The following is a 144,179-nucleotide window of genomic DNA, read 5'->3' on the forward strand; positions in this document are numbered from 1 at the left end:
AATCGGGAGGATCTCTCTGAATAAACCTCCCACCAAACCTTGTTGGTCATTGTAGAGATGGTGTCTACACTATCCGTCATCTGCCTACCTAAAGGTCCCAGTTCCTACAGTAACTGCACTTCTCTGACCCCGATTTCCCCCTTGGATGGTGATAGAGTAGCAGGGCAGGAAGGTAAGCAGGAACAGGGCTCAGAGGGATGGTCTCACTGACAGCTGGCTTTGGGCGTCTCAAGCAGCTCTGTAGAGCCGTCTCAGCCTCAGCAGGACCCGCAGGAACAGGCAGATGGCAGATGGGTCAGAAAAGCCTCAGGAGAGAGAACAGCTCCCTCACCAGGTGCACCCCAGGAGCCTAGACAGAAACTGGTGCTGCCGCTGCCTGCTTCACTGCCCGAGAAGAAGCCACAGCCGGCCTCTTCTGCAGAGGTCTGGACCCTTCCTGCTTGGGCCTTGCATCCTGGCTCCTGCCCCTCATTTCCCCATAACTCCGAACAAAAGGCTGAAGTTCCAGTGGGAAGTGGGAGAGCTGCTCATGGCAGGGATCCTGCAGGCCAGGCTGGGGCAGGCCTGCAGCTTGAGGCAGCCAGGCAATGGCTGGCTTTCAGCACTCAGCCAGAGCCGGGTTGTGAGCAGGCTGGACAGACGGGTACTGGTCGCGCCTAGAAGCAGGGAACAGGGAGGTCTAGCCAGCTCCTCTCTCCAACACCCACCCTCACCTGAGCTGAGGCGGGGGCCACAGGAGGGCTCTCATGTGAGGTAGTGCACACAGCTCAGGGGACAGTAGGATGACCCCAGTATGTGATTTCTGGGGGAGGGGGTTCCCTTCATACAATTACTCCCCTTCCTACTGCCCTCTGTCCTTCTGGAGGCTCTGGAGAGAGGCCCTTTAAAACAGTCACTGGCTGGAAGGCTCTTTAAGGAGGACTCTGGCTGGAACTCTCTCTGGTGAAGTCAGAAGGGATGGAGCTGGCCTGTGGTCACTAGAATCCTTGCTCAGACATAACTTGTGGTGAATGTTAAAAGACTGACTGACTGACAGATCTCTCTCTCTTAAGACTCAGGTCTAGGCCATGTTGGCTTAAGGCCCTTCATACTTATTTCCTTTTCTCTCTTTTCTTTAATTCCACATTTGTATTAATTAAAATCTCTATAAAACTCAGTTGACTTGGGTATTTGAATAATTGGGAATATTTCCCTGGTGACCACCTTATATTTGATTTAAAAACCAAGACACTGTAGTGAAACATATTTTCTGCGGTCAAATTTACTCACCCTCTCTTATATCTATCACAATTTATATTTTCCACCATTTAACTCACTACAGTTTGCAACATCACTCTTTTAACTGTTACAGTTTAAGGCCTTCAACATTTTAAATCTAACAGTTTATGGCGACCATGAAGAGATGGTGATAAAACCCTCAAAAGACTACTGTGAAATCTCTTTCCTTTATTTCTTTGCTTTATTACTTGCCTATCAGTCAGTTTTGTTTTCTGTTTTAACTTGGCTTCAAAATTACAGCTGCAAGAACAGGTGAGTAAAAAACCTTTTTGATTCTCCTTAAATTTAGGCTGTTTTAGATCTTAGCAACAGGGCCCTAAAGTCCTGGCTAGGAGAACTATTTCTAAATCCTTTCCTTTAGGGAACAACTGCCTAAATTAAGATTAAGACAAACCTGGGGAAAGTTCTGGCCTTGTCCTTCTCCCCACTTGTTTACTTTAGAAATATGTGGTTACAGCCAGTTCACAACATACTTAACAACTGGCTATTCAGCTCCATGACCAACCTTGTAAAATTTGCATTCTTTTTCTCTCTAAAATTCCTCATACCATGGGATTTGTAGCAAAATATAATCAACACAGTACTCCCCCTTGGGATTTTGATTGTTACAGCTGTAATATGGTATTTCTTTACAAAACCCACTTCTCAGTCAAAGTGTTCCTTCTACTACTCAACAATATGCAGAACTAAATACTCGGCTTGAGCTTATAGAGGAAGGTCAAGGAGAGATTGTAGCTTTTATGAGAAGCATTAAAAGAGAATTAAGAACATTATCAGAAACTCAGGACACAGCTCCTCCTGCCAACTCGACCTTAGAACCCCCTGCTTCTAACGAACCCACCCCTCTCCTTAACCCCCCCCCCCCCCGCCTCAGAAAACCCACCCACTCCTCCCACTGCTCATGCTTTCGACCCAACACAATCAACTCTAAGTTCACGCCCCACCCACACTTCCGACCCAACACAATCAACTCTAAGTCCACACCCTACCCATACTTCTGATACTGATTCCTCCAATCCAAACACCTCTGTATCCTTTCACACTTCTTCCTTGGCTCCTCCTTCTCATCCTACACAATCCATTTTAAGTTCACATTCCAACCTAAATTCACACTGTACCCCTGATTTTTTTGGCACTATGGGACAACAACAAACCCTTCCTTTTAATGTGCCCAACTCTTCTATTTCTCAGACTTGCCCAATTGAAAATGGAGCAAGAAGCCTAGAAACAGGAATACCAAATAACTTAGATAGCTTATTTCCTTTAAGGGAAGTACCCACTTTTAATAAGAATGGAAACTTGGTATCTGTAAGACATCATACACCTTTTACCCCTGAGGATTTAAAAAAAATTGAAGGAAGATATCCCATCATTTGAGGATGAACCAATATTAATTATAAAAAAATTAGAGAACATGTTCAGAACTTTTGACCCCACTTGGTTGGATGTTGAGAATATATTAGAAGAACTATTAACAAAGAGAGAGAAAAATAATATCGTCTCTCTGGCTAATCAAAAACGAGGTAGAAGAGAACATTATTGGCCAACTGAAGATCCACATTGGAACCCCAATGTTGAACTAGATTACCCAAAACTAAACCAGGCCAGAGAAGCATTATTGACAGCCATGAGAGCTTGCTCTGATAGACCTGAAAAATGGTCAAAATTTGAAAAAACCCAACAACATATTGATGAAACAGCCTCCCAGTTTATGGACAGACTTATTGACGTAGGGAATACATATATGGATCTTGATTTATCCAGAGAAAGAGATATTGGACAAATACATAGGCAAATTGTTAAGAATTGTTGTTCAGTGGTAAAAGACTACTTTAAAACTAGCTGTCCTAATTGGGACTCTATGGACCTTGAAGAATTGAGGAGAGTAGCAACCTATGTTTATAAAGGTCATGTAAAAAGACCTGAGGAAGATGATACATCAGTGGAAGATTTAAAGAAAGAAATTGAAATGTTAAAGAGACAATTGAAAAATAAGGGAGAGACTATAGCCCCTTTGCGGGAATTCACAAATAAATCAAAAACTTGCCACTTCTGTGAGAAGGGGCACAAAATGATGGAATGTAGAACCTTTCTTAAGATGATTGGAAGGAATACACAGTTTAATAATAGCTTTAGAAATAACTATAGAAATGATGATAATGGTCATAGAAACCAGAATTTTAGAAATTCTAGAAATTATAATGATAATTATGGAAATAACTATAATGAACATAGAAATAAGAACTTTAGAAACCAGAATTATAGAAATAGGAACTGTGAAAATAACGACAATGCTCGAAATGAAGAAAATGATAATACCCAACAACAAAATATAAGAAATGCTCTCCAGCTTCCTGAAGCCCTAGCTGTAGTTCATTGTTCTGCCCATACAGGTGGCACTGACCCTGTCTCTAGAGGAAATGATCGAGCAGATGCCTCTGCAAAGCTAGCAGCCATAGAAGGGCCTGAATTAATTTTAACATTAACAACTACTAATGATTTAAATTTACCACTTTCCTATAATGAAAAGGAAGTGGAAAAATGGAAACAAAAATTCAAAGCAAAACAGATTAATGGAGTGTGGGTGTCATCTGAAGGAAAACCCCTGCTCCCTAGAAGTTTCTATAACCAAATTTGCCATTCTATTCATAAAAATGGTCATTTTGGCACCCAGGGCATCATGGACTCTGTTAAGAGAGTATGGATAGCCCCTGGAATAACTACCATAGCCTCTAAAGTGTGTTCATCCTGCTCTACTTGCCAGGCATATAACCAACATGCATTTCATGGAAAAGCCTTTGGTGGATGTCCTTTGGCTTACACACCTTTTGAACATCTACAGATAGATTTCATAACGATGCCAAAGGCTGGACATTATAAATTTTGTCTAGTAATTGTAGATCAACTAACCAGATGGGCCAGAAGCATTTCCTGCGACCCAAGCCATGGTGGATTTTGTTGCAAAGATACTTTTAAAGGAAATTATTCCTCATTTTGGCCTGCCAGCATGTATTGATTCTGATAGGGGGAGTGATTTTACTGATTCTGTTCTAAATCAGATATATTCTTGCTTGGGAATAACTCCAAAATTTCATATTCCATATCATCCCCAAAGCTCAGCCCAAGTAGAGAGGATGAACAAAGAACTTAAAACTATGATTGGCAAATTATGAACTGAGTCCCATTTTAAATGGCCTGAAATTCTCCATCTGGCCCTATTTTATCTTAGAAGCAGGCCTAGAGGAGACTTACATATTTCACCATTTGAGATGCTTTTTGGACATCCGCCTATACAGATTAAGCCTTTCTTCCTGGCATATACCTCACTATTAGGGGGAGATATTACTATTGCTTCCTATATACAGGAGTTACAGCACAAACTACGTGAACTTCATGAATCCGGTGAATTCAGAGCTGCAGTACAAGCTGGACCACTAGACTTTTCTCTGCATGACCTGAACCCAGGAGATAAAGTTTATATCAAGAATTTCAAGCATACTGGAGCAACTCAACCTTCGTGGGAAGGACCATTCCAAATATTATTAACTACTCCAACATCCATAAAGATTGGAGAAAAGGATTCTTGGATTCACTGCTCACATGTGAAGAAAGCATCTTCTGCTGAGACTGATTGACTGAAACCTATCACATGCATTGGAGATAATAATCCTTAGACAAGTGGATGCTGTTGTTTTTTTTTGAGAATACATTGAATTACTGGTTTTTTCCTTATTTTTATTATTTCTTTTCTTTATTTTGATTAGAATATTTGATTTTTTCTCATTTTTGTACTTAAGATACACATAATTAATATTAATATTTTTCCTGCAGTAATAAAAGTTAATATATATTCTTCCTATAATATCAATATATACCTAAAAGCTTTAAACTATTGGAACCTGCCATTTATTGATAAAATATTATAGGACTGTGATTAATGTTTATGTATGATTCCAGAAAAAGGGATAAAAAACAAGGAGCACAGACTTAACCTGAATAGTGCCCAAAAGAGCACACATGAAATACTAATGTGAGACTTGAGGTTGCAATGCTTGACATATGTTAAGTCGTAGGACTTCCTTGTATCTACACTCTTCATGAAGTACTCATACAAGTACAAAGTTTGACTATCATGCTGGCTCCCTATATCCCTGAGAATGACAAAAAAATCAGATGAGGGAATGACGCTTCCCTATCAAAATAGAATTCTAATTCTTTTCTTCTTATATTATGGCAACTTCCTGTAGTCTTGGCTGCAAATGGCTAAATGACATATTACTGCATTCTGTCCTACAGACTTGTGGGATAGAAATTACTTTATATTAGACCTATTGTAAACCTTAAATTTCTTAGACTTATGAATGTTGAAAATTTCCTCATTGGGAAATTTCATACTGGAAAAAATTTCCTACTGATAGTAAGAAACTCTATTGGAATGTGAAACCCTGGGCATGGGAGGGTCCTTCTCCTCCCTACCTAAGACTACTTTAGGACAGAAACCTTTTGCTAAATAATAGAAAGGGCTTTGACGTATGCTTAAACATAGAACAGGAAGTTCTTTGAGTCATGATTGATTTTAGAATTAATACAATAGAAATACTTGGAATGACAGGACCAGGTCTTGGAAAATACAATCTCCACCCTACTCAGAGTAAAAGGATTTAGGAAGGGCTGCAGCAAAGGATCAAGATTTAATTATTTGAGAATATGACCTTCAACAGACATGTGCAAAGCCACAGACCTCTGGGTGGTCCTGGATTAAGCTAGAGCCACCATTGGCACAGGGAAGACATGGACAGTGATTGGTAGATGTGAGAACTGAGGGGAGGGAACTTAGATGGTTTCCTTAAAGATAGCGAGGTCTGAGGACTGGAAGAGTGGGAGAGGTTTTGCTCTGAGCGAGGTGGCTCTGAAGGAGGACTGAGGAGGTTGCTCTGTGGGAGGACCAGGAGAGAAGGCTGGCTCTGAAGGAGGAGAATTCTCTGGAAACATTTCTTGAAAGGAGGCTCTCTTGAAGGTGGAACCTGAGGTTGGCATGAGAAGCCTTACCTAGAGAGATCTTGGTGAGTGATAAAACCAACTGACTGATTTATTCATTCTTATTCCTTTCTTACTTTCTCTCTTTTTCTATTGATTAATCACTGTATTATAAATTAAATTTCTCTATAAAACCCAGTTGGCTTGGGCATATTCATAAATTGGGAATATATTCCCTGGCGACCATCTTATATTTATATAAACCCAAGACACAGTAGAGAACATATTTCAGTGGTCATAATTGTTATATATTTCCCTTGCTCCCAAAACATTTTAATTATCACACTATACAAGGGCCTATTTTGAATTTTTCCTTATATTTTTGATTATTTTTCTCTTCTTTTGATAATTGACTCATACACCCCCATAACTCAACATTGCTTTCTGAGTTGAACTGAATGTTTTTTAACACCTACTTCGGGGGGATTGTATTTTAATTTAAAATCTAAGAATTTTCAAAATTTGGAATTTTGAATTTTTTGTTTGAGATTGTATTTTTATAAAAATCCAAGAATTTTGATTTTTTGTTTAAGATTGTGCTTTTATAAAAATTCAAGATTTTGATTTTGTTTGAGAAAAGATCTTCAAGAAAGAAGCTTGAAACTTTTATATCCAGAGAATGAACTGTTGCAGAAAGATTCTGGAAAACCTACACTTCATCAAGAAGATCAAGAATGAACTTTGGATATGATTGATTGAACTGAACTTTGATTGAACATTTATTGTAAATGTACACATTTATGCCAAAAGGGACTGTCCCTAATTTGGCTTTCTGTCAATGCGCCTAGCAAAACATTGGTTTTGCTCTCTTTTCTTTTCTGTTTCCTCCCTCACTATTCTAATTCCTCTTAGAAAATTGAATGTCGTGTATATCTATAGTTAGAAGTGCATTTAGGATTACAAATTGATTATGTTAAATGATCAATGGTGAGACTAGTCTCCCAATAATCATCAGGGGGGATTGTAAATCTTGAAATTTCTCAGACTTGTGAATGTTAAAAATTTCCACATTGAGGAATCCTCCATTGGAACAAATTCCCTACTGGGAAACATTCCCCATTTTGATGTGAGAACTTGCCAGGATCAGAAATGGGAGGACCTCTACTCCACCAGTACTTAAGACTGCTTTAGGGGAGAAAAATCCTTGCTAAACAATGAAAGTACTTGGACCCATGCTTATAATAAGGCAAGGAGTTCTTTGAGCCATGCCCATTTTTTAGAATTGATACAATGAGATGCTAGGTACCTAAAAGGGTCGGGCAAGTTTTCTCTTAATGAGATTAGTTGACTCAGCTCTGTTTTCACTGGTTCAGACTTACTGAGGGGATTAGTTGACTTAGCTGGAATTCAGATGGGCAGTCCTTTGGAAAACGTCTACAGTGATTGGTCAATGTAAGGACTTAGGGGAGGTGACATAGGAGAAAAACCCCTATATAAGAAAAAGCAGAATCTCTTGAGAAGACAATCCTTTTGGAGAAAGCTCTTATGAGGATCGCTTGGGAAGAATCTCTTGAGAGAGGCTCTAGAGAAGGGAAGCTCTTGGAGGACAATCTCTAAGGAGGTCTTGCTGGAGCTCCTCTGAGGGGACTCTGTCCCTCTGGAGGCTCTGGAGAGAGGCCCTTTAAAACAGTCTCTGGCTGGAAGGCTCTTTAAGGAGGACTCTGGCTGGAACTCTCTCTGGTGAAGTCAGAAGGGATGGAGCTGGCCTGTGGTCACTAGAATCCTTGCTTAGACAGACCTTGTGGTGAGTGTTAAAAGACTGACTGACTGATCTCTCTCTCTTAAGACTCAGGTCTAGGCCATGTTGGCTTAAGGCCCTTCATACTTATTTCCTTTTTCTCTCTTTCTCTCTTTTCTTTAATTCCACATTTATATTAATTAAAATCTCTATAAAACTCAGTTGACTTGGGTATTTGAATAATTGGGAATATTTCCCTGGTGACCACCTTATATTTGATTTAAAAACCAAGACACTGTAGTGAAACATATTTTCTGTGGTCAAATTTACTCACCCTCTCTTATATCTATCACAATTTATATCTTCCACCATTTAACTCACTACAGTTTGCAACATCACTCTTTTAAAGGTTACAGTTTAAGACCTTCAACCATTTTAAATATAACAACAGATACATGGTTGGAACTTTGGTACCAGGCCAACTTGTGCATGAGGGTGTCAAAACACCGTATCCTTGCACCTTCAGCCTTAGATATGCATTTCATATGGAATATACATTCATCTGTGGCTTTGGGCTGTCTGGCCAAGTATAATATAATATCAATACATCAACCACATTTTCCATATGTATATACCTGAAATCCTACACATAGCTAATCTTGGGAAATTTTATATTTGAAATAGGTTACTCTTTTTAACTATCTTGTAGCAAATTTGGAAGGTTTATGCAAATTTTCTTCTTTTAGGATCCAAGGATATGGCGTTTGCTACACATAGCCTCAATATTCAAGTTATTTCATTATTTATCATAAATTATTTCTCATACTCTATATTCAATCCATCATCCTTCTCTAAGGAAGTAAACGGCATGGCTCTGCATTGGTTTTCTTGCACCATGTCCTTTTAGTGGTTCATGAAATTTTTAGAAGTTCATGACAATGTCCAAGGGTTCTGGCTTGAAATCCTTTAATGGCACCTCATGCAGTAAAGAACTGCCCAGGTTAGTTACCAATATATTTTCCCTTCTGGGACAACAAGCATATGCATATTGGAAGTCTAACAGGTTTCTTTGTGCAGTGATTCCAAACCACCATAATTGGGCATAAAATGACCTTGGTGTTCCTTCAGGGACTACATCAAACAACTATCCCTTCAAGTACAACAATAACCAAGTACCACATATAGCTTGTTTTCTCAATCTCTCCTCAATGTGGTGTTTCCCCAACAGGGAAACCTGTTCCCTCATTCACCTGCTGAACACTGCACCAGAGAAGCTGCCTCATTCCAAGGTTACCTGGTAATCTCTTCTCCCCACTGCTTATCATCACCACATCAAGATGTTACAAATGTTCACAATTTTCCACTGCAGAGGAGACAGGCAGCTCTTTCAACAACACGAGGTAACCTCATTACAAGCCATTTGAAACCATCTTGGACAGTCACAGACATTCTACAAACATAGACCTCACACTGTCTCTCATTGCAGGGTAAAGCCTACTTCTCATCTGAACTTGTCTTCTGCTTCTGTTGCTATTCTTCTGTCAAGCTGAGTTTCAAAGGAACTGGTTGGCAATCCAGGCCATTCCATAGTTTCTCTGAGTACATAGCCAGTGTGCCACTGGTAGTCATTAGAAAGTTATGTCTGAAAAAGCATTTCCTTGCAAAGGTCACTTTGTATATATAAAGACTGAAGGAACAAAAAGCCATGTATGTAACTGAGCTACAAGTATATTTACCATTTAACACGCTACCTGTTAATAGCCCATAGAAAATTCCATTTTTGGTAGAGAAACAAACCATTTATTTTGTTAATTGATTTTCTGGCTAAGAAGAGTAATAAATTTCCATCTTTTATTAAGAGACTCTAAAATTCTCCCATCACTTTTTATGCCATCTATGTGTGAGAGAATATTTTCACTGCATTTTGGTTCTAAATCAAAATATGGGCATTTCTCACTTAACAAAAGGGGACCATTCAATAGAGCCATCTACAATCCTAACATGATTTAATTTTGTTCCTGAAACAAGTTTCAAGGACAAAAGATACGGGGAATTACTGCTCTGGACTCATGGGTGTTCATTACACTGATCAGTGTTGCTACAGTATAGATTCTTCTCCTGGCTCTGCTCCCTTCTCTCTACATCATTTCAAACAACTTTCCCCAGGATTCTCTGACACTCTGCCCTTTATTATTTCTTATGGCTCCATAATCTTCTAGTATATTCTCAGTCTATCATCTGTTCAGTCATTTCCCATTATATGGGCATCATCTTCGTTTCCAGATCTTGGCAACAATAAAAAACAGGAGCTGTCACTTTGGATTGTGTAAAGGGCTCTTTTGCCTCTTTCAAGGATCACTTCAGGCTATACTTCTGCAGCTTCTCCTGGGGTCCAAAGGATCCCCATCACACAATATGGTGATCTTAGGAGCATAGATGCAGAAGGAATTCCAGAATCCCATCCTTTGATTGAATGCTTTAAGAATCTTTCTGTCAAGGCCCTTTTTTTTAATTTTTGATTTTTTTTAATTTTTATTTGTTCATTTCCAAATATTATTCATTGGAAACAAAGATCATTTTCTTTTCTTCCCTGCCCCCCCCACCTCTCCCATAGCCCACGCGTAATTCCACTGGGTATCACATGTGTTCTTGACTCGAATCCATTTCCGTGTTGTTGGTATTTGCATTAGAGTGTTCATTTAGAGTCTCTCCTCAGTCATATCCCCTCCACTCCTGTAGTCAAGCAGTTGCTTTTCCTCGGTGTTTTCACTCCCACAGTTTGTCCTCTGCTTGTGGATAGTGTTTTTTAGATCCCTGCAGATTGTTCAGGGACACTGTATTGCCACTAATGGAGAAGTCCATTACCTTTGATTGTACCACAATGTATCAGTCTCTGTGTATAATAATTTCCTGGTTCTGCTCCTTTCACTCTGCATCACTTCCTGGAGGTTGTTCCAGTCTCCATGGAATTCCTACACTTTATTATTCCTTTGAGCACAATAGTATTCCTTCACCAACATATACCACAATTTGTTCAGCCATTCCCCAACCGAAGGACATCCCCTCATTTTCCAATTTCTGGCCACCACAAAGAGTGCAGCTATGAATATTCTTGTACAGGTCTTTTTCCTTATTATCTCTTTGGGGTACAAGCCCAGTAGTGCTATGGCTGGATCAAAGGGCAGACGGTCTTTTAGAGCCCTTTGGGCATAGTTCCAAATTGCCATCCTGAATGGTTGGATCAACTCACAACTCCACCAACAATGAATTAATGTCCCTACTTTGCCACATCCCCTCCAGCATTCATTACTTTCCATACCTGTTATGTTAGCCAATCTGCTAGGTGTGAGGTAATACCTCAGAGTTGTTTTGATTTGCGTATCTCTGATTATAAGAGATGTAGGACACTTTTTCATGTGATTATTAATAGTTTTGATTTTCTTGGCTGATAACTGCCTGTTCATGTCCCTAGCCCATTTATCAATTGGACGACGACTTGATTTTATGTACAATTGATTTAGCTCTTTGTAAATTTGAGTAATTAAACCTTTGTCAGAGGTTTTTATGAAGATTGTTCCCCAATTTGTTGTTTCCCTTCTGATTTTAGTTAGATTGGTTTTGCTTGTACAAAAACTTTTTAATTTGATGTAGTCAAAATTATTTATTTTACATTTTGTGACTCTTTCTAAGTCTTGTTTGGTTTTAAAATCTTTCCCTTCCCAAAGGTCTGACAGGTATACTATTCTGTGTTCACCTAATTTATTTATAGTTTCCTTCTTTATGTTCATGTCATTCACCCATTCTGAATTTATCTTGGTGTAGGCTGTGAGGTGTTGATCCACACCTAATCTCTCCCACACTGTCAAGGCTCTTTTTATAAACAACAAGTTGTCTGGTTCTGCTTTCTCATGCATTCTGCTACCCTCCTTTTGAGAAAAATTTTAGGTTAAGAGACATGCTACCTCTCTGAATCCAGAAACTGAAGTGTTTGGAGAAAAGATACCATGAAGATGCCTCCAGACCACAAGCTGCAAGAGAAGATCAAGAATGAACATTGGGTGTGGTTGATTGAACATTTATTTGTATGTATACTTTCATGCCAAAGGGAACTGCCCGCAACTGGCTTTTTGTCAATGCATCTAGCAATTATTGGTTTTGTTCTTTTTTTCCTCTTATCCTCAAATTATTGTAATCTTTAAGTTGGTTATGTTTTCATGATCCTTTTGGGGAAACTGCTTTCCCAATAATGATCAAATGGAAGAATATAAAAATGGAGATTGGAAATCCAGACTTCTATCCCCAGAAGTCCTTAGTAGTTCCCAGAATTCCTTATAATCTCACCTGAGTCCTCACCCAAGTGCGAGATCACAAATTATTATTTAAAGGGCTCTCTGCCTACTTCGGGCTCTATCTTCCTCTACTCAGAGATTGCAACATGTTGTAAGTAGGCTGTGAATGAGCTGATCAGCCCTGGGCATGTGGCTTATTATTTTGTATCCTTGATTTCTAATAATCTTTAATAAACCTCTAAAAATATAATACTTTTACTACTAGAGACTAATTTAACTGTTACACTCCCAAGAGATAGGTAAGGGACACAACGGATGGAGCCCAATGCACACATTTGGAAATTTCATCCAGAACTTATTTTTTTAATTTCAATTTTTAAAAATATTTTTTATTTCTCTTGCCAATTGATTCATATACCTCATAACTCAGCCATGCATCCCTAAACAATCCCTGTGTTTTTCAACACCCTCTTCAGGGGGAAAACCCCACATGTTTGATTGAACTGAAGGTTGATTGAACATTTAGTTTGAATGTATACTCTTCTGATTAAAGGGGACTTCCCCCTAACTGGCTTTTTCTCAATGTGCCTAGCAATTATTGGTTTTCTTCTCTTTTCCTCATATCCTCAAATTATTATAATTTCAAACTTGGTATGTTTACAAGACCCACTGGAGAATCTAGCCTTCCATGGGTCTCGGGGGTGAATTTATAATTGAAAATCTGTTACCCTAAAAAAGAACTGTATATCCCAAGAGCCCACTGACTTCCTGTTATTACATACTTCCTATAGACAGAGGATAAAGGGCATGGACATTGAGGCTTCTCCTCTCTCTGATGTAGTATCAGCATTGGTGGTGAGTGGGGTTGACTAAAAAATGGCTAACCAGCCATGGGCACGAGATCCTTATTTTGTATTTTCTTTATTCCTTGATTTCTAATGATCAATAATAAATCTCTTAAAATATAATATTGTTATTGAGTTTTAAATTTTAACTTTTACAGTAAAGCTATGCAGATATTTTTTCCACTGCTATAGGGATCAGGTTCCCTATACCTTCCACATCTTCCCCATGCACTCTTATTTTGTTTCTTTGGTAAGATCTAAATATGCCAGCAGAAAACAGGAAACAAGCAAGTGCCAATTCACTAGGCAATGGCTAAAAAAACTTTAATAGACGAACACCAACAAATAGTGAGGAAGAATGACAAGCATTAGGATTTCAGAGAAAAAATCCTTATCATTGCAGTATTTTTTGCACAGTATGAAATTTGGGGCTTAATGAGGGTTCCTCTGTGGAACAGTCTTTGAAGTTTGTGCTATAGCAAAATGCCTTTCCTGGTGAATTGGAGATACTGATTTTTATCTCCAGCATAAAGTATTGTATTTCAATTTAAAATCTAAGAATTTTGATTTTTTGTTTGAGATTATATTTTTATAAAATTCAAAGATTTTGATTTTGTTTGAGAAAATATCTTCAGGAAAGAAGTTTGAAACTCTTAAATCCAGAGAATGAATTGTTGCAGAAAGATACCGGAAAACCTACACTTCATCAAGAAGATCAAGAATACGGGGGCAGCTGGGTAACTCAGTGGATTGAGAGCTAGCCCTAGAGACAGGAGGTCCTAGGTTCAAATCTGGCCTCAGACACTTCCCAGCTGTGTGACCCTGGGCAAGTCACTTGACCCCCATTGCCTAGTCCTTACCACTCTTATGCCTTGGAGCCAATACACAGTATTGACTCCAAGACGGAAGGTAAGGGTTTAAAAAAAAAATAAGAAGATCAAGAATGAACTTTGGATATGGTTGATTGAACTGAACTTTGATTGAATATTTTTTGTAAAATGTACACATTTATGCCAAAAGGGACTGCCCCTAATTTGGCTTTCTGTCAATGCGCCTAGCAAAATATTGGTTTTGCTTTCTTTTCTTTTCTATTTCCTCCAGAGTGGATTCTCCGATGTGCAGCAAGATGCCCCCTCTGTGTGAAAGCCTTTTCACACTGTTTACATTAACAAGATTTCTCTCCAGTGTGGATTCCCTGATGTCTGGGAAGATGGTACCTACTCATGAAAGCCTTTCCACATTGCTTACATTCATAAGATTTCTTTCCAGAGTGGATTATCTGATGTCTGGGAAGGTGGTACCTACTTTTGAAAGCCTTTCTACACAGTTTACATTCATAAGTTTTCTTTCCAGTGTGGATTGTCTGGTGTCTGGCAAGACTGCCCCTCTCTGTGAAAGTCTTTCCACACTGTTTACATTCATAAAGGTTCTCTCCAGAGTGGATTCTCTGATGTGCAGCAAGAGAGACCTTCCAAATAAACACCTTTCCATGCTACTTACATTCATAAGGTTTCTCTTTAGAGTGGATTCTCCAATGTGCAGCAAGATGCCCCCTCTGTGTGAAAGCCTTTTCACACTGTTTACATTAACAAGATTTCTCTCCAGTGTGGATTCCCTGATGTCTGGGAAGATGGTACCTACTTGTGAAAGCCTTTCCACATTGTTTACATTCATAAGGTTTCTCTCTAGTGTGGATTGTCTGATGTCTGGCAAGATGGCCCATCTGTGTGAAAGCCTTTCCACAATGTTTACATCCATAAGGTTTCTCTCCTGTGTGAATTCTCTGATGTCTGGCAAGAGAGACCTTCCATGTAAAAGCGTTTCCACACTGTTTACATTCATAAGTTTTCTCTCCAATGTGAATTCTCTGATGTGCAACAAGATTGTCCCTCACTGTGAAAGCCTTTCCACAATGTTTACAGTCATAAGGTTTCTCTCCAGACTGGATTATTCAATGTGAACCAAGATCAGACTTCTGACTGAAGTGTCTCCCATCTTTATCACTCACAGAAATCATCTTTACATGTTTACTTTTTGGATGTCTAATGAGGACTAAACCCAAACCAAAGTCCATTCCCCCTAGGTTACCTTCATACATGGCATTTCCAGAATTTTCTCAGGTGACTGAACAAGTCGTACTTCTTCAGGAAAGCATTTTCTGTATTCATTATCCTGACAACAGTCATTTCCTGAAGCCAATTTTGTATATTGATTTAGGAGTGAATGTTGGCTGCAGTTCTCTGCTGCAGTCTCATCACATTCACAATCACCCTTTGAATTTTTATTTACCTTGATATTAGAATCACAGATTTCTCTTAAAAATGAAATCATGGGCATCCTCACTCATGCATCTTTGGGACCACATCTATCCACAAAAAGACTCAACTTTGTAAACATCTTCACTACAGAAGTAGTCTCTGATTCTGAAGAAAACAAATAATGACATAAACATAGAAGGAAGGAGAACATGAACACACACACACACACAGAAATATAAGTTCTTTCCTCTGATGGGAGAAAGTAAACTGATTTTTATTCTATTTCCACAGGCAAAAAGGAGTTTTCCAACTTAAAAAGCAGAACCAGTCTTTGGATACACTATTTCAACATATCTGCAAGATGGCTGATTTTAGAAGAGACTTTCACATACAATAATAATGAAACCTCACAATGGACCTGAGACACTGACAAGCCCAAGATTCTCATCATAGTTTACAAGTCAGGTCATGAGTAAAGAATGGAGGAAGGATTTGACCAACTTCCTGGCAGATAGATTACGAACTCCTTTACACAGAAACATACATAGAGCAAGTATTTTGAAATGCTTATTTCCTTCCATTCCATTCCTATTATGTGGCCTGAAATTTGAGGAAAGAGTGAAGGAGGAATAAGGATACACTTGCTAGACCAGGCAGAATTAGGGTCTGTGAGCTATAGTTTTATACTTCTTTTAAAATTTCACTTCCATATTGTTTGTTATTTATTTTTAAAACCCTTACCTTCCATCTTAGAATCAATACCGTGTATTGGTTCTAAGGCAAAAGAGTGGCAAGGGCTAGGCAATGGGGGTTAAGTAACTTGCCCAGGGTCACACAGCTGGGAAGTGTCTGAAGTCAGATTTGAAACTTGGACCTCCCACCTCTAGGCCTGGCTCTCAATTCAATTCATTAAGCTACCCAGATTCCCCCTATATTGTTTATGTATTATTTAAAAATATTTTTCCATGTTTACATATTTAATTTTCTTTCCCTCCTCTCCCTTTCCCCAGCTCCCATAAACATTTTCAATGGGTTATACAAATGTTTTCACTTATACCTATTTCCATATTATTCATTTTTGCATTAAAATCCAAGTTACCAAATTATATATCACATATATAAATGATGAGTCATTTGTTTTTCTTCTGTGTATCTACTCCCACAGTTTCTCTTAATGTGGAAAGCATTCTTTCTCATAAGCCCCTTGGGATAGTCTTATATTAGCAAAGTCCATTACATTGTATTATTCCACAATGTTTCACTTTCTGTAGATAATGTTCTGCTCATTTCACTCCGCATCAGTTCCTTGAGGTTCTCCCAGTTCATGTAGAAATTCTCCAACTCAGCATTCCTTATAGCACAGTAGTATTCCATCACCATCATATACCACAATTTCTTCAGCAACTCCCCAATCGAGTGATAACCTTTCATTTTCCAATTTTTTGCCACCACAAGGAGCATGGCTATGAATACTTTTGTACAAACATTTTTCCTTATTATCTCTTTAGGGTACAAACCTAGTAGTGGTATTGCTGTATCAAAGGGGTTGCATTCTTTTAAAGCCCTTTGGGCATAATTCCAAATTGCCTTCCAGAATGGTAGGATCAATTCACAACTCCACCAGCAATTCATGAGTGTCCCGGTTTTGCCACAACCCTTCCAACATTTATTATTTTCCTTTACTGTCATATTGGTCAATCTACTATGTGTGAGGTGAGATCATATCCCCAAAGCTGGGATCTTTGGGTTTACCAAACACTATATTGCTGAGGTCATTTAACCAAAGTCTATTCCACTGATCCATCCTTCTATCTCTTAACCAATACCATACTGTGTTGATGATCACCATTTTAAAGTGCAGTTTAACATCTGGTACTGTTTTGCCTCCATCCTTCACTTTTTTTTTTCATTAGTTCCCTTGATATTCTGGATCTTTTGTTCTTCCAAATGAACTTTGTTATAATTTTTCTAATTCTATACAAAGTGTTTTCTGTGAATCTTGAAATTTCTCAGACTTATGAATGTTTAAAAATTCCCCATTGGGGAATTCTCCATTGGGACAATTCCCTATTGGGATTATTCCCCATATGGACAGTGAGAACTCTACTTAGATCAAAAAATGTGAAGACCTCTACTCCACCTGTACTTAAACCTGCTTTAGGGGAGAAAACTCCTTGCTGAAACAATGAAAAATACTTACACCCATACTTAAGCCATGCCTATTTTTAGAATTAATACAAGAGGGTGCTAAGTACCTACAAAAGTCAGGCAACTTGTGAATTTACAAGGAACAAAGAACTGGGAAACGTACTCAGAGCTTTCCTGGTGTGAATTACTCAAAAATCCACACCTTCTTAGGTGTGGACTAAGAATGGGCTGTCCTTTGGAAAATGTCTACTGTGATTGGTAGATGTAAGGACTTAGGGGAGGTGACATAGGAGAAAATTGCCCTTTAAATAGGAGCTCAGATAGGAGCTCAAGGGACTCATTCTGAAACATTCAGATTGAGGATTGAGCTGGTGAAGTCAGCTGAGATGGAGCTGGCCTGGTGTCACTAGAATCCTTGCTTGGGGAACTCCCTCTGGAGAGACTCTGTCCCCCTGAATCCTCACTTGAATAGATCTTCTGGTGAGTGATAACTGAATGACTGATCTTTTCTTTTCGGGCTTAGGCCTGGGTTGGCCAGGGCTGCCTGGGCCAGCCTATTCTTTTCTCATTTATTTACTTTTTCTCTCTCTCTCTTTCTTTGATTCCTCATTGTATTATTAATTAAATTCTCTATAAAACCCAGTTGACTTGGGTATATTCATAATTGGGAATATTTTCCTGGTGACCACCTTATAATTGATTTAAAAACAAGATACTAGTAGTGAAAACATATTTTCTGCGGTCACAATTTACTCACCCACTCTTATATCTACTACAATTTATATCTTCCACTATTTTACTCACTACAGTTTATGACATTAACTATTTTAAATATCACAGTTTAGGTAGTACTGTCATTTTTATTATATTGGTTTATCCTCTCCATGAACAATTAATGTATTTCCAATTGTTTAGATCTAGTTTTATTTCTGTGAAAATTGTTTTATAGTTGTGCTCATATAATTCCTGAGTTTGTCTTGGCAGACAAATTCCCAAATATGTCATATTATCTGGAGTGATTTTAAATGGAGTTTCTCTTTCTAACTCTTGCTACTGATTTTTATTGGAAATAAATAGAAATGTTGTTGATTTATGGGCATTTATTTTGAATCCTGCAACTTTGCTAAAATTATTAACAATTTCCACTAGATTTTAGTTGATTTTCACAAGTTCTCTAGGCATACCATCATATCATCTGCAAAGAGTAATAGTTTAGTTTCCTCATTGCCTACTTTAATCCCTTCGATTTCTTTCTCTTCTCTAATTACTATAGCTAGTGTTTCTAGTAAAATATGAAATAACAGTGGTGATAATGGGCATCCTTGCTTCACTCCTGATCTTATTGGGAAGGCTGTCAACTTATCGCTATTACAGATGATAATTGGTGATGATTTTAAATGAATACTGTTCATTATTCTAAGGAAAGGCCCTTATGTTCCTATATTTTCTAGTGTTTTTAATGGAAATGGATGTTGTATTTTGTCAAAGGCTTTTTCTGCATCTATTGAGATAATCATGTGGTTCTGTTATTTGTTTATTAGTCAATTATGTGGTTATATTATTTATTTTTGTTAAGCAAATAACCACATAAAACCACAACCTGAAAACAAAAACCCAAATCAACAACTGTGAGTGAGAAAAGACCCCTACCCCTTATACAATTATTAGATTGTAATGTTAGTAGTAGTCTTAAAATAATCGTAATTGTAATTCTAAGATAATATAAGTCATGATTTTAGAAAGCTTTTTCTGAACATTTTATCAAAGTTTTAAACTGCTTTAGCATAAGCTTTAGAGTCAGCCCCACCCTTTGGAGCTGATATATCATGCACCCTAACTTGTGATCAGGTATACACCACTAGCTTTGACTTTAGTTCCATAACCAGATATGGTATTATCCAACACCACCCGCCCTTATCTGGAGTAGGCCCAGAGAACATCCTTCTCTCCCTGAAAACCATCAAGTGACTCTTAGGTCATGGTCAGAACATTTCTTTCACCAAATAATGGTTGCCAACTAGTTGACCTAACCAATGAACAGCGTTGCTGAGTGTCTTTATCCTTTGAAGGGCATGACTATTCTTCTTATTCTATTTTTGTACTTGTATGGAAAACTTGGCTGTTTCTTTGTGTAAGAATTTAAAAGTTAGGTTTTGATGCCAGTATGATAGTTCTCAAGTAATATTGTGGTTGCCTATTTAAAAATATTACAGCTTAAGTCAAAATGACTTTTAGCAGCTTTATTTAGAGGTGGAAAAAGTGAAAGTTGAAAAATGTAGATAAAGAGACTGATTCTAATGAGCCTACCAGGCCTTCTCCTGAGAAACCAGGCTCAGTTCCAGCAGGGCTTCCACAAGACTCTGTCTCCATGTGGATTTGCCTGTTAATCCTCAACCAGAAGTCCCAGTAGTGTCTTCAGCCAGGGTTCCACCGATGCAATGGCCCCTCCAAAGCCAAGGCAGGACTTTCTGGAACCAATCTCTCCAAAAGCCAGGAATGGAAGGCCAGACATTTACCCAGCAAGCCAACACAGGATGTAGGGAAAAAAATCTCCTTCAGTCCGGCTCACCAATTCAATCTCCAAAGAGGAACTGCAAAAGAGAAGACTCTTGGAAAAGAAGTTCAAGACTTTTAATAGTCCTTTTTCCACTTGACTTCCTGTCCCTTCCCTACTTAACGGGAACCAATTGTAGTTTTTCAATTTGGCAAACACTGCACAGCAGTGGTCTCTGGAATTGTCACTCACTGTAGCAAGTGACTTGTGAAATCTCATATTTAGTGACTGCTAAGGTACTAAGTAGGGATAATTCAGTTTTTGATTGATTAACTTAAAAATTGCTGATTAACAGAGAAAGAGTTTGATTCACTTTTCATATTTCGGTTATAAAAGAAGGTCTCATGACCAAAAAGCCAGGGATGAAATCCAATCTTTAAGAACCAGAGTAAAACAACTAGAATCAAGTGACCTCCCAAGGCAGCAGAACACTAAAAAACAAAACAATAAGAATGAAAAAATTGAGGAAAATGTGAAGCATCTCATTCACAAAACAGACGATTTAGAAAATTGTTCAAGAAGAGACAATTTAAGAATAATTGGACTACCAGAAGACCACAACAAAAGAAAAAGCCTGGACATAATACTAGAGGAAATTATCCAGGAAAACTGTCCTGAGATCCTAGAACAAGAGGGGAAAGTGGAAATTGAAAGAATCCACAGATCACCCCCTATATTTAATCCCCAACTGACAACACCAAGAAATGTTATAGCCAAATTCAAAAACAATCAGATGAAAGAACAGGTATTACAAGCTGCCAAGAAGAAGCCATTCAGATACCATGGAAACATGGTGAGGATAACACAGGATATGTCTGCATCCACACTGAAGGACCGAAAGGCATGGAATATGATATTCTGGAAAGCAAGGGAACTAGGCCTACAGCCAAGAATAAAATACCCATGAAAACTGACTATATTCTTACAGGGGAAAGTATGGTCATTCAACAAAATAGAAGACTTTCAAGAATTCGTAAAGAAAAGACCAGACTTGAACAGAAAAGTTGATGTCCAAGCACAGAACTCGAGAGAATCATCAAAAGGTAACTAAAAAAGAGGGAAAAAAGAAAAACAAAACAAAAAAAATTTAAGAGACTCAATAAGTTAAAATAATATGTATCCTTATAAGAAAAGAGGCATTGGGAACTCTTAAAAACTGTTGTTATTACCTGGGCAGCAAAAAGAAGTACACTTAGAGGGAACAGTGACAAACTGTATAGGATGAAAGGATAAGACATAAATAGGTATATAGATATATACATGCATAAATACATACACATGAGTATGCATATATATACATATATGTATATGTATATATAACTAGAGCTTAAAATGGGTTAATATTAAAAGAAATGGGAAAAGAAACAAAAGGGGACAAATTTATATGTCACAAAGAAGATCATGGGAGGAGGGGAGAACATCAATACACTGGAAGGGTAAAGAGGTTGGAGATAGGAAATACTCAACTTTTATGTGCTTTGAAATTGACTCAAAGAGGGAAAAATAATCCAATCCAATGGGGGCAGAGAATAGATTTGCACCCAATAAGGGAGTAGAAGGGTAACAAACGGAGTGGTGGGGAGGGAAGCAGTACAAGGGAGGGAGGGGGCGGGGGTTAATTTTAGAAAGACTACAGGGAAAATAAGGGGGGTTGAAATGGAAGTAAAATAAGGGTGGGAACTAGGGGGACTGATTAACAACAAACAGTGATGTGGATGGAAATAGTGAAAGAAGAAAAGGCATGAGCAGGAGTAGAAATCAAAATGCTGGGTAATACACAGCTAGTAATCATAACTCTTAATGTGAATGGAATGAACTCACCCATAAAACACAAGCGAATAGCAGAGTGGATTAGAATCCAAAACCCTACCATATGCTGTCTACAAGAAACACACATGAGGAAGGTAGATACACATAGGGTGAAAGTAAGAGGGTGGAGGCAAATCTATTGTGCTTCAACTAATAAAAAGAAGGCAGGAGTCACAATCATGATATCTGACAAAGCCAAAGTAAAAATAAATCTAGTTAAAAGAGATATGGACGTTAATTACATCCTGATAAAAGGCAGTATAGACAATGAGGAAATATCTGTCCTCAACATGTATGCACCAAATGGCATAGCATCCAAATTTCTAAAGGAGAAACTAGACGAACTCCAGGACGAAATAGATAGAAAAACTATACTAGTGGGAGACTGTAACCTTCCTCTATCTGAACTAGATAAATCAAACCAAAAAATAAATAAGAAAGAGGTAAGAGAAGTGAATGAAATGTTAGAAAAATTAGTTAGTAGACATGTGGAGAAAAATAAATAGGGACAAAAAGGAATATACCTTCTTTTCTGCAGCACATGGTACATTCACAAAAATTGACCATGTATTAGGGCATAAAAACATTGCAAATAAGTGCAAAAGAGCAGAAATAATAAATGCAACTTTCTCAGATCCCAATGCAATGAAAATAATAATTAGTAAGGGAACATGGAGAGGTAAATCAAAAATTAATTGAAAATTAAACAATACAATTCTCCAAAACCAGTTAGTTAAAGAACAAATCGTAGAAACAATTAATAACGTCATTGAAGAAAATGACAATGATGAGACATCCTTTCAAAACCTATGGGATGCAGCCAAAGCAGTACTCAGGGGGCAATTTATATCCTTGAGTTCATATATTAACAAATTAAGAAGGGCAGAGGTCAATGAATTGGGCGTGCAAATTAAAAAATTAGAAAGTGAACAAATTAAAAATCCTCAGATGAAGACTAAATTAGAGATCCTAAAACTCAAAGGAGAAATTAATTAAATTGAAAGTCAAAGAACTATTGATCTAATAAATAAGACTAGAAGCTGGTACTTTGAAAAAACAAATAAAATTGACAAAGGACTAGTCAGTCTAATTCAAAAAAGGAAAGAAATAAGCCAAATTGACAGTATCCAAGATGAAAAGGGAGACCTGACCTCTAATGAAGAGGAAATTAAGGCAATCATTAAAAACTACTATGCCCAATTATATGGCAACAAATATGGCAAACTAGGTGATATGGATGAATACTGTAAACCTTAAAATTTCTTAGACTTATAAATGTTGGAAATTTCACCATTGGGAAATTTCATACTTGAAAAATTTCCTATTGATAGTGGGAACTCTATTGGAATGTGAACCCCATTGGCATGGGAGGTTCCTCCTCCTCCCTTCTTAAGATTACTTTAGGACAGAAACCTTTTGCTGAACAGTGGAAAGGGCTTTGACCTATGCTTAAGCATAGAACAGGAATTTCTTTGAGTCATGATTGATTTTAGAATTGATACAATAGAGATACTTGGAATGACAGAACCAGGTCTTGGAAAATACAATTTCCACCCCACTCAGTCCTAACAGGATTTAGGAAGGGCTGCAGCAAAGGATCAAGATTTAATTATTGAGAATATGACCTTCAACAGACATGTGCAAAGCCACAGACCTCTGGGCGGTCCTGGGTTAAGCTAGAGCCACCATTGGCACAGGGAAGACATGGACAGTGATTGGTAGATGTGAGAACTGAGGGGAGGGAACTTGGATGGTTTCCTTAAAGATAGAGGGGTCTAAGGACTTGGGTGGTTGGTTGGAGAGGTGGTGCTTGGAGAGTCGGCTCTGAAGGAAGCTGGAGGTGGAGGCCCCTGAGACTGTTTCTCCATTTTGGTCACGTGAGTAATAGGAACTGATCTCCTTTCTTTGCCCCAGCTATCTAAGGGCTTGGGCCTTTTGGCCCAGCCTAAACAGAAGGGGTATTTAAGCCCTATTCCCTTCTCTCCCCTTTCTCTCTCCCTCTCTCTCTCTCGGCTCTTTTTGGACTTCTGTTTTGGAGCAGGTGGTCTCTTGCGTGATGTGAGGTTATTTTGTCTAGGCCTCTGGCCTAGGCACATGTTTCTTACTTGTATATTCTTTAATCTTTAACCTTTAATAAACCTCTAAAAAATATAATACTCCTTGCAGAGAGAAACTAATTTCTACCGGCCTCAGTCTCCCGATCTCCCCTAAATTTTAATCTTTACAAGACTTACAAAAATATGAATTGCCTAGACTAAAAGAGGAAGAAATAGAATACCTACACAACCCCATATCAGAAAAAGAAATTGAACAAGCCATCAAAGAACTCTCTAAGAAAAAATCCCCAGGTCCAGATGGATTAACAAATGAATTCTATCAAATATTCAAAGAATAACTAATCCCAATATTAAACAAACTATTTGACAGAATAAGTCAAGAAGTTCTACCAAATTCATTTTATGACACAAACATGGTACTGATCCCAAATCCAGGCAGGTCAAAAACAGAGAAAGAAATCTATAGACCAATCTCCCTAATGAATATAGATGCAAAAATCTTAAATAGGATAGATACTAGCAAAAAGACTCCAGCAAGTCATCACAAGAGTCACCCACTATGACCAGTCAGGATTCATACCAGGAATGCAAGGATGGTTCAAAATTAGGAAAACCATCCACATAATTGACCATATTAACAAGCAAACTGACAAAAATCACATGATTATCTTAATAGATGCAGAAAAAGCCTTTGATAAAATACAACACCCATTCCTATTGAAAACACTAGAAAGTATAGGAATAGAAGGGCCTTTCCTAAAAATAATAAACAGTATATATATCTAACACCATCAGCAAACATCATCTGCAATGGGGATAAACTAGAAGCCTTCCCAATAAGATCAGGAGTAAAACAAGGATGCCCATTATCACCTCTATTATTTAACATTATACTGGAAACACTAGCAGTATCAATTAGAGAAGAAAAAGAAATTGAAGGTATTACAACAGGCAATGAGGAGACAAAGCTATCACTCTTTGCAGATGATATGATGGTCTACTTAAGGAGTCCTAGAAAATCAACCAAAAAGCTAGTCGAAATAATCAACAACTTTAGCAAAGTTGCAGGATACAAAATAAACCCACATGAGTCATCAGCATTTCTATGTATCTCCAACCCATTTCAGCAGCAAGAATTAGAAAGAGAAATACCATTTAAAATCACCTTAGACAATATAAAAACTTAGGAATCTATTTGCCGAGACAAACACAGGAAGTATATGAACACAACTACAAAACACTCTCCACGCAGTTAAAACTAGATCTAAACAATTGGAAAAACATTGATTGCTCATGGGTGGGATGAGCTAACATAATAAAAATGAAAATCTTACCCAAATTAATTTACTTATTTAGTGACATACCCATGAAACTACCAAAAAACTTCTTTACTGAATTAGAAAAAAACCACAACTAAGTTCATTTGGAAGAACAAAAGATTAAGAATATCCAGGGAAATCATGAAAAAAATTGCAAAGGAAGGAGAACTTGCAGTCCCATATCTCAAACTATACTATAAAGCAGTGGTCATCAAAACAATTTTGTACTGGCTAAAAGACAGAAAAGAAGATCAGTGGAATAGACTTGGCATAAATGACCTCAGCAAGACAGTCTATGACAAACCCAAAGACCCCAGCTTTTGGGAAAAAATCCACTATTTGATAAAAACTGCTGGGAAAATTGGAAGACAGTGTGGGAGAGATTAGGTTTGGGTCAACACTTCACACCTTACACCAAGATCAACTCAGAATGGGTGAATGAATTGAACATAAAGAAGGAAACTATAAGTAAATTAGGAGAACACAGAATAGTATCCATGTCAGATCTTTGTGAAAGGAAAGACTTTAAAACCAAGCAAGACTTAGAAAGAGACACAAAGTGTAAAATAAATAATTTTGACTACATCAAATCAAAAAAGTTTTGAACAAACAAAATCAATGTAACTGAAATCAGAAGGGAAGCAACAAATTAGGAAACAATCTTCATAAAAACCTCTGACAACAGTCTAATTACACAAATTTACAAAGATCTAAATCAATTGTCCAAAAATCAAGCCATTCTCTAATTGATAAATTAGCAAGGGACATGAATAGGCAGTTTTCAGATAAAGAAATCAAAACTATTAATAAGCACATGAAAAAGTGTTCTAAATCTCTTATAATCAGAGAGATGCAAATCAAAACAACTCTGAGGAATCACCTCACACCTAGCAGATTGGCTAACATGATAGCAAAGGAAAGTAATGAATGCTGGAGGGGATGTGGCAAAGTTGGGACACTAATTCATTGCTGGTGGAGTTGTGAATTGATCCAACCATTCTGGAGGGCAATTTGGAACTATGCCCAAAGGGCGATAAAAGACTGTAGGTGGTACAATCGAAAGTAATGGACTTCTCCATTAGTGTCAATGCAATGTCCCTGAACAATCTGCAGGGAATCTGCGGTGGAGACATTGTCAGAGGCCTGTGTATGGTCCCACTGAAGAGCAGTTTTCAGGGTGGAAACTGAAGTAGTCCCCAGTTCCTATTCATCCTGAGGGGCTTGGGAAGAGGTCCTAAGTAATGAGTGAATAGAGGTAGGTAGGGGGCCAGACAACTGAAAAGTAAAAACCCTTTTCAGTGAGAGATAAATGGTAAAAGATAGGACAGTCTTAGGGAGATTGCCAAGTTAAGATGTGCCTGAAAGAAGCAAGATGAGGAATATCGAGACAGAAACATGGGACACAAAGCCTCAGTCCAGAGGAAGAAGAAGTTCACACGAGAGGACGTTGATCCACATAGGAAAGAAGTGAACACAGTTCCTAGGGATAGTCCGTGAGGAGCTAATGGAAAGCCTGGGAAAATTCCCCTCGGTATGAACACTTTTTTACAGTTTTGTTGTTTTCAGTGGGCAGGTCTGAAGACTGACCCTCTGGCCAAATTTGAACCTACTTATTATATGGTTTGTGACAACCTCAATAAGACTAAACAAGAGAGAATTCAAAGGTGATGAGGACGTAGCATAGGCTGCCTTATGGCAACCAGAGGTAGAAAAGGGCAGAAGGAAACAGAGCATTGGCTGTAACAGTTACTGCAGCAGAGAAGGGAAAGGACTCAAGGGAAGAGAGAGAGAAGACTTGGGAGCCACCAGAGTCTCTCCCTTCCCTGTATCTGATTCCCCCTGCTCCCTAAGCGCCAGTTGCTCTTCCTGGACCTCCTGTGAGAGCATCAGCACCCCAAATAGAACGAGGGCCAGTGCCAGGGCCTCCTGTGGCAGGGAAGCTGAGGGGTTACTAGAGGACCAGCTCAATTTCCCTTTTGGGGAACAAGCCACGCAGTATCCACTCAGAGAAGTGCCAGTAGAACAGGGGTCAGGATACAGTAGACCCACTCTCAGAGCCTCTGAGGCTCAGAAATCTAAGAGAGAGGAAAGACCTGCTGGAAGACCCAACTGGGCTGGCAGAACAACTTAACCAATTTCTGGGACCAAGTATGTGTACGCGGCAGTCTTGTACCACCTCTTTTCAAAGGAGGACAGAGATCAGGCTGCTACAAGGGTTTGGGACGCTGAGCATTCCATAGTCCCAGGTGAAGCAAGGGCTGGGCAGACATACCCCCTCCAAAGCCCTAACCGGGACGGTAACAAAACTGATCAGGCCCGGGCTGCGGCCGAAAGAGCCACAGAGCCTGCCAGTAGCAGTCCGGACCCCAGAGACATCCGGGAAGGAATCGCCCCCGTTATTCCTCCGCGGAACGGCGCCCAGGAGTTCTCACAGGTTCAGCTCCTCCCCCTCCAGGGCGCTAAACCCAGGGGAGAGCGCAGAACTGCATTTCCCAGAATGCCCTGTCGTGACGTTACGCACACCTCGGCCCCTGCTCCTATGGCAGCCCTGGGGCATGCTGGGCTTGTCGGGATCTCGGCAGAAGCTGGCTGGAGGGAGCGGAGGTCTGCAGCTGGGTGAGTGGGAGAATGAAGGCGCGGGGTGGATAGTTGTGCGTGGGCGCAGCGGGGAGTGTGCGTGCCAGCGCGGGTCTGTGAGTGAGTTTGTGTCTGTCCATCATTTGAAAAGGGACAAAGAGACCGAGGACACACGTGATACCCAGAGGAATCACGCATCGCTATTGGGGGTGGGGCGGGAGAAAAAGAAAATGATCTTCGTTCTAATCAATAATGTTTGAAAATGACCAAATAAAATAATGTTTAAAATAAAATTAAAAAGAAAAGGGACAAACACGGAAGTGTCCGTGTCAGGCCAGGCCTCTTGGTTAGGACCGGGAGTCGGGGGGCGGGGCTTAGTCTTCCCCAGAGGAGCGAATGCCGCCCCCACCAAACGCCACCCCACCCCCGCCCTGGAGTCAGGAGGCAGCTGGGGGATGGGCGAGGGGGCTGCTCCCGGTCCTTCCCCAAAAGGGCCATGCGGACAGGAGAATCAGCCAGGGGAGAATCAGTTAGTAAACTAAATTCATTTCCTGAGAGAAGGATTCAGAATATAATATAAGATATAACATATGATTATGTTAATCTGAATATTTAGAATATGTGTAACAAGTGGCAGATCTTTAGATCCTACTGGAAAAGAGGAAAATGTGGCTACAACTTGGGAGACTATCGCATAACAATTAAAAAAGAGCAAACCTATTTGGAGCTTAGAGTATGAAATTGTCCAAGAATGACCATGTGACCTGGTACATCAGAAAGGTTAGCTGACATTGACAGAATGATGAGTGTATCAACAAGAAGCATGTAGTGGAAAGTTAGTGCGTGAGGGAAAGACTGTCTAGTGCTGTGGACGGAACATGCTCAGTGACAAGGATTCAGTCCTAGTCTAGCTACAGGGAAGTTGGCCAGGGCACTCCTCTCTTCTGAGCTTATGGGCCCAGTGAAAAGTGTGATGATGATGCTGAACCTCCCTGTGTCACAAGTGGGGTGAAATTCCAGTGTGATTGTAGGTGCAGGTATCTCTGAATCCACCACACGTGGATGTGACCAAATGGTGTATCCAAAGACTGATTCTGCCTGATGAAGTTAGAAAAGTTTTCTTCCTTAACGGGAGGGAAAATAGAATGAAAATCCGTTTATTATCTGCCACAGAGAAAGGAACTTCCATTTCTCTGTGTGGGTCTTTCTGTGTATAAACCCTTATTTATCTTGTGCAGATGCAGACAGCACGTTTGAAGTGATGAGATGACCACCAGGCTGAGCCTCTGTGGAAGGGGATGAGTTCAGGAGGGATTTTTCCTTTGACTTCAATTTAAGAAAAATCTGTGACTGATAACAAGAGAGAAGAAAATCCAAACTGATTGTGCATTTCATGAAACTGGAAAGGGATTCAGACAACATTCAATTGTAAATCCCTGTAAGAACTTGACCTCATGGAGTAACTGTCCTCAGGATAGTGAATATAACAAATGCTTTCCTGAATTGGTAGAGCTTCCTCAGTCCCTTTGGAAATCTCCTGAAATGCAAAAGGATCAGGACAACCTAAGGGAAATGGCCTCCAGGTGAAGTTCAGACCTCATTAGAAATTTAAAAAGTTATCCTGAAGAAATGCATTCTATAGGTAATGAAGGAGGGAAGACCTTCCCACAGAACTCTAAGCTTGCTGGACATCAGAGAATCCACACTGGTGAGAAACCTTATGAATGTAATCTGTGTGGAAAGACTTTCACCAAGAGCTCTAGTCTTACTAAACATAAAGGAATCCACAATAAAAAGGGACCTCATGAATTTAAAGAGTGTGGAAAGGTTTTGAAAGAGAAAGACAATCTTGCTGAACATCAGAGAATCCATACTGAAGAGAAACATTTTGAATATAAACATTGTGGAAAGGCTTTCACAGATGTCTCTAATCTTATAGAACACAAGAAAATCTACACTGGAGAGCATGGTAAAGGAGAAAGGGGAAAAGGTGGTCGATAGATTGGGGAAGGGAGATACCATCAAGGATTGGACTGGTGTGTGTGGCCCAAGTGCAGTTCTAGTGCTGGGGTGGAGTTTGAGGGCAAGATTTAGGAAGGAGAGGTAGATAAGATCTGGAGGTTCTTCTACCCCTAGGTGTGATTGCGTCTTCTCTTCAACCTTAAATTGTCTTTTGCTTCTGGATGTTAATTCTGCATGTTCAGGTAGCCTCTAGGACTGAGATAGTACCTCTCCCTGCCCCCTTCCCTTTTCTTTGGGCCTCATCTTCCCCATATGACCTCTTGACCAGCGTCTGCCAGTTATGCCAGGAGCAGACCTGCCTTCTGGGCTTGCTCCCAGCCCATACTATATATCTAGGCTCTTCATCACTTTCCAAAAGTGAGTGTCATCCGCACCTTTACCCCTGGGTTACTTTTGCCCAACCTTTATATCCCAACCATAGTATGAGAAGGAGATCTGAGTCAGGGGTCATTGAAGTTCTGCCTGGTTTAATCCTATCTGGTATCCCAAGCCCCTTCTGCCTCTTGGGTCTTTGTAGGAGGATAGGGGAGGTGAATGAGGCCAAAGATGGAATTAGTGAGGATGGAACGTTTTCCTGTACTGTCCTATTTTATTTCTAAGCCTGTCCCTCTCTATTCCCCTCAGACTGGGTAGAGTCTCCCCTGAGGACAGGCGGAGGGCCTTTTGATCCCCTCTGAAACCTCATCTTCTATAATTTCTTATAGGTATGCAAAGAGAAAGTTTCTCCACCTTGAGTATCCTCCTCCCTGAAGAGCACCAAAGTCTAGCCCTAGGAGAGACCTTGGAACCAGAGAGAATGATGCCTGAGACCCAGAGACCCCCATGTCAGGTGAGTGCAGTCCATATCCAGACCTGACCAGCTTCACCCAAGGTGGAATCCAGGAGAATTAAGGAAGCTCTATCCTGTTAAACTTGAGGTATCCTTTGCAGTAATTTCATCAGAGCAGCAATTTTCCTCCTAAATCCCTTCTACCATTTCTTAGATGTAGTAAATAAGCATTGATCAAGTGACTGCTGTGTGCTAAGCACTGTGCTAACCTCGTGGGGATGCAAAAGAAGGACATAAAATTGCACTATGTTATGGGAAGAAACCATGTGAGCATCTGTGTCTAGAAAAGCCAAATGCAGTATAGATGGGAACCGTGTGAGAGGGAAGGACCTAACAGATTTATGGACCAGGAAAAGCTTGTTTTTAGAAGGTGAAATTTGACTTGAGATGGAAAGGAAGCCAGGAGACCCAGGGGAGGAGGGAAGACACTCCAGTATAAGAGACAGTCATTGGAAAGGGACAGAGTGAGGAAATGGAGAGTCCTGGTCATGGATCATCCAGGAGGCCAGTGTCCTTGAGTCAGAAAGGAAGTGGAAGGCAGGAAGGGTCAGAAACCTGGAAAGGGGGTCTGGGATGGCTAGGTGGTATCTGCTGTTTGCTACTAGCCCTCTCAGTATGTAAGTCATTCCTTTTGGGAGAATTGTCATTGTCCTTATGTCAAGGGTTACCATAGAACAAAGTAATTATTGCTTGTTTGGTTCTGATCTTGACACTCAGGAAGACTGAGGCAGCAGCACAAGAGCTGGACAAGTCCATGACAGTTTTTGTATCCACTCAAGAAAATGACCCACATGTAGGGTAGGTGAAAAACATTTGGGTCCCTCACATCTAGAGATCACATGTTATATATGTAATGATTTGTCTTGTGTTTGTTTTCATTTAGTCATTTCAGTTGTGTCTGACTCTCTGTGACCCCATTTGGGGATATATTGGTAAAGATCCTGGAGTTCTTCAGGAAATAGCTAAATCAAATCTTCTAAAGTACGGTCTGAGTCGGGTGGAGTAATTTTAAAATTCATACTTTAGAAAGTCTCTTTGTGCTACATCACTGTTTGTTATCAGTGTGAACTCTAAGATCAGCACTGTCTGCTCCCACATACACTGTGTTGCATGAATTTTCCAGGTCCTTGGTAGCTGCTGCCTAAATAAGCCAGTTCAGTTTCCAGATAGACAGGTACACTGTCATCTATTCTTCTATCCAAGACTGTGACACAATTAATCAGTGATGGCCATGTGTCTTAAAAGTGCAGAAATTGCATAGGGAAAGTCTCTCCTCTTGACCTCCATGCCCATTATCCTGATATAATTCAGGAGATCCTATGGAAAAGGAAAATTTTATAAATTCTTATTACAAAATGAAAGTGGAAAGTACAAGTTCTTTATTGTTCAGAAATTTTATAATAGAAATGAATACAGCTTAAAGTGAAATATAGATTACAAATAGAAGACAAATCATATGTTTAAAACATAAATATACTTACATGAGGATAGCAGTAGGTCTAAGCCTGAGCAAATACATAATCCAAACATAGTTTCTGGTGTGATAATAAAAGCAAAAATGTTACTTTAACATTCACCATACTGTGGAGGTAACATCGGATTCTTGAGTGGTTATGGCACTGGAAAAGTTCCACTGGGAATGCTGAATCTAGAAAGACTTGGTTTGGGAAAGATTATGGTCCTAGCAACAGTTTATGTCTGCCTAAGGACCAATCTATCTAACTCTGGTCCTGGTAATGTATGTTAAAGGAACCAGAGTGGGTAATTTGATGAAATTAAATGCTGATAGATACATGGAGAAATAGGCCTAATATTACATTGCTAGAGCAACTGTGAATTGTGTTTTAGAAAACAAGATGGAAATATACATTAAGTGCTGTAAAACCATTCATGCTCATTTACCTAGGAATCCAATTACTAGGATTCGACATTATTAAGAGGACAGGAAGCTGTGTGAAAAGCTGTATTAAAATATTAGTGGAAGCTTTGTTAGTAATTACAAAAGAATTGGAAATAAAACAAATGCAGTGATTGGGAGAAATGTTTGAATAGATTAGATTATTTTAATGTAATAGTTTATATTATGTTATTAGAAATGACAGATATTGAAAATATTAAGAAAATAAGGGAAATAGATGAAAAGATGAAAAGAGAATAATATAATTCATTATATGATAAAATTTCTTTTAAATCTACAAAATCAGTTTTGATGGATAGCTGATACTTGGTTGAAGATCCAACTCTCCTGCCTTTCTGAATATCATGTTCCATGCCTTACGGTTGTTCAGTGTGGAAATTTCAAGGTCTTGTGTGACACTGATTGGCATTTCTTTATACCTAATTGTCTTTTTCTGGCTTCTTGTAAGCTTTTTTCTTTTGCTTGAAAGCTTTCTAATTTGGCAATTACATTCTTGGGAGTTGTCTTTTGGGGGGTTTAGTTTAGAGGGTGTTCTGTGAACTCGTTCAATGCCTATATTTCCCCCTTGTTCTAGAATCTCTGGGCAGTTTTCTTGGATGATATCTTGTATTATGATATCAAGACTACTGTTTATTATTGGCTTCTCTGGTGGACCAATGATTCTCAGATTGTGTCTCCTTCCTCTTTTCCATGTCTGTCACCTTGTCAGTGAGATATTTTATGTTTTCTTCTAATTCCTGAATTTTTTGACTTTGCTTTATTAATTCTTGCTGTTTTGCAAGATCATTGGTTTCCAGTTGCTCAGTTCTGGACCTTAAGGCTTGATTTTCTTCTTTGATCTTTTGGCATTCAGCTGTAATTTTTTGGTTCTCTAATATAATTTTTTGGTTTTCTTTTTGAACCATTTCCCACTTCTCTTTCCAGAGGGCTTCCATCTTTCTGATAATAAGCTCCATTTCAGACTCTTCCCGGGTTTGTGGACAATTTTCATTTTTTTTTTTTGTTTTGCCTGTGTTTCACTTTTGTCCAGTATTTCCTATGTACCTTGGGTTTTTCCTCCATAGAAAGTTTCGAGGGTGACAGTCTTCTTTTTTGATTTCTTGCTGGGATTTTGAGGCTCCTGTGCACAGTTAGCCATTTTTTTCTGGATGTTTTCACTTCCCTCTTTAGTCAGAAATCAGAGTCTGCTGAGCAGGGTTTTTTTGGTGTAGGGAGTTAATGAGCCGGGTCTTGGTTTTCCTCAGTCCTTTGCAGCTTTTCTTGGTGCCTTCCTCCAGGGGGAGCTCAGTGTCTGCTCTCTCTCACCCGCCTGATTTTCTGGTTTAGTTACTTTTGGGGGTGGGTCCCCAGCAGACCTGGTTAATTCCCAAGGACCCTAAAAATGGTCCCTATTCGTTCCAGAGGGATTCCTGTCTCACTCCCTGACTCTGGTGGGCGCAATGGGCTCTGCGCACCTGAAATCTCTCTCTCATGTCTTGAGTTTTTCTGCCTAGCTGCCTTTGGGGGGGGGGGTCCCCCTGCTCTCTTGCTGTCCTAGTCAACTCACAAGGGCACAGAAGTACCCACTCCTTGCTTCAGAGGCACTCTTTGCTTGTTTGTCTCGGCGTGCGCTGGCCACGGCTCTGGCCCTATAGGTGGGGGTGGGGCAGGCTGGATCCTCTTGCGTTTGCCTTTGGGAAAAGTGGAAGACAGTGTGGGAGAGATTAGGTTTGGATCAACACCTCACACCCTACACCAAGATAAACTCAGAATGGGTGAATGACTTGAACATAAAGGAAACTATAAGTAAATTAGGTGAACACAGAATAGTATACATGTCAGATCTGTGGGAAGGGAAAGACTTTAAAACCAAGCAAGACATAGAAAGAGTCACAAAATGTAAAACAAACCATTTTGATTATATCAAATTAAAAAGATTTTGTACAAACTAAACCAATGTAACCAAAATGAGAAGGGAGGCAACAAATTGGGAAATAATTTTCTTAACAAAAACCTCTGAAAAAGGTATAATTACTCAAATTTATAGAGCTAAATCAATTGTCCAAAAAATCAAGCCATCCTCCAATTGATAAATTGGCAAGGGAAATGAATAGGCAGTTTTCAGCCAAAGAAATCAAAACTATTAATAAGCACATAAAAAAGTGTTCTACATCTCTTATAATCAGAGAGATGCAAATCAAAACAACTCTGAGGTATCACCTCACACCTAGCAGATTGGCCAACATGAGAGCAAAGGAAAGTAATGAATGCTGGAGGGGATGTGGCAAAGTAGGGACACTAATTCATTGCTGGTGGATTTGTGAATTAATCCAACCATTCTGGAGGGCAATTTGGAACTATGCCCAAAGGGCGATAAAAGACTGTCTGCCCTTTGATCCAGCCATAGCACTGCTGGGTTTGTACCCCAAAGAGATAATAAGGGAAAAGACTTGTACAAGAATATTCGTAGCTGTGCTCTTTGTGGTAGCAAAAAAACTGGAAAATGAGGAGGATGCCCTTCAATTGGGGAATGGCTGAATAAATTATGGTATATATTGGTGATGGAATACTATTGTGCTCAAAGGAATAATAAAATGGAGGAATTCCATGGAGACTGGAACAACCTCCAGGAAGTGATACCGAGTGAAAGGAGCAGAACCAGGAAAACATTGTACACTGTGGAACCATCAACCGTAATGCACTTCTCCATTAGTGTCAATGCAACGTCCCTGAACAATCTGCAGGCATCTAGGAGAATAAACATCATCCATAAACAGAGGACAATCTGTGGGAGTAAAAACACCGGGGAAAAGCAACTGCTGGACTACAGGGGTTAAGGGGACATGTCTGAGGAGAGACTCTAAATGAACACCCTAATGCAAATACCAACAACATGGAAATGGGTTCGAATCAAGGACATATGTGATAACCCAGTGGAATTATGCGTTGGCTATAGGAGGGGTGGCGAGAGGCGCGGAGGAAAAGAAAATTATTTTTGTTTCCAAGGAATAATGTTTGAAATGAAGAAATAAAATGTTTAAAAGTAAAAAAAAAAAGCTTCAAAATTAAGAGAAAAAAGTATCAAAGTAAAACAAATTCAATGGGAAGTCAGAAGCAGAGAATGTTTTTTTGTTAACACATACATAAAATGTATGTGTTTGAAACAAATTATAAACATTGTGAAATTTGCCATTTTGTACATACTTGCTTTTTCATTTATTTAAATTTTGTTGTTGGTGGTATATGATTGAAAAAATGGGGGGAAAGTGTGTACCATCTGTTTTCCATGGAGCAGTTTGATAACATAAATGAACTCTTCCAGGTAGCATAGTTTTACCAGATCTGGCCACTCTCTTGTCAGTTATCGAATCTGCCTCTAAACTCATTCTTTTGACCTTTGGTTCTGGAGGTTCTAGAGTCCCTAGGCTATGTTTAGATCATTTGTTTTTTGTAAATGAATTCTTGTTGAAAATTAATACTGAATTATGATGTTTTTGTGGAATAATTTCCTCTTTATCCCCCCACCCAAGTACCAAACCCCAATCTTTCAGTCTGTCCCCTCCCAAGGCCATGGAAATACGTTGAAACCTGCTTTGTTTTTTTAAGATAAAACAACTAAGAGCAGGGTTGGCAAGCCATAGTGAGTCTTGAACCATTTTGAGAGAATGCTAGGCCAGCCACAAGGCCGAATAAAGTTTGAACTGGTAGCTTTCTTGTATGGACAAAGCCCTGCTTCTCCTGTAATGAAATAATGAGGGAGCAGCAGTTGAAGTCTCTAAGTCCCCTCTTCATTGGCCATTTATGAATCAGTGATCTCTTGGAATGTACAGGGAAAGGACTGAGTGGTTGACCGAAGGAGATAGATAGATAGATAGATAGATAGATAGATAGATAGATAGATAGATAGATAGATAGATAGATAGATAGATAGATATGGGGAGTGAGAGAGAGAGAGAGAAGAGGTGGGGGTGAGGAGAGGGAGAGACCTATGCTAGAGGAGAGAAATGTCTTTTTTACAAACTCTTAGATTGTGGAGAGAGTAAACGGACCACATTAGAATGTCTTGATCAGTCAATTAATTAATTTAAAATGAAGGAATTCAGTCTCTGCAGAATTTCAATCATTACATTGTCAGTGTCTTTCTTATGAATAAGCTCATCCCTAACCTTATTTAATAAAACATATTTTTAATTTTAAAAAAATTTCTCCTTTTCTCATCATAATTACTTTTCTTTCAATGTATTTAAATATTAAAAATGAATGAATAGATGTCATTCACATGAAATTAATCACACGGAAAAGACATCAAATGTAAAATATTTTGGCTAAGACACATCAAACCCAGTGTTTCCTCAAATCCTCAATATGACACTGGATATCTCTTCTTCACTTGGATGGAGACAGTCTGATCCCATGTAGAAAACAGATTATGTGACTTTTTTCAGTAAAGGAAATATGGTGATTTGTAGCCTTCAGGAAAGTCTCTACCCAATCCCTCTGCTCCTAATGAGAATAACAGGCATGCTCAGAAAAGCTATGAATATTAAATTATGTTCCCTTAAGGTAGAGTGAACTTATTAAAGCACATGTGACATGACACAGGAGGGGTAAATATGACTAGAGGAGAACATATTATAGGTGTGTTGGGAAGTTGTACACCTCCACTACCAGTGGAGAAAGGAGGGAGGACTCTGTGGCCAGGTATGTGGAATAAAAGCTTGCTGTGCCAATCCAGGTATGTGCCTACTTGTTGGAGACCTGCTCTTGCAAGAACATCTTAATAAAATACCTTCCTTCTTCACTGTGGTTTTCCATTGAGTTCTTCATAAGACTATTGTTTCTTACAATCCAGATATAAGTATTTCAACTTTTTTGGAAATTAAGTAGGAAATTCCTTTTTCTTTATTCTTTCCTTATTAATGATTAGTAATGTTTTTTACCCAGAATACACCATACTTGCCACCTTCTCACAAACTCATTACAAAATGCTCTTACCAGATCAATTCTGACATTTGTGATGAGGAAGAATTTCAGATCATCTCTCTTTCTCCTCCATAGAATCTCATACTTTACATACCATCTCCCTGATTCCATACGGAGAAACATTTCAAAGTAAGACCCTTCTCCAGGTTTTACTATTCCAACATGATTCTCACTTCAGATACAAATGCTTTTCTCAGTATTCCATTAGGCTCTGAATGACTGCTCTCCAGTGCTAGCTCTGATGCTATTCAAGGTTAAAAGTTTGGGGTAAATCCTTTGTGTGCTTCAGTTTCCTCCTATGTGTTGATGAGGGTTGATGATTTCTGAAGTCTCAGCTCTAAATCTCATGACTTTTGCTGATTTAGGAGTCAGTAACGTTCCAGGATGTGACAGTGGACTTCACCCAGGAAGAGTGGTGCATGTTGGACCCTTCTCAGAAAAAGCTGTACAGGGAGGTCATGCTGGAGAATGTGCAGAATCTGCTCTCTGTGGGTAAAGACCATTTCCTCTGGTAACTCTGAATCTGCCATCAAAGGAATGTTTTCATTCCAGGCCTAATGTGTAGGATTTTGAGCCTTTTATCAGTTATTTAAAAAGGAAATGTGCTGATCTCTCCACAGGGTCCTTCTGCTGTCTGGTTTTCATGAAAAAGATTTTCGAATTATCTGATGGGAAACTGAGACATTGCTTTGTTGTTCTTGAAATTGTCTCTTTTCTATTTTAGGTAGCTTAAGGTTAAAACTCAAATGAGTATTATATTTTCACAGTCTTGAAGCTAATCTAAGTGAACTGGAATTTAGTCTGCAAACTCTCATATCCATGCGGCTTTTCCTTGCAGATGGACATTGACCCTCTACCTGTCAAGGCAGCCCCTCTATCTTTGGCATGAATCTAGCCTTTAGATAAATCCTGTTTAGAAATATAAAGTGAAAGCTCATGGTCCCTAATTCTCCCTAGGCTATCACAATTATCATGATTCTTCCCTCAGATTCCAGCCCACATGATAGAAAAGGAATGGAAAGGAATAAGCATCCCTATATATATCTGCTTTATGTCCTGAACTAAGTAAAAGAGTTTATAATTTTTACCATGTGGTCTCACAACATACCTGTGAGTTTGACATTATTATCATCATATCACAGTTGAAGGAACTGAGGCATACAGAGGTAAAATGACTTGCCTAAGGGCCAACCAGTTCCCCTGTATCTGAGGCTGATTAGAACTTGTCTTTCTGACTCTTAATATCAGACCTCTTCCCCCTACACTGCCAGCTGCCTCTAATTTCTAGGTAGTAGAAGCTGTGGAATGTGGCCATCCTTCTATAACAGGAAAATGAAGATGAAATTTTCTGATTCCAAATGGGTTTAATGATCTCTGCCCCTCTCCAAAGGTGAATACTATGAAAATCATCCTTGAGGCTACCTGGGAACCATCCCATGGTCCTTGCTTGCATGACCCCTTTCCCTAAATAGGACTAAATTATCTATTTCTCTCTGTTCTTAATTCTTCTTTATTCCTTATACCCAGGGCTGCCAGTTCCCAGAGAAAATTTGATATCCAGTTGTCAGCAAGGGGACTCACCGTGGTTGTTAGAACAAAAAGGCACAAGGATCTTCTGTGCAGGTGAGTGAGATAAAGCAGGTACATAAGGGCTACTATCCAAAGAGACCTCTATGTGTTACAGGGAAAGAAGTGCTAGACTAGGGGCAGTCAAATCTGACATGGAATGTGTTTGTAGACACATTTTAGCAGTGGGATTTGGGGCAAGTAATTAAATCTCTGAGCCTCAGTTTTCTCGTCTGTAATAAAGAAGAGAGGGTCAAACTCCATGGCCTGTCATTTCCTTTCCAGTGATAAAGATAATATCCTCTCTAAGAAGTCTTTGTTGGTAACACCAGAGCATGGAACTCTCCTGAAAGCATCTAGGAAGGCCTGAGGCTTTCTAGTATGAATTTTTTGCTAGGTTTATTCAAGCCAACAAGACTTTATGTAGCTCCTACTATGTGCCAGCACCTGTGGTAAGTCCCAGGAATACAAAGAAAGGCAAGGGAGAAGCCCTGCTCTCAAGGAGATCCCTATCTAATGAGGAAGACGACATGCAAATATTCATGTGCAAAGCCACTATATCCAGGATACATTGGAGCTAATCTAGACAGGGAAGGCCCTAGGGCTAAGGAGGAGTGGACAAGACTTAGTGTGGGATGAGGGATTTTATGAGAGTTGAGGGAAGCCAGATGGGCATTATTAGCCTGAGGGGTAGCCAGAAAAAACCCTGGGAGTCAGGGGGATAGTGTTTCCTGTATAAGAGACAAAAAGAGGCCTATATCACTGATCATTGCATGTGTGTAAAAGACTAAGGTAAGGGATGACTGGGAAGGTAGGAAAGGGGCAGAGAATGAAGGGCGTTAACAGCCAGACCCAGAGAGTCTTATATTTGATCCTAGTGATAGTGAGATAAGGGAGTTTCTTAAGGAAGGAGTAACTTGATCAGAAGTGTACTTTACGTTGATGAATGTGACACCTGTGTGCAAGATTGAGTGGACTGGAGAAAGACTTGAGGCAGTAAGACCAAGAAGCAGGTCCTTGGAACACATCAGGACTGATCCCAGAAAGTAGTACTATTCAGAGATATGACAGTGCTTCTAAAATAATGAGATTGGAATGTTGGGAAAATTTCCTGAAATTGACAAAATTATAAATATAATCAATAAGAGGCATTAGAAAGTGCAGTAGGGAAAAACTGTCTAGTACTATGGAAACAACAAGCTCAATAACAGGATTTGAACTGTAGTCGATCTGCAGGGAGGTTGGCTCTATTCTGAGCTCATGGCTCAAGCTGTAAATTATTATTACAGTGCTGGACCTCTCTGTGACACAGGAGTGTCATGAGATTTCAGTGTTATTATATGTGAAGATATTTTCAAAATGAACCATTCGCAGATATAACCAAATAATGTATTCAAAGACTGTTTCTGCCTCCTTCTGTTAGAAAAGTCTAATTTTAAATTAGGAAAATAGAATAAAATCAATTTACTTTCTGCCATCAGAGGAAAGAACTTGCTGTTTGTTTCGATGTTATATCATAATTTGTTTTCTACAGATGCAGAGACCAGTTTTGAAGTGAAGGAGATAACTACAAAGCCGAGCCTTGTTGTGAAAAGATCTGGTAAGCAAGGATTTATGAATGCGGATCCCTATGACTTAATTTTGAGAGAAAGCTATGAATCTAATATCAAAGTAAATAAAAATCCAAATAGTGACAGTGAATTTTATGGAATTGCAAAGAAATTCACACAATATTCAATGCTAAATCAAAATAAGAAAATGACCTCTGGAAATGAGTATCATCAGAATAATGAATACAACAAGTACTTCCCTGAAAAAGAACTCCTTCGATCCTATATGAAACCTCCAGAAATATTCATATATCAAGATTATCCAGAGGAAATGGCCTTCACTTGGAGTTCCAGCCTCATTAAACATCCAAAAAGTAATCCTGGAGAGAAGTTTTCTGTGAGTAGTAAAGATGGGAAGGCCTTCTGTCAGAATTCTGAATGTGCACAAGATCAGATGATCCACACTGAAGAGAAACTTTGTGAATGTAAAGAATGTGAAAAGGCTTTTAAGCGAAGGGATCATCTTATTGAAAATCAAAGAATCCACAGTGGACAGAAACCTTATGAATGTAAACAGTGTGGAAAGATTTTCACACAGAAGGGCTATCTTGTTAAACATCATAGAATCCACACTGGAGAGAAACCTTATGAATGTAAGCATTGTGGAAAGGCTTTCACACAGAGGGGAAATCTTGCTGAACATCAAAGAATCCACACTGGAGAGAAACCTTATGAATGTAAGCATTGTGGAAAGGCTTTCACACAGAGGGGCAATCTTGCTGAACATCAAAGAATCCACATTGGAGAGAAACCCTATGATTGTAAAGAATGTGGGAAGTCTTTCACATTGAATTCACAACTTGCTAAACATCAGAGAATTCACACTGGAACAAAACCATATGAATGTAAACAGTGCGGTAAAGCTTTCACATGGAGAAACGGTCTTGTTGTACATCAGAGAATCCACACGGGAGAGAAACCGTATGCATGTAAACAGTGTGGAAAAGCTTTCACAGCTAGCTACAGTCTTTCTATACATCAGAGAATCCACACTGGAGAGAAACCTTATGAATGTAAACAGTGTGGAAAGACCTTTACACAGAGCTCTGGTCTTACTGAACATTATAGAATTCACACTGGAGAGAAACCTTACGGATGTAAACAGTGTGGAAAGTCTTTCACAACTAGCTATGGTCTTGGTGCACATCGGAGAATCCACACTGGAGAGAAACCTTATGAATGTAAGCAATGTGGAAAGGCTTTCACACAGAGAGGCAATCTTGCTGAACATCAAAGAATCCACACTGGAGAGAAACCCTATGATTGTAAGGAATGTGGGAAGTCTTTCACATTGAACTCACAACTTGCTAAACATCAGAGAATTCACACTGGAACAAAACCATATGAATGTAAACAGTGCGGTAAAGCTTTCACATGGAGAAACAGTCTTGCTGTACATCAGAGAATCCACACGGGAGAGAAACCTTATGCATGTAAACAGTGTGGAAAAGCTTTCACAGCTAGCTACAGTCTTTCTATTCATCAGAGAATCCACACTGGAGAGAAACCTTATGAATGTAAACAGTGTGGAAAGACCTTCACACAGAGCTCTGGTCTTACTGAACATCATAGAATGCACACTGGAGAGAAACCTTACGAATGTAAACAGTGTGGAAAGTCTTTTACGACTAGCTATAGTCTTGCTACACATCAGAGAATCCACACTGGAGAGAAACCTTATAACTGTAAAGAATGTGGAAAGTTGTTCACATTTAGCTCACAACTTGCAACACATCAGAGAATTCACACTGGAATGAAACCATATGAATGTAAACAATGTAGAAAATCATTCACATTTAGCTCGCAACTTGCTACACATCAGAGAATCCACACTGGAGAGAAACCTTATGAATGTAAACAGTGTGGAAAGGCTTTTACAACTAGGTACAGTCTTGCTGTACATCAGAGAATCCATGCTGGAGAGAAACCTTATGACTGTAAAGAATGTGGAAAGTCTTTCACATTTAGCTCACACCTTGCTACACATCAGAGAATTCACACTGGAACAAAACCATATGAATGTAAACAATGTGGAAAGTCTTTTACACGGAAAGATGGTCTTGTTGTACATCAGAGAATCCACACTGGAGAGAAACCTTATGAATGTAAACAATGTGGAAAGGCTTTTAAAACAAGCGGCCATCTTGCCAAACACCAGAGAATGCATACTGGAGAAAAACTATGACTGTAGTCAGTTTGGAAATGCTTTCACATATATGTCCATACCTGCTAAATGGCAGAAAAATCCACACTGTGAAAAAACTTTACAATGGTCATGTATGAACCTGAGCTTTTAGTTGCTATTCATAGCTTATTTAAGAATAATCTATTTAGATTTCCAAAAAGTCAAAATCTCTAAGCCAGATAATTAGTTTTACTGGGAGAGGGCCTAATCCTCCAATAAAGCTGGACTCCTGATTAATATTGGAAGACCCCAAGCAATGTGATAGACCTACTTTTATAACCTCAAGAAACAGTCAAGTTTTCCTTAAAAGTTCAAAGAAAAGTGTAAGACTAGTCATACCCTTCAAAGGATGAGGACACCCAGCAACACTGTTCATTAGCTAGTTCAACTAGGAAGCAACCCTTATTTGTCCATAGTTAGATCAGCTAAGTAGAGCTTTTGACCATGATCTAAGAGTCATTTGATGATTATTGGGGGACAAGGATGTTCTCGGCCTACTCCGGATAAGGATGGGTGGTAATGGATAGCCCCATGTCTGTTTATGAAACTAAAGTCAAAGCAAATGATGACTCATACCTGAGCACAAGTTAGGTTCATGATACATCAACTCAAAAGGGTGGGGCTAACTAAGGCCTAAGTTAAAACCGTTTAAAAGCTTTACTAAAATATAGGTGAAAAACCCTTCTAAAATCACGACAATACTAATTATCGTTGAACTATAATTATGATTATCTGAAAGCTATTACTAACATTAAAATCTAATCATGTATAAGAGGGTAGGGGTATTTTCTCACTCACAGAAGAGAATTCACATGGGAGAGAAATCTTAGGAGTATAAGTAATGTAGTAAAGACTTCAGGAAATAACCACTTCATTCCCATTCCCTAGAATTCCTATTAATTTGAAATATTAGCACTCATGAATGAGGAAAGACATTCAAAAGGCATTCAGAGCTTGCTAAATATGAGAAAATGTCTTCTGATTTGGCATATATGGATTCCCTGTGGGAAGACTTTCATCCAGAGATAATCTCTTACATGGTGCAGAGAAGTCTAATGAATGTGCTCAAGGGGAATGTGTTTTTCTCTGGGAGAGGGTGATGATTATTAATTAGAGAAATACAAATTAAAACAGCTCTGGGGTAGCACCTCACTCCTATCATGTTGGCTATTATGACAGAAAAGGGAAATGAGAAAATATGTGGGAAATGTGGGAAAATTGAGACACTAATGAACTGTTGAGGTAATTCTGATCTGATTCAACCATTTAATTTAATTTATTTGTTTATTTTTCGTGATATTAGCCACTTGATTTCCCTCCATCCCCTCAACTCGCCCTTCCCACAGCCAACATGCAGTTTCATTGGGTATTACTTGTGTCCTTGATCAGAACCTATTTCCATGTTGTTGTTTGCACTAGGATGTTCATTGATTCCACATTTTAGAGAGAGCAATTTGGAAGTATTCTTAAAAGGCTATAAAAGTCTCCATACCCTTGAACCCACAATACCATTACTATGTTTATATCCCAAAGCAATAAAAAACAAAAAGGAAAAAGGACCTATTTGAAGAAAAACAGAAGCAGCAGCTTTTTGTGGTGGCAAAGAAATGGAAAATGAAGAGAAACCCATCAATTGGAAAATGGCTGAATAAATTGTGTTATATGATTGTACTGGAATACTATTGTGATATGATTCATGAGAAGCCAGAGGAGATCAGAGAAACCAGGAAAGACTTCCATGAACTGATGCAGAGTGATGTAAGCTATAATACTTAAAATAGTGGAAGACATAAACTGTAATAGATATAAGAGTGGTTGTTAAAATTGTGACCGCAGAAAATATGTTTTCAAGACAGTGTCTTGTTTTAAATCAAACATAAGGTGGTCGCCAGGGAAATATTCCCAATTATGAAATATACCCAAGTCAGCTGGGTTTTATAGAGATTTTAATTAATACAAATGTGGAATTAAAGAAAAGGAGAGAAAGAGAGAAAAGGGGAATAATGAGAAAAGGATAGGTCTGCTAAGGGCAGCCCTGGCCAACCCAGGCCTAAGCCGCCAGAGAAAAGATCAGTCAGTCCTTATTCACTCACCACAAGATTTGTCCAACCAAGGATTCTAGTGACACCAGGCCAGCTTCATCTCAGCTGACTCCACCAGCTAAATCCTGAATGTGAATGTGAATGAGAATCTCCTCCTCAGCTCCCTTTCTGAACCATGTGATCAATCATATGTTTTCCTTCTGTGTTTCTACTCCCACAGTTCGTTCTCTGGATATGGATAGCATTCTTTCTCCTAAGATCCTCTGGATTGTCCTAGATCATTGCATTGCTACATAGAAAAGTCTATTACATTTGATTGTGCTACAATGTATCAGTCTCTGTTTACAATGTTCTCCTGGTCCTCATTTCGCTCTGTATCAGTTCATAGAGGTCGTTCCAGTTCACATAGAATCCCTCCAGTTCATTATTCCTCTCAGCACAGTTTAGTATTTCATCACCATCAGTTACCACAATTTGTTCAGCCATTCTCCAATCAAGGGACACCCCTTCATTTTTCAATTTTTTGCCACTTTAAAGAGAGTGGTTATATTTTTACACAGACATATTTCTTTATTATCTCTTTGGGGAACAGACCCAGCAATGGTATGGCTGAGTCAAAGAGCAGGCAGTCTTTTAAAGCCCTTTGCACATAATTCTGAATTGCCTTCCAGAATGATTGGATCAGTTCACAACTCCACCAGCAATGTCTTAATGTCCCAATTTTGCCACATGCCCTCCAACATTTATTATTTTTCTTTGTTGTCATATTGACCAATCTGCTGGGTGTGAGGAAAAGAGACCATACCAAAGGTGGGCTGGGAGGTAAGAGGGGCCTGGATTAAGAAGAGTAGCCTCCTCACAGGCAGAATGGGAAGACAAGAGGGTGTTTTTCTTGCTAGATGTAACTAGATTTAGAAGGAAGAGCTGAAGGAGTCAAGCCAGAATAGTCTGAATCTAAAGATGTAATAACCTCTTGGCTCAAGGACAATGATGGCATCGTGTTAGGGGTTTTCATCAACCAAACTACTTTCAGGGGTGGTGGATTTGGTTGACTTGTGTGAATAAGGGGATGACCAAGAGCAAAGAGAAATCTGAAGTTTGAAGAGATGCTTCAGATGAAGAGCAAATGGAATCTTTACAAGACCTGTGGGGAAAGGGAGAGAGTTCCATCCAAGTTCAAAAGCAGTTGGAGCCAAAGAGAAAAAATCTTTTTGTCTGGGACTCTTGATCTGGGTGGAAGAAGTACCAATCTCAGAATCCTTTTGCTTGAATTGAATGAAGATCACAGTTATCTACTGAAGCTAATTTTGGGATAAAGACTCTTTCCCTTAGGGGAACTCAGAGCTTAGCCCTGAAGAATTTTCCTTGATCAAATCCTCAAGAGTTCTATTAGGAAAGAAGTATTAGGAACTTTCCTCTTTTTTCAACAACCCTACACTCCAATAAATTAGAGCTATGCCAGAGATTGATTCAGAGTTTATGTAGTAGGAGGGGAATTTTAATCTATCAATTCAGAAGGAGGCTGTGGGAGAACAGTCTTAGTCTAGACTGTCTGACTCCATTGATAACAAACCGAGCTCAGTGAAAGAAAGAGGAAGTGCCACATAGAATTCAATCCCCCAACAGCTGTTCCGTGATTCCTTCCCTTTTCTAAGACCCCCTCTCTATTAAACTTGTGAAGATGATATACCTATAATAGCCAATAGGTATACCCTTTAGAATTCTTATAGCCAATTGCCACTTTTAGTTATTTCACATGAACCAGATCTTGGCCAGCTAAAGGATTTTACTACTCATGCTTTACACAATCTCCTTGCTTCCTTCTTTGACATACCATGTTCTTTTGGGAAATTAGGATCATCCCATGAATTTAATAGTTTGTTCAGGGGTGAACATGGAGGAATCTTTCCTGATTTCTTTTGATTTGTTGCAGTATTTCGCACAATGTCTAGTCCTTTGACCCTGAGTTTAGAAAAAAAGTCTAGTCTAGTCTTTCTGTCTAAATCTATTTAGGAAAATCCCTGGGCCTTTTTGCCCTATCTGAGTGAGGCTTCTGCTCTAGCTGCTACTGCTGAAGAGTTTAGTTGCTGTGGTACAAGTCTGTTACTGTAAGGGGCTGTTTTGGCTATTTCTGAATGGGCAATTCAAACAGTGAAAGGATCCCAAAACATTGGGAAAAAAACTTGAGACACAACTTCCTTCCATTTTATTGTATAAAACAACCAAGCTAGAGTAGGAGCAAATAAGAACCCAATTCAAGCAGTAGTAATTGTTGCCAGGCAATAGTGCCAATAATAAATATATATCAATTATTATTGTTGTGTGATGATGTTTGAAATAATGAAGCCCTGAATTAGCATACTTCATTAATATTGTGTAGAATTAGTTTGGCTTAATTGGGTTATCTTTGGTTTTATTATTTGTTTTTATTCCATTTAATTCAATAGTATTTTTAATTATTAATAATTCTTTAATTTAATTCACTTGATTTAATCAGGTTAATGTATTCAATTATATTTGATTCTATTAAAACCTTTAATTGCCTATAGTTTTGCTTCTTGACTGCAGGTGGCACTACACTTGTGTGTACTGACCACTGGGAGCCTTTAGCCACAGCTAAAGAGCCTCAACCCCCTGCTAGCTGGTCAGGGTCCAGCGGGGGGCACAGGAGGGGCTTGGGCCGGGGTCTTGGCATGCCTTGTGTTGTGGATGAGAGAAAATGGGAAAAAGCCTTGAGCGGAGCTGGGGCAGCAAGACCTGAAGAACTAACTGTCCATCAGGGAAAGCATTCTAAATGGATGGCGACCAGGAAGGCCGGTGAAGTGGGAACAGATAAGCTGGGGAACTTGGTCTCTTGCCCTTGAGACAGAAAGGAGGAAGGACAGGAAATTCCTGCTCTCTGGTTTCTCCCTACAATATTCAAGTGACCAAATGGACTTGGCAGCGGCCAGCGCAGGGCAGGGATTAGGAGCTCCTGCTGGTATTCTGCTGCTTGAGAAGCTCCGGAGGGAGCTGCCCGGTGAGAGATTCTACTGAAATAATAGTTTATTGGAAGAGAAGGGAATCGGGAGGATCTCTCTGAATAAACCTCCCACCAAATCTTGTTGGTAATTGTAGAGATGGTGTCTACACTATCCGTCATCTGCCTACCTAAAGGTCCCAGTTCCTACAGTAAACTGCACTTCTCTGACCCCGATTTCCCCCTTAGATGGTGATAGAGTAGCAGGGCAGGAAGGTAAGCAGGAACAGGGCTCAGAGGGATGGTCTCACTGACAGCTGGCTTTGGGCGTCTCAAGCAGCTCTGTAGAGCCGTCTCAGCATCAGCAGGACCCACAGGAACAGGCAGATGGCAGATGGGTCAGAAAAGCCTCAGGAGAGAGAACAGCTCCCTCACCAGGTGCACCCCAGGAGACTAGATAGAAACTGGTGCTGCCGCTGCCTGCTTCACTGCCCGAGAAGAAGCCACAGCCGGCCACTTCTGCAGAGGTCTGGACCCTTCCTGCTTGGGCCTTGCATCCTGGCTCCTGCCCCTCATTTCCCCATAACTCCGAACAAAAGGCTGAAGTTCCAGTGGGAAGTGGGAGAGCTGCTCATGGCAGGGATCCTGCAGGCCAGGCTGGGGCAGGCCTGAAGCTCGCAGCAGCCAGGCAATGGCTGGCTTTCAGCACTCAGCCAGAGCTGGGTTGTGAGCAGGCTGGACAGACAGGTACTGGTTGTGCCTAGAAGCAGGGAACAGGGAGGTCTAGCCAGCTCCTCTGTCCAACACCCCACCCTCACCTGAGCTGAGGCAGGGGCCACAGGAGGGCTCTCATGTGAGGTAGTGCACACAGCTCAGGCACAGTAGGATGACCCCAGTATGTGATTTCTGGGGGAGGGGGTTCCCTTCATACAATTACTCCCCTTCCTACTGCCACTTTTCTTGTTCTACTGCTCAGTAGGTTTTTTACCCCCCCCAGCCAACTTTGCCCTTCCTTATATTAACCCCCTCCCCACCATCCCTTCTTATTCCTCCAGAGAGTGCCCTAGTGAAGCTGGCAGTTGTTCCTTCTCTGAGCCAATTCCAATGATATGAATATTTAAGTATTCACCATCACCACTCTCATCCTCCCATTATAATAGGTTTTTTTTTCTCCCTGTGCCTCTATGTGACTTGATTTACCCCATTTTGCTTTTCTCTTCTGATTTTTCTTAGGGAAATCTTTTTCCACCTCAATGTTTTTTTTGTTTTGTTTTGTTTTTGCATATCATCTGTGAATTTCAAAACTACTCAACCCTGTTCAAACCATTCTTTAAAGGATGGGATTTGGCTATTTCCTGATCAATAACAATAGAGATACTTGGAATGACAGAATCAGGTCTTAGAAACTACAATCTCCACCCTACTCAGAGTAACAGGATTTAGGAGGGGCTGCAGCAAAGCTCAAGATTTAATTATTTGAGAATATGGCCTTCAGCAGGCCTGTGCAAACGTGACAGACCTCTGGGTGGTCCTGGGTGAAGCTAGAGCCACCATTGGCACAGGTGAGACACAGGAAGTGAAGTAGAGAACAGCTGAGGAGTCTGGGGACTTCCTGTGTGGAGGAGAGGAGGTTGTTGGAGGCTGGTGCTTGGGTGGAGGCCCTCAGACTGTTTCTCCATTTTGGTCACTTGAGTGATAGGAACTGATCTCTTTTCTTTGCTTCGGCTATCCAAGTTTAGGAATTACATAGCTGAATTCCTTGCCGATCTTAAATTAATATATATTAGTCTTTTAAAATGATTTCCATATCACACATCTTAAACAGTGTAGAGCCTGATAAGCAGGTTCTACAAGGAGGGGGTTGTCCTTTGTGATAGGGACCTGAGGAGAAGTAGGGAATCGAGGAACGAGGGTGAAGAATGACAGACACGGACAAGTCAGTGTTTGAATAGGGCAGGCAACCCCTATGATTTTCCCCTTGGGAGGAAAATATGAGGATCGATGGAATACGAGGTAGAGGTTAAGATGGAGTTAGAGAATGTAAGCCGACAGGGGCTGTAGCCTCTTTATTTGTTGATTTGTAATGATCAATAATAAATCTCTTAAAATATAATATTATTATTGAGATTTAGTTTTAACTTTTACAGTAAAGCTATGCAGATATTTTTTCCACAGTTTGCTTTGGCATACTGAATTTTCAGCCAGCCACCAAGCTCTTCAAGGCAGCTCTGGCAAGCTGCCTCTCTCCAATTCAGCTTTGGCAAGCTGAGTCTTTCAGAGACCTCGTTTGAGCTCCTTTTAAAGAGAATTTTCTCCTGTCACCTCCCCTAAGTTCTTACATCTACCAATCACAGTAGATATTTTCCAAAGGACAGACCATTCTTATTTCACACCTGAGTAGACTAAACTTTGGAGTAATTCACACCTGAGTAGACTAAACTTTTGAGTAAGTTTCTCCCCTCTTTACCCCTTGCAAGTTTGCAAGTTGCTTGACTTTTTAGTAATTAATTTGACCTTCATAGGTACTTAGCACCCCTTTGTATTAAATCTAAAAATAGACTTAGCTTAAGTGCTTAGCCTCACTATAAGTATGGGTTAAGTGCTTTTCATTGTTCAGTAAAGAGTTTACAACTTTATCTTCCCCTAAAGTATGCTTAAGTATGGGTGGAGTAATGTTAGAGTTCTCACATCACTGATCAAGTAACTTCATTGTTTAAAATGGGGAATGGTCTTGACCAAATCTTATGAAGTAGGGTCTGAGATTTAAGATTTTTTTAATTTTAATTTAATTTTATTTATTTATTTATTTATTTATTTATTTTATTATATAAATAATATATTATTTATTATTTTTATTAATTAATTTAAAATTAATTTTAATTAAGATTAAGATTTAAGATTCACAGGTCCTAAGTAATGAGTAAATAGAGGTAGGTAGGGGACCGGACAACTGAAAAGTAAAAACCTTTTCAGTGAGAGAAAAATGGTAAAAGATAGGACAGTCTTAGGGAGATTGCCAAGTTAAGATGTGCCTGAAAAGAAAGCAAGATGAGGAATTTCAAGACAGAAACATGGGACACAAAGCTTCAGGCTAGAGGAAGAAGAAGTTCACATGAGAGGATATTGATCCACATAGGAAAGAAGTGAACACAGTTCCTAGGGATAGTCCTTGAGGATTTAATGGAAAGCCTGGAAAAATTCCCCTCCATATGAACACTTTTTTACAGTTTTGTTGTTTTCAGTGGGCAGGTATGAAGATTGACACACAGACCCACAACCTATGGTCAAAATTTGAATCTATTATATGGTTTGTGACAACCTCAATAAGACTTAACAAGAGAGAATTCAAAGGTGATGAGGATGTAGCATAGGCTGCCTTATGGCAACCAGAGGTAGAAAAGGGCAGAAGGAAACAGAGCATTGGCTGTAACAGTTACTGCAGCAGAGAAGGGAAAGGAATCAAGGGAAGAGAGAGAGAAGACTTGGGAGCCACCAGAGTCTCTCCCTTCCCTGTATCTGATTCCTCCTGCACCCTAAGCACCACTTGCTCTTCCTGGGCCTCCTGTGAGAGCATCTGCACCCCAAATAGAACCAGAGCCAATACCAGTGCCTCCTGTGGCAGGGAAGCTAAGGGGTTACTAGAGGACCAACTCAATTTCCCTTTTGGGAAACAAGCTAAGCAGTATCCACTCAGGGAAGTGCCAGTAGAACAGGGGTCAGGATACATTAGACCGACTTTCAGAGCCTCTGAGGCTCAGAAATTTAAGAGAGAGGAAAGACCTGCTGGAAGACCCAATTGGGCTGGCAGAACAACTTAACCAATTTCTGGGACCAAGTATATATACATGGCAATTTTGTACCACCTCTTTTCAAAGGGAGAGATCAGATTAGGCAAGGTGCTATAAGGGTTTGGGGCCATGAACGAATTATTCCATAGTCCCAAGTGAAACAAGGGGTGGGCAGACATACTCCCTTCAAAGCCGTCACTGGGAAGGTAACAAAACTGATCAGGGAAACCTGAGGGGCCTTGGGAAAATGATAATTCAGGGGAGAAAATCAGTAGGGACCCAAAGTCAGAATCTAAATGAGAAAAGTGAGGCAAAACAGAAGAAGGATGAGAATCCCACTGAATTTTTGCATCGACTAAAAGATCCATTTGGCAAACATTCGGGTTTAGATATGACCTAGCCTTTTGGACAAGATGTGTTAAAGACTTTCTTCATGACCAACATCTGGCTGGACATCCATAGGAAGCTTCAGAAGATGAGGAGTGGCTGTGCAGGCCATTAAATGAATTATTACAGCAAGCCCAGTTAGTATAAGTGAGATGAAAAAGATTATACTCCAATTCATGAAACAATCTACACTAATACACTAAATTGAGACAGATTATAAAAGAGGAAGTGAGGAAGGAAGGACAGCTTAGGAGAGGGATGAGTTCTAGGAAGAAATAAAAAGATGTTCAGTAAGACCTATGTGCTCCCTTCACATGTTACAAGTGCGGCAAGGAAGGACACTGCAAAAGGAAGTGCCCCCAACGAGATTAAGAGCATAGAATGTACTCCCTCTCTGAGATGGAGGACTGAAGGAGTCAGGAGCTCTTTGAAGTCCCTACTCAGAGCCTTTGATAACACTGAACATGGAGAGAGGAAGTAGAACCCACTTTCCTGAAAGATACAGGGGAAAAGATCATCCCTTAGTGTGTCACCCCAGAGACTAAACTTTGTAAAATGAGGCTTGGGTGACTGGGCCAAAGGAGAGGCTTTTCTTGTCCCCATCACCCAACAATGATTTTGAATCACACTTTCAAGGTAGATGTTAACTGTTTGTTGGTTTCTGTGGTTTGTGAGCCTGTGTTGTCATGTGTGCACACAAAAGGAGGGTTGGGAAAAGAAACCTCTAAGAGACTTTGAGGGACATCTCCCAGCTTCGCATTAATCTGGAAAATGGGAGAGTAGACAGACCCCAGAACGTACTGGAGAAACTCAAAGAAACGTGAATTTGGGGACCTCCTAAACTTTAAGACCATCTAACTAAGGGGAAAAGGAACTTTGCCCTCTATGTTTAACCGGACAAAGACAAAGGAAAAAAAGATCTGTGCAATAGTTTTCCTCCCATCCTCCCCCCCCCCCCACCCCTTTTTCGGCTACCAGAAGGGAGATTTGATCCCCCAGTTTCATAGCAGGGTGCGGCCAGGTGGTCTGGTGCCCACAGAGCCAGGCCTGGAGGAGGGAAGTCCCGGGTCCTGGCTTCAAATGCGGCTCAGATACTTCCTAGCTGTGGGACCCTGGGTGAGTCTTCTGCCTTGGAACTCCCCCTCGGTCAATCCTGAGACCGAAGGGAAGGCTTGGCCAGGATCCGGGCCACCCCCTCCCCCGCCATCTCCAGGAATGCAGTGGTTTCTCCCTTCGGGATTTCAGCGCCTTAGTGCACGCCGATCCTCAGCCCAGAAGGAGCTGAACCGGTGGAGGGACGTCCCCAAACGATCTCGTTTCTCCCCTTACGGATCTCAGTTTCTCCTCCCGTAAGCCCGGGCTGTGGCCGAAAGGTGCCACAGAACCTGCCAGTAGCAGTCCAGACCCCAGTGACATCCCGGAAGGAATCGCCCCCATTATTCCTCCACGGGACGGCGCCTAGGAGTTCTCACAGGTTCAGCTCCTCGCCCTCCAGGGCGCTAAACCCAGGGGAGAGCGGAAGAACTGCATTTCCCAGAATGCCGTTGTCGTGACGTCACGCATACCTCGGCCCCTTCCTCCTATGGCAGCCCTGGGGCATACAGGGCATGTCAGGATCCAGACTGAAGCTGGCTGGAGGGAGCCGAGGTTTGCTTCTTCCTCCTCAGCTGGGTGAGTGGGAGAATGAAGGCGCGGGGGTGGGTAGCCGTGCGTGGGTGCAGCGGAGAGTGTGCGTGCCAGCGCGGGTCTGTGAGTGAATGTGTCTGTCCATCCCTTGAAAAGGGACAAACACGGAAGTCCCCTGTCAGGCCAGGCCTCTTGGTTAGGACCGGGAACCCGGGCGGGGCTTATTCCTCTCCAAAAGAATGCTCACCAAATGCTCCTCACCAACCGCCACCCCACCCCAGCCTCGGAGCCAGGAGGCAGCTGGGGGATGGGCAAGGGGGCTGCTCCGTGTCCTTCCCCAAAGGGTCCATTCGGACAGGAGAAGCAGCCAGGGGAGAATCAGTTAGTAAATTAAATTCATTTCATGAGAGAAGAATTCAGAAAATAATATAAGATATAACCTATGATTGATAATGAAATAATGCGAATATTTAGAATATGTGTAACAAATGGCAGATCTTTAGATCCTACTGGAAAAGAGGAAAATGTGGCTACAACTTGGGAGACTATTGCATAACAGTTAAAAAAGAGCGAACCTATTTGGAGCTTAGAGTATGAAATTGTCCAAGAATGACCATGTGACCTGGTACATCAGAAAGGTTAGCTGACATTGACAGAATGATGCATGTAATCAACAAGAAGCATGTAGTGGAAAGTTAGTGCGTGAGGGAAAGACTGTCTAGTGCTGTGGACAGAGCATGCTCAGTGACAAGGATTCAGTCCTAGTCTAGCTACAGGGAAGTTGGCCAGGGCACTCCTCTCTTCTGAGCTTATGGGCTGAGTGAAAAGTGTGATGATGATGCTGAACCTCCCTGTGTCACAAGTGGGGTGAAATTCCAGTGTGATTGTACGTGCAGGTATTTCTAAATCCACCACACTATCGATGTGACCAAATGGTGTATCCAAAGACTGATTCTGCCTACTGAAGTTAGAAAAGTTTTCTTCCTGAACGGGAGGGAAAATAGAATGAAAATCAATTTATTATCTGCCACAGAGAAAAGAATTTCCATTTCTCTGTGTGCTTCTTTCTGTGTATAAACCCTTATTTATCTTGCGTAGATGCAGACAGCACGTTTGAAGTGATGGATGACCACCACGCTGAGCCTCTGTGGAACGTGGAACCTCTGTGGAAGAGTATGACCACGTAAATTCAGGAGGGATTTTTCCTTTGACTTCAATTTAAGAAAAATCTGTGACTGATAACAAGAGAGAAAAAAAATCCAAAGAGTGATTCTGAATTTGATGAAGCCGGAAAGAGATTCAGACAACATTCAATTCTAAATCCGTGTAAGAAAGTGACCTCAGGGAGTAACTGTCCTCAGGATAGTGAATATAACAAATTCTTTCCTGAATTGGTAGAGCTTCCTCAGTCCCTTTGGAAATCTCCTGAAATGCACAAGTATCAGGACAGCCTAAGAGTAATGGCCTCCAGATGAAGTTCAGACCTCATTAGAAATTTAAAAATTTATCCTGAAGAAATGCATTCTATAATTAATAAAGGAGGGAAGACCTTCCCACAGAACTCTAAGCTTGCTGGACATCAGAGAATCCACACTGGTGAGAAACCTTATGAATGTAATCTGTGTGGAAAGACTTTCACCAAGAGCTCTAGTCTTACTAAACATAAAGGAATCCACAATAAAAAGGAACCTCATGAATTTAAAGAGTGTGGAAAGGTTTTGAAAGAGAAAGACAATCTTGCTGAACATCAGAGAATCCATACTGAAGATAAACATTTTGAATATAAACATTGTGGAAAGGCTTTCACAGATGTCTCTAATCTTATAGAACACAAGAAAATCTACCCTGGAGAGCATGGTAAAGGAGAAAGGGAAAAGGTGGTGGATAGATTGGGGAAGGGAGATACCATCAAGGATTGGACTGGTGTTTGTGGCCCAAGTGAAGTTCTAGTGCTGGGGTGGAGTTTGAGGGTAAGATTTAAGAAGGAAAGATAGATAAGATCTGGAGGTTCTTCTGCCCCAAGTGTGATTTCTTCTTCTCTTAAAGCATAAATTGTCTTTTGCTTCTGGAAGTTAGTTCTGCTGTTCAGGTAGCCTCTAGGACTGAGATAGTACCTCTCCCTGCCCCCTTCCCTTTTCTTTGGGCCTCATCTTCCCCATATGACCTCTTGACCAGCATCTGCCAGTTATGCCAGGAGCAGACCTGCCTTCTGGGCTTGCTCCCAGCCCATACTATATATCTAAGTTCCTCATCACTTCCCAAAAGTGAGTGTCAACCCCACCTTTATCCCTGGATTACTTTTGCCCAACCTTCATGTCCCCCCCATAGTATCAGAAGATCTGAGTAGGGGGTCATTGAAGTTCTGCCTCGTTTAATCCTATCTGGTATCCCAAGCCCCTCCTGCCTCTTGGGTCTTTGTAGGATAGGGGAGGTGAATGAGGCCAAAGATGGAATTAGTGAGGATGGAACATTTTCCTGTTCTGTCCAACTTTATTTCTAAGCCTGTCCCTCCCTATTCCCCTCAGACTGTGTAGAGTCTCCCCTGAGGACAGGGGGAGGGCCTTTTCATCCCCTCTGAAACCTCACCTTCTATAATTCCCTATAGGTATTCAAAGAGAAAGTTTCTCCACCTTGAGTATTCTCCTCCCTGAAGAGCACCAAAGTGTAGCCCTAGGAGAGACCTTGGAACCAGAAAGAATGACGCCTGACACCCAGAGACCCCCATCTCAGGTGAGTGCAATCCATATCCAGACCTGACCAGCTTCACCCTAGGTGGAATCCAGGAGAATTAAGGAAGCTCTATCCTGTTAAACTTGAGGTATCCTTTGCAGTAATGTCATCAGAGCAGAAATTTTCCTCCTAAATCACTTTCTTTGACCATTTCTTAGATCTAGTCAGTATGCATTGAGCAGGTGGCTGCTCTCTGCCAAACACTGTGCTAACCTCTCGGGGATGCAAAAGAAGGATATAAAATTGCAGTATGTTATGGGAAGAAACCATGTGAGCATCTATGTCTAGAAAAGCCAAATGCAGTATAGATGGGAGCCGTCTGAGAGGGATGGCCCTAACAGGCTAAGACACATCAAAGCCAGTGTTTCCTCAAATCCTCAATATGACACTGGATATCTCTTCTTCACTTGGATGGAAACAGTCTGATCCCATGTAGAAAACAGATTGTGTGACTTTTTTCAGTAAAGGAAATGTGGTGATTTGTAGCCTTCAGGAAAGTCTCTACCCAATCCCCCCACTCCTAATGAGGATAACAGGCATGCTCAGAAAAGCTATGAATATTAAATTATGTTCCCTTAAGGTAGAGTGAACTTATTAAAGCACATGTGACATGACACAGGAGGGGTAAATATGACTAGAGGAGAACATATTATAGGTGTGTTGGGAAGTTGTACACCTCCACTACCCAGCCAGTGGAGAAAGGAGGGAGGACTCTGTGGCCAGGTATGTGGAATAAAAGCTGCTTGTGCCAATCCAGGTATGTGCCTACTTGTTGGAGACCTGCTCTTGCAAGAACATCTTAATAAATTACTTTCCTGCTTCACTGTGGTTTTCCATTGAGTTCTACATAAGACTATTGTTTCTTACAATCTAGATAAAAGTATTTCAACTTTTTTGGAAATTAAGTAGGAAATTCCTTTTTCTTTATTTTTCCTTATTAATGATTAGTAATGTTTTTTACCCAGAATACACAGTACTTGCCACCTTCTCACAAACTCTTTACAAAATGCCCTTACTAGATCAATTCTGACATTTGTGATGAGGAAGAATTTCAGATCATCTCTCTTTCTCCTCCACAGAATCTCATACTTTACATACCATCTCCCTGATTCCATAAGGAGAAATAATTCAAAGTAAGACACTTCTCCAGGTTTTACTATTCCAACATGATTCTCACTTCAGATACAAATGCTTTTCTCAGTATTCCATTAGGCTCTGAATGACTACTCTTCAGTGCTGGTTCTGATGCTATTCAAGGTTAAAAGTTTGGGGTAAATTCCTTGTGTGCTTCAGTTTCCTCCTATGTGTTGATGAGGGTTGATGATTTCTGAAGTCTCAGCTCTAAATCTCATGACTTTTGCTGATTTAGGAGTCAGTAACGTTCCAGGATGTGACTGTGGACTTCACCCAGGAAGAGTGGTGCATGTTGAACCATTCTCAGAAAAAGCTGTACAGGGAGGTCATGCTGGAGAATGTGCAGAATCTGCTCTCTGTGGGTAAAGACCATTTCCTCTGGTAACTCTGAATCTGCCATTAAAGGAATGTTTTCATTCCAGGCCTAATGTGTAGCATTTTGAGCCTTTTATCAATTATTAAAAAAGCAAATGTGCTGATCTCTCCACGGGATCCTTTTGCTCTCTGGTTTTCATGAAAAAGATTTTCAAATTATGTGATGGGAAACTGAGACATTGTAGTTCCTGAAATAGTCTCTTTTCTATTTTAAGTAGCTTAAGGTTAAAACTCAAATGAGTATTACATATTCACAGTCTTGAAGCTAATCTCAGACATCATTTAGTTTAGTTTCAAATTGAGCTGGAATCTAGTCTGCAAACTCTTATACCCATGCAGCTTTTCCTTGCAGATGGATATTGACCCTCTACCTGTCAAGGCAGCCCCTCTTTCTTTGGCATGAATCTAGCCTTTAGATAAATCCTGTTTAGAAGTATAAAGTGATAGCTCATGGTCCCTAATTCTCCCTAGGCTATCACAATTATCATGATTCTTCCCTCAGATTCCAGCCCACATGATAGAAAAAGAAGGGAAAGGAATAAGCATCCCTATATATATCTGCTTTATGTCCTGAACTAAGTAAAAGACTATAATTTTTACCATGTGGTCTCACAACATACCTGTGAGTTTGGCATTATTATCATCATATCACAGTTGAAGGAACTGAGGCATACAGAAGTTAAATGACTTGCCTAAGGGCCAACCAGTTCCCCTGTATCTGAGGCTGATTAGAACTTGTCTTTCTGACTCTTAAGATCAGACCTCTTCCCCCTACACTGCCAGCTGCCTCTAATTTCTAGGTAGTAGCAGCTGTGGAATGTGCCCATCCTTCTATGACAGAGGAAAATGAAGATGAAATTTTCTGATTCCAAATGGGTTTAATGATCTCTGCCCCTCTCCAAAGGTGAATACCGTGGAAATCATCCTTGAGGCTACCTGGGAACCATCCCATGGTCCTTGCTTGTATGACCCCTTTCCTTAAAAAGGACTAAATTATCTATTTCTCTGTGTTCTAAATTTTTCTTTATTCCTTATATCTAGGGATTTCAGTTCCCAGAGAAAATTTGATATCCAGTTGTCAGCAAGGGGACTCACCGTGGTTGTTAGAACAAAAAGGCACAAGGATCTTCTGTTCAGGTGAGTGAGATGAAAGCAGGTACATAAGGGCTACTATCCAAAGAGACCTCTATGTGTTACAGGGAAGGAAGTGCTAGACTTGGGGCAGTCAGGTCTGACTTGGAATGTGCTTGTAGACACATTTTAGCAGTGGGATTTGGGGCAAGTAATTAAATTGCTGAGCCTCTGTAATAAAGAAGAGTGGGTCAAGCTCCATGGCCTGTCACTTCCTTTCCAGTGATATAATATCCTCTAAGAAGTCTTTGTTGGTAACAAAGCCAACAAACATTTATTAAACTCCTTCTATGTGCCAGGTCCTGTGATAAGTCCCAGGAATACAAAGAAAGTCAAGGGAGAAGCCCTGTTCTCAGGGAGATCCCTATCTAATGAGAGAAGCAACATGCACATAGTTATGTGCAAACCCACCATATCCAGGATATATTGGAGCTAATCCAGACAGGGAAGGCCCCAGGGCTAAGGAGAAGTGGACAAGACTTAGTGTGGGATGAGACTTGAGGGAAGCCAGATAGGCATTATCAGCCTGAGGGGTAGCAAGTAAAAAACCCTGGGAGTCAGGGGGATAGTGTTTCCTGGTCAAGAGACAAAAAGAGTCCTTTACCACTGATCATTCCATGTGTGGAGAGGACTGAGGTGAGGGATGACTGGGAAGGTAGGAAAGGGGCAGAGAATGAAGGGCATTAACAGTCAGACCCAGAGAGTCTTATATTTGATCCTGGTGATAGGAAGATAAGGGACTTTCTTGAGGAAGGAGTAACTTGATTAGAAGTGTACTTTATGATGATGAATGTGACACCTGTGTGCAAGATTGAGTGGACTGGAGAGAGACTTGAGGCAGTAAGACCAAGAAGCAGGCCCTTGGAACACATCAGGATTGATCCCAGAAAGTAGTAATATTCAGAAATATGACAATGCTTCCAAAATAATCAGAATGGAATATTCTGAAAATTATCTGAAATTGACAAAATTATAAGTATAATCAATAAGAGGTGTTTCTAGGAAAGTTAGAAAATTCAGTAGGGAAAAACTGTCTAGTACTATGGACACAACATGCTCAGTAACAGGATTTGAACTGTAGTCCATCTGCAGGGAGTTTGGCTTTATTCTGAGCTCATGGCCCAAGTTGTAAATTATGATCACAGTGCTGGACTTCTCTGTGTCATGAGATTTTAGTGTTATACGTGAAGATATTTTCAAAATTCGCAGATATAATCAAATGATGTATTCAAAGACTGTTTCTGCCTCCTGTTTGAAAAGTCTAATTTTAAATTAGGAAAATAGAATAAAATCAATTTACTTTCTGCCATCAGAGGAAAGAACTTGCTGTTTGTTTCATTGTTATATCATCATTTGTTTTCTACAGATGCAGAGACCAGTTTTGAAGTGAAGGAGATAACTACAAAGCCGAGCATTGTTGTGAAAGGATCTGGTAAGCAAAGATTTATGAATGAGGATCCCTATGCCTTCATTTTGAGAGAAAGCTATGAATCTAATATCAAAGTAAATAAAAATCCAAATAGTGACAGTGAATTTTATGGAATTGCAAAGAAATTCACACAATATTCAATGCTAAATCAAAATAAGAAAATGACCTCTGGAAATGATTATCATCAGAATAATGAATACAACAAGTACTTCCCTGAAAAAGAAGAACTCCTTCAATCCTATGTGAAACCTTCAGAAATACCCATATATCAAGATTATCCAGAGGAAATGGCCTTCACTTGGAGTTCCAGCCTCATTAAACATCCAAAAAGTAATCCTGGAGAGAAGTTTTCTGTGAGTAGTAAAGATGGGAAGGCCTTCCATCAGAATTCTGAACGTGCTCATGATCAGATGATCCACACTGGAGAGAAACCTTATGAATGTAAAGAGTGTGGAAAGACTTTCACACAGAGGGGCTATCTTGCTAAACATCATAGAATCCACACTGTAGAGAAACCTTATGAATGTAAAGAGTGTGGAAAGACTTTCACACAGAGGGGCTATCTTGCTAAACATCATAGAATCCACACTGTAGAGAAACCTTATGAATGTAAACACTGTGGAAAGGCTTTCACACGGAGAGACAATCTTGTAGAACATCAAAGAATCCACACTGGAGTGAAACCTTATGATTGTAAAGAATGTGGAAAGTCTTTCACATTTAGTTCGCAACTTGCTAAACATCAGATAATTCACACTGGAACGAAACCATATGAATGTAAACAGTGTGGTAAGGCTTTCTCACGGAGAGATGGTCTTGCTTTACATCAGAGAATCCACACTGGAGAGAAACCTTATGAATGTAAACAGTGTGGAAAGACTTTCACACAGAGGGGCTATCTTGCTAAACATCATAGAATCCACACTGGAGAGAAACCTTATGAATGTAAGCAGTGTGGAAAGGCTTTCACACAGAGTGGCAATCTTGCTGAACATCAAAGAATCCACACTGGAGAGAAACCCTATGATTGTAAAGAATGTGGAAAGTTTTTCACATTGAACTCACAACTTGCTAAACATCAGAGAATTCACACAGGAACGAAACCATATGAATGTAAACAGTGTGGTAAGGCTTTCACATGGAGAGAGGGTCTTGCTGTACATCAGAGAATCCACACTGGAGAGAAACCTTATGAATGTAAACAGTGTGGAAAGGCTTTCACAGCTAGCTACAGTCTTGTTATACATCTGAGAATCCACGCTGGAAAGAAACCTTATGAATGTAAACAGTGTGGAAAGACCTTCATACAGAGTTCTGGTCTTACTAAACATCATAGAATCCACACTGGAGAGAAACCTTACGAATGTAAACAGTGTGGAAAGGCTTTCACAACTAGTTATGGTCTTGCTACACATCAGAGAATCCACACTGGAGAGAAACCTTATAACTGTAAAGAATGTGGAAAGTCGTTCATATTTAGCTCGCAACTTGCTACACATCAGAGAATTCACACTGGAGAGAAACCTTATGAATGTAAACAATGTGGAAAGGCTTTTACAGTGAGGGGCCATCTTGCCAAACACCAGAAAATGCACACTGGAGAAAAACTATGACTGTAGTCAGTTTGGAAAGGCTTTCACATATACCTCCACACCTGCTAAATGGCAGAAAATCTACACTGTGGAAAAACTTCATGATGGTTATGTATGAACCTGAGCTTTTAGTTGCTACTCGGCTTATTTAAGAATAGTCAATTTAGATTTAAAAAAATGTCAAATTCTCTAAGCCAGATAATTAGTTTTATTGGGAGAGGGCCAAATCCTCCAATAAAGCCGGACTCCTGATTAATATTGGAAGACCCCAAGCATTGTGATAAACCTAATTTTATAACCTCGAGAAACCGTCAAGTTTTCCTTAAAAGTATAAAGAAAAGTATAAGACTAGTCATACCCTTCAAAGGATGAGGACACCCAGCAACACTGTTCATTAGCTAGTTCAACTAGGAAGCAACTCTTATTTGTCCATAGTTATATTAGCTTAGTAGATCTTTTGACCATGATCTAAGAGTCATTTGATGATTATTGGGGGAGAAGGATGTTTTCTGGACCTACTCTGGATAAGGATGGGTTTTAATGGATAGCACCATGTCTTTTTATGAAACTAAGGTCATAGCAAATGATGACTTATACCTGAGCACAAGTTAGGTGCATGATACATGAACTCAAAAGGGTCGTCCTAACTCTAAGAACTAAGTTAAAACAGTCTAAAAGCTTTACTAAAATATAAGTGAAAAACCCTTCTAAAATCACGACTTAATACTAATTATCGTAGAACTATAATTATGATTACCTGAAATATATTACTAACATTAATATCTAATTATGTATAAGAGTGTAGGGGTATTTTCTCACTCACAAACAGAAGAGTATTCACATGGGAGAGAAATCTTAGGAGTCTAAGTAATGTGGTAAAGCCTTCAGGCAATAACCACCTCATTCCCATTCCCTAGAATTGCTATTAATTCGAAATCTTTGCACTTATGAATGAGGAAAGACATTCAAAAGGAGTCCAGAGCTTGCTAAATATGAGAAAATGTCTTTTGATTTGGTATATATGGATTCCCTGTGGGAAGACTTTCATCCAGAGATAATCTCTTACATGGTACAGAGAAGTCTAATGTATGTGCTCAAGGGGAATGTGTTTTTCTCTGGGGGAGGGTGATGATTTTTAATTAGAGAAATACAAATTAAAACATATAGCGACCCCCCACGGGAGTCCTACAACATTTATCTGTGCTTAATGACCTGAGGTGGGGAGAGGGAGCTAAGGAAATGTGAGAATAATAATGACTCAAAGACAAAAGTAGAAACACATGGGGAGTAATGTGAACTCCAAGGAAATAAGAAGAACAAGAGTATAAGTGGGGAGTATCAATCCCTTGATACTCTATAGACAAGAGAATCTACTTTGAGGGCAACAACATCGCTAGAAAAGTGGGGGAAGTAACCACTCCCTGGTGCTAAGGCACTGGGGTGACAGTGTAGCTGGTTAAGGTGGGTCTCTACTCCTGGTGCCTCTATAGCAATAGAAGGCACTGGGGCAACCTCATCGCTATGAAAGAGATACAGTGAAGCAAGAGAGTAAGTGGAGAGGAGGGAACAGAGGGAGAGAGGAAGTGAAGGGCAAGAGAGTTAATTCGAGAGACCTTGTAAGAGAGTGTAACATTTAAAATGGTTGAAGGCCTTAAACTGTAGTGAGTAAAATAGTGGAAGATATAAATTATAGTAGATATAAGAGTGGGTGAGTAAATTTGTGACCGCAGAAAATATGTTTCACTACAGTGTCTTGTTTTAAATCAAATATAAGGTGGTCGCCAGGGAAATATTCCCAATTATGAATATACCCAAGTCAACTGGGTTTTATAGAGAATTTAATTAATAATACAAGAAAAGGGAGAAAGAGAAAAAGGAAATAAGTATGAAGGGCCTTAAGCCAACATGGCTTAGACCTGAATCTTAAGAGAGAGAGATCAGTCAGTCAGTCTTTTATCACTCACCACAAGGTCTGTCTTAGCAAGGATTCTAGTGACAGAGTCTCCTCAGAGAGCATTCCAGCCAGAGTCCTTCTCAAAGAGCCTTCCAGCCAGAGACTGTTTCAAAGGGCCTCTCTCAAGAGCCTCCGGAGGGACAGAGTCCCCTCAGAGGAGCTCCAGTGAGACCTCCTTAGAGATTGTCCTCCAAGAGCTTCCCTTCTCCAGAGCCTCCTTAGAGATCTTCAAAAGGATTTCTCTCAAGCCATCCTCATCAGAGATTCTGCTTTTTCTTATATAGGGGTTTTTCTCCTATGTCACCTCCCCTAAGTCCTTACATCTACCAATCACAGTAGACGTTTTCCAAAGGACAGCCCATTCTAAAAACACTGCTGAGTCGACTAATCCCTTTAGTAAGTTTGAATCAGAAAAAACTTCTGAATAGGTTTTCACCTCTTTGCTCCTGGCAAGTTTACAAGTTGCCTGACCTTTAATAGGTACTTAGCACCCCTTTGTATTCTAAAAATAGGCATGGCTTAAAGAACTTTTTGCCTCACTATAAGTATGGGCCCAAGTACCCTCATTGTTTAGCAAGGAGTTTTTTCCCCTAAAGCAGTCCTAAGTACAGGTGGAGTAGAGGTCCTCCCATTTCTGATCCAAGTAGAGTTCTCACATCCAAAATGGGGAATGTTCCCAGTAGGGAATTGTTGCAATGGAGAATTCCCCAATGTGGAAATTTTTAACATTCACAAGTCTGAGAAATTTCAAGATTCACAGAGTGTTGGTAAGAATGAGTTTCGCACGGGCTCCCCAGTATTTATTGAGGGTTTTAGGAATATATACTTAACATGACATTGGTTTTAACATTGGTTCAATTGATAATGACGAGAACAAAAGAGGTGGGGTTTGCAAATGAGTGTAGTCTGAGCCAAGCAATGCCCTAATAGAACAGCGATATGTTAATGGCAACACTCCAAGCGAAAGTACCCGCTTTTCGTAAATGAAAGTACTCTGAGCATATCACTAAGGCAACGTGGCTGTCCACACCCAGCGCAAGAATTTGCCGGTCCATTGCTAGTCCATTGGACTGTCCCTTTAACATCAAGAAGTCTGACCATGTGTCTGGTAGTACAATATCAATGTATCAATCATACTTCCCAAATGCGAACATGCCTGGTATGCTACAAAACATCTCTGAGGTAGCACCTCACTCTAATCATGTTGCCTATTTTGACAGAAAAGGGAAATGAGAAAATCTGTGGGAAATGTGGGAAAATTGAGACACTAATGAATGTTGAGGTAATTCTGATCTGATTCAACCATTTTATTTTATTTTATTTATTTGTTTGTTTAGTTTTTGTTCATAATAATCACTTGATTTCCCTCCCTCCCCTCCACTCGCCCTTCCCACAGCCAACACGCAATATTATTGGGTATTACTTGTGTCCTTGATTAGAACCTATTTCCATGTTGTTGTTTGCACTAGGATGTTCATTGATTCAATCATTTTAGAGAGAGCAACTTGGAAGTATTCTTAAAGGGCTATAAAAGTCTCCATACCCTTGAACCACAATACCATTACTATGCTTATATCCCAAAGAAATAAAAAACAAAAAGGAAAAAGGAGCTGTCTGAACAAAAACACAAGAAGCAGCTCTTTTTGTGGTGGCAAAGAAATGGAAAATGAAGAGAAATACATCAATTGGGAAATGGCTGAATAAATTGTGTTATGTGATTGTACTGAAATACTATTGTGATATGATTCATGAGAAGCCAGAGGATCAGTAAAACCAGGAAAGACTTCCATGAACTGATGCAGAGTGAAGTAAACAGAATCAAGAAAACACTGAACACGCTGATAGCAATGATGAACAGTATAATGAGCAACTCTGAGTATAACTTAATTATTCTAAGCAATATAATGATACAAAAAAATCCCAAAAGACTGCAGATAAAATTTTTCATTCACTTCCAGGGAAAGAACTGATGGAGTCTGAATCTGGACCAAAGGAAAATTTTTTCACTTTCTTAATTTTTTTTATTTGAGTTGCCTTCCACAAAAGGATTGCTATAGGAAAATACTTGACATGATTGCACTTGTAAAAGTTTTACCCTTGGGTGGGAAGGATGAGAAAAATCGAGATTCAAAGAAAATATTTTTAGATGTAGGGTATTGTGTTTGCATATATGTGGAGGGAAAGTAAAAGATTACATGGGGGGGGGGGGGGTTGGATGGAGGAAAGAGTAGTATGATCAGTAGAGGACAGAATTCTTCCTGGATTGAATAAGTTTGAACACATCATACTGGAGTCAAAGTTTCTAATTCACAAGGGAAAGCCTCTTGCTGCATCACAGACTTCATTAGGTTTCCACATAGAGGAGATCTCATTAAACACTCCACGTTTCATAATGTGCATAAATTACTACATAGTTGAGGACTTTTCTAAAATTCTAACGTTTCTCATTCCTCCTCACTACTTCACAACATTCATCTATTACAGTTTCTTCACTCATTCCCCACTTCATTGGCACTACCTTTGTTTCCTAATGTTTGCTGGCACATACAGATCTTTAAAAAACAAGCAAAAAAAAGTGCACGGGAAAGATTTTGGAAGGGATCTAAGGGACTGAACCCCTACTGTTCAGACCATTATGTCTAAGGACTCTAATGAGTCAGCTGATCTCTGGGTCTGAGCAGAGATCCAACCTCTGTGATGAGGTAATAAGGGAAAAGTTGAGGTCTCTAAATCCATCTCATCTCTTGAAATATCAATCAAGCAGGACTGTCAGGGGACATCCTACAGTTGAGCTGTCAAGCTAATAAGAGACAAGACACAACTTCCTTTATAAGTAAGAGGCAAGATGCTTTTTTCATTTTTTTTAAATTTAATTTTATTTAGTCAATTTAGAATCATATTCTTTCCTTCCCTCCCCTACTGCTACCCTTCCGGTAGCTGATGTGCAATTCCACTGGGTTTTACATGTATCTTTAATCAGAACCTATAAGACACCTTTTTCTTTGGAGTCTGGTGAAGGACACACGTTCTTTCCTCATAGAAATTGCATGTCCCCATTAATAAACCATATTAAGCTTGGATAAATGGCCTCATATTCTTTATTGGTTAAAATCTGAATGGTACACTATAAAGCACTTCACTAAGATGTACAAAGTTCTAATTACTCTTCCTTCTGATAATAATTATTCCTTGAATCAAAGAGTCATTATAATGGAGAAAGGGACAAGAATTTCACCTGCTTTTCCAGGTCACAAGCAAACAAAAAGATTTAAACCAATCTCTTCAATTATTTTCCTTTCAAATATAGCCAATTAAATATTTGCTGGGTTTTTAAATCATCAATATTATACAATGTTAAACAATATAATATTATACATTAGATTGTGTTGTAATGTTACAATATGTTGTTGTATCATTATTTATAATAATTGTATATTATTGATTATAATTTAATATTATTATAATTATACTGTAACCCTAACAAATGGTTTTATCATTTTCATAAAGGATAGCCAAATAACTTCAGAATGAAACTTAATGCTTCAGAATTAGATTTATAACTGAAATTAGAATTAAAATTCAAGAAATAATACTTTAAGATAATTAAAACACATGTTCAACAGGGCTGAAATAACATGATTTTTCCAAATGTGTATTTTTTCACCTATTTTAATGTTTAGTTCATAATCTAACATCCAGATTGTGAGATAAGCTGCTTTTCTACATCATATCTTTACAAGCATTTACCCAATTTCACCTTAACATAAGCAATAATTTGAGTTTGAAATATGAAAAAAAATCAAAATTTTAAATTCTCTTGTAGAATTCTAATTATTACCTTTTGCATTTTTATTTATTTTATTTTATTTATTTTGAATATTTTTTATGTTTTTGTGATTTATGAGTTTTTCCACCCCTCCTTTCTCCCCTTTCCCAAAGCTGACAAGCAATTCCACTGTGTTATACATGTATATACATGGGTTCAAAACCCATTTCTGTATTATTCATATTTGCAGTAGAGTGATCTTATAAATGCCAGAACCCCAGTCATACCCTCTTTGAACCACGTGATCAATCATATGTTTTCCTTCTGTGTTTCTACTCCCACAGTTCGTTCTCTGGATATGGATAGCATTCTTTCTCCTAAGATCCTCTGGATTGTCCTAGATCATTGCATTGCTACATAGAAAAGTCTATTACATTTGATTGTGCTACAATGTATCAGTCTCTGTTTACAATGTTCTCCTGGTCCTCATTTCGCTCTGTATCAGTTCATAGAGGTCGTTCCAGTTCACATAGAATCCCTCCAGTTCATTATTCCTCTCAGCACAGTTTAGTATTTCATCACCATCAGTTACCACAATTTGTTTAGCCATTCTCCAATCAAGGGACACCCCTTCATTTTTCAATTTTTTGCCACTTTAAAGAGAGTGGCTATATTTTTGTACAAACATATTTCTTTATTATCCCTTTGGGGAACAGACCCAGAAATGGTATGGCTGAGTCAAAGGGCAGGCAGTCTTTTAAAGCCCTTTGCACATAATTCTGAATTGCCTTCCAGAATGATTGGATCAGTTCACAACTCTACCAGCAATGTCTTAATGTCCCAATTTTGCCACATCCCCTCCAACATTTATTATTTTCCTTTGCTGTCATATTGGCCAATCTGCTGGGTGTGAGGTAAAGAGACCATACCAAAGGTGGGCTGGGAGGTAAGAGGGGCCTGGATTAAGAAGAGTAGCCTCCTCACAGGCAGGATGGGAAGACAAGAGGGTGTTTTTCTTGCTAGATGTAACTAGATTTAGAAGGAAGAGCTGAAGGAGTCAAGCCAGAATAGTCTGGATCTAAAGATGTAATAACCTCTTGGCTCAAGGAAAATGATGGCATTGTGTCAGGGGTTTTCGTCAACCAAACTATTTTCAGGGGTGGTGGGTTTGATTGACTTGTGTGAATAAGGGCAAGAGCAAAGAGAAATCTGAAGTTTGAAGAGATGTTTCAGAAGAAGAGCAAATGGATTCTTTGCAAGACCTGCGGGGAAAGGGAGAGAGTTCCATCCAAGTTCAAAAGCAGTTGGAACCAAAGAGAAAAAAAATCTTCTTATCTGGGACTCTGGATCTGGGTGGAAGCAGTACCAATCTCAGAATCCTTTTGCTTGAATTGAATGAAGATCACAGTTATCTACTGAAGCTAATTTTGGGATAAAGACTCTTTCCCTTAGGGGAACTCAGAGCTTAGCCCTGAAGAATTTTCCTTGATCAAATCCTCAACAGTTCTATTAGGAAAGAAGTAGTAGGAACTTTCCTCTTCTTTCAACAACCCTACACTCCAATAAATTAGACACCTTGAGTTATACCAGAGATTGATTCAGAGTTTATGTAGTAGGAGGGGAATTTTAATCTATCAATTCAGAAGGAGGCTGTGGGAGAACAGACTTAGTCTAGACTGCCTAACTCCATTGATAACAACCCAGCTCAGTGAAAGAAAGAGGAAGTGCCACATAGAATTCAATCCCCCAACAGCTGTTCAGTGATTCCTTCTCTTCTAAGACCCCCTCTCTATTACACTTGTGAAGATGATATACCTATAATAGCCAATAAGTATACCCTTTAGAATTCTTATAGCCAATTGCCACTTTTAGTTATTTCAAATGAACCAAATGTTGGCCAGCTAAAGGATTTTACTACTCATGATTTGCACAGTCTCTTTGCTTCCTTCTTTGACATACCATGTTCTTTTGGGAAATTAGGATCATCCCAAGAATTGAATAGTTTGTTCAGGGGTGAACCTGGAGGAATATTTCCTGATTTCATCTGGTTTGTTGCAATATTTCCCATCATGTCTAGTCTTTTGACTCTAAATTTAGGGAAAAAAAAAACGCTAGTCTAGTCTTTGTGTCTTAATCTGTTTAGGAAAATTCCTGGGCCTTTTTGCCCTATCTGAGTGAGGCATCTGCTCTGGCTGCTACTGCTGAAGAGTTCAGTAGCTGTGTACAAGTTTGTTACTGTAAGGAGCTGTTTTGACTATTGCTCAATGGTTAATTCAAACAATGAAAGGATCCCAAAATATTGGGGAAATGGATGGACTCAAACTGGCTAACAACCTTTAGAGAATTTAATAATCTAATAATTTAATTGTAATGTTAAGGGGTCTTCAGAAATAATTTTAATTAACTAGTTGTTTCTGAATGGATGTTTTCTTTATATTTATATTTTAAAGAATGTTGTATTAAAGTTAGAGAAACAAAGATATGTTCTTATCAAGGTATTTCTATGAAGCAGGAAGCCAAAAAGAGCTCCTGCAAAATTCTTCACTTTAATTTACTTCCACCAGAACAATCTAGATTTCTTGGTGATGTTCTAGACCCAAAGAAGTTTTACTTAAAAATATATTTGCCAAGGTTGAAAGATTTGCTACATCTGTAAAAATTGTGACAAATATCCATCAGTTCATAGTTTTGTTTTTTTGTCATATAGCAACTTATATGAAATATGATAGTGGGTTTATTTGCTATTGTAATTAAATGGGATATTATAACTGGGGATATTGATACTTTTTGAATGTGCATTACATGTTGTACTATTGTTCTTTATAAAAAACTGTTACTTTGTGAAAATCATTTGCTTTGCACTCACAGTGGATCATGGCCAGGTATGAAGAAGAAATGGATCTCGTTTTTAGTGAGAAACCTTGAATTCTACATTTCCTTAGCTGACATAGTGTCAATGATTTTAAGTTATATTTTTTTATTTTTAAAACTCTTATTATTGTTTTTGCTTGCATGTGCAATATACTATTTCAGTTTTATTTTTTCTTTCTTTTTTTGTATTTGAAGTACATGTCACTAGTATTGAGATTTTCTTTAGCTATTTTGATTTTACAGTAATATAAGTTTAAAATATATTTGCTATAATGTCAATCCATATCCCAAAAGCTTTAGACTATAAAAATAATGCCACTGATTGTTTAAAAAAATTATGGGAGGGGGCAGCTGCGTAGCTCAGTGGATTGAGAGCCAAGTCTAGAGATGAGAGGTCCTAGGTTCAAATCTGGCCTCAGACACTTCCCAGCTGTGTGACCCTGGGTCACTTAACCCCCATTGCCTAGCCCTTACCACTCTTCTGCCTTGGAGCCAATACACAGTATTGACTCCAAGATGGAAGGTAAGGGTTTAAAAAAAAATTATGGGACTTTGCTTACTGATTCTGTCTGATTCCAGGACAAGAGAATATAAAAAGTCATTGCACAGTACCACAGAAGCACAAAGCTAAACTGCATAGGGCCAATTGAGCACAAAGTCAAAGAGACCAACCAATCCTGATGCGATTGATGAAAATTTTGAGCCAAGACAAGAGGTTTGAACTTGATTGGGGTTCAAGGTTGTGGCTGTTTAACATGTGTTAAAGGCAGGTGTTCCTTGTCCCACATTCTACCAAGTATCTCAAATTTGGCTCTTACCTGGCTCCCATAAACTAGTCCCTTTTCTTTCATGGTGTGGCAAACTTATAGTCCTGGCTACTAATTGGGTAAATGCGTAATTGCTTAAATCATTTTAATTGAGCCCTGATTCAAGGGCCTGTTATGGATTTATTTTTACTTTCATTTAAAATTTTTACACATAAGATTTTGATAGTCTATATTTCATCCAGAACTTATTTTTTATTTGGATTTTTAAAAATATTTTTTTATTTCTCTTGCCAATTGATTCATATACCTCATAACTCAGCCATGCATCCCTAAGTGATCCCTGTGTCTTTCAACACCCTCTTCAGGGGGGAATGTATTATAATTATTTTAAATTGCACAATTCCTTTTGAAAGTGATTTTAGGTTAAGAAACATGCTACCTCTCCAAATCCAGAAAATGAACTCTTCTTAGAAGGCACCATGAAGGTGCCTCCACAGAACACAAGCTACATCAAAAAAATCCAGAATGAACTTTGGGTGTGGTTGATTGAACTGATGATTGATTGAACATTTAATTTGAATGTATACTCTTATGATTAAAGGGGACTTCCCCCTAACTGGCTTTTTCTCAATGTGCCTAGCAATTATTCGTTTTGTTCTCTTTTCCTCTTATCCTCAAATTATTATAATTTCAAAGTTGGTATGTTTACAAGACTCACTGGAGAATCTAGCCTTCCTTGGGTCAGGGGTGGGGGGATATATAATTGAAAATCTGTTACCCTAAAAAAAGAACTACATATCCCAAGAGCCCACTGACTTCCTGTCATTACATACTTCCTATAGACAGAGGATAAAGGGCATGGGCATTGAGGCTTCTCCTCTCTCTGATGTAGTATCAGCATTGGTGGTGAGTGGGGTTGACTAAAAAATGGCTAACCAGCCATGGGCACGAGATCCTTATTTTGTATCTTCTTTATTCCTTTACTTGTAATGATCAATAATAAATTTCTTAAAATGTAATATTGTTACTGAGATATAATTTTAACTTTTACAGTAAAGCTATGCAGATATTTTTTCCACTACTATAGGGATCAGGTTCCCTATACCTTCCACATCTTCCCCATGCACTCTTATTTTGTTTCTTTGGCAAGATCTATATATGCCAGCAAAAAACAGGAAACAAGCAAGTGCCAATTCACTAGGGAATGGCTAAAAAAACTTTAATAGACGAACACCAACAAATAGTGAAGAAGAATGACAAGCATTCGGATTTCAGAGAAAAAGTCCTTATCATTGCAGTATTTTTTGCACAGTATGAAATTTGGGGCTTAATGAGGGTTCCTCTGTGGGACAGTCTTTGAAGTTTGTGCTATAGCAAAATGCCTTTCCTGGCGAATTGGAGATAGTGATTTTTATCTCCAGCATAAAGTATCCAGTGTATGTATGAGTTCAAGGCCTTTCCTATAATCATTGCCTTTATACCCCTTCATTCCAGAAAGAATATTGTTCACTACTAATCATACAACTCTTCTTCATCATTTCATGTTTTATTTTTTGGCAATTGTGTGTAAAAATAATATCCAAGATTTTTTGAAAAATTTGAGTCTTAGATTTTCTCCCTCATGCCCAAGAGATATTAATCAATCTTATATAGATTTTGCATGTCACACCAGTATAAAACTCCAAGCTAAATAGGTTCATTCGTTGAGAAGAGGCCAGTCTCACAATAAAGCCAGATTCTGGTCAAGATCAAGACAAGGACCCCGAGTCTTAGGAGACAGCCTTTTTTGATGGAGAGAAATCTGATGACAGTGACAAAGTGATACAGTCAAAAATTAAAATAAAATGTATATACAAATCTTTAACCATCAATGATGCAAGTACTGAATAAGTTGGAAAGTATAAACGTAATCACTTTAGGTGGTAGCCCAAGTCTGGTTGACTTTTTCAAGGCCTCTGTAATATGGGGTTGGGGTTTAATTGTTTTCCTGCTGACAATTATTATGAAACACTCTGAGTCAACAGTTGAATGACTGATTTGGAGCCAAGAGCAGCCTTCCATTTCCTTTCTGACGGTCTTGAGCTTACACCCAAAGCAGACCTCTACCTGCTTCCTGTCTTGAGCTTGCCCTGAAAGCAGCCCTTCACCTCCCTACTGACTATCCTGGGCTTGGTAGAAAATGTTGGATTACAGGTTTAAGGTCAAAGCGCTTATCAGCAAGATTTTATACCACCCTAAGCTATATATTTTCTTAGCAAACTATATTATTTGCTTATTAACTCAAACAGTAATGATTGTGTTATTAAAATAATCATAAAGGCTAATACTATAGCAATAATAAAAGGGGTAGAGGGTTTCACATTCAAAATGTGCAATCATATAAAATATTTTTCCATATTGCTCCTCATATAGAACTAAACTGAAACAAAGAAAATATCAAAAAGTGAAAAAATGTATCTTTGGTCTAGATTCTATGAGTTCTTTGGAAACTGATGACATTTTTTATTTCGATTCTTTTGGGATTGTTTTGGATCATTGTATTATTGAGAACCACTCAATTCACAGATGTTTTGCATACAATATTACTGTCACAATGTGTAATGTCCTCCTGGTGCTGCAAAATTCAGTCTGCATCAGTTCTCAAGTCTTCCCAGGTTTTTCTGAGCTCCTCCTTGTCCTCATTAGTTATAAAACAATAGTATCCATTACAGAAATATGCTACCATTTACTCAGCCATTTCTGAAGTGATGAGCTTCCTCTTACTTTCCAGTTCTTTCATCACCACAAAAAAGCAGCTTTCAGTGATTTTAAAAAATGCATATAGATCCTTTCCCTTTTTGTCCCTTAAGGCCCTTTTGACAGAGTTCCAAATTGCTCTCTCCAGAATGGTTGGATGAGTTTACAACTTCTCCAATAGATGATTAGTATCTTGATATTCCCACATCTCCTCTAACTTTTCACTTTCCTTTTCTGTCAAAATAGCCAATCTAATCAATATGGGTTGGGTCTGAGGGACTTATTAAAACGTACATTTCTCTAAAATGATCAGAGGTAGCTGAGTAGCTCAGTGGATGGAGAGCCAGGCTGAGAGATGGGAGGTCCTAGGTTCAAATCTGGCCTCAGACACTTCCCAGCGGTGTGACCCTGGGCAAGTCACTTAACCTCCATTGCCTAGCCCTTACCACTCTTCTGCCTTGGAACTAATACATAGTATTGACTCCAAGATGGAAGGTAAGGGCTTAAACAAACAAACAAGAAACCTAATGAATGTACTGAAGTTGTATGAATTTTCCTCAGGAGCAGGGTGATCATTATTATTATTTTTAAACCCTTACCTTTCATCTTGTATTCCATCTTGTGTATTAATTCCAAGGCAGAAGAACGGCAAGGGTGAGGCAATGGGGGTTAAGTGACTTGCCCAGGGTCACACAGCTGGGAAGTGACTGAGGCCAGATTTTCCACTCCTTCTATGTGCCAAAGGACAGCCCGTCTTCAGTTGCTAGGTCTGAGGCAAAGAAATGGTCCTCTAAAAAGTCCCCCAAAAGGCAGGAGGGAGCTAAAATGGCACAAGGGCATCCGGTTCAGGGATGTCATCCAGAAGGAGCTGCTTAGGGGCAGGCCCTGGGACCGAAGCCCTCTTCCCTTCCCCTTCCCAGCGAGACCAGCAGCACCCCCAATCCCAGCACCTGTCCAAACCCCAGGATCTTCTGTCGGGCCTAGACAAAGGACACCCATCCCTAACCGGCAGGCTGAGAACTTCCAAGGCTCCCACCCCCGACAGCTGTAAAAAGGAATTCTTTAACTTCTTTCATTGAACAGGGACCCGCAGGGCCTCTTACCCTAGACATGTGGAGGGATTAGGCAGCCCACAGAGACAGGAAGCAGGCACGGGGAGCCCCTGCCCAGCCAGCGGGAGGTGCAGGTCAGCAGTTAAGCTGGCAGTTGGGGGTCAGTTGTGGGCAGTTCAGGTTGGCAGTTGGGGGCAGGTGGCTGCTGGGAGGGAGCTGGGTGCTGGGGCTTGGTTGCTGGCAGTGGGGGGTCAGCGTTTCTCTGAAGACAGGCCCGAGCTTACCCAGAGGGCTTTGGGCTTTGGCCTTAGAGGGCTTTGGCCTCTGGGATGTCCAGGGAGCAGCAGTCTGTCTCTGAGGCCAGGAGCGGCTCACAGTTGGGCTGCCACAGAATCGGGCCTGAAGGAGGGAGGGAGGGAGTGCTGGCTGTCCATGACTGCAGGCGTTTCTCCACAGAGCCCAGGGGAGGAGGCCTGGTGTGCCAGGCAGAAGGCCCTGGCCTGAGAAGACAGAGGAGGGTTGGCAGCAATTGCAGGCCGTCATTAGGAATTGTGGGTATGTTTGTAGGCCACCACGTGGGTGATCTCTTTCCTCTTCTCTAGCTTTCCTCCTTTCCCATCTCTTTTCCTTCAGCTGAATTGTTCACTGTTAAAAGCTGCTCAAAATCTTCTTTCCTCTGGCTTGAAGGGATGCAGGAGATGTCCAGCTCTGCTCTACTCGCAGGGCTGCTGTACTGTGCCAGCTTTGTCATGATACTGAAAATGCATTTGCATAGGAGTAGCCATCAGCCCTTCTGGGATGGAGAAGTGAGTGATGGTTAGGAGTACCATTTTTAATAATTCGTTAGGAATAATAGGCTTAGATTTCAGAATATCGCCTTCATAAATTGTTTGGTACTCCCCCTTTTGTTTTTGTATTTGGGTAGTAAGAGTTCTATTAGCCCTCTCCACAATAGCTTGTCCTGTGGAGTTGCCTGGAATGCCCATTTTATAGGCTATATTCCATAATTTGCAAATTTCTGCAAATCTTTTGCTGGTATATTGTTACAGTCAAAAGAGTGGTTGCCATAAACTGTGACCACGAAAATATGGTTTCAAGACTTTGAATTGCCAAAACTGTAAAGATAATTTTTAGTGTCTTGAATTAAATCAAAAATAAGTGGTCGCCATGGGAAAAATTCCCAAATATGAAATACCCAAGTCAGCTGGGTTTTATGGAGATTTTAATTAATATAAATGAAGGAATTAAGGAAAGGGAGAGAGACAGAGTAAGAGGAATGAATAGGAAAAGGCTAGGGCTTAGGCCTTTCTCTTTAAGAGAGAAAACTAAGTCAGTCTTTAATCACTCGCCACAAGATTTGTTCCAAGCAAAACTCCAGTGTTCAGAAAGACCTTCCAGTTCAGCTGCTCAGCTCAACTAAGTTCAGCCACCGAGTGACCCAGCTCTCAGTTCCTGACCTCCTTCTAAAGAGAATTTTCTCCTTTGTCACCTCCCCTAAATTTTCACATCTACCAATCACAGTAGATGCTTTCCAAAGGATTGACCATTCTTAATTCACATCTTGTTATCACCTTCTCTGGGTAGACTAAAACTTCTGAGTAATTCACATCTCTTTGCTAAGCTTGCCCTTTTAGTGATTAATTTGACCTTCATAAGTACTTAGCACCCTTTTGTATTAGATCTAAAAATAGACCTAGCTTAAGGGCTTGGCCTCACTATAAGTATGGGTTGGGGACTTTTTTCATTGTTCAGTAAGGAGTTTTACAACTTTATATTCCCCTTAAGGTATGCCTAAATATGGGTGGAGTAAGGTTAAGTTCTCAATTCATTCCTGACCAAGTACCTGCATTGTTTAAATGGGGAATAACCTAACCAAATCTTCTAAGGTTAGAGTCTGAGAAATTTTAAGATTCACAATATGCAGTTCCATTATCAGTTTTGATTTGTTTAGGAATGCCCAAATGTGCAAATGATTCCAAAAGATGTGCAATAACATGATGTACTTTTTCTCCAGTTTGAGCTGTAGCCCAAATAACATGAGCATAGGTATCAACAATCACATGAATATATTTCAGTCTTCCAAAAGGAGCATGTTGAGTTACACCCATTTGCCAAAGCTGGTTGGCCTTTAAACCTCATGGATTAAGTCCTGCTGGAAGAGGATTTGAAGAGAAAGGGGCACAAGCACTGCACTGTTGAGTTATTTCCTTTGCCTGTCTTTTGGTTATTTCAAATTGATATTTAAGAGATTTGGCATTTTGGTTCCCAACAAGGACTTCTTAAGGGGTTAGCATAGCTTTATCACTGGAAGGAAACTGAAAGACCATGGAGTGTGACACCTTCTCTCCAGTATCTGTGAATCTTAAAATTTCTCAGACTTGTGTATGTTAAAAATTCTCAGACTCTACCTTAGAACATTTGGTTAAGACCATTCCCCATTTTAAACAATGAATGTACTTGATCAGGAATGTGAGAACTCTAACCTTACTCCACCCATACTTAAGCATACTTTAGGGGAAGATAAAGTTGTAAAGTCCTTACTGAACAATGAAAAAGTACTTAACTCATTTATAGTGAGGCAAAAGCCATTAAGCTAAGTCTATTTTTAGATCTAATACAAAAAGGTGCTAAGTACCTATAAAAGGTCAAATTAATCACTAAAAGGTCAGGCAACTTGCAAACTTGCAAGGGGCAAGCTTAACAAAAGAGGTGTGAAGTTTTAGTCTACCCAGAGAAGTTGAGAACTAAAGAAGGTGTGAATTAAGAATGGTCACTCCTGTGAAAATGTCTACTGTGATTGGTAGATGTGAAAACTTAGGGGAGGTGACATAGGAGAAAATTCTCTTTAAAAGGAGGCCAGAATGCCTCTGAATAAAAAATGCAGCCTTGGAAGCTGAAGTGGAGCTTCCTGAGCTAAACTGGAGGGTCTCTCTGAACACTAGAGTTTTGCTTGGAAGGATCTTGTGGTGAGGGATTAAAGACTGACTGGTCTCTCTTAAGGCTTAAGACCTAGGCTGGCCTAGGATTTTTCCTACTATTCCCTCTTACTCTGTTTCTCTCCCTTTCCTTAATTCCTTTATTTGTATTAATTAAGATCTCCATAAAACCCAGCTGACTTGGGTATTTCATATTTGGGAATTTTTCCCTTGGTGACCACTTTATTTTTGATTTAACTCAAGATACTGTCTTGAAACCATATTTTCGCGGTCACAGTTTATGGCAACCACTTTTTTAAACTGTAACAGTTTATGGCTGACCACGAAGTTGGTGGAAAAACCCTCAAAAATTTCTGTGAAATTTCTTTCCTTTCTCTATTACTTGCTCTATAAGTCAGTCTTTTAAAATGTGCTAACTCTGCTTCAGAACACAGCTGCAAGAGCAGGTGAGTAAAAAACATTTTTATTTCTCCTTAAACAGAATACAGCTGTTTTAAATCTTAGCAACAAGGCCCTAAAGTACTGGCTAGGAGAACTGTTTCTAAATATCCTTTCCTTTAGGGAACAACTGCCTAAATTACGATTAAGGAAACCTGGGAAAAGCTTTTGGCCTTGTCCTGCTTCCCACATGTTTACTTTAGAAATAGAGTTACAGCCAGTTCAGAACTTAGTTAACAACTGGCTTTTCAGTAAATACTTTGTTCTTTTTTTAGTACAAGCATTGGTCTGCAACTTACTTAACAGCTGGCTCATCAGCTCCATGACCAAACTTGTAAATACATAATTCCTTGTCTCTCTGAAAGGGCTCATCCCGTGGAACTTATGGCAAAATCTATTCAACATACTACTTTCCCTTGAGTTTTTGATTGTTGTAATTGTAATATTGGATCTCCTTGAAGAACTCATTTCTCAGTCAAACCAACCAATTGCTCTCTCTAATATTCAACAAATTGTAGAACTAAATACTCAGCAGGAGCTTATAGAGGAGCGTATAGAGGGAAGTGTTAAGGTCCAGGATTTCACCAACCACCATGGAAGCCCACGAACAATGCAAACTGGCAGAGAAAGGCCATTTATTGAACTGATATATGCATCAGTGGGAACCTCTATCATCAGAGTTCCAAGTTGCTTCTGACAGGCTGGGCTTTTTATACTTTTCTGTAGGCATGGTTTTCTAGCCATCTTATCTATTACATACCATCCTTGGAATTTTGCCCGCATGTATGGCTCTTATCGGCTTCCTACTATTCTTGGAACTTTGACAATTCTATATTATTGGGGTCTTTCTGGCCTGTTGCTTGATATATTTATTGGGGTCCTCCTGGCCTTTATCTGGTACCTACTGCAGCTGGCGGTTTGGCATATTTATGGTTCTGACAAGTTTCTCAAGGCTGACCAGATCATTAGGCCTTCCTGCTAGGATTTGGTATATTTACGGTTCTGACAGGTCAGCTTGTTAGGCCTTCCTGTTTCCTCAAGTTTGGCCATTTTCCGGCCTCCCTCATTAGATATAAGAACTTAGGGGAGGTGACATAGGAGAAAATTCCCTTTAAATAGGAGCTCAGATAGAGCTGGGGACATTCAGAGATTCAGATTCAGGCACTGAGCTGGTGGAGTCAGCTGAGATGGAGCTGGCCTGTGTAACAGTTAAAATTTAGAGGAGACGGGGAGACTGAGGCAGGTAGAAATTAGTTTCTCTCTGCAAGGAGTATTATATTTTTAGAGGTTTATTGAAGATTAAGGATTAAAGAAAATACAGGTTAAGAAACACGTGTCCAGGCCATAGAGTGGCCTAGACACAACCTCACCTACATTATGAAAAAAGCCAGGCCTGCCCCAAAACGGAAGTCCAAGAGTCCAAGCGCCCTCAAAAGCCTTTGAATCAGTTTAAATACCTTCTCGATCTTGGCCCAGGTGAGATTACAAGGCTTTCTGGGGAAGTGGAGCAAAGGCTCATGGGGATTGTAGTCCTGTATTCGAGTCTATTTTTTACACCTGCTGTCTCTGAACACTAGAATCCTTGCTTAGACAAATCTTGTGGTGAGTGGATAAAGGACTGACTGATCTTTCTCTTAGGGCTTAGGACTGGGTTGACCAAGGCTGGTCAGGGCCGCTTATCCTTTTCTCATTATTCCCTTTTTACTCTCTTTTCCTCTTTCATTAATTCCTCATTTGTATTAATTAAATTCTCTATAAAACCCAGTTGACTTGGGTATATTTTAATAATTGGGAATTTTTCCCTGGCGACCACCTTATTTTTAATTTTAAAAAAGACACTGTCTTGAAACCATAATTTCTGGGGTCACAATTTAAGCCAACCACTTTTATATCTGCCACAATATATGTCTTCCATTATTTTAATTATTACAAGTGGGATTCTCATCCTTCTTATGTTTTGCCTCACATATCTTATTTAGATTCTGACTTTGGGTCCCTACTGATTTTTTCCCCTGAATTATCATTTTCCCAAAGCCCCTCAGGTTTCCCTGATCAGTTTTGTTACCATCCCAGTGAGGGCTTTGAAGGAGGTATGTCTGCCCACCCCTTGCTTCACTTGGGACTATAGAATGCTCATGGTCCCAAACCCTTATAGCAGCTTGCCTAATCTGATCTCTCTCTTCCTTTGAAAAGAGGTGGTACAAGAGTGCCGGGTACACATACTTGGTCCCAGAAATTGGTTAAGTTGTTCTGCCAGCCCAGTTGGGTCTTCCGGCAGGTCTTTCCTCTCTCTTAGATTTCTGAGCCTCAGAGGCTCTGAGAGTGGGTCTACTGTATCCTGACCCCTGTTCTACTGGCACTTCTTTGAGTGGATACTGCGTGGCTTGTTCCCCAAAAGGAAAAATGAACTGGTCCTCTAGTAACCCCTTAGCTTCCCTATTCATAGGTTCAGAGAGTTCTGGCAGAGGAGTATCTGCTGCCTCTGCTTCTGCTTTGGTGCAGTGAACCTTTCATGACTTCATGGAATAGAGTTCCTCTTCCCAGGTGTTTGTGACCTACCATTCCTGCGGAGTATGCCAAAACATTGTAATCTCCCTTCAAGGCTGCATGAACAGTTCCAAGATCTCCTGGGAACGGGTTCACTCCCCTGTTCACACTCTGGAGAGGATAGATTGTGCCTCTCGAGAAGAGCTTGAAATCTGGTGTGCTGCTTGCAATAAACGTTCATTATCCTTGCTTTGATAATGTTCTAGTCTTTCATTCTTGTAACTGTCCCATATTTTGACTCCTTAGATGTCCCCAGCAAGTGGCTCCTGGAACAAGGACACCCTCCAGTTCTTTTATTGGAACTCCCAGGTTCTTCTATGAACCCCACTTGGTTCTTTTTGGAGAACCCCCGACTTCTCTGGTTCCTCCATGAACCCCTCTCGGTTCTTTTTGGTGAACCCCCAACTTGTCCGGTTCTTTCGAGAACCCTGGACGCTGTGTGCTGGTCATGCAGAGTCCCGACGCTATGGAGATCCCCTCGGTGGTGAGTATATGAGATACTCTAAGGGTGAGAGGGAAATTATATTTCAATTCTTCTCATTTGTATTTTAATAGGAATAGGTATTGGTCTTTTGCTAGTATTATTTTTTGTTGTTGTTGCTATTTCCCCCTGATAATTGCATTTGTTTGGTATAAATAAGATGGGTAATATCCCAGTATTCATCTCAGATGAGGATCAGGTTGCAGTAAAGCTACTCAGAATAGTCCTAGGGTTTTATGGAGTTAAAGTAAAAAGGAGACAGTTAAAAGATTTTGTCCGGTATGTCTGGAGATTGGCTCTGCAGTTTCTGGATCAAAATAGAGTGACTCCAAAAGATTGGGAATGGATTGGATCCAAATTTAATGGCAATGAAAAACCACAGCCTGAATTTGCATTAATTTACAATGTTGTTATGTTGTATTTGGAGGATAAAGAGGCAGAAAAGAAAATTCTGTTGAGTAGGAGGGGATTGAAAAGTTCTTTCCTTGAGAAATCCAGTCAGCTTCATGAACAGCTCACCTTCAACCTCAATTGGGAGCAGATAGTAGTTTTGTTCAGATACTACAAGAGCATTTTGATAGAAATCAATCAAAAGAGAGACAGTTTAGATAGATCAGCATGTAGAGTTTGGGGAAACTTAGGGAACCTGAAAGTCAACTCAGCCACTCAGATGGCTAATCTCAGTAGCTTAGTTCAGCACAGCTTACTCAGTTTAAGGCAGTACACTGAAACTGTTTTAATGATTTTTCTTCCTGTAAATATTTCTTCTTTAGAATGGATCCTATGATATGGAAATCACTTTAAAAGACTGATATATATTAATTTAAGGTCGCCAAGGAATTCAGCTATGTAATTCCTAAATGAAAACTTAAGTCAGCAGTCAACCTTTTATGGAGTTTTTAACTCCATACAGGAGTTAAAACAGGAGGAAGAAAGGTATTAGAGAGAGAGAGAGAGAGAGAGAGAGAGAGAGAGAGAGAGAGAGAGAGAGAGAGAGAGAGAGAGAAAGGGGAGAGAAGGGAATAGGGCTTAAATACCCCCTCTGCTTAGGCTGGGCCAAAGGCCCAAGCCCTTAGATAGCTGAGGCAAAGAAAAGAGATCAGTCCCTATCACTCACATGACCAAAATGGAGAAACAGTCTCAGGGGCCTCCACCTCCAGCCTTCTTCAGAGCAAGCCCTCCTCTCAGACCTCTCCAGGAGCTCTCCCTCCAGGACCTCTCTCCTCTCAGACTCCTTCAGAGCAAAACCTCTCAGAGCAAAACCTCCCAGAGCAAAACCTCCTCCTCCTCTTGTCCTCAGACCCCGCTATCTTTAAGGAAACCATCTAAGTCCCCTCCCCTCAGTTCTCTCACATCTACCAATCACTGTCGATGTCTCACCTGTGCCAATGGTGGCTCTAGCTTAACCCAGGACCGCCCAGAGGTCTTCCCCCTTTGCACATGTCTGTTGAAGGTCATATTCTCAAATAATTAAATCTTGATCTTTGCTGCAGCCCTCCCTAAATTCTGTTACACTGAGTAGGGTGGAGATTGTAAATTCCAAGACCTGGTTCTGTCATTGCAAGTATCTCTATTGTATCAATTCTAAAATTAATCATGACTCAAAGAACTTCCTGTTCTATGCTTAAGCATAGGTCAAAGCCCCTTCCATTGTTTAGCAAAAGGTTTCTGTCCTAAAGTAGTCTTAAGTAGGGAGGAGAAGGATCCTCCCATGCCAAGGAGTTTCATATTCCAATAGAGTTCTTACTATCAGTAGGAAATTTTTCAAGTATGAAATTTCCCAATGGGAAAATTTCCAACATTCATAAGTCTAAGAAATTTCAAGGTTTACAATCCTAAAGCACTGATTTTTTCCTTTCAAAGCATGCTTGCCACAATGTTGTATGTTTCTCTTTATCGTTGTCTTTGTCACAGTCTCGTCTCTATGTATTCTTAAATTGAACACTCACAAAAAGAAAGAAAAAACAATGTGATAGTTTCAAGATTGAACTTCCCACTGTCAAAAATCCTCAGCAGAGGACAAAAGCAAATACCTGTTCAATGATTTTTTCCTCTTTCTTCCTTTGGATGGGCCCCCGAAGGAGCGAAAAAGAGAAAAATTCAGAACAGAAAAAGGGAGATTTTTACTCCACAATTAGAGGTTACTTTTCACTTAAGATTAATGGTTTGATATATGCAATTTGGGAGGCTTATAAATGATTTTGATATGGTACAAATGTAATTTCATGTATTATGTCAGTTAAATGTGAAATGTTAACCAGATTTTATTGAGCACAACAAAACTCATGGTTAGAAATTTGTTTTGTTAGATCTTGCAGTGCATAATGGTTTCAATGAATTTGAGAATTGTCTAAATGTGGCTGATAGCCAGACTGACACAGAGAGGGAATGTTTTATTCTACAAGGACAGAAATTGTACTGGCTACTTTATAGATGTAAAAGTCATCCAGAAAAAGTTGTTATGTTGTTGAGAAGAACCTATTCTAGAATTTAAATTTGGGATTCTTTTCAAATCAGATTCATTTTCATGCATGTGCTGTCAGAACTAGCAACAAGAAATCATATGACACACCAGAAGTTTTTAAAGTGGTTAATCTGTGCAGGGGATTTAATAATACAAGTACTAAGAATTTGGTATTTTGCGAGAGAGAATTTCTAAACGATGTTGTTTTTGACTAAGGTTATATGAATTGCTTTTAAAACTGTGTACAATGTATACGAAGGAATATTGGGGTATATGATATGCAAACTGCAGCCTTGAAATCAAGAAGGGCTTGTCATAAGAATTAAAAACAATTCAGGAGAGTATCTTTCCTCTACTTACAAAATGGTAAAGAGGAGAAGCCAGAAGAAATAAGAGTAATGGATAGAGATACTAGTTGATACTATGAATTCTAGTGTAAATTTTTTATATGTAACAAATTATACATTGGAATTTAATCAGGTATGTAGCAATGTTTTGAGCTAAAAGAAAACTAACCTGGAGGATCTATTCTACTTTAGACAGAAGTTTGAGAGGAGAGCAGGTAAATGCTTTGTACTTCAGTTTGGTTAAACACTGAAACATTGCTAAAGGACTTAATCAAAGTTATTTTGGAGTTGTGGAGTTCAGACTAAAATCCACTGAGAGTAAATTATTATGAAAGAGGTTTGATACATTCAAACTTTTAAATTGTGGTAAGCTCACTTATTAAAGAAGGATGGGACAAGGCTGTTAAGTAATGAATCTAAATCAAGTCAAGCAGCCTTAGGATAAATTGCTCAGAAGCTATTAACCCCTTCCTTGCACACAGGAAGGAGAAAGAAGTTCCACACTGATACTTGGGGACTGAAATAGGGACCTCAAAGAGTTGACAACCACTGTGTGATAGAACTTAAGATGAGTATATTTTAATTGTAGATTCAGAGGTTTTAAGACGCTCAAACAAACAAACTTTGCCAGCCCTGTCTGACCAAGTAGCTTGTTTGAAGCTGTGGAAGCTTAATGCAAACATTCCATGTCCAGAATGATAAGATTATTCAGCCAACAATATGTAGCTTCAGCCCTCCATTCTGTAAGACTACATTTTCCTGCTCTGTACACCATCCATCATATGGATGATATTCTTATCACGGCTGAAGATGAATCCCAAATAGGAAAGTGCTCTAGTCAGTTGGAAATTACCTGGCAAAAATACAATTTAGCCATTGCTCAAGAAAAGATTCACAAAACACGTCCTGCACTCTATTGAGGGGCTCAGTTATAGGCAACAGCTGTTATGCCTCACAAATACAATTAAGAAAGGACTGTCTGAACACCTTGAATGATTATCAGAAATTGTTAGGTGACATCAACTGGGTCAGGCAATATTCATTTCTTACTACAGCTGAACTACAACCATTATTCATAACACTGGAAGGGAGTTCTGACTTGAATTCCCCTGGAATACTGACACCCGAGGCCTCTCTTGCTTTAGAGATGGTAGAAGACAAATTGAATCAGGCTCCACTTAACCACTATCAGCCTCCATTTGCCGTGGAAGTGACTATTTTTGCATCTTCAATGTTACCAACAGGTGCCTTAACTCAGAAACAGTCATTGAATGGTTACATCTAAAAAGCAAAACAGGAAAGGCTTTACAGAGTTATGGCTGTCTTCTGGCTCAGTTATATGGAAAGGCAGAGAACAGTGGTCTCAGGTTTAGGACAGCATCCTCAGGACATCCGGGAACCCATGGCTAAAGAAATACCACAGAAATACTTACAAAGTCGTGACGAATGGTCTTTACTGCTAGAGTGCCCCATTGCTATGACCGCCTGCACTCCACAAGGCTTATTTCCTTTTTGTCACAACATCCTGTTGTTTTTCCTCGTGTTCTAAGAGATCGTCCGGTATCAGGACCCAACGTTTACGTTGATGCGAATGCTCGTTACGAGGCAGGCGTACACGGGACGGCAGCTCCCCTGTCATTTTTACCCTCCCTTTTCTTCTACCCAACACAATGAATTAACAGCTGTTTTACCAGCCTTTTGGTTACTTCAGGAGCCTTTCAACCTCCTAATGGACTCTAAACATGGTTTTCAGCCTTTGCAGGGTAGAGAACAAGCTGTCATCAGATCCACTCAAAGCAACGTACAAACGTTATTCTGTGAATTCCAAACTGTCCTACGACACAGGGCACGTCCAGTGGATGTCCTGCATGTCCGCAGTCATGCCAATCTGCCTGGACCTGTTTTTAAAGGAAATGCTATCATAGACCAAGCTGTGATTGCTCCGTGTTATCTAACTGATATGCATTTAGCTGAGGAATCCCATCATACATTTCACCAAAATAGTCCTGCTTTACGCAAAACGTTCCAACTCACAAAGGATCAAGCCAGGAGTGTTGTTCAAAAGTGTCCTAATTGTGTTCCAAACCACCCCCAGTGCACATTGCTGTGACTCCCAGAGGCTTAACTAGTACAGAGATATGGCAAATGGATGTGACCCATGAACGGTCCTCTGGACGACGTCAATATATCCACGTCACTGTGGATACTTACTCAGGGTTTTTATGGGCTTCCTGCTTGACGGGAGAAAGAACTTCTCCTGCTATGAATCTCTGCTTAATGACTTTTCGGATGGCCGGTCCCCCAGAACATTTAAAACAGAGACTGGACCCGCTTATACTTCCAAACAGTTTTTTCTTTTTTGTCAAACTCGGGGTACTCAACACCTCACAGGTATCCATACAATCCACAAGGACAAGCTATTGTGGAGCGCAGTAATCAAACACTAAAAACATTTCTTTTAAACAAAAAGGGGGAGACAGCACCCCGCATCGACGATTGGCAATAGCTGTACATACTATAAATAATCTGATCTTCACTTCCAATAACATATCCAGAGCTGAAACAGTTTTCTCTGTATTCTCTTTTGAACAAAATTCAGGCACCGCCACTCCCGGGCTCCCTGCCTGCCCCAGAACAAAAATGTGACATGTGGAAAGACAATGATCAGTCTTGGTAAGGACCCCACCCAGGGGTCCTGCAGGCCGAGGTCGTGTTGGTGTCTCCACAGGTAAAGACAGAGTTCGGCTCCCTCCCGCCAAGTTCGAGAAATGGACCATAAAGAGAAGGACAAGGAGAGGATGCAGGAAGCCTCGCAAGGAGACTTGACAATGTCTCCATGAGATGCTTCCTCTTCTGCTTCCATTCCAGAATTTAAGTGCAGCTACTGGAATAAAGGGATGGTCTTTGGGGAACAACCCTCTTGGGTAGAGTCTGTCGGCATGGGACACACTTTACGGGAAGTCGGCTTATATATAAAAACTAACTCTGGTATTCCTGGCATTTACCATTGGGAGAGACAAGCTAAGGACAGCAATCGGGCCAACAATTGGTTTGTGCCTTTCAATTGGACTGGACTAGTTGGGGCACCCCCAGTGTGCCTCGCATGAGACCATCCTGCATGCCTGCCCCTCAGATCTCTGCTGGCGCCTTATTATGGTCATCCTGACCTGTCAGACTCCTTCTGGACAGGACCTTGTCGTGAAGGCAAAGGGGTAAAATAGGAAGGTCACGGCCAACGGCAATGTCTAGGCTGGTTGGGGGAACCTGTGATAGTACTTGGGGACAACAAAGACCTGTTTGTCCACATGTGATGGGATGTGAACAAGGAAACACCGTTAATATGTTTCTGCCCCTGCTATCGTGTAGATCTAAGAGGGCGTCATGTATTCATTGGACAAACATGACCTGGGAGTCTTGGCACAACGACACAAGGCGGATTGGACAGAAACTGGACTCTTATACATTTCGTGACTGTTTTAGAGGAGGAGAAGCTCGCCTACATGGGTGACGCCCCAGAGCTAATCGGTGACGCTCTGCTACTGTCACACAGACGTTGTCTGATTATGGACAGACAGCCCTGGCATTGGATAAAGTGACTATGTCTCACTGTGTGAATGTTACTAATACTGGGAAAGTCCAAACACCAGTAAGTGGGAGTGTTGCATTGGACATTCGAGCTTGCCTAACTGGGATGTGCTTTTATAACTGCAGTAAAAGATCATCCTGAAGCCTTGAGCATTACTGAATTAACACACGAAGGAGTTAGATAGTGGAATGTAACCTGCAGCAATTGCAGGGTCAGTTACTGTGTAGGATCACGAGTGGACGGGCCAGTCTTAGCCATCAAGCAACCACGCACGGCCCTTTTTGCCCCCGAACATAAAGATTCATGCTATGGTCGTCCAGGGGATCAAGTTCTTCATGTATTAGGACAGAACATATGACCACGACGTAGACGATGTATGACTTGTATTGCATCAGGCATGGCAGCCTGAGTTTCTTCATTGGCTTCGACTATAATAGGTTCTGTAGCTTTGGCACAATCCGTTTCTAACTTACATTCTCTTGAGCATGATGTCAATTATTGGACAGCCTTGGTGGCTACTGTAACCTCAGCATTGGAGAGGCGAAAAGAAACTGATACGAGTTTTACAAAAGTATGATGATGTTACAGAAAAATATGGTTGATCTAATGAGTGAAGTAGAATATTTGTCATTGAAAACACGCATGAAATGTGATTATTCATATGCTGCATTTTGCTTGTTACCCATAACAGTAAATAATGACACAAAAACATTGGAAAAAATTAAATTACAATTACAGGGATTATGGGACCTTGAAAACATCACCAAAGATATTAACGATCTCAGTATATTAATTCAGAATATTGATTCATCCTTACAGGAGGACCTTGAACCACAGCATATTGCAGATTCTTTGTATAATTGGATTGAAACAGGAAAAGGATTGTTTTCCTCCTTAGTTCATGATATTACTCTTCATGTAGATGGTGCACTTGTGATCTTGTTTATCTTCTTATGCTTGCCTTGTTTATTAAAAGCTTTTATGACTAGTTTTGCTGTATTGCAAAAAAATTATTAATGGGATCCTGTACCAAAGGGAATTGGATGGCATAAACAAAAAGGGGGAATTGCAGTGAACCTTTCATGACCTCATGGAAATAGAGTTCCTCTTCCCAGATGTTTGTGACATACCATTCCTGCTGAGTATGCCAAAACAGAGTAATCTCAGTTCAAGGCTGCGTGAACAGTTCCAAGATCTCCTGAGAATGGGTTAACTGCCCTGTTCACATTCTGGGGAGGATAGATTGTTTCTTTCGAGAAGAGCTTAAAATCTTGTGTGCTGCTTACTATAAATGTTCATTTATCCTTGCTTTGATAATGTTCCAGTCTTTCATTCTTGCAACTCCTTAGAGTCCCCTATTTCGACTCCGTAGATGTCCCTAGCACCTTGGGTTTTGGTAAGAGGGGAACCAATGGAACAACAGATGCCACAGGAGGCACTGGTACTGGCCCTGGTTCTATTTGGGGTGCAGATGCTCTCACAGGAGGCACAGGAAGAGCAAGTGGCGCTAAGGGGGCAGGAGGAATCAGATACAGGGAAGAGAGAGACTCTGGTGGCTCCCAATTCTTCTCTATCTCTTCCCTTAATTCCTTTCCCTTCTCTGCTATGGTAACTGTTACAGCCAATGCTGTTTCCTTCTGCCCTTTTCTACATCTGGTTGCCATAAGGCAGCCTATGCTACCTCCTCATCACCTTTGAATTCTCTCTTGTTAAGTCTTATTGAGGTTGTCACAAACCATATAATAAATAGATTCAAATTTTGGCCAGAGGGTCAATCTTCATACCTGCCCACTGAAAACAACAAAACTGTAAAAAAGTGTTCATACCGAGGGGAATTTTTCCAGGCTTTCCATTAGCTCCTCAAGGACTATCCCTAGGAACTGTGTTCACTTCTTTCCTATGTGGATCAATATCCTCTCATGTGAACTTCTTCTTCCTCTAGCCTGAAGCTTTGTGTCCCATGTTTCTGTCTTGAAATTCCTCATCTTGCTTTCTTTTCAGGCACATCTTAACTTGGCAATCTGCCTAAGACTGTCCTATCTTTTACCATCTTTTTACTTTTCAGTTGTCCGGTCCCCCACCTACCTCTATTTACTCATCAAATCACTATTCTTAACAAAATCTTGAGAATCTATGCATAATGCTCACACCCACCCATGAAGAACACATGTACAGCTTACTTGCATTCATGAAGATGTACATATGCAAATCTTGCTCTCATGCAAGGTGTACACATGTAATCCTTACTTTCACAATGAAGATTGAGAAATTCTGACATTCATGAAAATTTCAACTTACTTCCATGCACATGTAAATTTCACTCTTACATGCATGCACACATAAAAACCTTACAAGCATATATGTTCATGTTTGTTCCCATGTGTTCCTGGTTCCTGATTATTCCAGTGGATTCTGGTTTAAAGAACACAAGTCTTCAATCAAAAGTGACAGAAGACAGAAGAGTGATATGCTGACTAGAGAGGAAGAAAGTTTCTACAAGCAACATAAAAGGACATGGAAGGACTTTGAAATTTTGGAACTTTTGATCATGAGGATATTTAAAAATGCATCATACATGTTAACATCACATATATGCATGCACATGCTACATAGAATTACACTTTAGGAAGATATCTCAAGGAATGAGTAAGTATACAACATGAATAGTTGCATAACAAAAAAACACACTGATACAAATTTCTGTGGAAAATTCAAATAGACTAAAATTTCTTTTCTGCATGAGTTTGCACAGAAATCTAGAATGATGTACATATGTAAATTTGTATAGACCCTATGTACACATGTGAACACTAATTTACTAATAAGCTAATTTTATTAGAATAATTTATTAATATCTTCTAACTACTAACAATAGTGACAGCCTAGTGAATTTGTTCAAGTCTTAAGGAAGTAGAGACAAAGAAGTTCTTAAGTATAGAAGTTAGATTGCATTGTTATTGTAAGTTAGTATTTGTTAGTGGTAGGAATTTTCTTGGTTGAATTTATAGATATTAGGAAATAGGACAATTGCATATTCTGAATGTTAGTGAAATTGTTGGAATGATTTGAAAAATTGTTACGGGATTTGTTGTTAGGTAAAACTATGTTCATGTAAATCCTTGACCTAAACCACTTTCCTATACCCATTCTTAGCTTAGCACTAGGTAGACAGAATAGCTAAGATAAGTTAGGATTTTGTAATTTTGGGGAGGTAAGGGAATATTTAAGATGGTACAGAGATAAGAATAGATAGAGTTATATTAAAGGTAAGTATCATTGAAATTCACGGATGCAAATTTCTTTAAAAAGGATAAAAGGGGGGAATGTGGAAGAGGCATGAAGGAAGAATTTCATGCATGCAAGACAAAGTAAAGGACTTCAGCTGTCAATCAAAAAAGAACATTCCAAATAGAATGGTCCCAGGAAAGACAGTTGGAGAGTCAAGCCAGGTGAAGGGAGAAGAAGCTCTGAACTGGACCCCTGTTAGCTTCTGTCCTAGGCTGAAGGACCCTTAGGGGTGGGGCTTCTGGAGCTAGGCTGAGAGGAAATTAACTTTTGTTGGTGGCTTAGAGTGTGAAGAACTGATTGTATATTTGAGATTTGAGTTTGAAGGAAGAAGAAAGAAGATTAAACAGTTATCCTCTCATCTCCCTGACAGATTTTTGTGTCATAGTTGTGACAGGACTGACATTTCCCAAAATCCTCCTAACCCTCCTTATAGATTAGGGATAATCCTATCCCTCTCACCTCAATTTCCATCCTTGTCCTTTTTTCCCCTATAAACCTCCTTACTTGAGAAAGAGAACAAGAGTATCTTCTCTAAACCTCATAGATCACCTTTGAATTACTTAGAAGGATGGCTGACTAACAAGGGAGAGGGGAAGGGAGTCAAGAGGGTGTGGATGGAAAACAGGGAGGTGAAGGGTGGAGGGTAGGAAATATCTTGATCTATTAGCCATCAGTAGTGATCAATAAGCAACCCCAGAGTATCCCCTCTAGTAGTATCTCTCTATCTCTCAGAAGTATCTCGATCTCCATTACAACTAGGCACCTTCAGGTTTCCCTAGTATCTCTCTAATCATTCCAGAGTATCTCATTTATTACAACTAGAAATATCTCCTCAGTATCTATTTCTAAATACACCACATTAGAATCTCTTGACCAATCAGTTCATAAAATGAAGAAATAGCGCCTCCAGAGAATTTCAGTTATTATACTGTCATTGTCTTTCATATGAATTAGCTCAATCTCCAATTTCAGCTAATTAAATATTTAATAAAAGAACAATTTATCCTTTCCCATCATTCTTATTTGTCTTTCTATGTGCCTAAATATGAAAATGATTGGATATATTCCATTAATAAATGAAATTAATTACACAGCAAAGTCTTAAGATGTTTTAGCTATGACATCATACCAAGTGTTACCCAGTGCTGTCAATATAGTATTAGCTAGCTCTTCTTCACCTGGCTGGAAACAGTCTGATCCCATATATCTCTTAAGAATCCTCTTTATGCTTTCATCTAGATAATAATATTCCAATTTTTACAGAAATTTCAGGATAATTCTTTTTTCTTTGTTCTTGCCTCATTAATTACTGGTAATATTTTTTCACCAGATTACATAGTACTTGTCACCTTCCTACAAACTTCATAAAATGTTCCTACCCTATCAATTATGACACTTCTGATGAGGAGGAATTTCAGAGTAACTTCTCTTTCTCCCCAGATTCTCATACCTCACATAGAGACCCTGACTCTGTAGGGAGAATCTTTTCAGAGTAAGATGTGTTTCTAATTTTTATCATTCCAACATGATTCTCACTTCAGATACAAAGTGCTTTTCTCATTGGGTTCTGGATGACTGATTATGACAATCTTTGAGGTTCTAAGACTAGGACAAATCCCTTGTGCCCTTCTGTTTCCTCCTCAGAGCTGAATGTTAGATTATATGAATTCTGAAGTCTCAGCTCTAAGTTTTGTGACTTTTGCTGGTTTAGGGGTCAATAACATTCAAGGATGTGGCTGTGGACTTCACCCAGGAGGAGTGGCGCCTGTTAGAGCCTTCTCAGGAAGAGCAGTACAGGGAGGTCATGCTGGAGAATGCCTGGAATCTGCACTCTGTGGGTAAGGACCATTTCCTCTCATAACTCAATTTGCCATTAAAGGAATGTCTTCATTCCATGCCTAATGTGCAGGATTTTAAACTTTTATCAATTATTAAAAAAAATAAAAGTGCTGTGTTCTTCACAGAGTCCTCTTGCTTCCTAGTTTTCATAAAAAATGTCTTTGAATTACGTGGTGGGAAGCTGGGACTTTGTTTTGTTGCTCCTGGAATTGTCTCTTTTCTATTTTGGGTAGCTTCAGGTCAAAACTTAAACCATTGTTACAGATTCCCAGTATTTGAGCTATTTCAGAGATCATCTAGTCTGGATATATATTTTGTCTACAAAATCTCTGTTAATATTCATGTAGTTTTTCCTGCTAGATGAGTATTGAAGGGAGTCTTGCCCCTTCCCCTTTGAAATGTGTCTAGTCTTTAGAAAGGATTTCTTAGGTGGTGGAGTCAAGAAGGCGGGTTAGCGGCAGCAAAAATTCAGACCTCTGAAAACCCTTCCTCACCAATCAAAAACATAATGCTTCCAGGGGACTAAAATTCAAATATAACAATAGGTCAGAGCTAGGGAACCATCCTCCTGCACCCAACTTAAAGGTATGCCTCCCCCCCACCCCCAAGCCTGAACTCTAGAACACGTGGATTTAAGGGGAAGGAAGAAGGAAGGTCCCAAGACCCCTTTACCAACTACAGCTCTGAGACTCCAACAGTGGCTGGAATCTCTGGGCAGGCAAGGGTGCTAGTCCAGAGGGAGAACCTTGCCAGCAAAGCTGTGCCAGGCTCAGGGCTTAGGACACAAGCAGCATAGAGATAGCAGAAAGAGAAGTGCAGAGCAGGCAGCTCAGTCACAGCCAAAACACTCCATCTTTCCCCCTCCTTCTGGAGGTTTTGGCCTCAGGGCACAGCTTTTCAGATCAACTCTTCCTTGGCTCAATCTCATCAATAAAGGCAGATAAGAAGCCTTCAGAGGGCAGAGAAGTTCAAGCTCCAACACCTCCCCCCCCCCCCCCCCCCCCCACTGATCTGAGAGCCTTGCTGACCGAGTTCCAAGGGTCAAAGGCTGTAACAAACTACTTTTTCCGGCTACCAGAAGGGAGATTTGATCCCCCAGTTTGACAGCAGGGGGCGGCCTGGTGCCGAAAGAGGCATGCCTGGAGGGGGGAAGTCCCGGGTCCTGGCTTCAAATGCGGTTCAGACACTTCCTAGCTGTGGGACCCTGGGTAAGTCTTCTGCCTTGGAACTCCGCCTCGGTCAATCCTGAGACCGAGGGGAAGGCTTAGCCAGGATCCGGGCCACCCCTTCCCCCGCCATCTCCAGGAATGTGGCGGTTTCTCCCTTCGGGATTTCAGCGCCTTAGTGCACGCCGATCCTCAGCCCAGAAGGAGCTGAACCGGCGGAGGGACGTCCCCAAACGAACTCGTTTCTCCCCTTACGGAGCTCAGTTTCTCCTCCCGTAAGCCCGGGCTGCGGCCGAAAGGTGCCACAGAACCTGCCAGTAGCAGTCCAGACCCCAAGGCCACCCCAGAAGGAATCACCCCCATTATTCCTCCACAGGACTGCGCATAGGAGTTCTCACAGGTTCAGCTCCTCCCCCTCCAGGGCGTTCAACCCAGGGGAGAGTGAGAGAACTGCATTTCCCAGAATGCATTCCTCGTGACGTCACGCACACCTCGGCCCCTCCTCCTATGGCAGCCCTGGGGCATGCTGGACTTGCCGGGATCCAGGATGCAGCTGGCTGGAGGGAGCTGAGGTTTGCTTCTTCCTCCTCAGCTGGGTGAGTGGGAGAATGAAGGCGCGGGGGTTGGTAGCCGTGCGTGGGCGCAGCGGGGAGTGTGCGTGCCAGCGTGGGTCTGTGAGTGAATGAGTATCTGTCTCTCTTTCTCTGTGTCTGTCCATCCCTTGAAAAGGGACAAACACGGAAGTGCCCTTGTCAGGCCAGGCCACTGGGTCAGGACTGGGAGCCGGGGCGGGGCTTAGTCTTCCCCAGAGGAGCGAATGCTCCTCCCCAACCGCTACCCCACCTCCCGCCTCGGAGCCTGGAGGCAGCTGGGGGATGGGCGAGGGGGCTGCTCCGGGTCCTTCCCCAAAGGGGCCATTCGGACCGGAGAAGCAGCCGGGGGAGAATCAGTTAGTAAATTAAATTCATTTCATGAGAGAAGAATTCAGAAAATAATATAAGATATAACCTATGATTGATAATGAAATAATCCGAATATTTAGAATATGTGTAACAAATGGCAGATCTTTAGATCCTACTGGAAAAGAGGAAAATGTGGCTACAACATGGGAGACTATTGCATAACAGTTAAAAAAGAGCAAACCTATTTGGAGCTTAGAGTATGAAATTGTCCAAGAATGACCATGTGACCTGGTACATCAGAAAGGTTAGCTGACATTGACAGAATGATGCGTGTAATCAACAAGAAGCATGTAGTGGAAAGTTAGTGCGTGAGGGAAAGACTGTCTAGTGCTGTGGACAGAACATGCTCAGTGACAAGGATTCAGTCCTAGTCTAGCTACAGGGAAGTTGGCCAGGGCACTCCTCTCTTCTGAGCTTATGGGCCCAGTGAAAAGTGTGATGACGATGCTGAACCTCCCTGTGTCACAAGTGGGGTGAAATTCCAGTGTGATTGTAAGTGCAGGTATCTCTCAATCCACCACACGTGGATGTGACCAAATGGTGTATCCAAAGACTGATTCTGCCTGCTGAAGTTAGAAAAGTTTTCTTCCTGAATGGGAGGGAAAATAGAATGAAAATCCGGTTATTATCTGCCACAGAGAAAAGAATTTCCATTTCTCTGTGTGCGTTTTTCTTTGTATAAACCCTTATTTATCTTGTGCAGATGCAGACAGCATGTTTGAAGTGATGAGATGACCACCACGCTGAGCCTCTGTGGAAGGGGATGAATTCAGGAGGGATTTTTCCTTTGACTTCAATTTAAGAAAAATCTGTGACTGATAACAAGGGAGAAAAAAATCCAAAGTGATTGTGAATTTGATGAAACTGGAAAGAGATTCCGACAACATTCAATTGTAAATACCTCAGGGAGTAACTGTCCTCAGGATAGTGAATATAACAAATGCTTTCCTGAATTGCTAGAGCTTCCTCAGTCCCTTTGGAAATCTCCTGAAATGCAAAAGGATCAGGACAACCTAAGGGAAATGGCCTCCAGGTGAAGTTCAGACCTCATTAGAAATTTAAAAAGTTATCCTGAAGAAATGCATTCTATAGGTAATAAAGGAGGGAAGACCTTCCCACAGAACTCTAAGCTTGCTGGACATCAGAGAATCCACACTGGTGAGAAACCTTATGAATGTAATCTGTGTGGAAAGACTTTCACCAAGAGCTCTAGTCTTACTAAACATAAAGGAATCCACAATAAAAAGGGACCACATGAATTTATACAATGTGGAAAGGTTTTGAAAGAGAAAGACAATCTTGCTGAATGTCAGAGAATCCATACTGAAGAGAAACATTTCAACTATAAACATTGTGGAAAGGCTTTCACAGATGTCTCTAATCTTATAAAACATAAGAAAATCTACACTGGAGAGCATGGTAAAGGAGAAAGGGGAAAAGGTGGTTCATAGATTGGGGAAGGGAGATACCATCAAGGATTGGACTGGTGTGTGTGGCCCAAGTGCAGTTCTAGTGCTGGGGTGGAGTTTGAGGGCAAGATTTAGGAAGGAAAGATAGATAAGATCTGGAGGTTCATCTGCCCCTAGATGTGATTGCTTCTTCTCTTAAAGCTTAAATTGTCTTTTGCTTCTGGAAGTTAGTTCTGCATGTTCAGCTAGCCTCTAGGACTGAGATAGTACCCCTCCCTGCCCCCTTCCCTTTTCTTTGGGCCTCATCTTCCCCATATGACCTCTTGACCAGCGTCTGCCAGTTATGCCAGGAGCAGACCTGCCTTCTGGGCTTGCTCCTAGCCCATACTATATATCTAGGCTCCTCATCACTTCCCAAAAGTGAGTGCCAACCCCACCTTTACCCCTGGGTTACTTTTGCTCAGCCTTCATGTCCCACCCATAGTATCAGAAGGAGATCTGAGTTGGGGGTCATTGAAGTTCTGCCTGGTTTAATTCTATCTGGTATCCCAAGCCCCTTCTGCCTCTTGGGTCTTTGTAGGAGGATAGGGGAGGTGAATGAGGCCAAAGATGGAATTAGTGAGGATGGAACATTTTCCTGTACTGTCCAACTTTATTTCTAAGCCTGTCCCTCCCTATTCCCCTCAGACTGGGTAGAGTCTCCCCTGAGGACAGGGGGAGGGCTTTTTGATCCCCTCTGAAACCTCACCTTCTATAATTCCCTATAGGTATGCAAAGAGAAAGTTTCTCCACCTTGAGTATCCTCCTCCCTGTAGAGCACCAAAGTCTAGCCCTAGGAGAGACCTTGGAACCAGAAAGAATGATGCCTGAGACCCAGAGACCCCCATGTCAGGTGAGTGCAGTCCATATCCAGACCTGACCAGCTTCACCCAAGGTGGAATCCAGGAGAATTAAGGAAGCTCTATCCTGTTAAACTTGAGGTATCCTTTGCAGTAATTTCATCAGAGCAGCAATTTTCCTCCTAAATCCCTTCTACCATTTCTTAGATGTAGTAAATAAGCATTGATCAAGTGACTGCTGTGTGCTAAGCACTGTGCTAACCTCGTGGGGATGCAAAAGAAGGACATAAAATTGCACTATGTTATGGGAAGAAACCATGTGAGCATCTGTGTCTAGAAAAGCCAAATGCAGTATAGATGGGAACCGTGTGAGAGGGAAGGACCTAACAGATTTATGGACCAGGAAAAGCTTGTTTTTAGAAGGTGAAATTTGACTTGAGATGGAAAGGAAGCCAGGAGACCCAGGGGAGGAGGGAAGACACTCCAGTATAAGAGACAGTCATTGGAAAGGGACAGAGTGAGGAAATGGTGAGTCCTGGTCATGGATCATCCAGGAGGCCAGTGTCCCTGAGTCAGAAAGGAAGTGGAAGGCAGGAAGGGTCAGAAACCTGGAAAGGGGGTCTGGGATGGCTAGGTGGTATCTGCTGTTTGCTACTAGCCCTCTCAGTATGTAAGTCATTCCTTTTGGGAGAATTGTCATTGTCCTTATGTCAAGGGTTACCATAGAACAAAGTAATTGTTGCTTGTTTGGTTCTAATCTTGACACTCAGCCAGACTGAGGCAGCAGCACAAGAGATGGACAAGTCCATGACAGTTTTTGTATCCACTGAAGAAAATGACCCACATGTAGGGTAGATGAAAAACATTTGGGTCCCTCACATCTAGAGATCACATATTATGTATGTAGTGATTTGGCTTGTGTGTTTGTTTTCATTTAGTTAGTCATTTCACTTGTGTCTGATTTTTTGTGACCCCATTTGGGGATTTGTTGGTAAAGATCCTGGAGTTCTTCAGAGCCACAGGTAGCTAAGGACATGGGCTGGGCTTTACTCTATTCCTATTGGCTGTCTCCAAAGTCCTTTTCAGAACCTTCTTATGTGGCTTCAGACCCCTCAGCTTGGCTAAACTTGCTCTCACCAAGCTACCAGTGACATCTCTGTTTACAAAGCCTCTATGGCTACATCACTGCTTGTTGAGTATGGGTACAGACATTCCAGACCTCATTAAACTAAGTAGGGTGGAGCAATGTAGAGTTCCCAAGAGCCGAATCTGTTAGACCAAGTATCTCCATTGTTACAAATCAGGAAATAGCTAAATCAAATCTTCTAAAGTATGGTCTGAGTAGGGTGGAGTAATTTTAAAATTCACACTTTAAAAAGTCTCTATGAGCTACATCATTGTTATCAGTGTGAACTCTTAAGATCAGCACTGTCTACTCCCACATACACTGTGTTGCATGAATTTTCCAGGTCCTTGGTAGCCGCTGCCTAAATAAGCCAGTTCAGTTTCCAGATAGACGGGTACACTGTCATCTATTCTTCTATCCAAGACTGTGACCCGATTAATCAGTGATGGCCATGTGTCTTAAACGTCCAGGAATGGCATAGGGATAGTCTCTCCTCTTGACCTCCATGCACATTATCCTGATATAATTCAGGAGAACCTATGGAAAAAGGAAAATTTTGTAAATTCTTATGAATCTACAAAATGAAAGGGAAAATACAAGTTGTTTTATTGTTCAGAAATTTTATAATAGAAATGAATACAGCTTAAAGTGAAATATAGATTACAAATAGAAGACAAATCATATGTTTAAAACATAAATATACTTACATGAGGATAGCAGTAGGTCTAAGCCTGAGCAAATACATAATCCAAACATAGTTTCTGGTGGGACAATAATCATTTAGAAAGTATAGATACTCTGCAAAAATCTTACTTTAACATTCACCATACTGTGGAGGGAACATCGGATTCTTGAGTGGTTAAGGCACTGAAAAGTTCCACTGGGAATGCTAAATCTAGAAAGACTTGGTTTTGGAAAGATTATGGTCCTAGCAACAGATTATGTCTGCCTAAGGACCAGTCTAGCTAATTCTGGTCCTGGTAATGTATGTTAAAGGAACCAGAGTGGGTAATTTGATGAAATTGAATGCTGATAAAAGCATGGAGAAATAGGCCTAATATTACATTGCTAGAGCAACTGTAAATTGTGTTTTAGAAAACAAGATGGAAATATACATTAAATGCTGTAAAACCATTCATGCTCATTTACCTAGAAATCCAATTACTAGGATTAGGCATTATTAAGAGGATAGGAAGCTGTGTGAAAAGCTGTATTAAAATATTAGTGGAAGCTTTGTTAGTAATTACAAAAGAATTGGAAATAAAACAAATGCAGAGATTGGGAGAAATGTTTGAATAGATTAGATTATTTTAATGTAATAGTTTATATTATGTTATTAGAAATGACAGATATTGAAAATATTAAGAAAATAAGGGAAATAGATGAAAAGAGAATAAGATAATTCATTATATAATAACATTTCTTTAAAAGCTACAAAATCAAGAAAAAAAAATAACAAAGTAAAACAAATTCTATGGGAAGTCAGAAGCAGAGAATGTTTTTTGTTAGCACATACGTAAAATTTATGTATTTGAAACAAATTAATAAACATTGTGAAGTTTGCCCTTTTGTACATATTTGCTTTTTCATTTGTTTATTTAAATTTTGTTGGTGGTGGTATGAGTATATCATTGAAAAAATGGGGGGAAAGTGTGTACCATCTGTTTTCCATGGAGCAGTTTGGAAACATAAATGAACTCTTCCAGGTAGCACAGTTTTACCAGATCTGGCCACTCTCTTGTCAGTTATCCCTCAATCTGCCTCTTAACTCATTCTTTTGACCCTTGGTTCCCGAGGTTCTAGAGTCCCTAGGCTATGTTTAGAGCATTTGTTTTTTATAAATGAATTCTTGTTGAAAATTAATACTGAATTGTGATGTTTTTGTGGAATAATTTCCCCTTTATCCCCCCACCCAAGTACCAAACCAAATGTCCCCTCCCAAGGCCATGGAAATACGTTGGAACCTGCTTTCTTTTTTTAAGATAAAAAAACTAAGAGCAGGGTTGGCAAGCCATGATGAACCTTGAACCATTTTGAGAGAATGCTAGGCCAGCCACAAGGCTGAATATCGTTTGAACTGATATCTTTCTTGTATGGACAAAGCCCTGCTTCTCCTGTAATGAAATAATGAGGGAGCAGCAGTTGAAGCCTCTGAGTCCCCTCTTCATTGGCTATTTATGAATCAGTGATCTCTTGGAATGTACAGGGAAAGGACTGAGTAGTGAGCTGAAGGAGATAGATAGATAGATAGATAGATAGATAGATAGATAGATAGATAGATAGATAGATAGATATGGAGAGAGAGAGAGAGAGAGAAGAGGTGGGGGTGAGGAGAGGGAGAGACCTATGCTAGAGGAGAGAAATGTCTTTTTTTCTAACACTTAGATTGTGGAGAGAGTAAACCAACCACATTAGAATGTCTTGATCAGTCAATTAATTAATTTAAAATGAAGGAATTCAGTCTCTCCAGAATTTCAATCATTACATTGTCAGTGTCTTTCTTATGAATAAGCTCATCCCTAACCTCATTTAATAAAATATATTTTTAATTTTAAAAAATTCTCCTTTTTCCATCATAATTACTCTTCTTTCTCTGTAATTAAATATTAAAAATGAATGAATAGATGTCATTCACATGAAATTAATCACACAGAAAAGACATAAAATGTAGAATATTTTGGCTAAGACACATCAAATCCAGTGTTTCCTCAAATCCTCAATATGACACTGGATATCTCTTCTTCACTTGGATGGAAACAGTTTGATCCCATGTAGAAAACAGATTATGTGACTTTTCAGTAAAGGAAATATGGTGATTTGTAGCCTTCAGGAAAGTCTCTACCCAATCCCTCTGCTCCTAATGAGAATAACAGGCATGCTCAGAAAAGCTATGAATATTAAATTATGTTCCTCAAGGTGGAGTGAACTTATTAAAGCACATGTGACATGACACAGGAGGGGTAAATATGACTAGAGGAGAACATATTATAGGTGTGTTGGGAAGTTGTACACCTCCACTACCAGTGGAGAAAGGAGGGAGGACTCTGTGGACAGGTATATGGAATAAAAGCTTGTTGTGCCAATCCAGGTATGTGCCTACTTGTTGGAGACCTGCTCTTGTTAGAACATCTTAATAAAATACCTTCCTGCTTCACTGTGGTTTTCCATTGAGTTCTTCATAAGACCATTGTTTCTTACAATCTAGATATAAGTATTTCAACTTTTTTGGAAATTAAGTAGGTAATTCCTTTTTCTTTATTCTTTCTTTATTAATGATTAGTAATGTTTTTTCCCCAGAATACACAGTACTTGCGACCTTCTCACAAAGTCTTTACAAAATGTCCTTACAAGATCAGTTGTGACATTTGTGATGAGGAAAATATGTGTTGATGAGGGTTGATGATTTCTGAAGTCTCAGCTCTAAATCTCATGACTTTTGTTGATTTAGGAGTCAGTAACGTTCCAGGATGTGACAGTGGACTTCACCCAGGAAGAGTGGTGCATGTTGGACCATTATCAGAAAAAGCTGTGCAGGGAGGTCATGCTGGAGAATGTGCAGAATCTGCTCTCTGTGGGTAAAGACCATTTCCTCTGGTAACTCTGAATCTGCCATCAAAGGAATGTTTTCATTCCATGCCTAATGTGTAGGATTTTGAGCTTTTATCAGTTATTAAAAAAGCAAATGAGCTGATCTCTCCACAGGATCCTTCTGTGTCTGGTTTTCATGAAAAAGATTTTCAAATTATGTGATGGGAAACTGAGACATTGCTTTGTTGTTCTTGAAATTGTCTCTTTTCTATTTTAAGTAGCTTAAGGTTAAAACTCAAATGAGTATTACATATTCACAGTCTTGAAGCTAATCTCAGAGATCATTTAGTTTAGTTTCTAAGTGAACTGGGATTTAGTCTTCAAACTCTCATACCCATGCAGTTTTTCCTTGCAGATGGACATTGACCCTCTACCTGTCAAGGCAGCCCCTCTATCTTTGGCATGAATCTAGTCTTTAGATAAGTCTTGTTTAGAAGTATAAAGTGATAGCTCACGGTCCCTAATTTTTCCTAGGCTAGCACATTTATCATGATTCTTCCCTCAAATTCCAGCCCACATGATAGAAAAGGAAGGGAAGGGAATAAGCAACCCTATATATATATCTGCTTTATGTCCTGAACTAGGTAAAAGACTTTATAATTTTTACCATGTGGTCTTACAACATTCCTGTGAGTTTGGCATTATTATCATCATATCACAGTTGAAGGAACTGAGACATTCAGAGGTTAAGTGACTTGCCTATGGGCCAACCAGTTCCCCTGCATTTGAGGCTGATTAGAACTTGTCTTTCTGACTCTAAGATCAGACCTCTTCCCCCTACACTGCCAGCTGCCTCTAATTTCTAGGTAGTAGAAGCTGTGGAATGTGCTCATCCTTCTATGACAGAGGAAAATGAAGATGAAATTTTCTGATTCCAAATGGGTTTAATGATCTCTGTCCCTCTCCAAAGGTGAATACCATGGAAATCATCCTTGAGGCTACCTGGGAACCATCCCATGGTCCTTGCTTGCATGACCCCTTTCCCTAAAAAGGACTAAATTATCTATTTCTCTCTGTTCTAAATTCTTCTTTATTTCTTATACCCAGGGCTTCCAGTTCCCAGAGAAAATTTGATATCCAGTTGTCAGCAAGAGGAATCACCGTGGTTGTTAGAACAAAAAGGCACAAGGAGCTTATGTCCAGGTGAGTGAGATGAAAGCAGATACATAAGGGCTACTATCCAAAGAGACCTCTATGTGTTACAGGGAAGGAAGTGCTAGACTTGGGGCAGTCACGTCTGACTTGGAATGTGTTTGTAGACACATTTAGCAAGTGGGATTTGGGGCAAGTAATTAAATCTCTGAGCCTCAGTTTTCTCGTCTGTAATAAATAAGAGAGGGTCAAGCTCCATGGCCTGTCAGTTCCTTTCCAGTGATAAAGATAATATCCTCTAAGAAGTCTTTGTTGGTAACACCAGAGCATGGAACTCTCCTGAAAGCCTCTAGAAAGACCTGAGGCTTTCCAGTATGAATTTTTTGCTAGATTTATTCAAGCCAACAAGCATTTATTAAGCTCCTTCTATGTGCCAGTTACTGTGGTAAGTCCCAGGAATACAAAGAAAGGCAAGGGAGAATCCCTGCTCTCAACGAGATCCCGATCTAATGAGGGAGGCAACATGTACATAGTTATATGCAAATCCACCATATCCAGGATACATTGGAGCTAATCCAGACAGGGAAGGCCCTAGGGATAAGGAGGAGTGGACAAGACTTAGTGTAGGATGAGGAATTTAATGAGAGACTTGAGGGAAGCCAGATGGGCATTATCAGCCTGAGGGGTAGCCAGAAAAAAACCCTGGGAGTCAGGGGGATAATGTTTCCTGGTGAAGAGACAAAAAGAGGCCTATACCACTGATCATTCCATGTGTGGAGAAGACTGAGGTCAGGGATGACTGGGAAGGTAGGAAAAGGGCAGAGAATGAAGGGCGTTAACAGCCAGACCCAGAGACTCTTATATTTAATCCTGGTCATAGTGAGATAAGGGAGTTTCTTGAGGAAGGAGTAACTTGATCAGAAGTGTACTTTAGAATGATGAATGTGACTCCTGTGTGCAAGATTGAGTGGACTGGAAAGACTTGAGAAAGTGAAACCAAGAAGCAGGCCCTTGGAACATACCAGGACTGATCCCAGAATGTAGTAATATTCAGAGATATGACAATGCTTCCAAAACAATCAGAATGGAATATTGGGAAAATTACCTGAAATGGACAAAATTATAAGTATAATCAATAAGAGGCATTTAAAGGCATGTTAGGATGTGCAGTAGGGAAAAACTGTCTTGTGCTATGTTCACAACATGCTCAGTAACAGGATTTGAACTGTAGTCTATCTGTAGGGAGGTTGGCTCTATTCTGAGCTCATGGCCTGAGTTCTAAAGAATGATTACAGTGCTGAACCTCTCTGTGCCAATGGTGTGTCATAAGATTTCATTGTTATTATACGTGAAGATATTTTCAAAATGAACCATTCGCAGATATAACCAAATGATGTATTCAAAGATTGTTTCTGCCTCCTTCAGTTTGAAAAGTCTCATTTTAAATTAGGAAAATAGAATAAAATCAATTTACTTTCTGCCATCAGAGGAAAGAACTTGCTAGTTTGTTTCATTGTTATATCATCATTTGTTTTCTACAGATGGAGAGACCTATTTTGAAGTGAAGGAGATGTCTACAAAGCCGAGCCTTGTTGTGAAAAGATCTGGTAAGCAAAGATTTATGAATGAGGATCCCTCTGACTTCATTTTGAGAGAAAACTATGAATCTAACATCAAGGTAAATAAAAATCCAAATAGTGACAGTGAATTTTATGGAATTGCAAAGAAATTCACACAATATTCAATGCTAAATCAAAATAAGAAAATGACCTTTGGAAATAATTATCATCCGAATAATGAATACAACAAGTACTTCCCTGAAAAAGAAGAACTCCTTCAATCCTATGTGAAACCTTCAGAAATACCCATATATCAAGATTATCCAGAGAAAATGACCTTCACTTGGAGTTCCAGCCTCATTAAACATCCAAAAACTAATCCTAGAGAGAAGCTTTCTGTGAGCAGTAAAGGTGGGAAGGCTTTCTGTCAGAATTCTGAATGTGCTCGAGATCAGATGATTCACACTGGAGAGAAACTTTATGAATGTAAAGAATGTAGAAAGGCTTTCACCCGGAGGGATCGCTTTGTTGAACATCAAAGAATCCACATTGGAGAGAAACCTTATGAATGTAAACAGTGTGGAAAGACTTTCACACAGAGGGGATATCTTGCTAAACATCGTAGAATCCACACTGGAGAGAAACCTTATGAATGTAAACAGTGTGGAAAGGCTTTCACACAGAGAGGCAACCTTTTGGAACATCAAAGAATCCACAGTGGAGAGAAACCGTATGATTGTAAAGAATGTGGAAAGTCTTTCACATTGAACTCACAACTTGCTAAACATCAGAGAATTCACACTGGAACAAAACCATATGAATGTAAACAGTGTGGTAAGGCTTTCACACGGAGAGACGGTCTTGCTGTACATCAGAGAATCCACACTGGAGAGAAACCTTATGAATGTAAACAGTGTGGAAAGGCTTTTACAGCTAGCTACAGTCTTGTTGGACATCAGAGAATCCACACTGGAGAGAAACTTTATGAATGTAAAGAATGTGAAAAGGCTTTTACCCGAAGGGATCGTCTTGTTGAACATCAAAGAATCCACACTGGAGAGAAACCTTATGAATGTAAACAGTGTGGAAAGACTTTCACACAGAAGGGTTATCTTGCTAAACATCATAGAATCCACACTGGAGAGAAACCTTATGTATGTAAACAGTGTGGAAAGGCTTTCACACAGAGAGGCAATCTTGCTGAACATCAAAGAATCCACAGTGGAGAGAAACCCTATGTTTGCAAAGAATGTGGAAAGTCTTTCACATTGAACTCACAACTTGCTAAACATCAGAGAATTCACACTGGAACAAAACCATATGAATGTAAACAGTGTGGTAAGGCTTTCACACGGAGAGATGGTCTTGCTGTACATCAGAGAATCCACACTGGAGAGAAACCTTATGTATGTAAACAGTGTGGAAAGGCTTTCACAGCTAGCTACAGTCTTGTTGGACATCAGAGAATCCATACTAGAGAAAAACCTTATGAATGCAAAGAATGTGGAAAGGCTTTCACACAGAGGGGCTATCTTGCTATACATCAAAGAATCCACACTGGAGAGAGACCTTATGAATGTAAACAGTGTGGAAAGACCTTCACACAGAGCTCTGGTCTTACAGAACATCATAGAATCCACACTGGAGAGAAACCTTATGAATGTAAACAGTGTGGAAAGGCTTTCACAACTAGCTATGGTCTTGCTACACATCATAGAATCCACACTGGAGAGAAACCTTATAACTGTAAAGACTGTGAAAAGTCGTTCACATTTAGCTCACAACTTGCAACACATCAGAGAATTCACACTGGAATGAAACCATATGAATGTAAACAATGTAGAAAGTCATTCACATTTAGCTCGCAACTTGTTTCACATCAGAGAATCCACAGTGGAGAGAAACCTTATGAATGTAAACAGTGTGGAAAGGCTTTTACAACTAGGTACAGTCTTGCTATACATCAGAAAATCCACGCCGGAGAGAAACCTTATAACTGTAAAGAATGTGGAAAGTCTTTCACATTTACCTCACAACTTGCTACACATCAGAGAATTCACACTGGAACAAAACCATATGAATGTAAACAATGTGGAAAGGCTTTCACACGGAGAGATGGTCTTGCTGTCCATCAGAGAATCCACACTGGAGAGAAACCTTATGAATGTAAACAATGTGGGAAAGCTTTTACAGCGAGGGGCCACCTTGCCAAACACCAGAGAATGCACACTGGTGAAAAATTATGACTGTACTCAGTTTGGAAAGGCTTTCACATATACCTCCACACCTGCTAAATGGCAGAAAAATCCACACTGGGGGAAAACTTCATGATGTCATGTATGAACCTGTGCTTTTAGTTGCTACTCATAGCTTGTTTAATAATAGTCAATTAGATTTTAAAAAAGTCAAATTCTCTAAGCCACATAATTGGCTTATTGAGATAGGGCCAAATCCTCCAATAAAGCTGGACTCCTGATTAATATTGGAAGACCCCAAGCACTGTGATAGACCTACTTTTATAACCTCAAGAAACAGTCAAGTTTTCCTTAAAAGTACAAAGAAAATTATAAGACTAGTCATACCCTTCAAAGGCTGAGGACACCCAGCAACACTGTTCATTGGCCAGTTCAATTAGGAAGCAACCCTTATTTATCCATAGTTAGATTAGCTTAGTAGATCTTTTGGCCATGATCTGAATCATTTGATGATTATTGGGGGAGAAGGATGTGTTCTGGACCTACTCTGGATAAGGATGGGTTTTAATGGATAGCACCATGACTGTTTATGAAACTTAAGGTCAAAGCAAATGATTACTCATACCTGAGCACAAGTTAGGTGCATGATACATCAACTCAGAAGGGTGGCCTAACTCTTAAGGCCCAAGTTAAAACAGTTTAAAAGCTTTACTAAAATATAAGTGAAAAACCCTTCTAAATTCACAACTTAATGCTAATTATTGTACAACTATAATTGTGATTATCTGAAAATTATTACTAACATTAAAATCTAATGTATAATAGGTTAGGGGTATTTTCTCACTCACAAACAGAAGAGAATTCACATGGGAGAGAAATCTTAGGAGTCTTAAGTAATGTGGTAAAGCCTTCAGGCAATAACCCCCTCATTCCCATTCCCAAGAATTCGTATTAATTAGAAATCTTAGCACTCATGAATGAGGAAAGACATTCAAAAGGAGTTCAGAGCTTGCTAAATATGAGAAAATGTCTTCTGAGTTGCCATATATTGATTCCCTGTGGGAAGACTTTCATTCAGAGATAATCTCTTACATGGTGCAGAGAATTCTAATTAATGTGTTCAAGGGGAATGTGTTTTTCTCTGGGGGAGGGTGATGATTATTAATTAGAGAAATACAAATTAAAACAGCTCTGATCGAGCACCTCACTCCCATCATGTTGCATATTATGACAGAAAAGGGAAATGAAAAAATCTGTGGGAAATGTGGGAAAATTAAGACACTAATGAACTGTTGAGGTAATTGTGATCTGATTCAACCATTTTATTTTATTTATTTGTTTATTTTTTGTTCATAATAATCACTTGATTTCCCTCCCTCCCCTCCACTCGCCCTTCCCACAGCCAACACGCAATTTCATTGGGTATTACTTGTGTCCTTGATCAGAACCTATTTCCATGTTGTTGTTTGCACTAGGATGTTCGTTGATTCAACCATTTTAGAGAGAGCAATTTGGAAGTATGCTTAAAGGGCTCTAGAAGTCTTCATACTCTTGAACCCACAATACCATTACTATGCTTGTATCCCAAAGAAATAAAAAACAAAAAGGAAAAAGGAGCTATCTGAACAAAAAAACAAGAAGCAGCTCTTTTTGTGGTGGCAGAGAAATGGAAATTGAAGAGAAATCCATCAATTGGGAAATGGCTGAATAAATTGTTTTATGTGATTATACTGAAATACTATTGTGATATGATTCATGAGAAGTCAGAGGAGATCAGAAAAACCAGGAAAGACTTCCAAGAACTGATGCAGAGTGAAGTAAGCAGATTCAAGAAAACACTGAACACTCTGATAGCAATGATGAACAGTATAATGAGCAACTCTGAGTATAACTTAATTATTCTAAGCAATATAATGATAAAAAAAAAAATCCCAAAAGACTGCAGATAAAATTTTTCATTCACTTCCAGAGAAAGAACTGATGGAGTCTGAATCTGGACCAAAGGAAAATTTTTTCACTTTCTTCATTTTTTTTTTGATTTGATTTGCCTTCCACAAAAGGATTGCTATAGGAAAATACTTGACATGATTGCACTTGTAAAATTTTTACCGTTGGGTGGGAAGGATGAGAAAAATCGAGACTCAAAGAAAATATTTTTAGATGTGTAGGGTATTGTGTTTGCATATATGTGGAGGGAAAGTAAAAGATTACATGGGGGGGGGGATGGAGGAAAGAGTAGTATGATCAGTAGAGGACAGTATTCTTCCTGGATTGAATGAGTTTGAACATATCATACTGGAGTCAAAGTTTAATGTATCTAATTCACAAGGGAAAGCCTCTTGCTGGATCACAGACTTCATTGGTTTCCACATAGAGGAGATCTCATTAAACACTCCACGTTTCATAATGTGCATAAATTACTACATAGTTGAGGACTTTTCTAAAATTCTAACGTTTCTCATTCCTCCTCACTACTTAACATTCATCTATTACAGTTTCTTCACTCATTCCCCACTTCATTGGCACTACCTTTGTTTCCTAATGTTTGCTGGCACATACAAATCTTTAAAAAACAAGCTAAAAACAGTGCACGGGAAAGATTTTGGAAGGGATCTAAGGGACTGAACCCCTACTGTTCAGACCATTATGTCTAAGGACTCTGATGCAGTCAGCTGATCTCTGGGTCTGAGCAGAGATCCAACCTCTGTGATGAGGTAATAAGGGAAAAGTTGAGGTCTCTAAATGCATCTCATCTCTTGAAATATCAATCAAGCAGGACTGTCAGGGGACATCCTACAGTTGAGCTGTCAAGCTAATAAGAGACAAGACACAACTTCCTTTATAAGTAAGAGGCAAGATGCTTTTTTCATTTTTTTTAAATTTAATTTTATTTAGTCAATTTAGAATCATATTCTTTCCCTCCCTCGCCTACCGCTACCCTTCCCGTAGCTGATGTGCAATTCCACTGGGTTTTACATGTATCTTTAATCAGAACCTATAAGACACTTTTTTCTTTGGAGTCTGGTGAAGGACACACGTTCTTTCCTCATAGAAATTGCATGTCCCCATTAATAAACCATATTAAGCTTGGATAAATGGCCTCATTCTTTATTGGTTAAAATCTGAATGGTACACTATAAAGCACTTCACTAAGATGTACAAAGTTCTAATTACTCTTCCTTCTGATAATAATTATTCCTTGAATCAAAGAGTCATTATAATGGAGAAAGGGACAAGAATTTCACCTGCTTTTCCAGGTCACAAGCAAACAAAAAGATTTAAACTGATCTCTTCAATTTTTTCCTTTCAAATATAGCCAATTAAATATTTGATGAGTTTTTAAATCATCAACATTATACAATGTTAAACAATATAATATTATACATTAGATTATGTTGTAATGTTACAATATGTTGTTATATCATTAATTATAATAATTGTATATTATTGATTGTTATGTCTGGAGACTTCCTCAGCTGCATTGGATGGCCGTGTTGTCTTTTGTGCCCCAACACGCCCTGAGCACTCCACAGTGCTTTGCTGTGTCGCCCTCTCAGCCGTTGAACCTTCTTGTTGGTTTCTTCCGTCTGTTCCGCCGAAGCAGTCTTCACATGGCGGGTGAGCAAAGCCCTGGTTCACCAGGGGTCGGCGACCCGATGGCTACCCTCACAAGGTTTGGCTGGCCTGTCGAAGCTGTTGCCTGGGGTGTGGCCGCTGCCGCATGCTATCAGCTACTGGGAGCCACAAGTGAGAGCTGTGTGTCAGGTGGGGGGTCAGAGGCTGGAGAGCTGCCCTAGGAGGGCACGACAAGCCCTCCATACCAGAGATACTACCCCTCCCTGAGCACCCCATACACCCCTTCGCTGCCTGACTGCAAAAACAAAGACAACAGAGAGACTCATCCTGGAAGCTCTCTTCGCAGATGACTGTGCTCTCATGGCCCACCAAGAAAATCATCTCCAAACCATTGTGGACAGGTTCTCCACCGCAACAAAACTGTTTGGCCTGACTATCAGCCTCAGCAAAACAGAGGTGCTGTTCCAACCTGCACCAGGGAGGCCAACGAACCAGCCGTGCATTACAATCGATGGCACGCAGCTTTCTAACATCAACACTTTCAAGTACCTGGGCAGCACCATCGCCAAAGACAGGTCCCTAGACCACGAGATCAATGCCAGGATCCAAAAGGCCAGCCAGGCACTTGGGCGGCTGCGCTCCAAAGTCCTCCAACACAGCGGTGTAAGCACTGCGACGAAGCTCAAAGTGTACAACGCAGGGTCCTCGGCTCGCTCCTGTACGGTGTGAGACATGGACACTGTACCGGAAGCACATGAAGCAGCTGGAGCCATTCCACCAACGCTCCCTCCCGTCAATCATGAGGATCCCATGGCAGGACCGAATCACCAACCAGGAAGTCCTCGACAGAGCCAACTCCACCAGCATCAAAGTCCTGGTCCTCAACACCCAGCTACGATGGTCTGGACACGTCATCCGCATGGACCCACAGCGAATACCAAGACAGGTATTCTATGGTGAACTGTCAGCTGGACTCAGGAAACAAGGCCGACCAAAGAAAAGATTCAAGGATCAGCTAAAGTCCAATTTGAAATGGGCTGGCATGACACCAAAGCAACTAGAACTCGCTGCCTCTGACAGGAGCAGCTGGCGAGCCCACATTCACCATGCCTCCACGAACTTTGAAAACGAGCGACGTCGACGTCTTGCCGCTGCGCGTGAACGCCGACACCAGGCCACAACCACACCTCCCGTAACAGCTGGCGTCCCATGCCCCATGTGCCACAAACTGTGCGCCTCAGCCGTTGGACTCCAAAGCCACATGAGGGTACACCGTAGATGAAACTGCACAAAGACAATAGTCATTCTCGGTCACCGAGAGACTACCACTACTACTATATTATTGAAATATAATTTAATATTATTATAATTTTACAATAACCCTAACAAATGGTTTTATCATTTTCATAAAGGATAGCCAAATAACTTCAGAATGAAACTTAATGCTTCAGAATTAGATTTATAACTGAAATTAGAATTAAAATTCAGGAAATAGTGCTTTAGATAATTAAAACATGTTCAACAGGTCTGATAAAATAACATGATTTTTCCAAATGTATATTTTTTTACCTATTTTAAAGTTTAATTCATAATCTAACATCCAGATTGTGAGAGAAGCTGCTTTTCTACAGCATATCTTTAGAAGCATTTACCCTGTTTCACCTTAACATAAACAATATTTTGAGTTTGAAACATGAAACAAAACTTATCAAATTTTCAAATTCTCTTGTAGAATTACTTCTAATTATTACCTTTTGCATTTTTATTTTTTATTTTATTTATTTTGAATATTTTTTATGTTGTTGTGATTTATGAGCTTTTCCACCCCTCTTTTCTCCCCCTTCCCAAAGCTGACAAGCAATTCCACTGGGTTATACATGTATCATTGTTCAAAACCCATTTCTGTATTATTCATATTTGCAGTAGAGTGATCTTATAAAGCCAGAACCCCAGTCATACCCTCTTTGAACCACGTGATCAATCATATGTTTTCGTTCTGTGTTTCTACTCCCACAGTTCGTTCTCTGGATATGGATAGCATTCTTTCTCCTAAGATTCTCTGGATTGTCCTAGATCATTGCATTGCTACATAGAAAAGTCTATTACATTCGATTGTGCTACAATGTATCAGTCTCTGTTTACAATGTTCTCCTAGTCCTCATTTCGCTCTGTATCAGTTCATAGAGGTCGTTCCAGTTCACATAGAATCCCTCCAGTTCATTATTCCTCTCAGCACAGTTTAGTATTCCATCACCATCAGTTACCACAACTTGTTCAGCCATTCTCCAATCAAGGGACACCCCTTCATTTTTCAATTTTTTGCCACTTTAAAGAGAGTGGCTATATTTTTGCACATACATATTTCTTTATTATCCCTTTGGGGAACAGACCCAGAAATGGTATGGCTGAGTCAAAGGGCAGGCAGTCTTTTAAAGCCCTTTGCACATAATTCTGAATTGCCTTCCAGAATGATTGGATCAGTTCACAACTCTACCAGGAATGTCTTAATGTCCCAATTTTGCCACATCCCCTTCAACATTTATTATTTTCCTTTGCTGTCATATTGGCCAATCTGCTGGGTGTGAGGAAAAGAGACCATACCAAAGGTGGGCTGGGAGGTAAGAAGGGCCTGGATTAAGAAGAGTAGCCTCCTCACAGGCAGGATGGGAAGACAAAAGGGCGTTTTTCTTGCTAGATGTAACTAGATTTAGAAGGAAGAGCTGAAGGAGTCAAGCCAGAATAGTCTGGATCTAAAGATGTAATAACCTCTTGGCTCAAGGACAATGATGGAGGCTTCTGCTCTCGCTGCTACTGCTGAAGAGTTCAGTAGCTGTGGTACAAGTCTGTTACTGTAAGGGGCTGTTTTGGCTATTTCTGAATGGGCAATTCAAACAGTGAAAGGATCCCAAAACATTGTGAAAAAAACTTGAGACACAACTTCCTTCCATTTTATTGTATAAAACAACCAAGCTAGAGTGGGAGTAAATAAGAACCCAATTCAAGCAGTAGTAATTGTTGCCAGGCAATAGTGCCAATAATAAATATATATATCAATTATTATTGTTGTGTGATGATGTTTGAAATAATGAAGCCCTGAATTAGCATACTTCATTAATATTGTGTAGAATTAGTTTGGCTTAATTTGGTTTTATCGTTTGTTTTTATTCCATTCCATTCAATAGTATTTTTAAGTATTAATAATTCTTTAATTTAATTCACTTGATTTAATCAGGTTAATGTATTCAGTTATATTTGATTCTATTAAAACCTTTAATTGCCTGTAGTTTTTCTTCTTGACTGCAGGTGGCACTACACTTGTGTGTACTGGCCACTGGGAGCCTTTAGCCACAGCTGGGAGCACAGAGCCTCAACCCCCTGCTAGCTGGTCAGGGTCCAGCGGGGGGCACAGGAGGGGCTTGGGCTGGGGTCTTGGCACGCCTTGTGTTGTGGATGAGAGAAAATGGGAAAAAGCCTTGAGCAGAGCTGGGGCAGCAAGACCTGAAGAACTAACTGTCCATCAAGGAAAGCATTCTAAATGGATGGCGACCAGGAAGGCCGGTGAAGTGGGAAGACAAGCTGGGGAACTTGGTCTCTTGCCCTTGAGACAGAAAGGAGGAAGGACAGGAAATTCCTGCTCTCTGGTTTCTCCCTACAATATTCAAGTGACCAAATGGACTTGGCAGCGGCCAGCGCAGGGCAGGGATTAGGAGCTCCTGCTGGTATTCTGCTGCTTGAGAAGCTCCGGAGGGAGCTGCCCGGTGAGAGATTCTACTGAAATAACAGTTTATTGGAGGAGAAGGGAATCAGGAGGATCTCTCTGAATAAACCTCCCACCAAACCTTGTTGGTCATTGTAGAGATGGTGTCTACACTATCAGTCATCTGCCTACCTAAAGGTCCCAGTTCCTACAGTAACTGCACTTCTCTGACCCCGATTTCCCCCTTGGATGGTGATAGAGTAGCAGGGCAGGAAGGTAAGCAGGAACAGGGCTCAGAGGGATGGTCTCACTGACAGCTGGCTTTGGGCGTCTCAAGCAGCTCTGTAGAGCCGTCTCAGCATCAGCAGGACCCGCAGGAACAGGCAGATGGCAGATGGGTCAGAAAAGCCTCAGGAGAGAGAACAGCTCCCTCAGCAGGTGCACCCCAGGAGCCTAGACAGAAACTGGTGCTGCCGCTGCCTGCTTCACTGCCCGAGAAGAAGCCACAGCCGGCCTCTTCTGCAGAGGTCTGGACCCTTCCTGCTTGGGCCTTGCATCCTGGCTCCTGCCCCTCATTTCCCCATAACTCCGAACAAAAGGCTGAAGTTCCAGTGGGAAGTGGGAGAGCTGCTCATGGCAGGGATCCTGCAGGCCAGGCTGGGGCAGGCCTGCAGCTCGCAGCAGCCAGGCAATGGCTGGCTTTCAGCACTCAGCCAGAGCTGGGTTGTGAGCAGGCTGGACAGACGGCTACTGGTCGTGCCTAGAAGCAGGGAACAGGGAGGTCTAGCCAGCTCCTCTCTCCAACACCCACCCTCACCTGAGCTGAGGCGGGGGCCACGGGAGGGCTCTCATGGGAGGTAGTGCACACAGCTCAGGCACAGTAGGATGGCCCCAGTATGTGATTTCTGGGGGAGGGGGTTCCCTTCATACAATTACTCCCCTTCCTACTGCCACCTTTCTTGTTCTACTGCTCAATAGGTTTTTTACCCCCCCCCCCAGCCAACTTTGCCCTTCCTTATATTAACCCCCTCCCCACCATCCCTTCTTATTCCTCCAGAGAGTGCCCCAGCGAAGCTGGCAGTTATTCCTTCTCTGAGCCAATTCCAGTGATATGAATATTTAAGTATTCTCCATCACCACTCTCATCCTCCCATTATAATAGGGTTTTTTTCTCCCTGTGCCTCTATGTGACTTGATTTACCCCATTTTACTTTTCTCTTCCCATTTCTTAGGGCAATCCTTTTCCACCTCAATGTTTTTTGCATATCATCATAAACAGTTTACTACCACACTTTTCCAACTATTATGATAACATTTTTTAAGAGTTGCAATTGTCATCTTTCCATATAGGAACATAAATAATTCACCCTTATTGAGTCCCTTAAATTTTTTCTTTATTGTACTCCCTTATTTCACTCTGCATCAGTTCATGGAAGTCTCTTCAGCTCTTTCTGAAATCATCCTGTTCCTCATTTAAGACTGCAGTTCCATGGGAAAGCCTTTCCAGACTTTTTACATTCATAGGATTTCTCTGCAGTGTGGATTCTCCAATGTGCTGCAAGACTCCCGTTCTGTGTGAAAGCCTTTCCACATGCTTTACATCCATAAGGTTTCTTTTGAGTGTGGATTATGAGATGTGCACCAAGCTCAGAGTTCTGACTAAAGACCTTCCCACATTTTTATTCATATAAAACATTTCTCTGGGATAACTTTTTTGATGTCTAATGAGGTCTGCATTCCAGGTAGACACTGTTTCTCTTATATTTTCCTGATTCATGGATGTAGCCACCAGTAGTGAAAATGAACTTCAGAATGCAAGACGTTTGGTGTTATGATTAAAATTAGTTTCTCGGCTAAAAGTATTATTTTTAGAGGTTTATTAAATATCAAGGAATAAAGAAAATACAAAATAAGAAAGCATGTGCAACCTACTACTTGCCTCCCTGGTAGCGAGCCGCATGAGCCTAGAAGAGAAAGAGAGAGCAAGTAGGTGGTTCAGTTTAAATACCCCTTTTGTTATTGGCCCAGGTGAGGACCTCAGGTGAGATTTTAGAGCATTCTGGGAACTACCAAGGACTTCTGGGAATTGAAGTCTGGAGTTCAAATCTCCATTTTAAATACCCCCTGTTTGATCCTATTGGGAAAAATTTCCCCCAAAGGATCATGAAAACATAATCAACTTAAAGATTACAATAATTTGAGGATAAGAGGGAAAAAGAACAAAACTAATAATTGCTAGACTCATTGACAAAAAGCCAGTTAGGGGGCAGTCCCCTTTGGCATGAAAATATACATACAAATAAATGTTCAATCAACCACACCCAAAGTTCATTCTTGATCTTCTGTTGCAGCTTGTGGTCTGGAGGCATCTTCATTTTGTCTTCTCCATACAGTTCAGTTTCTGGATTCGGAGAGGTATCATGTTTCTTAACCTAAAATTCTTCTCAAAAGGAATTTAAACTTTGCAATTTAAAATAATATTTTTACATTCCCCCCTTGAAGAGGGTTTTTGAAAAACTCAGGATCACTTAGGGATGCATGGCTGAGTTATGAGGTATATGAATCAGTTGGCAAGAGAAATTAAAAAGACATCAGAAAAATCCAAATTTAAAAAAAATTCTGGATGGAAATATAGACTATCAAAGTCTTATGTGTAAAAATTCCAAGTAAAGGAAAAGTAAATCTATAACAGGTCCTTGAATCAGGGCCCAATTAAAATTATCTAAACAATGATGCATTTACCCAGACAGTAGCCAGGACTACAGAAAGTTTGCCACACTATGAAAGACAGAAAAGGGAATAGGTTATAGGAGCCATATAGAAGCCAAGTTAGGGATGCTCGTCTGTAAGTATTTTCAGAGTGAGTGTGGATATAAGGAAGGCCTATGTCTTAACATATGTTAAACATCGCAGGCTTGAGTCTTCACACTACGTTCAAGCCCTTTGTATTGGCTTAGAAGTGCATCAATCCTTCCTGGATTGGTTTATCTTTGTCCCTGTGCAATGGCTCTTTTGTATATCTTGTCCTGGAATCAGACAGACTCATTAATCAAAGTCCCATAATTTTTTTTAAACAATTAGTGGCATCATTTTTATAGTCTCAAGCTTTTGGGGCATACATTGGCATTATAGCAAATGTATTTTAAACGTATATTACTGCTAAATCAAAAAGTTAATGAAAATCTTAATACTGGTGACATGTGCTTCAAATTTAAAAAGGAGAGAAAAAAATTAAAAATTGAAATAATATTTTGCACATGCAAGAAAATTATAATAAAAGAGTTTTAAAAATAAAAATGTAGCTTATAATCATTGACACACTGTGTCAGTTAAAAAAAAATATAGCATACAAGGCCTCACCAAAACTGAGATCCATTTCCTATTCATATCTGGCCATGATCCACTGTGAGTACAAGCAAATGGATTTTATAAGGTAACCATTTTTTGTTTTTTTTTTAAATAAAGAACAGTATTACAAATATTATTCCCCAAATTCTCAATAGCCCAGTTAATTACAATTGCAAACAAACACACTATCATTTTTTCACATAAGTTGCTATATGGTATTTTTAAAAGCCTATGAACTGATGGATATTTTTCACAATTTTTACAAACAAAGCCAAACTTATTTTGGGTTGTGAACATCATCAAGAATTCTAGATATCATTCTGATGGAAGTAAAGAGCGCTGAAGTGTTATAAATGAGAGATGCTCCTTTTTTATTTTTTTGGAGGCTTCTAGGGGTACAATGCCCTGGGATTAACTTCCCAACTTCCATTCACATTCTTATAAATACGGGAGTTGGGGTTTATAATTGTATTTCACTTCATCTACTAAAATGGGCCTTACCTCGTGTTAGGGGCAGGCAAAATGATCAGAGATTGTTAAGAAAAATTCTAAAAATCATGTCTAAAGAACCCTTAACATCAATTTGAGGTATTTAGCTCATTAAATTTTCCAAAGTTTGTAGCAATTTTCTGATGGAGTCCATCTATCCTCTATGTGACAATTTACAAAGTCAAAAATAGAAAAGGCTGTTTTTATATATGGGCTTTTTCAATAATGTTTGTTCAGTATAGTTATAGGGGGAAAGCAACAGAATTTAACAGTACTTAAAACCCAGTACATTAAAATGATTCAATGTAATGGAATAGTATTGAATGCAGTCATATATGAACTTGAAATCACAAAGTTAAACCTTAAACAAAACAATCAGCAAATGCAATAGAATACAGAGATTTTTATAAAACATGGAGTCTGAAATGCCTTAAAAATATAACCTCCAGTCTCTCTAAAGTTCCTTGGTTTTTATCCATTTAGATGCCTATTGTGAGAAGGCAGAAGAGTGGTAAGGTGTAGGCAATGGGGGTTAAATGACCTGCCCAGGGCCACATGGCCAGGAAGTGTCTGAGGCCAGATTTTAACCCAGGACCTCCCATCTCTAGGCCTGGCTCTCAATTCACTGAGCCACTGAGTTGCGCTCCCCCCCCCACCCCCACCCCCAGTCTGGGGGTGGATTTTTGGAATCTCAAATTTTGCCAAAGAATTGCAGGAAGTTGAATCTCTCCCCTGAATCTCAGGTGAGATAAATGAAAGTATCAGTACAGTCAAAAGATATCCTCTTAACGTAGTCATGCTTATAAGTTCAAAAGTCTCTTCCTCCTCTTTCTCCCCCTCTGCTATCCCCTGCCCCTTGCCTCATGTAGGCTAATCGGAGCCTAAGGAGAATCACCCCCATTTTTTACCAGCTGGTGGAAGTGAGTCCTGGGCCTGGGGCCATGATTGATCTGCTCCAAGGCTAGAGTTTGCTGGGGCTGGGCAGACTGGGACCAAGAGAGCAAGAGAGAGGCCAGGAGCAGGAGCCAGAGCTTGGAGCTGGGGCCAGGTGAGAACAATCTGGGTCGGGATTGCAGGAGCACAGAAGCAGGCAGCAGCCAGGTAGGGCCGGGGCTGAAGCCAGAGAGTGATCTTGGGAGGATATAAAAAGCCTTGGAGAAATGTAGCTTAGAAATCATTATCTAGGCTATTTTTTTTTTAATTTGAGAAGTTCTCATCCAATCTAGTGGTCTTCAAACTGTTAATGATTAAAATTAGTTTCTCTGCTAAAAGTATTATATTTTTGAGGTTTATTAAAGATTAAGAAATTTAAAAAAATACAAAATAAGAAAGCCCGTGCACCCTACATCTTGCCTCCCTGGTAATGAGCCGTGTGAGCCTAGAAGCGGAAGCCAAGACAGAGAGCAAGTAGGCAGTACAGTCAGTTTAAATACTCCTTTTGTTCTCGGCCCAGGTGAGGACCTCAGGTGAGATTTTAGGGCATTCTAGGAACTACCAAGGACTTCTGGGAATTGAAGTCTGGGGTTCAAATCTCCATTTTACACTGGTTTTCCATTAACTTAGAAGCAACTAGACATGTAGCCTTTCCTCTTAGCATGAACCCAATCCATTCTCCTCTTCAAGTTGCCAGATTTCCTGCCAGGAAATCAATGGAGCAAGAACTCCATGAGAAAATTAACTGGGGAGTTGCTCACTGAATTACTGAACCCAGCTAGGTAATCACACATTGACATGTTGATCTCTAACTTCCAGAAACTCCTGCTGAGAACCACTGAGGTGGTTCATGCCCATTATCCTTATCTTGTGAATCATTACCTATCAGTTTCTGTATGCAGATTACCTCATCTACCCTACAAATTATAGACCTCAACCTATTTAACTTGGCCTCTGCTCTAAGAGACTTGTCTGCATGGTCCTTGGACAAGATTGGTCCCCCTGTAAACCCTGACACCTGAGCTCATCCCATAGGCATTGCGGGATGTTTCCCATGGCATTGAAGAAGCTCCAGCTGTTCAGCAAAGCGCTTATTACATTCATTATCCTGAGGAGAGTCACTCTCTGAGGTCACTTTCATACACGTATTTGGGACTGAATATTGTCTGAATCTCTTTCCAGTTCCATCAGATTCACAGTCACTCTTTGGATTTTTCCTATGCTGACATTAATCATAGATTTCTCCCAAACCGAAGTCAAGGAAACATCACTCATGAATCTTTGATGACGAGATTCTTCCACAAAACGCTCAGCTCTTTTGTCATCTCATTTACTTCAAACCTGGTCTCTGAATCTGAAGAAAACAAATCATATACACGCAGAAATACACACACACACAACGGAAATATATGTTCTTTCCTCTGATGGCAAAATAATCTGATTTTTATTCTGTTTCCCCAGCCAAGAAGAAGAGTTTTCAACACAAGCAGGCAGAATCAGTTTTTGAAAACAGGATTCCCACCTACAGGCTTATTTAGTTTAGAAACACCTTCACATACAGTAACCCTGGATGTTCACAGTGCACCTGTGGCCCAGGCAGGCTGAACATTCTCATCTCCCTTCACAATTCGGGTCCTGAGCTCAGAATGGAGGAATGGTCAGACCAACCTCCTTGTACTTGGACTATAACTCAACTTCTGTGAGGGAGCATGTTCTATCCACAGTACTGGCCAGTCTTCATTGCCCTTTCTATCTTTCCTTTCAGTGCCTCTTGTTGATTATAATTTGGTTAGTCCCAGGTCACCTTCCTGACACTCTGTTATGATTATTTTGGATGCACTATTACATAGCAAATCTTGGGAAATTTCATATTTGAAACAGGTTACTCTTTTTTAGTATCTTGTAGCAAATTTGGAAGGTTTATGCAAATTTTCTTCTTTTAGGATCCAAGGATATGGCATTTGCTACACATAGCCTCAATATTCAAATTATTTCATTATTTATCATAAATTATTTCTCATACTCTATATTCAATCCATCATCCTTCTCTAAGGAAGTAAACGGCATGGCTCTGCATTGGTTTTCTTGCACCATGTCCTTTTAGTGGTTCATGAAATTTTTAGAAGTTCATGACAATGTCCAAGGGTTCTGGCTTGAAATCCTTTAATGGCACCTCATGCAGTAAAGAACTGCCCAGGTTAGTTACCAATATATTTTCCCCTCTGGGACAACAAGCATAGGCATATTGGAAGTCTAACAGGTTTCTTTGTGCAGTGATTCCAAACCACCATAATTGGGCATAAAATGACCTTGGTGTTCCTTCAGGGACTACATCAAACAACTATCCCTTCAAGTACAACAATAACCAAGTACCACATATAGCTTGTTTTCTCAATCTCTCCTCAATGTGGTGTTTCCACAACAGGGAAACCTGTACCCTCATTCACCTGCTGAACACTGCACCGGAGAAGCTGCCTCATTCCAAGGTTACCTGGTAATCTCTTCTCCCCACTGCTATCATCACCACATCAAGATGTTACAAATGTTCACAATTTTCCACTGCAGAGGAGACAGGCAGCTCTTTCAACAACACGAGGTAACCTCATTACAAGCCATTTGAAACCATCTTGGACAGTCACAGACATTCTACAAACATAGACCTCACACTGTCTCTCATTGCAGGGTAAAGCCTACTTCTCATCTGAACTTGTCTTCTGCTTCTGTTGCTATTCTTCTATCAAGCTGAGTTTCAAAGGAACTGGTTGGCAATCCAGGCCATTCTGTAGTTTCTCTGAGCACATAGCCAGTGTGCCACTGGTAGTCATTGGAAAGTTATGTCTGAAAAAGCATTTCCTTGCAAAGGTCATTTTGTATATATAAAGACTGAAGGAACAAAAAGCCATGTATGTAACTGAGCAGCTACAAGTATATTTACCATTTAACACGCTACCTGTTAATAGCCCATAGAAAATTCCATTTTTGGTAGAGTAACAAACCATTTATTTTGTTAATTGATTTGCTGGCTAAGAAGAGTAATAAATTTCCATCTTTTATTAAGAGATTATAAAATTCTCAAAAAATCAAGCCATTCTCCTATTGATAAATGGGCAAGGGACATGGATAGGCAGTTCTCAGATAAAGAAATCAAAACTATTAATAAGCACATGAAAAAGTGTTCTAAATCTCTTATAATCAGAGAGATGCAAATAAAAACAACTCTGAGGTATCACCTCTCACCTAGCAGATTGGCTAACATAACAGCAAAGGAAAGTAATGAATGCTGTAGGGGATGTGGCAAAGTCGGACATTAATTCATTGCTGGTGGAGTTGTGAACTGATCCAACCATTCTGGAGGGCAATTTGGAACTATGCCCAAAGGGTGACAAAAGAATATCTACCCTTTGATCCAGCCATAGCACTGCTGGGTCTGAACCCCAAAGAGATAATGGACAAAAAGACTTGTACAAAAATATTCATAGCTGCGCTCTTTGTGGTGGCCAAAAACTGGAAAATGAGGGGATGCCCATCAATTGGGGAATGGCTGAGCAAATTGTGGTATATGTTGGTGATGGAATACTATTGTGCTCAAAGGAATAATAAAGTGGAGGAATTCCATGGAGACTGGAACAACCTCCAGGAAGTGATGCAGAGCGAGAGGAGCAGAACCAGGAGAACATTGTACACAGAGACTAATACACTGTGGTATAATCGAACGTAATGGACTTCTCCATTAGTGGCGGTGTAATGTCCCTAAACAATTTGCATGGATCTAGGAGAAAAAAACACTATTCATAAGCAAAGGATAAACTATGGGAGTAGAAACACCGAGGAAAAGCAACTGCCTGAATACAGCGGTTGAGGGGACATGACAGAGGAGAGACTCTAAATGAACACTCTAATGCAAATATTATCAACATAGCAATTGGTTCAAATCAAGAAAACATGTAATGCCCAGTGGATTTACGCATCGGCTATGGGAGGTGGAGGAGGGAAGAAAATGATCTATGTCTTTAATGAATAATGCTTGGAAATGATCAAATAAAATATTTTTAAAAAGAGATTATAAAATTCTCCCATCACTTTTTAAGCCATCTATGTGTGAGAGAATATTTTCACTGCATTTTGGTTCTAGATCAAAATATGGGCATTTCTCACTTAACAAAAGGGGACCATTCAATAGAGCCATCTACATTCCTAACATGATTTATTTTTGTTCCTGAAACAAGTTTCAAGAACAAAAGATACAGGAAATTACTGCTCTGGACTCATGGGTGTTCATTACACTGATCAGTGTTGCTACAGTATAGATTCTTCTCCTGGCTCTGCTCCCTTCTGTTAGATTTAAAATAAGTTTGGGGTTTAAATTTTTGTAGATAAGAGAGTGGGAGTCATAAACTGTGATAATTAAAATGTTTGGGAGCAAGGGAAATATATAACAATTATGACCGCTGAAATATGTTTTCTACTGTGTCTTGGTTTTATATAAATATAAGATGGTCGCCAGGGAATATATTCCCAATTTATGAATATGCCCAAGCCAACTGGGTTTTATAGAGAAATTTAATTTATAATACACTGACTAATCAATATAAAAAGAGAGAAAGTAAGAAAGGAATAAGAATGAAGGGCCTCAAGCCAATAAGGTCTAGACCTCAGTCCTAAGAGATAAATCAGTCAGTTGGTTTTATCACTCACCCAAGATCTCTCTAGGTAAGGCTTCTCATGCCAACCTCAGGCTCCACCTTCAAGAGAGCCTCCTTTCAAGAAATGTTTCCAGAGAATTCTCCTCCTGACTCCTCCTGATTTCTCCTTCCACTGCCTCCTTCAAGACCTCTCCAGGAGCTCTCCCTCCAGGACCTCTCTCCTCTCAGACCTCATTCAGAGCATCCACCCTCTCTAGTCCTCAGACCCTGATATCTTTAAGCCCACAATCTAAGTTCCCTCCCCTCAGTTCTCACTTCTACCAATCACTGTCGATGTTTCCCCTGTGCCAATGGTGGCTCTAGCTTAACCCAGGACCTCCCAGAGGTCTTTCCCCTTTGCACATGTCTGTTGAAGGTCATATTCTCAAATAATTAAATCTTGATCTTTGCTGCTGCCCTTCCTAAATCCTGTTACTCTGAGTAGGGTGGAGATTGTAGTTTCCAAGACCTGGTTCTGTCATTCCAAGTATCTCTATTGTATCAATTCTAAAATCAATCATGACTCAAAGAACTTCCTGTTCTATGCTTAAGCAGAGGTCAAAGCCCTTTCCATTGTTTAGCAAAAGGTTTCTGTCCTAAAGTAGTCTTAAGTAGGGAGGAGAAGGATCCTCCCATGCCAAGGAGTTTCATATTCCAAAAGAGTTCTTACTATCAGTAGAAAATCTTTTCAAGTATGAAATTTCCCAATGGGGAATTTTCCAACATTCATAAGTCTAAGAAATTTTAAGGTTTACACTTCTCTACATCATTTCAAACAACTTTCCCCAGGATTCTCTGACACTCTGCCCTTTATCATTTCTTATGGCTCCATAATCTTCTAGTATATTCTCAGTCTATCATTTCTTCAGTCATTTCCCACTATATGGGCACCATCTTCGTTTCTAGATCTTGGCAACAATAAAAAAAAACAGGAGCTGTCACTTTGGATTGTATAAAGGGCTCTTTTGCCTCTTTATAGGATCCCTTCAGGTTATACTTCTGCAGGTTTCCCTGGGATCCAAAGGTACACAATAGGGTGATCTTAGGGCATAGAAGGAATTCCAGAATTCCATCCTTTGATTGAATGCTTTAAGAATCTTTCTGTCAAGGTTCTTTTTATAAACAACAAGTTGTCTGGTTCTGCTTTCTCATGCATTCTGCTACACTCCTTTTGAGAAGAATTTTAGGTTAAGAAACATGATACCTCTCTGAATCCAGAAACTGAACTGTTTGGAGAAGACACCATGAAGGTGCCTCCAGACCACAAGCTGCAGGAGAAGATCAAGAATGAACTTTGGATGTGGTTGATTTATTTGTATGTATACTTTCATGCCAAAGGGAACTGCCCCCAACTGGCTTTTTGTCAATGCGTCTAGCAATTATTGGTTTTGTTCTTTTTTTCCTCTTATCCTTAATTTATTGTAATCTTTAAATTGATTATGTTTTCATGATCCTTTTGGTGAAACTGCTTTCCCAATAGCAATCAAGTGGGGGAATATATTAATATGGAGATTTGAACCCCAGACTTCTATCCCCAGGAGTCCTTAGTAGTTCCCAAAATTCCTTATAATCTCACCTGAGTCCTCACCCAAGTGTGAGATCACAAATTATTATTTAAAGGGCTCTCCGTCTACTTCGGGCTCTCTCTTCCTCTACTCAGAGATTGCAACATGTTATAAGTAGGCTGTGAATGGGCTGATCAGCCCTGGGCATGTGGCTTATTATTTTGTATCCTTGATTTCTAATAATCTTTAATAAACCTCTAAAAATATAATACTTTTATTACTAGAGACTAATTTAACTGTTACACCACCAAGAGGTAGGTAAGGGACACAACGGACAGAGCCCAATGCATGGACTTGGAAAGAAATAGACACTTTCTCAGTCAATCCAGACTCAGGTACTATTCTTGGATGATACAGGGAAAGTCATAAAACTTCTGTTTGCACTTCTTTATTCCTCCTGCAGCTCCATCTTCCCCTGTTATTCCTCTCCATATTTTCAGGATTCAGTAACATCAAACTCCTTGCCATTCCTCATGCTTGACTCTCCAAGGTCAGAGCTTTTCTAAGGCCAGGACCTCAGGACCCTCCCTGTCTCTCCACCCTAAGCTCTGCCCTCCATCGCCTGTGTTGCCATTGCTACCAAAATGACCTCTCTTAACACTTAGACACTTCCCAGGAATCCAATCATCCCAGAGCTTAAATTCTCCCTGGGTCATGACCTACCTTTCCATCCACTTTCTCCTTCATTATTCCCTTCCATATTCTCAGGATCCAATGACACTGGCCTCCTTTCTGTTCCTCACACATGACTCTCCATCTCCTGATGTTGCATTTTACCAGCTCCTCCCCAAACCTTGACTGCTGTTCCCCCTAGTCTCTGCTTACTGGGTTCATTGGTTTCCTTCAAGTCTGAACTAAAATCCCAGCTTTTGCAAGAGGCCTTTCTTGGTCTTATTTCTCTGGGTAATTTCCTACAATCTATATGGTACATATTTTTAGGGAAGAAATAAACATTTCTGAATTATGGAGCCCAGGGAGGGCAGAGCCAGGGGATCAGGGAAGTTAGATGGCCTCTCTGTACTCTGACTGGCCTTCTAAGAACAAATGGTCTTTGATGCCACCTTCATGCCACATTGCCTGCTTCACTCAGCTCTCCAACTCTCACCTAGGAAATCTGGTCTCCTGATTGGGGAAAGAGTTCTTGCATCACTCTCTTCTCATCTCTCCACAATTGGGCTTCTGACCTCAACCTTCAACCAAACCTGCTCTTTCCCAAGACATCAATGGTTCACTGTATACTAAATATGATGACCTTTTCTCAATCATCTTCTTTATGGAACTTTCTGTAGCCTTGGACCCTGCCAACCAACCTCCTCTCCCTGAACTTTTTTCTGTGTAGTTTCCCAGGGACACCATTCTCTCTTGGTTCTCTTCTATAATTTTGGGGGACTCACACTCCTTAGATAGAGAAATAAGTGTTGAAGGCAGTGAGGAAAGGAGTTGATGAAAATGGCTTCCCTCACTACTCCCTCCCAAAGTCCCTGAATTACTTGAGGGAGACACAATGGATATCTTCCCTTGGTGAAGGCTTGCCACTTGATGGTTGTGCCAGTCCTCAAGAGTGGCAGGGAAGCCTTAGAATGGAGTGTACAGTAAGATGTAGGGTTGATAAAAGGGATTTGAGATTTCTTGGGCTGCTTTAAGATTTTGCCATGGAACCCTGATGAGGTCAGATATAGAGAATTTTGGAGGGTGTCTTAAGAGCACCAGTTGAGAAACTGTCACCCTCTTCTGGGATAGAGACTTGGAGATTGGTTGTTCCTGACTTTCCTGCTAATTAGCCTTGAAGACTTGTGAAAGATTTGCAACATCTCAAATCTGAAGGAGTTAGAATGCTGTTTAGAGCAGAGAGCAGGAGAGTTATTGAGTTTCTCCTTGGAACTCTTCTGCGGGCCACGAAAGAGCAGCAACTAGGAGAAATGGCTTGTGACTCAGACTAAGATAGTTGATCTTTGGCCAAAGGAAAAGCAAGTTTGGCAAATCTCTGTAAGTTAAGTTTATAATTTTTGGAAATAGGTTTGGTGAGTTAGAATTTATAATTTCTTTCCATTTGAATAAGTTCATTTAATCAATTTAGAACATTATTCCTTGGTTACAATAATCACATTGTTTCCCTCCCTCCCCTCCACCCACTCTTCCCGCAGCCAATGTGCAATTTCATTGGGTATTACATTGGGTATTGATCAGAACCTATTTCCATGTTGTTTTTTGCACTAGGATGTTCATTTAGAGTCTACATCCTCAATCACATCCCTTCCACCCATGTATTCAAGCAGTTGTTTTTCTTTGGTGTTTTACTCCCACAGTGTTTCCTCTGGATGGGGATAGTGGTTTTTCTCATAGATGCCTCCAGGTTGTTCAAGGTCATTGAATTGCCACTAATAGAGAAGTCCATTACATTTGATCGTACCACAGTGCATCGGTCTCTGTGTACAATGTTTTCCTAGTTCTGCTCCTCTCACTCTGCATCAATTCCTGGACGTTGTTCCAGTCTCCATGGAATTCCTCCACTTTATTATTCCTTTGAGTGCAATAGTATTCCATCACCAAGATATACCACAATTTGTTCAGCCATTCCCCAGTTGAAGGGCATCCCCTCATTTTCCAGTTTTTTGCCACCACAGAGTGCAGCTATAAATATTTTTGTACATGTCTTTTTCCTTGTTATCTCTTTGGGGTACAAACCCAGCAGTGCTTTGGCTGGATCAAAGAGCAGACAGTTTTTTATCTCCCTTTGGGCATAGTTCCAAATTGCCCTCCAGAATGGCTGAACTAATTCACAACTCCACCAGCAATGAATCGATGTCCTGATTTTGCCACATCCCCTCCTACATTCATTACTTTCCTTTGCTATCATGTTAGCCAATCTGCTAGGTGTGAGGTGATACCTCAGAGTTGTTTTGATTTGCATTTCTCTGATTATAAGAGATTTAGAACACTTTTTCATGTGCTTATTAATAGTTTTGATTTCTTTAACTGAAAATTGCCTATTCATGTCCTTTGCCCATTTATCAATTAGAGAATGGCTTGATTTTTTGTAGAATTGGTTTAGATCTTTATAAATTTGAGTAATTAGACTTTTGGGGTGTATGGGGTGCTCATGGAGGAGTAATATCTTTGGTATGGAGGGCTTGTCATGCCCTCCTAGGGCAGCTCTCCAGCCTCTGACCCTCACCTGACACCCAGCTCTCACTTGTGGCTCCCAGGAGCTGCTAGCATGTGGCAGTGACCACACCCCAGGCAACAGCTTCGACAGGCTGGCTAAACTTTTTGAGGGTAGCCATCGAGTCATCAACCCCTGGTGAACTAGGGCTTTGCTCACCCAGCATGTGAAGACTGCTTCGGCTGAACAGATGGAAGAAACCAATAAGAAGGATCAACGACTGAGAGGGCGACGCAGCAAGGCACTGTGGAGTGCTTAGGGCATGTTGGAGCACAAAAGACAACACGGCCATCCAATGTAGCTGAGGAAGTCTCCAGGCGTAACGACCTTTCGTGCCATTGGACCCAGGCTTCCAACTCCGAGAGAGTGGGACTGTCTCTGTGCATCGACTTTTCCACTTAAATCTTCATGCACAAGTGTCTTTGTGCACAAAAACACACAAAGACAATAGTCATCCTCGGTTACCGAGAGACTACTACTACTACTTAGACCTTTGTCAGAGGTTTTTGTAATGAAGATTATTTCCCAATTTGTTGCTTCCCTTTTGATTTTGGATGCATTAGTTTTGTTTGTACAAAACCTTTTTAATTTGATGTAATCAAAATTATTTATTTTATATTTTGTGATTTTTTCTAGCTCTTTCTTGGTTTTAAAGTCTTTCCTTTCCCAAAGATCTGACAAGTATACTATTCTATATTCACCTAATTTGCTTATAGTTTCCTTCTTTATATTCAGTTCATTCGCCCATTCTCAGTTTATTTTGGTGTAGGATGTGAGATGTTGATCCAATCCTAATCTCTCCCATACTGTCTTCCAATTTTCCCAGCCGTTTTTATCAAATAGTGGGTTTTGGTCCCCACAACTGGGAACATTGGGCTTATCATAGACTGTCTTGCTGAGGTCATTTACCCCAAATCTATTCCACTGATCCTTCTTTCTGTCTCTTAGCCAGTACCATATTGTTTTGATAACCACTGTTTTATAGTATAGTTTGAGATCTGGGACTTCAAGTCCTCCTTACTTATATCCTTGATCTTTTGTTCTTCCAAATGAACTTTGTTATGGTTTTTTCTAATTCAGTAAAAAAGTTTTTTGGTAGTTCAATGGGTATGTCACTAAATAAGTAAATTAATTTGGGTAGGATTGTCATTTTTATTATGTTAGCTCATCGCACCCATGAGCAATCAATGTTTTTCCAATTGTTTAGATCTAGTTTTAATTGTGTGGAGAGTGTTTTGTAATTGTGTTCATATAGTTCCTGTGTTTGTCTCAGAAGATAGATTCCTAAGTATTTTATACTGTCTAGGGTGATTTTAAATGGAATTTCTCTTTCTAATTCTTGTTGCTGAAATGGGATGGAGATATATAGAAATGCTGATGACTTATGCGGGTTTATTTTGTATCCTGCAACTTTGCTAAAGTTGTTGATTATTTCAATTAGCTTTTTGGTTGATTCTCTAGGATTCTTTAAGTAAACCATCATATCATCCACAAAGAGAGATAGCTTAGTCTCCTCATTGCCAATTTTAGTACCTTCAATTTCCTTTTCTTCAAAATTTATAATTTATATAGATTTATGTAGAGTAAGCAGGATCACTATCAGTGATGGAGAAGCATTCCTGTGAGGGAAAGGTTGGTGGGAAATTTATTTATATTTACTAGTTAATAGGGAATCCCTTATCAATATTTACTTTCCTTTTGCTTTCCCTTTTTATACAATTATTTGGAGTTATAATAGTTTTATATAACTGACCTAAGCAGGAATTTTCTTTTAGCTGATTGAGTAGCCATTTTCCTCAATGGTCAACCTCAAGAGATTGTCCACACCAGTGACAACTATTGGTACTACCCATACCAATACCAATAATCAATAAAGGCCCATACCCCTTACAACAAAGATAGTTACATCTTGATAAAAGGCAGTATGAAAAATGAAGAAATGTCAGTACTCAAAATATGTGCACCAAATGGTATACTATCCAGATTTTGAAAGTAGAACTTAAGGAAGAAATAGATAGTAAAACTATACTAGTGGAGGACCTTAACCTTCCCCTATCAAAACTTGATAAATTGAACTAAAAAATAAAGAAGAAAGATAAATGAATGGGATTTTTAAAAAAGTTAAGAGTTCATGGATATCTGTAGAAAATTGAATAAGGACAAAAAGGAATACACATTCTTTTTAGCAGTACATGGTACATATACAGAGATTGACTATGTACTAGGGTCATGGTGGTGAACCAATGGCATGTGTGCCACAGATGGCACCCAGAACCCTCTCTATGGGCATACTTACAGTGGCCAGCCAGAGTTAATTACTAGAAAGGCAGGGACTCAGGCAGAACTGCTCCCTTCCCTCTCTCCACCATGGCTGAGGACATTTTTTCACTTCATCCACCCCTCTGCTCAGCAACCTGGTGGGAGCAATTTCTCCCTCCCCTCTATGGTGTAAAGTGGTAGTGAGGGGGTATAGACAAGCACAACACTTGGCCTCGGGTTGGGGGGATGCAAAAAAGTGTCTACAGGGTGCAGGGGCAAAATATTTGGTATCTAAAAGGTTCACCATCAGTGTACAAGGGCATGAAAACATTTCAAACAAATGTAGAAAAGCAGAAATAACAAATGCAATTTTTTCAGACCATAATGCTATAAAAATTATAATTAGTAAGGGTTCATGGAGAGATATATTTAAAATTGATTAGAAACTAAATAATCTAATTCTCAAAAACTGGTGGGTCAAAGAACAAATCATAGAAACAATCATGGATTTCACTGAAGAGAATGATAATGAGGAGACAACATATCAAAATCTATGAGATATAGCTAAAGCAATACTCAGGGGGAAATTTGTAAGCCTGAGTGCTTAAATCAACAAAATAGAGGAAAAGGAGATCAACGAATTGGGCATGCAACTAAAAAAAAAAACTAGAATAAGAACAAATTAAAAATCCATAGTCAAAGACTAAATTGGAAATCCTAAAAACCAAAGGAGAAATTAATAAAACTGAAAGTAAAAACTATTGAATTAATAAATAGGATTAGAAGCTGGTTCTTTTGAAGAAAAAAAAACAATAAATAAAACAAAGGATTGGTTAATTTGATTTTTAAATAAAGAAAGAAGAGAATCAAATTGCCAGTATCAAAAATAGAAAGGGTGATCTCACTTCTAATGAAGAGGAAATTAGGAAAATTGATGAATGTTTACAAAAATATGAATTGCCTAGATTAACAAAGGAGGAAATAGAATACTTAAATAATCCCATCTCAGAAAAAGAAGTTGAATAAGCCATCAAGAAACTCCCTAAGGGAAAAAAAAACCCAGGACCAGATGGATGCATAAGTGAATTCCATCAAACATTTAAAGAGCTTTTAATACCAATACTACACAAACTATTTGACAAAATAAGCAAAGAAGGAGTCTTACCAAATTCTTTTTATGACACAAATATAGGATTGATACCTAAACCAGCAAGACCAAAAACAGAGAAAGAAAAAATTATAGACCAGTCTCCTTAATGAACACAAATGCAAAAAATCTCAAATAAAATACTAGCAAAATGTCTATGGCAATATATCATAAGAACTATTTACTAGGACCAGATGGGATTTCTACCAGGAATGCTTTAATGGTTTAATTTAATTTAATGGTTTAATATTAAGAAAACCATCAGCATAATTGACCATATCAATAATCAAACTAACAGAAATCATATGATTATCTCAATAGATGCAGAAAAAGCCTTTAACAAAATACATCACCCATTCCTATTGAAAACACTGGAAAGCACAGGAATAAAAGGGCTTTTCCTCAAAAAAATTGAATAGTATTTATTTAAAACCATCAGCAAGTATCATCTGCAATGGGGATGTTAGAAGCCTTCCCAATAAGATTGTGAGTTTAGCAAGGATGCCCATTATTACCACTATTATTTAATATTATACTAGAACTGCTAGTTAAAGCAATTAGAGAAGAAAAAAGAAAATTAAGGGATTAAAGTAGGTAATGAGGAAACTAAAGGGTTACTCTTTGCAGATGATTGATGGTACACTTTAAGAATCTCATAAAATAAATTTTAAATCTAGTGGAAATAATAACTTTAGCGGAGTTGCAGGATAAAAAAAATAAACCCACATAAAATCATTTCCATTTCTATATATTTTCCACAAAACTCAGCAACAACCATTAGAAAGTGAAACTCCATTTAAAATCACTCTAGACAATATAAAATATTCAAGAATCTATCTGCCAAGACAAACACGGGAATTCTATGAAAACATTTATAAAACACTTTTCACACAAACAAAACTAGATCTAAACAATTGGAAAAAACATTAATTGCTCATGGGTAGGCCAAGCTAATATGACAAAAATAACAATTCTAGCTAAATTAATTTACTTATTCAGTGTTATACCTATCAAACTACCAAAAAAAAACTATTTTTTAGAACTAGGAAAAAATAATAGCAAAATTCATCTTGAAAAACAAAAGATCAAGAATATCAAGGGAACTAATGAAAAAAATGTGATGGATGGTGACCTAGCAGTACCAGATCTCAAACTGTACTATAATCCAGTGATCATCAAAGCAAGCTGATACTTGCTAAGAGATAGAAGTGTTGACCAATGGAATAGATTGGGAGAAATGACCTCAGCGATCTAGTGTTTGATAAACCCAAAGATCCTAGCTTTGGGGATAAGAATTCACTGTTCAAAGAGAACTGCTGGGAAAATTGGAAAACAGTGTGACAAAAATTAGTTTTCTATCAATATTCACACCTTATACCAAGATAAATTCAAAATGGTTATATGATTTAACTATAAAGATTGATATTATAAATAAATTAGATGAATGTAAAATAGTTTGCCTGCCATGTCTATGAAGAATGGAAGAATTTAAGACCAAACAAGAGATAGAGAACATTACAAGATGTAAAATGAAAATTTTTGATTACATTAAATTTAAAAGGTTTTGTACAAACAAAACCAATGCAAACAAGATTAGAAGGGAAGCAACAAACTGGGGGAAAAACTTTATAACAAATTTCTCTGATAAAAGTCTAATTTCTCAAATATATAATGAGCTAAGCTAAATTCATAAGAAAAGAAGTTACACAATTGACAAATGGTCAAGGGATATGAATAGGCAGTTTTCAGACGAAGAAATCAAAGTGATCAATAATCCTATGGAAAAAATGTTCTAAATCCCTCTTGATTAGAGAAATACAAATAAAAACGATTCTAAGGGAGCACCTCACAGGTGGCAGTGTAGTCAATATGACAGTAAAGGAAAATAATAAATGTAGGAGGCTTGTGGCAAAATTGGGACACTAATACATTGCTGGTAGAGTTGTGAATTGATGCAACTATTCTGGAAGGAAAGTTGGAATTATGCCCAAAGGGCTTTAAAAGAATTCATGCTCTTTGATCTAGCCATACCACTGCTAGGTCTGTATCCCAAAGAGATTTTTTAAAAAGTGGGAATGGATAGCTGTGCTTTTTGTGTTGGAAAAAAAAAATGGAAACTGGGGGGGGATGTCTCTTGATTGGGGAATGGCTGAACAAATTGTGGTGTCTGATGGTGATGGAATGCTATTGTGCTGTAAGGTATGATGAACTGCTGGATTTCTCTAAGAACTGGAAAGACCCTCCATAAACTGATGCAGAGCAAAATGAGCAGAACAAGGAGAACATTGTACACAGTAAGAGCCGTATTTGTGGGACCATCAAATGTGATGGGCTTTGCTACTAGCAGCAATACGATGATTCCGGACAACGCTGAGGAACTTAAGAAGAATGCTCTCCATCTCCAGAGAAAGAACTTTTGAAGTGGGAATGCAGAAGAAAACTTCTCATTTATCCCTTGTCTCTTTGGGTATGTGATTTGGGGTTCTGGTTTTAGATGTCGTCTGGAATAAATATCGCGCGTTCATGCGTGTGTAATTCTGCCCCGTGTGCCGGGGGACAAGTAGGTGTCCCCATCGGCTCGCCGGTGCCTGCCTCGACTCCCACCGGCTAAGCTTCCCCTGGGAAAATGCTTTCTGGTGCTTCTCTCTGCCCGGCCGCCACGCTGTTTCCTTCTTGTTTGGAGACCAGGATTGCCTCCCTGGGAAGGAGGAGGATGCCGGGGGCCAGCCAGGCATCTCCCTTGGTGTGGAGGTCGAGGCCCTGCGTGTGAGTGGAGGAAAGTGCGCGCGCAAGCACCCAGACACACAGGGTCCGTCCCGGGCCTCAGGGGCTCGTGCACACACACGCGCACACACACGCGTGCACGCGGAAGCACCCAGACACACAGGGTCCGTCCGGAGCCTCTGGGCTGGGCGGGGGAGGCTCTTGGGACCAGGAAGGCTCTCCAGTGGGCTGGCGGGGAGCAGGACCTGCGGCTGAGGTCGGTCTTCCCTGCTGCCAGCCGCCCTTCCGCGGGGCCTCCTGTCCCCCGGGTATGCCAGGGGCAGCTCTCCGTCTCCAAGGCGGCTCTCTGCGCTTCTCCCGGCCCTGCCAGCCCCCTCCCCCCACCTCTCCCCCAGCATCAGGAGGGCTCTGAGCCGGGGGTCGCCGGGGCTCTTCTGCCTCCTGAGTCTGTGGAAGGAAGGGAGGACGGAGGGGAGCAAAGAGGACACTTAGAGAAGCTGGACGGCTTCTTCTTGTGCGGAAAAGCTCCCTCTCAGCCCGAGGCTCCCGGCTGCCCTCCCCGCTGGCGGAGTCTCTCCCCTGAGGGCAGGGCCAGGAGCTCCTCGGAAGCCTCCTTCCTGGAACCCGCCTCCCTCCCCAGCTGAGCCTGGAGCCAGAAGGAGGGGCCCCGGCGAGGGCGGGCCTCCCCACCTCCGTGACCCACGTGACCAGCTGAGACTCGGGCGCTCTCCTGCCTCGGGGCACACAAGGCTCCGGGTCTCCCCAAATCCCTTCCCTTCACCGTTTCTTCGGGCAGGCTGAGGAGCCTTCAGCAAGTCCCTCCGCTGTGCCAGGCACTGTGCTACTCCCAGGGTGCCAAGGAAGGCAGTAGGAGCAGGCCCTGCCCTCCAGGGGGCCATCGGGGGAGAGTCAGCCTGAGGCTGCTGGCAGCTCTAGTAGCTTTACTACGCCCGAGAAGTGCGAGTGAAGAGAGGCTCGAGGAGGAGAGAGGGAGAGGCGGGGCGTGACCGCCTGGACAGGCCGCAGGCATCCCTCGGGCCCGCCTTCCAGGCACTATTCCCCACCCCTCGGTACCTGGGACAGCTCCTCGCTCTTTGGAGATTGCCTGTCTCAAGCGGGAGGAAGCTTGGCCCGGAGCCAACTGCAGGCCATCCAAGGGACTAGCCTGGGACGTCGCCAGAAGAGGAAGGCTGCGCCGATATCTCCATTCGGGGCTCCTCGGACCCGTGAAGCGACTCTGCCCATCGCACTGCCTGACCTTCGCCCTAACGCTAGAGTGCGTGGTTGGCAGCCCACAGAACAAAGGACCTGAAGGGACTGAGCAATGGGGATGCCGCCCCCCCCCAGACCAGCTCCCCCACTCCCCAATATCGCTAAGCCTTCAAAGCAAAACACATTAATGGAGTATGGGTGTCACCTGAAGGAAAACCCTTGCTCCCTAGAAGTTTCTATAACCAAATTTGCCAATCTATTTATAAAAATGGTCATTTTGGCACCCAGGGCATCGTGGACTCTGTTAAGAGAGTATGGATAGCCCCCGGTATAACTACTGTAGCCTCTAAAGTATGTTCAGCCTGCTCTACCTGCCGGGCATATAACCAACATGCATATCGTGGAAAAGCCTTTGGTGGGCGTCCTCTGGCTTACACACCTTTTGAGTACCTGCAGATAGATTTTATAACAATGCCAAAGGCTGGACAACATAAATTTTGTCTGGTCATAGAAGACCAACTGACCAGATGGCCAGAAGCACTGATCAAGTCCAGACTTAGATTAAAAAAAAAAAACAACTTACACCCAAGCCTGAGGAATGCAAGGAGGTGGGCTGGATTTCCTTTTTATTTGCACAGGAACAGCTGAAGATGTGGCCCAAAGAGACTCCGGTATATGTGTAGGTATTTCAAAGGTGGGAGGCTCTTTTGCCTCCTGGCTCTCTGAGAGAAGTACAGGGAGTAAATTTAAGGATTCCTCAGCCACTTCCAAGGACATGAAGCACATTATTGTGGCTTGTAATTTGAATAGTAGATCTCTCCCCAGCAAATTTGTGGGGGATCCAGGCATTAAAAGAAAAGAATGTTCAACAGTTAGGGGTCCCATGCATACCATGTGAGGAGAAAGTTTCGGAACCTTTAACGGTTTTCCTGATACACCTACTACATTTAGGGAGCCAATAGAATCACACTTTCCATCTCGTTTGCTTACTAAAACTGACCTAGATGCTCCAGTGTCCAAAAGAATGAATCTTGATATTCCCACATCTCTAACTTTTCACTTTCCTTTTCTGTCAAAATAGCCAATTTAATCAATATGGGTTGGGTCTGATGGACTTATTAAAACGTACATTTTTCTAAAATGATCAGAGGTAGCTGAGTAGCTCAGTGGATGGAGAGCCAGGCTGAGAGATGGGAGGTCCTAGGTTCAAATCTGGCCTGAGACACTTCCCAGCTGTGTGACCTTGGGCAAGTGACTTAACCTCTATTGCTGAGCCCTTACCACTCTTCTGCCTTGGAACCAATTCATATTATTGATTCCAAGATGGAAGGTAAGGGTTTAGACAAACAAACAAGAAACCTAATGAATGTACTGAAGTTGTATGAATTTTCCTCAGGAGCAGGGTGATCATTATTATTATTTTTAAACCCTTACCTTTCATCTTGTATTCCATCTTGAGTATTAATTCCAAGGCAGAAGAATGGCAAGGGTGAGGCAATGGGGGTTAAGTGACTTGCCCAGGTTCACACAGCTGGGAAGTGACTGAGGCCAGATTTTGAACTGAGGACCTCTTGTCTCCAGGCCTGGCTCTCAAATCACCGAGATACCCAGCTGCCCCATCATTCATTAGATTTTTCTACACTATGAATCCTCTGATATGAAGTAAGAGATTTGATCTCTGGCTGAAAGCCTTCATACATGGAATCCACCTGGAATAGGTCTGTTCAGAAGACATTTGCTTATACTCAAAAGCTCTGGACTCTCCATTTCAATGTCTTTCTTCATTCATGACATTAATAAGATGTCTATTTGTAAATCTTGAAATCTCTCAGACTTGTGAATGTTAAAAATTTCCCCATCGGGGAATTCTTAATTGGAACAAATTCCCTACTGAGAAACATTCCCCATTTTGATGTGAGAACTCGCCAGGATCAGAAATGGGAGGACCTCCACTCCAACTGTACTTAAGACTGCTTTAGGAGAGAAAACTCCTTGCTAAACAAAGAAAGTACTTGGACCCATGCTTATATTAAGGCAAGGAGTTCTTTGAGCCAGGCCTGTTTTTAGAATTGATAAAATGGGATGCTAGGTACCTAAAAGGGTCAGGCAAGTTTTCTCTTGATGAGATTAGTTGACTCAGCTGTGTTTTCTCTCCTTCAGACTTACTGAGAAGATTGGTCGACACAGCAGCATTTTTTCTGATTCAGACTTACTGAGGAGATTGGTCGACTTAGCAGGAATTTAGATGGGCAGTCCTTTGGAAAGCGTCTACAGTGATTGGTAGATGTAGGGACTTAGGGGAGGTGACATGGGAGAAAAACCCCTATATAAGAAAAAGCAGAATCTCTTGAGGAGATATCCTTTTGGAGAAATCCTTTTGGAGGATCTCTGATGAGGATCGCTTGGGAAGAATCTCTTGCGAGAGGTCTGGAGAAGGGAAGCTCTTGGAGGACAATCTCTAAGGAGGTCTAGCTGGAGCTCTCTCTGGTGAAGTCAGCTGAGATGGAGCTGGCCTGGTGTCACTAGAATCCTTGTTTAGGCAGACCTTGTGGTGAGTGTTAAAAGACTGACTGACTGATTCTCTCTCTTAAGACTCAGGTCTAGGCCATATTGGCTTGAGGCCCTTCATAATTATTCCTTTCCTACTCTTTCTCTCTTTCTCTAATTCCTCATTATATTATTAATTAAAAATCTCTACAAAACCGAGTTGACTTGGGTATTTGAATAATTGGGAATATTTCCCTGGCGACCACCTTATATTTGATTTAAAAACCAAGACACTGTAGTGAAACATATTTTCTGTGGTCAAATTTACTCACCCTCTCTTATATCTATCACAATTTATATCTTCCACTATTTTAATCACTACGGTTTAAAACCTCAACCATTTTAAATCTCACATATTGAAAGGAAATCTTGGTTGGGAATAAGAAATGTTTGATGCCTGAAGGCCTTACCACATCCATCATATTCCCAAAGTTTCTCTCTAGTGTGGATCCACTTATATCAAATAAGCTAAGAGTGACAACTATAAGGTCAGCCTCACTCACAAGGTTTCTCTCCATTGCAGATTTTCTGACATGACAGTACTGGAATTTTATGTGAAAGCCTAGACAAATTATTAACATTTAAAAAAATTTCTCTTCCAATATGTATGCTCTGATGTGTAGCAAGAGAGAACTTCTATGTAAACCCTTTCCACACTGTTTACATTCATGTGTGAAGGGGAAGTTGAGGGGACCTTGAAAACTTCAAAGTTTTCCTTTAACCATTATTAATGAGAGAACAGGGAAACCATCACTTAAGATGCAATGCTTTATTGAGAGAAAGAAAATGTGGAACACTATCTAAAATCATTGTTGTAAGACAAATACGCCCAAAATTCACAGGAAAAAATCCCTTATTTATAGAAGAATGCTGATATAATCAAGCCTCTCTGAAGTGCTTATAACATTTTTACAATGGTTGAAATCCAAAAATAAAGGACAGGAATATGAAGTTGAATAGCTTTACAATGGATACAAAGAATAGTTTCACAGTGGATACATTTAAGCAAGTTAACATTTTAAAGAAATGATCAGGAAGTTGGAGTCAGATACCAAAAGTTCTTCAGAATGGGTTATCTGGAGGTTCCAACCATTGGGCATGACTACCAGGGGGAAGCCTTTGATTCAATGGGAAGGACTTCTAAGACAAAAAAAGGGTACTTAAGGGTTTAAATATTTACAGGCTGTAAAGATTTCTTCCTGTAAGAAGGGTGGAGAATGGAGTAATCTTCTCTAGAAGGGAGATTAATGGGAAGAGACTTGAAGGAGGGAAATGCAGGGACACCAGCTTTACTAACTTAGATGTCAACAACTATTACTTTGAGAATAACACATTAATTTTTCACTCAACAAAAAAAGGTTTCCCTCCAAAATGGATTCTCTGATGCTTAGCAAGAGAGTCCCTCTGTGTGAAAGCCTTTTCACACTGCTTACATTCATAAGGTTTCTCTCCAGAGTGAATTCTCTGATGTCTGGCAAGATTTCCCCTCTGTGTGAAAGCCTTTCCACACTGTTTGCATTCAAATGGTTTTTCTCCAGTGTGGATTGTCTGATGTCTGGCAAGGTTTCCCCTCTCTGTGAAAGCTTTTCCACACTGTTTACATTCATAAAGGTTCTCTCCAGAGTGGATTCTTTGATGTACAGCAAGAGAGCCCCTCTGTGTGAAAGCCTTTTCACACTGTTTACATTCATAAGGTTTCTCTCCAGAATGGATTCTCTGATGTCTGGCAAGATTTCCCCCCTGTGTGAAAGCCTTTCCACACAGTTTACATTCATAAGGTTTCTCTCCAGTGTGGATTGTCTGGTGTCTGGCAAGACTGCCCCTCTCTGTGAAAGTCTTTCCACACTGTTTACATTCATAAAGGTTCTCTCCAGAGTGGATTCTCTGATGTGCAGCAAGACGGCTCCTCCTTGTGAAAGTCTTTCCACATTGTTTACATTCATAAGGTTTCTCTCCAGTGTGGATTCTCTGATGTTCAGCAAGAGAGACCATCCATGTGAAAGCCTTTCTACATTGTTTACATTCATAAGGTTTCTCTCCAGTGTGGATTCTCTGATGTGCAGCAAGAGAGGTCTTCCATATAAACACCTTTCCATGCTGCTTACATTCATAAGGTTTCTCTCCAGAGTGGATTCTCCGATGTGTAGCAAGATGCCCCCTCTGTGTGAAAGCCTTTTCACACTGTTTACATTCACAAGATTTCTCTCCAGTGTGGATTCCCTGATGTCTGGGAAGATGGTACCTACTCATGAAAGCCTTTCCACATTGCTTACATTCATAAGGTTTCTTTCCAGAGTGGATTATCTGCTGTCTGGAAAGATGGTACCTACTTGGGAAAGCCTTTCCACGTTGTTTACATTCATAAGGTTTCTCTCTAGTGTGGATTGTTTGATGTCTAGCAAGATGCCCCCTCTGTGTGAAAGCCTTTCCACAATGTTTACATCCATAAGGTTTCTCTCCGGTGTGAATTCTCTGATGTCTGGCAAGAGAGACCTTCCATGTGAAAGTCTTTCTACATTGTTTACATTCATAATGTTTCTCTCCTGTGTGAATGCTCTGATGTGCAGCAAGAGAGATCTTCCATGTAAAAGCCTTTCCACACTGTTTACATTCATAAGGTTTCTCTCCAGTGTGAATTCTCTGATGTGCAGCAAGATTGCCCCTCATTGTGAAAGCCTTTCCACAATGTTTACAGTCATAAGGTTTCTCTCCAGACTGGATTATTAGATGTGAACCAAGATCAGACTTCTGACTAAAGGGTCTCCCATCTTTATCACTCACAGAAATCATCTCTACACGTTTCCTTTTTGGATGTCTAATGAGGTCTAAACCCAAACCAAAGTCCATTCCCCCTAGGTTACCTTCATACATGGACATTTCCAGAATTTTCTCAGGTGACTGAACAAGCCCTACTTCTTCAGGAAAGCATTTTCTGTATTCATTATCCTGACAACAGTCATTTCCTGTAGCCAATTTTGTATACTGATTTAGTAGTGAATGTTGGCTGCAGTTCTCTGCTGCAGTCTCATCACATTCACAATCACCCTTTGAATTTTTATTTACCTTGATATTAGAATCACAGATTTCTCTTAAAATGAAGTCATGGGCCTCCTCACTCATACATCTTTGGGGACCACATCTATCCATGAAAAGACTCAACTTTGTAAACATCTTCACTTCAGAAGTAGTCTCTGATTCTGAAGAAAACAAATAATGATATAAACACAGAAGGAAGGAGAACATGAACATACACACACAGAAATATAAGTTCTTTCCTCTGATGGGAGAAAGTAAACTAATATTTATACTATTTCCACAGGCAAAAAGGAGTTTTCCAACTTAAAAAGCAGAACCAGTCTTTGGATACACCATTTCGACATATCTGCAAGATGGCTGATTTTAGAGAGACTTTCACATACAATAATTATGAAACCTCACAATGGACCTGGGACACTGGCAGACCCAAGATTCTCATCATAGTTTGTAACTCAGGTCATGAGTAAAGAATGGAGGAATGATTTGACCAACTTCCTGGCAGATAGATTACAACTCAAACCTTGTGCCTCAGCATGATTTGTCCACAGTATTAGACAGTCTTTCTCCATTGCCCTTTCTATCTTTCCTAAAAATTCATGCTTCAATTATTCTTATAATTTTGTGAATCTCAGGTAACCTTCCAGATATTCTGTTCTCATCATTTTGGAGGCAGGATCACATGGTCATTCTTGGTAAATTTTATATGCTAAACTGAGAAACAACTTTACTCTTTTTAACTCTCATGCAGCAATTTAAAAAGTGGAATATGTTTTCTTCTTTTCCCTACAGATGCAAAGATATTATGCCATTTAGTGCAGACGTACTAAATATTCATCTTATTTTATGATCTACCATATAGTTTATCTCATACTCTCTACTGAGTCGATCATCCATCTCTCAGGAAATGAACAGCATGCTTCAATGATGGTCCTCAAGCCCCCAAGTATAGGACTCCCTTCACTAAAAAAACTAAAAGTCTTTCGGAATAATACTCTTTATACACCTGTTTTCATCTCACTCACCTGGACAAGAGCTCCTTGGGTCTTTTTGCTCTAGCTGCCATGGTGCTTCCCCTTGCTGAAAACAGGAGATAAAATTTTCTCTAAGAACTGGAAGTCCTGGATATAAGAAGAAAGGATTCAGTAGAGAAAAAATTTTAAATGGTCTTCTTAATGGAAAGGGGGCATGCAAATAAGGCCTACAGAACAGTTTCTGGTGAATTCGCTGTTGGGACCACATCTATCCTCTGCCCAGGATGGCAGAGATCATGGAAACCATTTGCAACAGAAAATTCCATCTTTAATTACCTCTTCTAATAGAAGGATAGACACATTCCACAACCTTCATTATCTAAAAATTAAAGGTAGCTGGTGGGTAAATGAGGTAAAAGATCATAATGTGGGAGTCAGAAGAACAAATTTAATCCATTCTCAGAGAGATGATAAGTGGGTGCTCCTGGGCAAGTTATTTAACCTCTTTTTGCTTCAGTTGCCTCAACTATGAATTGAGGACAATAAGAATATCAAATTCACAGGGATGTTGTGAAATTAATGATAATTATGAACTCCTTTACACAGTAACAGACATAGAGCAAGTATTTTGAAATGCTTATTTCCTTCCATTCCATTCCTATCATGTGGCCTGAAATTTGAGGAAAGAATGAAGGAGGAATATGGATAAACTTGCTAGAGTAGGCAGAATTAGGGGCTATGAGCTATAGTTTTATACTTCTTTTTAAATTTCATTTCCATATTGTTTGTTTATTATTTTTAAAACCCTTACCTTCCATCTTGGAATCAATACTGTGTATTGGTTCTAAGGCAGAAGAGTGGCAAAGGCTAGGCAATGGGGGTTAAGTAACTTGCCCAGGGTCACACAGCTAGGAAATGTCTGAGGTCAGATTTGAAACTAGGACCTCCCACCTCTAGGCCCAACTCTCAATTCACTGAGCTACCCAGATTCCCCCTATATTGTTTATTTATTATTTTAAAATATTTTTCCATGTTTATATATTTATCTTTCTTTCCCTCCTCTCCCTTTCCCTAACTCCCATAAGCATTTTCAATGGGTTATACGAATGTTTTCACTTATACCTATTTCCATATTATTCATTTTTGCAATGAAACCCAAATTACCAAATTATATATCCATATAAATAAATGATGAGTCATTTGTTATTCTTCTATGTTTCTACTCCCACAGTTTCTCTTGATGTGGAAAGCATTCTTTCTCATAAGCCCCTTGGGATTGTCTTGTATTAGCAAAATCCATTACATTGTATTATTCCACAATGTTTCACTTTCTGTAGATAATGTTCGCTTGGTTCTGCTCATTTCACTCTGCATCAGTTCCTGGAGGTTCTCCCAGTTCATATAGAAATTCTCCAACTCAGCATTCCTTATAGCACAGTAGTATTCCATTACCATCATATACCACAATTTTTTCAGCAATTCCCCAATCGAGTGAAACCCTTTCAAGTTCCAATTTTTTGCCACCACAAAGAGCATGGCTATGAATACTTTTGTACAAACATTTTTCCTTATTATCTCTTTAGGGTACAAACCTAGTAGTGGTATTGCTGTATCAAAGGGGTTGCATTCTTTTAAGGCTCTTTGGGCATAATTCCAAATTCCTTCCAGAATGGCAGGATCAATTCACA

The 144,179-nt window shown here is 40.2% G+C and overlaps 2 protein-coding genes and 1 pseudogene across 13 annotated transcripts in view; 2 read left to right on the forward strand and 1 right to left on the reverse strand.

Moving 5' to 3' along the window:
* The first annotated feature begins 27,778 nt into the window (after window positions 1-27,778).
* On the forward strand, window positions 27,779-47,531 carry LOC103095618 (zinc finger protein 345-like). 6 transcript variants are annotated; one of them, XM_056796471.1, is made up of 6 exons: window positions 27,779-27,888; window positions 29,088-29,818; window positions 30,576-30,700; window positions 37,946-38,072; window positions 39,108-39,203; window positions 40,681-47,531. In XM_056796471.1, exons 2-6 carry the CDS (start codon window positions 29,479-29,481, stop codon window positions 42,939-42,941), a joined length of 2,949 nt encoding a protein of 982 aa, XP_056652449.1. In that variant the 5' UTR covers window positions 27,779-27,888; window positions 29,088-29,478; the 3' UTR covers window positions 42,942-47,531. The 6 variants fall into 6 exon arrangements, with proteins under 6 accessions (XP_056652449.1, XP_056652450.1, XP_056652451.1 ...); XM_056796472.1 differs by having other exon boundaries at window positions 29,088-29,557; XM_056796475.1 differs by lacking the exon at window positions 27,779-27,888 and having other exon boundaries at window positions 29,805-29,818; window positions 37,946-38,068.
* A 6,018-nt stretch (window positions 47,532-53,549) lies between these two features.
* On the forward strand, window positions 53,550-110,238 carry LOC103106295 (zinc finger protein 850-like; annotated as a pseudogene).
* Window positions 110,239-139,238: 29,000 nt separating this feature from the next.
* LOC103092432 (zinc finger protein 260-like) overlaps window positions 139,239-144,179 on the reverse strand; it is an 18,910-nt gene continuing 13,969 nt past the window's right edge. For all 7 annotated transcript variants that reach the window (XM_056796477.1, XM_056796478.1, XM_056796481.1 and 4 more), the window contains 2 exons: window positions 142,543-142,638; window positions 139,239-141,681 (listed from right to left, as the gene is read on the reverse strand). In XM_056796477.1, the coding sequence (XP_056652455.1) occupies window positions 139,826-141,681; window positions 142,543-142,638 (1,952 nt within the window). In that variant the 3' untranslated portion in view covers window positions 139,239-139,825. The remainder of the gene's footprint in view (window positions 141,682-142,542; window positions 142,639-144,179) is intronic.

The sequence above is a fragment of the Monodelphis domestica genome, chromosome 4 (genome assembly GCF_027887165.1).
Source record: "Monodelphis domestica isolate mMonDom1 chromosome 4, mMonDom1.pri, whole genome shotgun sequence".
NCBI lineage: Eukaryota > Metazoa > Chordata > Mammalia > Didelphimorphia > Didelphidae > Monodelphis > Monodelphis domestica.

Bases quoted from the DNA above. Each gene is read 5' to 3' on its own strand.
- LOC103095618 (XM_056796471.1), top strand. From the start codon at position 29,479: ATGCATTCTATAGGTAATGAAGGAGGGAAGACCTTCCCACAGAACTCT. The intron at 29,819-30,575 runs GTAAAGGAGAAA...AATTTCTTATAG, and splicing joins AATCTACACTGGAGAGCATG to GTATGCAAAGAGAAAGTTTC. The intron at 38,073-39,107 runs GTAAAGACCATT...CCTTATACCCAG, and splicing joins GCAGAATCTGCTCTCTGTGG to GGCTGCCAGTTCCCAGAGAA.